At 39.5% G+C, this 144179-nt stretch overlaps 1 protein-coding gene and 1 non-coding gene across 2 annotated transcripts; one reads left to right on the top strand and one right to left on the bottom strand.

Moving 5' to 3' along the window:
- Positions 1-24152: 24152 nt before the first annotated feature.
- On the bottom strand, positions 24153-24363 carry LOC132521407 (small nucleolar RNA U3). The gene has a single exon (XR_009540857.1). It is a non-coding gene; the product is annotated as a small nucleolar RNA U3 (small nucleolar RNA).
- An 8217-nt stretch (positions 24364-32580) lies between these two features.
- COL6A6 (collagen type VI alpha 6 chain) lies at positions 32581-142419 on the top strand. Its single transcript, XM_060149191.1, has 36 exons — positions 32581-32641; positions 34953-35540; positions 36795-37415; positions 38491-39051; positions 40217-40774; positions 43765-44340; positions 46179-46748; positions 54003-54346; positions 54430-54508; positions 59283-59437; positions 62127-62219; positions 63649-63702; positions 65452-65523; positions 65610-65636; positions 65966-66010; positions 66101-66154; positions 67233-67295; positions 73257-73322; positions 74911-74964; positions 82917-82952; positions 84834-84896; positions 86917-86979; positions 94593-94655; positions 98755-98817; positions 99597-99647; positions 101304-101339; positions 102050-102112; positions 106915-106977; positions 108031-108066; positions 108176-108212; positions 110468-110479; positions 113967-114460; positions 121372-121468; positions 124212-124883; positions 127505-127598; positions 141927-142419. Exons 1-36 carry the CDS (start codon positions 32581-32583, stop codon positions 142141-142143), a joined length of 6801 nt encoding a protein of 2266 aa, XP_060005174.1. The 3' UTR covers positions 142144-142419.
- Positions 142420-144179: the final 1760 nt, after the last annotated feature.

Raw genomic sequence — 144179 nt, 5'->3', positions numbered from 1 at the left:
GAGGCCCCTGAAGATGTATTGTGCAGATGGTGTGATGATGTGCCAAGGAGCTGCAGGCAAAATACTGCGACAGCTTCTGAACTGCCTTCAGTTCCCCAAATGTGAAGCTTCTCCTTCCCCTCTGGGCCCTTGCAGGTACCTGGTAGTCTCCCTGCCCTGGACATGCTTCCTCTCCTCCTTAGAATCCTCTGTCTAATTCCTGCTTCTCCCTCAGGTCCCAGTTTAGCCCTCTGCCTCTTCTGGGGTGTCTTCCCTGGCCCATGCCCAGGGGAAGGGCCCCTGCTGGGAGCATCTACCATCCCTAGTGGTTCCCCATCACAGCATGGTCTCTTTCTTTTTAACAGACTTATTCTCCATGCCCTGGAGAATTCATGAGGACAGGACCATGACTGCCTGGTCATCATTTTATCTCTATCACCTGGTGCGATGCTATGATTTATAATGGATATATATTTTGGTCCATGGTTCCTGGCTCACAGCTACCAAAACTCTGGGAATTTCCTGAGAAATAAGATCAATGGGAGAATCTTTTGTTACAATATTTGGTATCTGGTCCTCAGTTCCTGAAATGGCTTCGGAGCCATCAATGTGAGATGCGTGTCTTGTTATTCATAATAAGCCCCTTTTCATCACAAATGGGTTTACATTAATGAGGTGACTTTTGGAAAACACCTAAAGATGAGGGCTGGTTGCCAGGGGAACCAACTGCAAATAGAGAGCTGGAAATTTCAGTCCCACTCCCTGATTTCCTGGGAGGGGAAAGGGGGTTGGAGGTTGAATCAATCAGCCCTGGCTAATGACTTAATCCATCATGCCTGTATAATGAAGCCTCCATAAAAACCCCCAGGGTTTGGAGAGCTTCCGGGTTGGTGACCAGGTGGAGATGCTGGGAGAGTGGTGTGCACATGCTTGGGGAAGACGTGGAAGCTCCACACCCTTTCTCTACACCTTGCCCTGTGCATCTCTTCCATCTGGCTGTTCCTGAGTTATATACTTTTATAATAGGCCAGTCATCTAATAAGTAAAATGTTTCTCTGAACTCTGCCACTCTAGAAAATTCATCAAGCCTGAGGAGAGGGTAGTGAGAACCTCTGATTGGTAGCTGTTCGGTCACAAGCACAGGTGACAACCTGGAATTGTGATTGGGCTTTGAAGTAGGAGTGGGGGGTTGAGGGACTGAGCCCTTAACCTGTGGGACCTGACACGTCTACAGTTAGATGGTGTTAGAACTGAGTTGGATTGTAGGCCACCCAGTGGTGTTAGATCATTGTTTAGAGATGTAGAACCCCTGACACACCAGAATCGGTGACTAGAACCACTACACCTGATTTATTGAAGGGGCTCAGGAATATCTGCACTTGGCATGTATGCACTTTGGGCCAGTCCTGCTCATGGATACTTGAAGCAGAGAGCAGCACAGTGGTTTAGAGCATGGATTCTCAAAGTGTGGTCCCCAGGCCTGTCACATTAGCATCACCTGGGAGATTGTTAGAAATGCAAATCCTTGGGCCCATCCCCAGCTTACCAGATGGGGCCCAGCAATTGGTTTCAGTTAGCCTTCCTGATGATTCTGTGTGAGGACCACAGGTTAGCGTATGGGCTCTGAGGCAGCCTGCCTGGCTTCAAATTCTGGCTCTGTTGCTTAAAAATTGTTTAGCTCTGGGATATTTACAATACCTTTCTGTGTCTCAGTGCTCTCATCTATAAAATGGAGATAATAAAAATAATGTTAGCTGCCTCAATTGGATTAACAACATAGAGCTGTTAACACAGCATCTGCTCACAGTAAGTGCTCCAAATAAGTTAACTGTTAGTAGTGTTAACTGTGCAACCATGGGAAAATTCATTAACTTCTCTGAATTTTACTTCCCTTATCTTTGAAGTAAGAATAAAATCTTTGCCTCTCATGGTTTTGAAAGTTAAATGTCTGTCATGATGAACTGTATGTGTCAACTTGGCTGATCTATGGTGTCCTTTATTTGGACAACCAACAAATCAAGATGTTGCTGGGAAGGGATTTTTAAATAAGTGACTAGAATTTAAATCAGTAGACGTTGAGTAAAGCAGATCACCCTCCATGATGTGTGGGGCCTCATCCAGCCACTTAAAGACTATAATGTAACAGGGAAGAACAAAATATGACTCTGTGTTCGATCTGTTTCTTTTACTTTAACCTTTGCTTTCCATTGCTTTTGTTCTGTCTGTAGCTATAGGCATACATAATGGCCTGCCTCGGGTAACTCTGCCCCTCTGCCTGAATGTTAATCTAAAGTGCCTTTGCTCAGCTCACAGGGAAACACCCTGCCCCTGCCCACAGGTGAATGGCTACAGAAAAGAAATTAACACATCCCTCCCTGAGGCTGGCCAAAACGAGGAGATATTTTGCAAAACTTATGGGCTTTTTGCTTTACTTCCTCACCTCCTCCCCCTCTCTGTTCTGTAAAAGAAACTGGCATCCAGACCCCGATAAGATGGGACTCTACCATGCTAGTCCACCATCTTCTCGGATGCCCTGCGTCCTGAATAAAATCACTATTCCTTGCCTCAACACCTATCTCCCGATTATTGGCCTGTCATGCGGCGAGCAGACAGAGCTTGGATTTGGTAACTATAAGACAGGACTGAGGTCTCCCAAGTGTCCAGAGAAGACTGCCTTCAGTCTCAAAACTGCAACCAGAATCTCCAGCCTGTCTCACAATCAAAAGAACCTGTTCTTTACATCTCTCAATCTCTCTCCTTCTCCTTCTCTCTCTCTCTCTCTCTCTCTCTCTCTCTCTCTCTCTCTCTCTAGATATACAGATACACACACACACACACACACACCCTATTTGTTGTATTTCTTTTGAAAGTTCTAATACAATGTGTTATATATGTGTAGGTCAGGAATTCTCAACCTATATCGTTTCTCAACTATTGACATTTGAGCCAGATGATTCTTCGTTGTGGAGGACCATCCTGTGTATTGTAGGATGTTTAGCAGTATCCCCAGCCTCTACCCACTAGATGCCAGAAGCACTGCCCCCTCTCCTATCAGTAAAAAGAAAAAATCTCTCTAGACATGGCTAAATGTCCCCTGGGAACAAAATCTCCTTCAGCTGAGAACCACTGCTATAAATAACTGTGAAATGCAGGCACCATTGCTCCAACTAAACCAGTGCTGCACTGTTGCCCATGTAGCCGCCATCAAAACAAGTTAATCACTTTCCACAAAATCAGGCTCAAAACCCACTGCCACCAAAGGTGGCCCTAATGTCCTCCCTCCTCCTGCAGATCCCACTTCTGTGCCTGTCTTTCCCTTGTGCACATTTCACTTGATCACACTTTTTTCCAGTGGTCTTTCCGTAGCCTCATATATGTGTACTTTGCCCACTTCCACCAAACCTCCTCGAAGGAAGGGGCAGCCCTGGTAAGAGGAGTAAATAATTGTATCCAAGTCCAAATCCTGCTGTTTCTCACCTTATGACCTTGGGATAGCTACTCATTCTTCCTGAGTTTCAGTATTAGTATCTATAAAACTGGAAGAGTTGAGTGTCTTCATAGAGTAGTTATAAAGTACAAGCACTTTTGAACTATAAAAATATAGGCTTTTCCATCAAAAAAGCAAAACCATGGCTTTTATATTTTTTTGTAAGAAAACAGCCAGTTCAGGGGGGTTTAGGATGAAATATGACCTTGAAAAATGCTAAATGAACAAATAAATACATGAATTTGCATGTCATATTTTGCTTTTGTTTTACTTTCTTCTTCTGATAGCTTTTAAAGTAATGTAGGCAGGGTCCTTTCTGTGTCCTTCTGAGATTAATACATAAATTACCTAATTGGACAGTTGCCAAGGCAATGCAATTTGCCTAGTTATTGACCTCAAGTCCCTGGAAATGATGACGTTCATCCATAATTCTACCTACCCCCATTGTCTATGTCTTTATTTCCTTAGGGAGCACCCATACTTGAGACCAAATATTTGTCCGTCAGAATGACTGAAGCAGTCCTCTTCCAGAAAAATCATCTCTGCACCCTTCAGCCTTCTCCCCTGCCAAGGCATCCAGATGACACTTTTCTGACTTCCCACAGCCTTCGGGGCTTGCCCACCTGCATCATAGCACAGATCTGCCTCCCTGCTTCCCCTATCAGACTATGAGCTCACAAAGTGGAAGGCTGCGCTTACTGGATTATGCATTCCCAGGGGCTGGTGCACTGTGTGCCAAAGCAGGTGACCACACTCATGTGTATGACGATGACTCATTAGGCTCCAATACCATGTGCCCACTTCCTGCAGGATGTCTCCACGTCCACGATTTGTGGACAACGGCAGCTCAGCTTCTCAAAAAAGCTAAGCCTAGATCTTCCTTCCTAAACCAGTTATTTAATTTTGCAAAACAAACCATTCCAAAACACTGTGGCCTAAAAACAACAATTTATCTTTCATGGTTCTGTGGGTTGACTGGGCTCTCCTGGGCAGTTCTTGCTCAGGGTCTCAGTCAGGTGGTTGTTGGGGCTAGAGCCATCAGAAAGCTTTTTCAATCACACATCTGACACCTGGGCTGGGGTAGCTGGATCATCTGAGGGCTGGCCAGGTGTCTCTTCCCCCCCCCTCCCACTTAACACCTCCATGGGGCAAGCTTTGGCTTCCTCATAACATGGTGGTCCCAGATTAGCAGAACTTTTTTTTTTTTTTTTTGCGGTACACGGGCCTCTTACTGTTGTGGCCTCTCCTGTTGCGGAGCACAGGCTCCGGACGCGCAGGCTCAGCGGCCATGGCTCACGGGCCCAGCCGCTCCGCTGCATGTGGGATCTTCCCGGACCGGGGCGTGAACCCGTGTTCCCTGCATTGGCAGGCGGACTCTCAACCACTGCACCACCAGGGAAGCCCAGCAGAACTTCTTACATGGTGATTGGTGGCTGCTTCTCCAAGAGCTCCATGAGCCTGGATGGAAGCTGCAGCCTTCGTAGACACAATACTGAAAGTCTCAAGACATCACTTCTGCCACATTCTACTGATCAAATAAGTCATAAGGCCAACCCAGGTTCAAGGGGAGGGAAATTAGAACCCTCTGTCAGTGGGAGCAGTAGCAAAGAATTCTACCATGTTTCTAACAAGTGCAGTTTCTTGTCCCTGGCAATGATTTCTTTTGTAGTGGAATGAAAATAGAAATTCATTTATTCGCTATTTTGGGATACTAAATTTTCTTACCAGATTGGTTTTCATAAGACATGAGCAGTCCCTTTTCAAGAGCCTGCTGGTTCCTTCTTAATTCCTGCATTCCATTGTTAAGCATTCTTTTTTCCTTTCTTATTGGTGATTTCTTTGAAATATACAGAAAAGAATAATGTAATAAATATTCCTGACCCAGATTTAATACTAACACCATGCAATGTTTGTTTCAGCTGGATTGGTGTGGGGAGAAGGGGTAAGAAGGAGTTGGGGTCAAAGGATTTATAGGACTCAGACACTGTAGGACCTTGATGGACATGGTAAGGATTTTGAGTAGATGTACGATGTGATCTCATTTTTTAGTTTAAAATAAATCACTCTAGAAGAATCTGTAGTTGGGCAAAAGTGGAAGCAGGGAATCCAATTAGGAGGCTTTTGCTATAATCCAGGTGAGACAATGGGACCTTAGATTAGGGTAGAAGTAAAAACGGTGTTGAAACATGGCTGGATCTGAGATCTACTTTTTAAAATAAAAACACTCTTGCTTATGGGTGTGAAAGAGAGGAATCAATGATAACTCCCATGGTTCTAGCCTGGGCAACTTTGCGGAAGTCGTGCCCTTTACAGAGATGGCAGCTATAGTCAATGTGCATCATTTAACAGTTAATTGTTCTTTAATTATTGTACTTGTTAGAGCTCAGCAATCAGATTGTAGGCCTGTGTCCCTCAACATAGGCAAATACTGTATTCACATTTGATAGATTAGTTGATAGCAGTGTGACTTTTGGCAAGCTTCGTAATCCTCTGACTCAATCTCATCTGTAAAATGAGTGTAGTATTTATTGATGCTCATTGGGTTATTGAGAGAGTTAGGTGTAGCCCTTAGAACAATGCCTGGCACATAGTAAGTGCTCAGTAAATACTAGCTCTTCTTATTCATTTTGGGAATCCTCTCACCAACTACAGTCAGTCAAACCAGGATCTTAGGAGTTACTCTTTACTGTATTTGCTCAATGCAAGATCAGAATATTTTTCAAAGGTACCTAATATTTTGCAGAGCTGATAGAGAAAATCCATGCCAACTTTAGAATGTTACTGTGTCTGAATCTCTTTGGTTACCTCTTGATTTTCAAAACCTCAAACTTAGGAGGCCAAAAATGTATAGATATTTAACTGCTAGGATATATATATATTTTATTCATTTATTTTTGGCTGCGTTGGGTCTTTGTTGCTGCGTGTGGGCTTTTTCTAGTTGTGGCGGGCGGGGACTACTCTTTGTTGCGGTACACAGGCTTCTCATTGCGGTGGCTTCTCTTGTGGAGCACAGGCTCTAGGCGCGCGGGCTTCAGTAGTTGCGGCATGCAAGCTCAGTAGTTGTGGCTCATGGGCTCTAGAGCACAGGCTCAGTAGTTGTGGCACACGGGCTTAGTTGCTCCACGGCATGTGGGATCTTCCCGGACCAGGGCTTAAACCTGTGTCCCCTGCATTGACAGGCGGTTTCTTAACCACTGTGCCACCAGGGAAGTCCAAACTGCTAGGATATTAAGAGGAGCAGTTAGGCCTAATTCCTACTTCCTGCCATCCTAAGCCATGTATGCTTTTGATTTATCTGCAATGAATAAAAATATTTTATCAGTGACCCAATATATTTCATTGCCTCTCTGGTCCTTCTGGATATTGCTGGACAGATCTCCGACTAGCTGATGTCATTGTTGGCTTTTGTGAATTGTGTCAGTGTGGCTGCCCTTTTGCAGCTTTAGCCAAAGAGAAAAACAGCAACTTGGAGATGAAGAGCCCTTATTCAGAGTTAATGGGATCAGCTGTAAACAGCAGAAATTCACAGCAGTTGATATTCATTGAGAAAGAAGATAATTTAAAGAAATTTGTAAAAAAATAATTACAAACAGATGATCTGGTACATTCTAACACACGAGATAAAATTCCTCCATCCTTAGAGAACTGGATAGCATGCAAGGTTTTGCCTCATGGAAATAGTCCTGGACTGAGAACACAGGGACTGGCTGGCACCTGGTGATGTTTCCTTTGTAAAGTGGGAATATAATTCCTATCAACCTCATGGGGTTGCTATCAAGATTCATGGAGATAATGGCTATGACAGGACTTGAAAAGGTGCAGAATATTATTCCTCAGCAATTGTTACACCTATACAAGCCTATACAAGTGTTAAGATTTGAAAATATGTGGGGGAGAAGGGAGAGGAAGTAAATACATTTCCCTTCCAGGGTATTCCTTAGCCAGTGTCTTTTCTAGATTGCTCTACTTACAAGCCATTGTAAAGATGGCAATAACAAGAGTAAAAATAATGACAACAGCTAACATTTATTTAATATCGACAGCAAAGCAGTGCTACGCCAACTCCTTTGCACGTTATCAGTTCATTTAAGGGCAACAACAGTTCCTTGAAGTGGCTACAAACACCGTTTTATGGATGAGAAACGGGTTCACAGGGATTTATTACCTGCCTGTCGTGCAGTTAGTGGGTCAACGAGCAGGATTTTAATCGAGCAGCCTGTGCAGTTAGTGGGTCACACGAGCAGGATTTTAATCGAGCAGCCTGTTGCCAGAACCTGCAAGTGTAACTACTAGGCTACACATTCTATAGCTGAGTCGTGGTGTAACTGGACTGTGACTTCAGTGTTGGGGGTGCTGAGTCATCTTTAGTGACATGAGTCCCTCTGTGCCTCAGGAATTTGTTCTCGTCCTCCTATGCCCTGGTCACAGCCTCTCCTGTCCCTGCTTTTTCCTGCACACAGGAAATAGGTGTTGGGGGCTGCATTGGTTTGGGTGATACTACCTGCTGTAGCAAATACACCCCAAAAATGTATACTGGAAAACACAACGACAAGTTACACTATTACTGATGTAACAAAAGCAAGTGGATACACACAATCATGGGGCAGTCCCTCTGCACACAGTCATTCCGTCCCCGGTCTGAGCATAGCTCCGCCATCTTCAACATTTGGCTTTGAGGTCATCTCCATTCCAGCCGACTGGAAGGGGAAAAGGGACGGAGGGCCACCCTGTGGGAGGCATAAGGCAGCTGGTTGGTGACGTCACTTCTGCTCGCATTCCACCGGCCAGGACTCTGTCGTTCGCTACTGCACATGGGTCTGGGACACGCAGATCCCAGCAGGCAGCCATAGCTCGGTGACATCTCTGCAATGCAGAGTGGGCAGCACAGATTCTTGGTGAACAGCTAGAGGTGTCTGCTACCAGAATCATGATGATGCTAGATGGTTTATCATGGGTGAAAGTTTATTGATTTCAGTTCCTTTAATTGGGTCCTTCAGGATGCCAGGGGGAGTTATGAATTTGGGGAAAGTTTTTTGGTCAAAACATGTTCTTGTTTCCCTGTTTCTCATACCACTAATATAAAACTTATCACAGATGACAGTCTCAGGGGGAGAAGTTTTTTCCTGCAACTGTTCCATATCTGCCCACAACATGTCACTGGGCTCTTGGCTTAATTGCCTGAATTTTTTCTTTCCTCTAACTGTATTTATTTTTAAAAACTGGCTATTCTTTTTCTATACATTTATTGGACCTCAGATACACAGAATTAGATTAATTCTAAACTGTAGTTCATTACACACATTTATCCATGGTTCCTTGTAAGACTTTCTCTTTATTTGCTTGCTTACTGATAATACAACAAACCCATGAAACTCTACGCATATGAAAACTGGAATATTAACAATAACCTATATCTATAATAAGTTCCCTGTCAATCCCATTACTCTTCCTCCCATATCCTATGTAACCACTATCCTGGATCTTACGTTTATTATTCCTTTGCTTTTTCTTTTAATAGACTATTTTTTTAGAGCAGTTTTAGATTCATAGCAAAATTGAGCAGAAGGTACAGAGATTTTTCATATGCTCCCTGCTGCCCCTGCCACACACGCATACAGAGGCTCTCCCATTATCAACATCCCCGACCAGAGTGGTACATTGGTTACAACTGATGAATCTACATTGACACCTTATTACCACCCAAAGTCTATAGTTTACGTTATGGTTCACTCTGATGTTGAACATTCTATGGATTTGGATAAATTTATAATGACAGGTATCCCCCATTATCGTATCATAGAGAGTATTTTCACTGCCCTAAAAATCATCTGTACTCTGCCAATTCATCCCTTCTTCCCCCCTACCCCTTGGCAACCACTGATCTTTTTACTGTCTTCATAGTTTTGCCTTTTCCAGAATGTTATATAGTTGGAATCATAAAGTATGTAGCCATTTCAGATTGGCTTCATTCACTTAATAATATATATGTATCTAAGTTTTCTCCATGGCTTTTCGTGGCTTGATAGCTCATTCTTTTTAGTGCTGAATATTCCATTGTCTGGATGTCCCACAGTTTACTTATTCATTCACCTGCTGATGGACATCTTGGTTGCTTCCAGGTTATAGTAATTATAAATAAAGCTGCTATAAACATCCATTTGCAGGTTTTTGTATGGACATAAGTTTTCAATTCCTTTGGGTAAACACCAAGGAACAGGATTGCTGGATTGTTTGGTAAGGGTATGTTTAGTTTTGTCAGAAACCACCAAACCGTCTTCCGAAGAGACTGTGCCATTTTGCACTCCCACTACAGTTTGTGAGAGTTCCTGCTGCTCCACATCCTTACCAGCATTTGGTGTTGTCACTGTTTTGGATTTTGGCTATTTTAATAAACAGCTAGTAGTATCTAGCTATTTTCATTTGCAATTCCCTAATGATAGGTGATGGGGAACATCTTTTCATATGCTTATTTGTCATCTGTAAATCTTCTTTGAGGTGTCTGTTAAGGTCTTTGTACTACTTTTTAATCAAGTTGTTTGTTTCCTTACTGTTGAGTTTTAAGAGTTCTTTGTATACTTTGGATGACAGTCCTTTATCAAATATTTTCTATCAGTCTTCAGCTTGTCTTATTCTCTTGATATTGTCTTTCACAGATCAGAAGTTTTTATTCTAAGAATGTCCAGCCTCTCCATTATTTCTTTCATGGGTCATACTTTTGGTGTTGTATCTAATAAGTCATTGCCAAATCCAAGGTCATCTCAATTTTATTCTATGTTGTCTTCTAGTGTTTTATAGTTTTGCATTTACATTTAAATTTGTGATTCACAAAACTACAATGCTGTATCACCTCACACCAGTCAGAATGGCCATCATCAAAAAATCTACAAAGAATAAATGCTCTAGAGGGCATGGAGAAAAGGGAACCCTCTTGCACTGCTGGTGGGAATGTAAATTGATACAGCAACTATGGAGAACACTATGGAGGTTCCTTAAAAAACTAAAAATAGAACTACCATATGACCCAGCAATCCCACTACTGGGCATATACCCTGAGAAAACCATAATTCAAAAAGAGTCATGTACCACAATATTCATTGAAGCTCTATTTTCCAGGACATGGAAGCAACCTAAGTGTCCATCAACAGATGAATGGATAAAGATGTGGCACTTATATACAATGGAATATTACTCAGCCATAAAAGGAAACGAAATTGAGTTATTTGTAGTGAGGTGGATGGACCTAGAGTCTGTCACAGAGAGTGAAGTAAATCAGAAAGAGAAAAACAAATACTGTATGCTAACACATACATATGGAATCTAAAAGGGAAAAAAATGGTTCTGATGAACCTAGGGGCAGAACAGGAATAAAGACGCAGACATAGAGAATGGACTTGAGGACACAGGGAAGGGGAAGGGTAAGATGGGATGAAATGAGAGAGTAACATTGACATATATACACTACCAAATGTATAATAGATAGCTAGTGGGAAGCAGCTGCGTAGCATAGGGAGATCAGCTAGGTGCTTTGCAACCACCTAGAGGGGTGGGATAAGGAGAGTGGGAGGGATATGCAAGAGGGTGGGGTTATGGGGATATATGTATGCATATAGCTGATTCACTTTGTTATACAGCAGAAACTAACACAACACTGTAAAGCAATTATACTCCAATAAAGATGTTAATAAATGAATAAGTAAATTTGTGATTCATTTTGAGTTACTTTTTGGTGAAGGGTAAAAAGTCTATGTCTACATTTTTTTTAACTTTTTTTTTGTGTGTGAATGTCCAGTTGTTCCAGCACCATTTGTTAAAAAGATTATCTTTTCTCCATTGTATTGCTTTTGATCCTTTGCTAAAGATCAGTTGACAATATTTATGTGGGTCTATTTCTGAGCTCTGTACTCTGTGCCATAGATCTGTTTATCTTTTCACCAGTATAGGCAAACCTCATTTTGTTGCACTTCACTTTATTTCACGTCACAGATACTAAGTTTTTCACAAATTTTGAAAGTCTGTGGCAACCCTGCATCAAGCAAGCCCATCAGCTATTTTTTTAGGAGCATTTGCTCACATCATGTCTCTGTGTCACATTGTGATAATTCTCACAATATTTCAAGTCCTCCAGCAGCAAAAAGATTATGACTCCCTGAAGGTTCAGATGATGGTTAGCATTTTTCAGCAATAAAATGGTTTTTATTAAGGTACTTACATTGTTTTTTTAGACATATTGCACACTTTACAGACTAGAGTACAGTGTAACTACAACATTTATATGCACTGGGAAACCAGAAAATTTCCGTGACTTTCTTTATTGTGGTATTCGCTTTATTGTGGTGGTCTGGAATTGAACACACGATATCTCTGAGGTATACCTGTACCATGTTTTCTGATTATTGTAGTTTATAGTAAGTCTTGAAGTCAGATGGTGTCAGTCAGGTAAATCTGTTCTTCTCCTTCAGTATTGTATTGGCTGTTCTGGATCTTTTGCCTTTCCATATAAACTTTAGAATCAGTTTGTCAATATCCACAAAATACTTGCTGGGGTTTTGATTGTGGCTGTGTTGAATTTATGAATCAAGTTAGGAAGAACTGATGTCTTGACAATATTGAATCTTCCTATCCCTGAACATGAAACATCTCTCCATTTATTTAGTTCTTCTGATATTTCTTTCATCAGAATTTTGACATTTTCCTCATATAGATCTTGTACATATTTTGTTAGACTTATTACTAAGTATTTAATTTTAGGATGTGCTAATGTAAATGGTATCATGTTTTTAATTTCAAAGTTCACTTATTCGTTGCTGGTTATGTAGGAAAGTGACTTTTGTATATTAACCTTGTATCCTGCAACCTTGCTATAATTGCTTATTAGTTTCAGAAGTGTTTTGTTGATTCTTTTAGATTTCCTACATAGATGATTATGTCATGTATAAACAAAGACCGTTGATTTCTTCCTTCCCAATATTTATATTTTAAATTTTCTTTTCTTATCTTTGATTAGCTTTCAAAATTCTTAAAAGATAATACCCATTTCTCCAAACCCCCACCCCCGAACTCTGGCAACCACAAATCTTTCTCTGTATGAGGTTGGTTATTTTTTGTTTGGGTTTTGTTTGTTTGTTTGGCTGGCTGTTTTTTGTTTGTTTTTTTAGATACCTCATATAGAGAGATCATACAGTATTTGTCTGTCTGTATATGACTTCTTTCACTTAGTATAATGCCCTCAAGTTTCATCCATATTATTGCTGCAAATGGCAAGGTTTCACTCTTTTTTATGACTGAATAATATTCTATTGTGTGTGTGTATGTGTGTGTGTGTGTGTGTGTGTGTACTCCAAAATTTATCATTCATTCATCCATCAGTGGACACTTAGGTTGTTTCCATATCTTGGCTATTGTGAATAGTGCTGCAATGAACACGGGAGTGCGTATATCTTTTCAAGTTAGTGTTTTCATTGTCTTCAGTTAAATACCCAAAAGTGGAATTGCTGGATTGTATGGTAGTTCTATGTTTAATGTTTTGAGGAACCTCCATACTGTTTTCCATAGTGGCTACACCAATTTATATTCCCACCAACAGTGCACAAGAGTTCCCTTTTCCCCACATCAACAATTTGTCATTGCTTGTCTTTTTGATAATAGCCATTCTGACAGGAGTGAGGTGATCTCATTGTGGTTTTGATTTTCATTTCCCTGATAATTAATAATATTGAACACCTTTTCACATGCCTGTTGGCTATCTGTATGTCTTCTTTGGAAAAATGTCCATTCAGATCTTCTGACCATTTTTAATCTGAATTGTTTGGTTTTTTGGTGTTGCATGAGTTCTTTATATATTTTGGATATTAACCCCTTATTAGATACATGATTCACAAATATTTTCTCCCATTGGGTAAGTTGCCTTTTCATTTTGTTGATGGTTTCTAAATACATCACCTCACACATATGTGCAAGAGCTTCCCCAAGAGTAGAATTGCAAGGTTAGAGGGCTTGAGAATGTTCAGTTTTATAAGATAATGCCAAACTGTTTTCCAAAGTGGTAGTACCAATTTGCACTTCCACCAACAGTGTAAACTGAGGACCTGCTCATCCACATCCTCTTTGGTACTAGATTTTGTCAGACTTTTTCATTTTTGCTGATTGTAAAATTATATCTCAATGTGATCCTGATTTGTATTTCCCTGAGCACAAATGAATTTTAATATTTCTTCATATGGTTAGTGCCCATATGTTTTTGAGTTCTATGTTTTTCATTCATGTTTTTTGCCCATTTTCTTTTTGATTATTTATTCCTAGAAATTCTAGGAATATTATATATTTTTGATACCAATTCTCTGTCAGTATTGTGAAAATCTTTTTCCAATATGTAAACTATCTTTCCCTTTTCTTTCAGATATCTTTGATCAGAAGTTCTCATAATAATGTAATAAAATTTATTTATTTTTTTTTTTGGTACTTTCTGTGTCTTGTTTAAGAAATGCTTCCCTAACCCTAACTGAGGTTGGAAATATATCCACCTATGGTTTTTACTTAATATTTTAAAGTTTTGCTTTTAACATTTAAGAACTTTAGCCCTCTGTAGTTGACTTTTGTGTACAGTGTTAAAGAGAGATCCAATTTCACCTATTTCCACGTGAATAACCATTCCCCTCCCACCCACTTGTCTACCATAACAACTATGCATGGGCATTTCTGGGCTGTCTATTCCATTCCCTTGGCGTATTGTGCTTCAGTAAAGTTTTATAAACTTTGGTATCAGTCTTTTACATATTTTAATGTTTATTTTTTGGTATTTGACATGTTGATGCTATGTTAATGTGACTCTTCTAAGAAGATGGTCAAGTTTTCTAGTTGTTTATTGTGTATGTATGGAAATGCAACTGACTTTTTTGCCATACGTGGGCCTCTCACCGCTGTGGCCTCTCCCGCTGCGGAGCACAGGCTCTGGATGCGCAGGCCCAGAGGCCTCGGCCCACGGGCCAGCCGCCCCGTGGCACGCAGGATCCCCCCGGACCGGGGCATGAAACCGCACCGCCCTACACCGGCAGGCGGACCCCCAACCACTGCACCACCAGGGAAGCCCGCAACTGACTTTTTTTAACATCTTTATTGGACTATAATTGCTTTACAATGGTGTGTTAGTTTCTGCTTTATAACAAAGTGAATTAGTTATACATATACATATATCCCCATATCTCTTCCCTCTTGCGTCTCCCTCCCTCCCACCCTCCCTATCTCACCCCTCTAGGTGGTCAAAAAGCACCAAGCGGATCTACCTGTGCTACGTGGCTGCTTCCCACTAGCTATCTATTTTACATTTGGTAGTGTATATATGTCCATGCCACTCTCTCACTTTGTCCCAGCTTACTCTTCCCCCTCCCAGTATCCTCAAGCCCATTCTCTACATCTGCGACTTTATTACTGTCCTGCTGCTAGGTTCTTCATAACCTTTTTTTTTTTTTTTGATTCCGTATATATGTGTTAGCATACGGTATTTGTTTTTCTCTTTCTTACTTCACTCTGTATGACATATTCTAGGCCCATCCACCTCACTACAAATAACTCAATTTCGTTTCTTTTTATGGCTGAGTAATAATATGTGCCACATCTTCTTTATCCATTGATCTGTTGACGGACACTTAGATTTCTTCCATACCCTGGCTATTGTAAATAGAGCTGTAATGAACATTGTGCTACATGACTCTTTTTGGATTATGGTTTTCTCAGAGTATATGCCCAGTAGTGGGATTGCTGGGTCGTCTGGTAGTTCTAATTTTAGTTTTTTAAGACATCTCCATAGTGTTCTCCATAGTGGCTGTATCTATTTACATGCCCACCAACAGTGCAAGAGGATTCCCTTTTCTCCACACCCTCTCCAGCATTTATTGTTTGTAGATTTTTGGATGATGGCCATTTTGACCAGTGTGAAGTGATACCTCATTGTAGTTGTGCTTTGCATTTCTCTAAAGATCAGTGATGTTCAGCATCCTTTCATGTGTTTGTTGGCAGTCTGTATATCTTCTTTGGAGAAAGGTCTATTTAGGTCTTCTGCCCATTTTTGGATTTGGTTGCTTGTGTTTTTGATATTGAGCTACATGGAACTGCTTGTAAATTTTGGAGATTAATCCTTTGTCAGTTGCTTCATTTGCAAATATTTTCTCCCATTTTGAGGATTGTCTTTTTGTCTTGTTTATGGTTTCCTTTGCTGTGCAAAACGTTTTAAGTTTCATTAGGTCCCATTTCTTTATTTTTGTTTTTATTTCCATTTCTCTAGGACGTGGGTCAAAAAAGATCTTGCTGTGGTTTATGTCAAAGTGTGTTTTCCTCTCAGAGTTTCATAGTGTTCGGTCTTATATTTAGGTCTTTAATCCATTTGGAGTTTATTTTTGTGTATGGAGTTAGGTAGTGTTCTAATTTCATTCTTTTACATGTAGCTGTCCAGTTTTCCCAGCACCACTTATTGAAGAGGCTGTCTTTTCTCCATTGTATATTCTTGCCTCCTTTATCAAAGATAAGGTGACCATATGTGCATGGGTTTATCTCTGGGCTTTCTATCCTGTTCCATTGATCTATCTTTCTGTTTTTGTGCCAGTACCATACCGTCTTGATTACTGTAGCTTTGTAGTATAGTCTGAAGTCAGGGAACCTGATTCCTCCAGCTCCGTTTTTCGTTCTCAAGATTGCTTTGGCTATTTGGGGTCTTTTGTGTTTCCATACAAATTGTGAAATTATTTGTTCTAGTTCTGTGAAAAATGCCATTGGTAGTTTGATAGGGATTGCATTGAATCTGTAGATTGCTTTGGGTAGTAGAGTCATTTTCACAATGTTGATTCTTCCAGTTGAAGAACATGGTATATCTCTCCATCTATTTGTATCATCTTTAATTTCTTTCATCAGTGTCTTATAATTTTCTGCATACATTTCTTTTTTTCTCCTTAGGTAGGTTTATTCCTAGATATTTTCTTTTTTTTTTTGCAATGGTAAATGGGAGTGTTTTCTTAATTTCACTTTCAGATTTTTCATCATTAGTGTATAGGAATGCAAGAGACTTCTGTGCATAAATTTTGTAGGCTGCTACCTTACCAAATTCATTGATTAGCTCTAGTAGTTTTCTGGTAGCATCTTTAGGATTCTCTATGTATAGTATCATGTCATCTGCAAACAGTGACAGCTTTACTTCTTCTTTTCTGATTTGGATTCCTTTTATTTCTTTTTCTTCTCTAATTGCTGTGGATAAAACTTCCAAAACTATGTTGAATAATAGTGGTGAGAGTGGGCAACCTTGTCCTGTTCCTGATCTTAGTGGAAATGGTTTCAGTTTTTCACCATTAAGGATGATGTTGGCTGTGGGTTTGTCATATATGGCCTTTACTATGTTGAGGTAGCTTCCCTCTATGCCTGCTTTCTGGAGGGTTTTTATCATAAATAGGTGGTGAATTTTGTCAAAAGCTTTCTCTGCATCTATTGAGATGATCATATGGTTTTTCTCCTTCAATTTGTTAATATGGTGTATCACATTGATTGATTTGCCTATATTGAAGAATCCTTGCATTCCTGGAATAAACTCCACTTGATCATTGTGTATGATCCTTTGAAGGTGCTGTTGGATTCTGTTTGCTAGTATTTTGTTGAGGATTTTTGCATCTATGTTCATCAGTGATATTGGCCTGTAGTTTTCTTTCTTCATGACATCTTTGGTTTTGGTATCAGGGTGATGTGGCCTTGTAGAAAGAGTTTGGGAGTGTTCCTCCCTCTGCTATATTTTGGAAAAGTTTGAGAAGGATAGGTGTTAGCTCTTCTCTAAATGTTTGATAGAATTCACCTGTGAAGTCATCTGGTCCTGGGCTTTGGTTTGTTGGAATATTTTTTTTTTTTTTTTTTTTTTTTTTGCGGTACGTGGGCCTCTCACTGTTGTGGCCTCTCCCGTTGTGGAGCACAGGCTCCGGACATGCAGGCTCAGTGGCCATGGCTCACGGGCCCAGCCGCTCCGCGGCATGTGGGATCTTCCCAAACCAGGGCACGAACCCGTGTCCCCTGCATCGGCAGGCGGATCTCAACCACTGCGCCACCAGGGAAGCCCTGTTGGAATATTTTTAATCACGATTTTAATTTCAGTGCTTGTGATTGGTCTGTTTATATTTTCTATTTCCTCCTGGTTCCATTTCCGAAGGTTGTAGTTTGTACATTTCTAAGAATTTTTCCATTTCTTCCAGATTGTCCATTTTATTGGCATAGAATTGCTTGTAGTAATCTCTCATGATCCTTTGTATTTCTGCAGTGTCAGTTGTTACTTCTCCTTTTTCATTTCTAATTCTATTGATTTGAGTATTCTCCCTTTTTTTCTTGATGTGCCTGACTAATGGTTTATCAATTTTGTTTATCTTCTCAAAGAACCAGCTTTTAGTTTTATTTATCTTTGCTATTGTTTCCTTCATTTCTTTTCCATTTATTTCTGATCTGATCTTTATTATTTCTTTCTTTCTGCTAACTTTTGGGTTTTCTGTTCTTTCTCTAATTGCTTTAGGTGTAAGGTTAGGTTGTTTATTTGACATGTTTCTTTTTTCTTAAGGTAGGATAGTATTGCTATAAACTTCCCTGTTAGAACTGCTTTTGCTCCATCCCATAGGTTTTGGGTCATCGTATTTTCATTGTCATTTGTTTCTAGGTATATTTTGATTTCCTCTTTGATTTATTCACTGATCTCTTGGTTATTAAGTAGTGTATTGTTTAGGCTCCATGTGTTTGTATTTTTTACAGATTTTTTTCCTGTAATTGATATCTAGTCTCATAGCGTTGTAGTTCGAAAAGATACTTGATATGATTTCAATTTTCTTAAATTTACCGAGGCTTGATTTGTGACCCAAGATATGATCTATCCTGGAGAATGTTCCATGAGCACTTGAAAAGAAAGTGTATTCTGTTGTTTTTGGTTGGAATGTCCTATAAATATCCATTAAGACCATCTTCTTTAATGTATCAATTAAAGCTTGTGTTTCCTTATTTATTTTCATTTTGGATGATCTGTCCATTGGTGAAAGTGGGGTGTTAAAGTCCCCTACTATGACTGTGTTACTGTTGGTTTCCCCTTTTATGGCTGTTAGTGTTTGCCTTATGTATTGAGGTGCTCCTATGTTGGGTGCATAGATATTTTCAATTGTTAGATCTTCTTTTTGGATTGATCCCTTGATCATTAGGTAATGTCCTTCTTTGTCTCTTGTAATAGTCTTTGTTTTAAAATCTATTTTGTCTGATATGAGAATTGCTACTCCAGCTTTCTTTTGATTTCCATTTGCATGGAAGGCCTTTTTCCATCCCCTCACTTTGCGTCTGTATGTGTCGCTAGGTCTGAAGTGGTCTCCTACAGACAGCATATATACGGGTTTTGTTTTTGTATCCATTCAGCCAGTCTATGTCTTTGGTTGGATCATTTAATCCATTTACATTTTAAGTAATTATCGATATGTATGTCCCTATTCCCATTTTCTTAATTGTTTTGGGTTTGTTATTGTAGGTCTTTTCCTTCTCTTGTATTTCCTGCCTAGAGAAGTTCCTTTAGCATTTGTTGTAAAGCTGGTTTGGTGGTGCTGAATTCTCTTAGCATTTCCTTGCCTGTAAAACTTTTAATTTCTCCAAGATCCTTGCTGGGTACAGTAATCTTGGTTGTAGGTTTTTCCCCTTCATCACTTTAAATATATCCTGCCACTCCCTTCTGGTTTGAAGAGTTTCTGCTGAAAAATCAGCTGTTACCCTTATGGGGATTCCCTTGTATGTTATTTGTTGTTTTTCCCTCGCTGCTTTTAATATTTTTTCTTTGTATTTAACTTTTGATAGTTCGATTAATATGTATCTTGGCATGTTTCTCCTTGGATTTATCCTGTATGGGACTCTCTGTGCTTCCTGGACTTGATTAACTACTTCCTTTCCCATATTAGGGAACTTTTCAACTATAATCTCTTCAAATACTTTCTCAGTCCCTTTCTTTTTCCCTTCTTCTTCTGAGACCCCTATAATTCGAATGTTGGTGTGTTCAATGTTGTCCCAGAGGTCTCTGAGACTGTCCTCAGTTCTTTTTTCTTTATTCTGCTCTGCAGTAGTTTTTTCCACTGTCTTTTCTTCCAGGTCACTTATCCGTTCTTCTGCCTCAGTTATTCTGCTATTGATCCCTTCTAGAGAATTTTTATTTTCATTTATTGTGTTGTTCATCACTGTTTGTTTGCTCTTATTTCTTCTAGATCTTTTTTAAATGTTTATTGTATTTTCTCCATTCTATTTCCAAGATTTTGGATCATCCTTACTATCATTATTTTGAATTTTTTTTCAGGTAGACTGCCTATATCCTCTTCATTTGTTAGGTCTGGTGCGTTTTTACCTTGCTCCTTCATCTTCTGTGTGTTTTTCTGTCTTCTTATTTTGCTTATCTTACTGTGTTTGGGGTCTCCTTTTTGCAGGCTGCAGGTTCATAGTTCCCGTTGTTTTTGTGTCTGTCCCCAGAGGCTAAGGTTCGTTCAGTGGGTTGTGTAGGCTTCCTGGTGGAGGGGACTAGTGCCTGTGTTCTGGTGGATGAGGCTGGATCTTGTCTTTCTGGTGGGAAGGTCCACATCTTGTGGTGTGTTTTGGGGTGTCTTTGGACTTATTATGATTTTAGGTAGCCTCTCTGCTAATGGGTGGGGTTGTGTTCCTGTCTTGCTAGTTGTTTGGCATAGGATGTCCAGCACTGTAGCTTGCTGTTTGTTGAGTGAAGCTGGGTGCTGGTGTTGAGATGGAGATCTCTGGGAGATTTTCGCTGTTTGATATTATGTGGAGATGGGAGGTCTCTTGTTGACCAGTGTCCTGAAGTTGGCTCTCCCACGTCAGAGGCACAGCACTGACTCCTGGCTGCAGCACCAAGAGCCTTTCATCCACATGGCTCAGAATAAAAGGGAGAAAAAAATAGAAAGAAAGAATTAGTAGAAGTCGTAAGAAAGAAAGAAAGGAGGAAGAGAGGGAAGGAGGGAGGGAGGGAGGAAGCAAGGAAGGAAGGAGGGAAGGAAGGGAAAAAGTAAGAAAGAAGATAAAGTAAAATAAAGTAAGATAAAATATAATAAAATTATTAAAATAAAAAAAATTATTAAGAAAAAAAAACACAAAAAATGGACGGATAGAACGCTAGGAGAAATGGTGGAAGCAAAGCTGTACAGACATAATCTCACACAGAAGCATACACATACACACTCACAAAAAGAGGAAAAGGGGAAAAAAATCATAAATGTTGCTCTCAAAGTCCACCTCCTCAATTTGGGATGATTCGTTGTCTAAAGGAGGGAAGGAAGGAAGGAAGGAAGGGAGGGAGGGAGGGAGGGAGGGAGGGAGGGAGGGAGGAAGGAAAGAAAGAAAGAAAGAAAGAAAGAAAGAAAGAAAGAAAGAAAGAAAGAAAGAAGATAAAGTAAAATAAAGTTATTAAAATAAAAAATAATTATTAAGGAAAAAATATTTAAAAAAAAAAGGAAGGAAGGATAGAACCCTAGGACAAATGGTGGACACAAAGGTATACAGACAAAATCCCACACAGAAGCATACACATACACACTCACAAAAAGAGGATAAGGGGAAAAAATCATAAATCTTGCTCTCAAAGTCCACCCCCTCAATTTGGGATGATTCGTTGTCTATTCATGTATTCCACAGATGCAGGGTACTTCAAGTTGATTGTGGAGCTTTCATCTGCTGCTTCTGAGGCTGCTGGGAGAGATTTCCCTTTCTCTTCTTTGTTCTCACAGCTCCCAGGGGCTCAGCTTTGGATTTGGCTCTGCCTCTGCATGTAGGTCGCCGGAAGGCGTCTGTTCTTCGCTCAACAGGACGGGGTTAAAGGAGCCGCTGATTTGGGGGCTCTGGCTCACTCAGGCCGGGGGAAGGGAGGGGCACGGAGTGCGTGGTGAGCTGCAGCGGGAGAGGTCATCGTGACGTTGCAGCAGCCTGAGGAGCACCGTGCGTTCTCCCGGGGGAGTTGTACCTGGATCCCCGGATCCTGGCCGTGGCAGGCTGCACAGGCTCCCCAGAAAGGGGGTGTGGATAGTAACCTGTCTCGCACACAGGCTTCTCGTGCCCGTCTCTGGGGTCCACTCTGTTAGCCGCTGCTCGCGCCCGTCTCTGGAGCTCCTTTAAGCAGCGCTCTTAATCCCCTCTCCTTGCGCACCAGGAAACAAAGAGGGAAGAAAAAGTCTCTTGCCTCTTCGGCAGCTCCAGACCTTTTCCTGGACTCCCTCCCAGCTAGCCGTGGTGCACTAACCCCCTGCAGGCTGTGTTCATGCCACCAACCCCAGCCCTCTCCCTGCGCTCTGACCCAAGCCCGAGCCTCAGCTCCCACCCCCACTCGCCCCAGCGGGTGAGGAGACAAGCCTCTCGGGCTGGTGAGTGCTGGTCGGCCCTGATCCTCTGTGCGGGAATCTCTCTGCTTTGCCCTCCGCACCCCTGTTGCTGTGCTCTCTGCCGCGGCTCCGAGGCTTTCCCCCTGCGCCAGCCACAGTCTCCGCCCGAGAAGGGGCTTCCTAGTGTGTGGAAACCTTTCCTCCTTCACAGCTTCCTCCCACTGGTGCAGGTCCCGTCCCTATCCTTTTGTCTCTGCTTATTCTTGCCTTTTGGGAGGTCTGAGGTCTTCTGCCAGCGTTCAGTAGGTGTTCTGTAGGAGCTGTTCCATGTGTAGATGTATTTCTGGTGTATCTGTGGGGAGGAAGGTGATCTCGGCATCTTACTCTTCCGCCATCTTGTTATTCTTTTTTTTATCCTCGTGGCTTTAATTTTTCAAGAACCTTGGAGTGAAAGAGGACCACCTTTCTGATTCTTCATTTTAAAGAGCACTTCTAATATTTTCCTATTAGGATGGTATATATTTCAGATTTAAAAAATATATCCTTTATCAAGTTAAGTTTCCTTCTACTCCTAGTTTGCTAATTCTTTTTTTTAATTATGGATTAATGGAATGGTTTTCCTTTCATATTTATAGTATATCTCTTTTAGTGTGTTGATGTGGTAATATTTATGTATTTTCTAATTTTTCTGACCATATTCATTTTTTAAAATCTTTAAATTTATTTTCCCTCAGTACTGTATTTTTTATACAATTTTAAAAGTTACTTTCATTTACAGTCATTACAAAATATTGACTCTATTCCCGTGTTGTATAACACATCCTTGAGCGTGTCTTACACCCAATAGCTTGTGCCTCCCACTCCCCCATCCATATATTGCCCCCCCACCACTGGTAACCACTAGTTTATTCTGTGAGTCTTCATCTTTTTTTGTTATATTCACTAGTTTGTTGTATTTTTTAGATTCCACATACAAGTGATATCATACAGTACTTATCTTTCTCTGTCTGACTTATTTCACTTATCATAATGCCCTCCAAGTCCATCCATGTTGCTACAAATGGCAAAATTTCATTCTTTCTTATGGCTGAGTAGTATTCCATTGTACATATACACCACATCTTCCTTATCCATTCATCTGTTGATGGACACTTAGGTTGCTTCCATGTCTTGGCAATTATAAATAATTCTGCCATGAACATTGGGGTGTATCTTTTTGAATTAGTGTTTTTTGGGGGTTTTTGTTTTTGCTTTTTGGATATATATCCAGGACTGGAATTGCTGAGTCATATTGTAGCTCTATTTATAGTGTTTTGAGAATCCTCCATATTGTTTTCCATAGTGGCTGAACCAATTTACCTTCCTACTAACAGTGTACAAGGATTCCCTTTTCTCCACACCAATTTTTTCCTCACCAATATTTGTTATTTGTGTTCTCTTTGATGGTAGCTGTTCTAAACAAGTGTGAGTTGATATATCATTGTAGTTTTGATTTGCATTTCCTTGATGATTAGCAATGTTGAGCATCCTTTCATATGCCTGGTGGCCATCTGCATTTCTTCTTTGGAAAAATATATTTTCTAATTTTAAAACATCCTTGCATACCTGAGATAAACCCAACTTGATAATGGTGTATTATCTTTTTTATACACTAGAGGAGTTGAGTTGCTAATGTTTTATTTAGAATTTTTTTGTATTTATATTCATGAGTAAAATGGGCCTTTAATTTCCTTTTCTCATACAGTCCTTAACTGGTTTGCCTATCAAGATTTTACTGGCTCCATATAAATGAAAAGGCTAATATTCATCTTTTTCTAGTGTCTGAAATAATTTGTAAAAGATTCAGATGATCTGTTCCTTAAAAGTTTGGTGGAACTTGCCAATAAATCCATTTTGTCCTGGGGTTTTCTTCCTGTGAATATTTTAAACTAATGCTTCAATTTTTTAAAAAGTCTTTGCCTTATGTATAGTTATGTCTTCTTTTATACAGTTACCAACTTATGTCTTCTCTCTCTTTTTTTTTGATAAGTCTATTGTGAGGTTGATGTTTTCAATACTTAATTTTCTTTATCTTTCTTTTTTTAATTGAAGTATAGTTGATTTACAATGTTGTATTTTTTTCAGGTGTACAGCAAAGTGATTCAGATATGTATATATTTCTTTTTCAGATTCTTTCCCATTATACGTTATTTCAAGATATTGAGTAGAGTTCCCTGTGCTATACAGTTGGTGCTTGTTGTTTATTTTATATATAGTAGTGTGTTTATGTTAATCCCCAACTCCTAATTTATCCCTCCCTCTTTATCTTTGTTTTTTGTTTGTTTGTTTTCTCATTCAAAACAACTCAGACAGCATTCTCTCCCTCTTACTCTCCCAAAGGAAGAGAAGAAGGATTATCACTGACTAATGGCAGTTGCAGAAGCAACACCTAGAGCTGGCTTCACGCTCAGGAGAGAATGCTGTACCTCTTCCTTGTGGTTTTGGGTGCTCTACACATTCAGAGAAACTTGTCTAATAACGAAATATACAAATGATCCCAAAAATATTTTACCTTTGTTTTTTAATTTACTGATTTCTGCTCAAAGTTTTAGTACTTCAGTATCCCTAAAGTACTTTTAGATTTATTCTGTATTTTTTTCTAATTTCTAAGTTGGGCACTTCGTTCCTAGTGGATTTGCCTTGTTGGAATTTTAGTTCTCTTAAGTTTATGTCATGGGGTCTGGGAGGATTCCAGCAGTTTCAGACATGGAAAGGATCAATAGTCAAGACAGGCCCCTGCTGTGGCTGGTGTGGGCCCCTCCCACAAAGGACCGGCAGGGACTCTATCTGGGGGTTGTTTCAAAATGTGAGTTCAGTATTTCAGTGTGCTCTTGGCTTAATTATTCTTTTTTTTTTTCTTCTAGTACTATTTGTTAGATCACAGAACTGTTAACTGTGTGGAGCTGCTAGAATTTAGAGAGAATGTAGTCTTTGTGCTTCAGATGAGAATCATACAGAAGTGAAGTGGTGTTACCTAAAGTCACACAACAGTTTAGGAACCACGTGAAGGCCAGGTCATGAGACTGTATAGCCTGTGCTCTTCCTGCTGAGCCAAGCACCCCTCAACACAGAAGAGTGTGCATTTTACAGTGTCAAGGTCACCTGCATGACCTTGTTCAAATATGATCCCCATACGGCCTCTTTTTGTGGTTCCAGAAAATGCATTTGGGGGAAAGTGTGACATGAACAGTAAAATTATGAAACTGGCTTGGCTGGCGAGTGCTTGCTCATTTGTTTTGTTTTGCTCACCATCATTGATCCAATCTTTATTTGTTACCATTGTGTGCCAAGGATTTATCCTGCAGCATTTCAATATGAAATGAAGTCTCACTTTGAACATTTTTCTTTTTACGTTTTGACTTCCGAGAAGGGAGGAAGGGAAACAGTAAAGAGATGAGGGGTTTACTAAGCAAACAACCATTTATCTTGAACTTTGTGGCACAGATCCCGTGTTGCTTCTTACAATACAAAAGCTGACAATATTCATGTTTCTGAAGCAAGGTAAAATCGGTGCTTAGAAATGATGTTTCCTGCATGCTCATTTTAAAGGAAAGAAATAGTGTTTATCTTAATTCTGCTGAGGTCTTTTTTGTATCCCTTCTGGGCTTTTAATATTTTTTCAAAGACATGTCCTAGATTATGAATTGGCTCATAGGGGCAGAGGTCTCCCCGAAGCCCCTGGTTGTTAATAGCCTTAAGAGAGGTGTTGCACAAGTTCTAAACATTCTGGGTTTGAAGCCAAGTATTGGGTGGCTGTATTGCTTTTGCAGCTCTAGCTTAAATTAGAAACATTCTTCCTTCTTGACGGAAAGTTTACAGAGATCCAGATATTTTTCGCTTTCTTTTTTTAATTGAATTATTATTAACATACAATATTATGTTAGCTTCAGGTGTACAACATAGTGATTTGATATTTTTATACATTATGAAATGATCATCACTGTACCAAAGTTGTTACACTATTATTGACTATATACCCTATGTGTGTGTACATTACACCCCTGGAAGTTTGTACCACTTAATCTACTTCACCTGTGTCATCCATTCCCCATCCCCCAGGTCCCCTCTGGCGATAACCAGTTTGCTCTCTGTACCTATGAGTCTGTTTCAATTTTGTTCTGTTTGTTCATTTGTTTTGTTCTTTAGATTCCACATATAAGTGAAATCAGACAGTATTTGTTTTTCTCTGTCTTATTGCATCCATAGAAGAATGGATAAAAAAGATGTATATACACAATGAAATATTACTAAGCCATAAAAGTATAATGAAATCTTGACATTTGCAACAACATGGATGGACCTTGAGGGTATTATGCTAAGAGATGCAAATATTTTTAAAGGCTTTTTATAGCGTATAACTTCTGGGAAAAGTGTATTAGCCTCAGATTGCTTGAATCAGAATGAATGGAGTACTAAAAATTCTGATTAAAGAGATCTGTACCATTGAGAGTGAGAGTGTTTCTATAAAAAGAAGCAATCAATCTGACTGTTGCTATATTAAGTTGGGGTGTGCCATGAATTTAAGTTTTATGTTGTTACTTTATATATCTCCTTCATTCTCCCCTAATGTCTCTGAGTATTTACAATTTTTATTTCAAATATTTAGATATTTTAAAAATTTTGGTATGTAAATCCGTAGGCAATCCATCCATGTTTTGATGTGGTAAAAATGAACCAAAGCCTCCCCAGCATTAACTAAGAGATTTAGTGCCCCCTCTCTCCATACTAGTCCTTTGTGTGATTTGGCACACACACAAAACAAGGCACATAAGCACTTCAAGGGCCCCTTCCACTGGGCTTCCACATTGTATAGCCATACAGCACACCAGATTTTGCATTCCATTTAAAGGCTTCAAGAAAATTGTTTTACAAAGTTAGCAGAAGGAAAGAAATTATAAAGATCAGATCAGAAATAAGTAAATGAAAAAGAAATGAAGGAAATAATAGCTAGGACCAATAAAACTAAAATCTTGTTCTTTGAGAAGATAAACAAAATTGATAAACCATTAGCCAGACTCATCCAGAATAAAAGGGAGAACACTCAAATCAATAGAATTAGAAATGAAAAAGAAGTAACAGCTGAAACTGCATATAACTATATGCCAATAAAATGGCCAACCTGGAAAAAATGGACAAATTCTTAAAAAAGCACAGCCTTCTAAGACTGAACCAGGAAGAAACAGAAAATATAAACAGACCAATCGCAAGCACTGAAATTGAAACTGTGATTAAAAATCTTCCAACAAACAAAAGCCCAGGACCAGATGGCTTCACAGGTGAAGACTATCAAACATTTAGAGAAAAGCTAACACCTATCCTTCTCAAACTCTTGCAAAATATAGCAGAGGGAGGAACACTCCCAAACTCATTCTATGAGGCCACCATCACCCTAATACCAAAACCAGACAAAGATGCCACAAAAAAAGAAAACTACAGGCCGATATCACTGCTGAACATAGATGCAAAAATCCTCAACAAAATACTAGCAAACAGAATCCAACAGCACATTAAAAGATTCATACAAAATGATCAGGTGGGATTTATCCCAGGAATGCAAGGATTCTTCAATATATGCAAATAAATCAATGTGATATACCATATTAACAAACTGAAGGAGAAAAACCATATGGTCATCTCAATAGATGCAGAAAAAGCTTTTAACAAAATTCAATGCCCATTTATGATAAAAACCCTCCAGAAAGTAGGCATAGCAGGAACTTACCTCAACATAATAAAGACCATATATGACAAATCCACAGCCAACATCGTTCTCAGTGGTGAGAAACTGAAACCATTTCCATTAAGATCAGGAACAAGACAAGGTTGCCCACTCTTACCACTGTTACTCAACATATTTTTGGACGTTTTAGCCACAGAAATCAGAGAATAAATAAAAGAAATCCAAATTTGAATAGAAGAAGTAAACCTGTCACTGTTTGCAGATGACATGATACTATACATAGAGAATCCTAAAGATGCTACCAGAAAACTACTAGAGCTAATCAATGAATTTGGTAAAGTAGCAGGATACAAAATTAATGCACAGAAATCTCTTGCATGCCTATACACTAATGATGAAAAACCTGAAAGAGAAACTAAGGAAACACTTCCATTTACCATTACAACAAAAATAATAAAATGCTTAGGAATAAAACTACCTAAGGAGTCAAAAGACCTTTATGCAGAAAACTATAAGACACTGATGAAAGAAATTAAAGATGATAGAAACAGATGGAGAGATATACCATGTTTTTGGATTATCAACATTGTGAAAATGAATATACTACCCAAAGCAATCTACAGATTCAATGCAATCCCTATCAAACTACCACTAGCATTTTTCACAGAACTAGAGTAAAAAATTTCACAATTTGTATGGAAACACAAAAGACCCCAAATAGCCAAAGCAATCTTGAGAGCAAAAAATGGAGCTGGAGGAATCAGGCTCCCTGACTTCAGACTATACTACAAAGCTACAGTAATCAAGACAGTATGTTACTGGCACAAAAACAGAAAAGTAGATCAATGGAACAGGATAGAAAGCCCAGAGATAAACTCACACACATATGGTCACCTTATCTTTGATAAAGGAGGCAGGAATGTACAGTGGAGAAAAGACAACCTCTTCAATAAGTGGTGCTGGGAAAACTGGACAGCTACATGTAAAAGAATGAAATTAGAACACTCTCTAACACCATACAGAAAAATAAACTCAAAATGGATTAAAGACCTAAATGTAAGGCCAGACACTATCAAACTCTTAGAGGAAAACATAGGCAGAACACTCCATCACATAAATCACAGAAAGATCCTTTTTGACCCACGTCCTAGAGAAATGGAAATATAAACAAATGGGACATAATAAAACTTAAAACGTTTTGTACAGCAACGGAAACTATAAAGAAGATGAAAAGGCAATCCTCAGAATGGGAAAAAAATATTAACAAATGAAGCAACTAACAAAGGATTAATCTCCAAAATTTACAAGCAGCTCAATATCAAAAACACAAGCAACCAAATCCAAAAATGGGCAGAAGACCTAAATAGACATTTCTTCAAAGAAGATATACAGATTGCCAACAAACACATGAAAGGATGCTGAACATCACTAATCTTTAGAGAAATGCACATCACAACTACAATGAGGTATCACCTCACACTGGTCAAAATGGCCATTATCCAAAAATCTACAAACAATAAATGCTAGAGAGGGTGTGGAGAAAAGGAACCCTCTTGCACTGTTGGTGAAAATGTAAATTGATACAGGCACTATGGAGAACACTATGGAGGTGTCTCAAAAAACTAAAAATATAACTACCATATGACCCAGCAATCCCACTACTGGGCATATACCCTAAGAAAACCATAATTCAAAAAAAGTCATGTACTACATTTTTCATTTTAGCTCTATTTACAATAGCCAGGACATGGAAACAACCTAAGTGTCCATCAACAGATGAATGGATAAGGAAGATGTGGCACATATATACAATGGAATACTACTCAGCCATAATAAAAAACAAAATTGAGTTATTTGTAGTGAGGTGGATGGACCTAGAATCTGTCATACAGAGTGAAGTAAGTCAGAAAGAGAAAAACAAATACCGTATGCTAACACAAATATGTGGAATCTAAAAAAAAAAAAGGTTCTGAAGAACATAGGGGCAAGACAGGAATAAAGATGCAGACGTAGAGAATGGACTTGAGGACATGGGGAGGGGGAAGGGTAAGCTGGGACGAATTGAGAGAGTGGCATGGACATATATACACTACCAAATATAAAATAGCTAGTGGGAAGCAGCCGCATAGCACAGGGAGATCAGCTCAGTGCTTTGTGACCACCTAGAGGGGTGGGTTAGGGAAGGTGGGAGGGAGATGCAAGAGGGAGGAGATATGGGTATATATGTATATGTATAGCTGATTCACTTTGTTATAAGGCAGAAACTAACACACTATTTTAAAGCAATTATACTCCAATAAAGATGTTTAAAAAGAGAACTACATAGGATTTGATAAGTAATTAAATACAGAAAGTATTATTAAAAAGAAAAAGAAGATGTGGCACATATATACAATGGAATATTACTCAGCCATAAAAAGAAACGAAATTGAGTTTTTTGTAGTGAGGTGGGTGGACCTAGAGACTGTCATACAGAGTGAAGTAAGTCAGAAAGCGCAAAACAAATGCCGTACGCTAACACGTATATACGGAATCTAAAAAAAAAAAAGTTCTGAAGAACCTAGAGGTAGGACAGGAATTAAGACGCAGACATAGAGGATGGACTTGAGGCACGGGGAGGGGGAAGAGGGAGCGGGGACGAAGTGAGAGAGCAGCATGGACATATATACACTACCGTATTTAAAATAGATAGCTAGTGGGAAGCAGCCGCATAGCACAGGGAGATCAGCTCAGTGCGTTTTGACCAACTAGAGGGGTGGGATAGGAAGGGTGGGAGGGAGACGCAAGAGGGAGGGGATATGAGGATGTATGTATATGTATAGCTGATTCACTTTGTTATAGAGCAGAAACTAATGCCCCATTGTATAGCAATTATACTCCAGTAAAGATGTTAAAAAAAGAAAATTGTTTTACAAAATGCTATCCCAAGGAACTCAACTCTTAATGTATCAGTAGTATTGACCACCTGCATGGCGAAATTTCCGGATGCTGCATACTGTTTGAGACTATTGTGGCCTTAGGTAACCCTCACTTTTCTCTCCAGGTTTTAACTTCCATTCAGTACTATTTTCTTCCAGTCTTTGGCATTTATCCTATGGAGTAACCTAAAGTCTCTTATCTCTCATAACTCCTAAAGATAGCACTCATTGAGAAAGTTCATAATATAGACAGAAAAGTGAAGAGGGTAAAGCACTGGTTTGAAAAGCAAAAATAAAAAGGCATGAAAACAAGTACCAGTAACCCCTAATACTTTGAAAAAGAGACATAGAACCAAAAAACTTGGAGACACTTTTTGTGTTCATAATGTTGAGTTTGGTATTATGTATAGAATGGATAAACAACAAGGTCCTACTGTATAGCACAGGGAAATATATTCAATATCCTGTAATAAACCGTAATGGAAAAGAATAAGAAAAAGAATATATATGTATAACTGAATCACTTTGCTTTATAGCAGAAATTAACACAACATTGTAAATCAGCTCTACTTCAATAAAATAAAATTTAAAAATAATACTGAGTTTGGGATGCAGAGGAACTAAGTTTGAGAGTCCAGATTTTAAAATTGGATAGATGTGGGCTGTAGTCTGAACTGTGGCCCATTTTATCTGTGTGGCCTTGAATCACATTCCCCTTTATGAATCTGTTTCCTTATCTGCAAAATAGGAACAATAATATGACCTGCTTCTAGGTTTCCTATCGATATGCAACAGGAGAACAAGTATAAAGCTGCTAGCACAGGACACGGAACATGGTCAAGACTGACCAAATGGTAGACTTTGTTATTATTGTTATACACATTAGTAGAAAATTTGTACACATTGTCCAAGTTTTCACTTTGGACAATCCACTTTGGGACCAAAGTTCCTCTAAAATGAAAGGTTGGACTAAAAACAACCTCTTAAAGTCCCCTTCCAGCTTACTGATTTCCTCTGAAATAGCATGGATAAATTGACTCACAGCCTGAAAAGTTTAAATCATCTAGTCTTCCTATGAAGGAACAGAACAGGGTCCCAAATTCCAGAATGTCAGAGGGACGATGGAGTAGATGAGGAAGTGGGGATGGAATTTTTCATGGCAAAGGTCCCTTTTCTGAAAGGGTGAAATATTAAACAATAGGAGCCTGCCTGACAAGGAATGAGACAGTCATTTGTATCAAATACACATTTGGGTATGAATTAAGCAAGAAACAGAAATACTAGTTTATTAACACGGATCAATTCATTTTTTATTCAGTGGATGAATGAGTGAATGAATGAGCCCAATCTGTTTAATTGAAATATTTATTGTCAATATCTTCAATATCCTATTTTATCCCATGAAACGAATAATTTAAGGTGGCTGAAAATGCTTTAGGCCAAACCAGAATTGGAAAACTTTGCTTCATGTGGTTCTAGGTTGTTGGAAAAAAATGATACCAATTGCATCATTCTGAGGACCAAGACATCGTATGCAATATGGAGGGTCACTACTTATTTCTTTATGTCTTCTCTCAAATTTAAGAATAAAGGGACATAGTTACCTTTCTAATCATGTAGGAAAAGGAGAAAAGAGAATTTTGACCACATCTAGAAATACTTCTCAAGTATGAAACACACCTACATGTTCATGTTGGAAAAATTGCAAATCAGCTTTTAGACTGTGTCCCAACTGTGAACTCTGAATTGTCTTGGCAATGAGTGGACAGAGGGTGACATGAGGCTATAGGAAAATTGATTAGTAGGGACACATAATATTGGTGGAACTAGAATGCATCTGGCTGCTTCCATTGACAATCAAAAACTCATGTTTCTACAGGGTCTGGGGACCAGGAGAAGCTTTTGTGATTCTGTAAATGTTGACGGTTCATTTTTCTCCAAGGCACTTCACAGAGCCAAAGGTCAGGGAACCTCAGAAATTCCTTGTCTTCACCCAATTTATTATATAATTTTGTGTGCTCATATGTGTTTGAGTCTTGATTTCCAAATAATATCCACAACAATTTTAGATGTTTATATTTTTGCCTTTTCAGATTTCAAGTTGGTGATTTTTCAGGTTATAATACGAAAATGCTGCTCACTTTGCTCCTTATGATAATTTGTTCCCATGTTTCTGTCAACCAACATTCTGGTAAGGAAAAAAATGAAAATAATTCTTTTCCTTAATTTTCATTATGGAAAATAATATATGAGTTTGACTTGCTTAAAAGTTAAGTGTTTTGTTTTGCTTTGTTTTGATTTTGATGATAGTAAGGGTGGGAGTGGCAGCTCAGTTACTTTTGATGTCACCCTGTGTTCCTTTGAAGATCATTTGTTTCTGGATCTTATTCCTTGTTCACAATAGGAAGATATGAGAACTATTTTCTTGTCCTCAGTTTCAACTACTTCTAGGTCTTCTGGGAGGTTGCATGAAAATTCTCTTTTAACATTAGGTTCAGGCCTGGAAAATTTGAAATGTCTCTTCCTAATTCGTTTGTGCCAAAACATTTGTCTTGGTTAAGCATCCAGATTTTGCTCCAATTTAAACTGAGTGTCTGATTATTGTAAAGAAAGTGCTTTTACCCTGAAGAGAGAGCTCCAGAGCCATCCACTGTCAGCAATCTATGTCCAGTGGACTTGAAGTCAAAATACTGGCCAAGCCTTCACAGCCTCTACCACCTCCTAAATAATCAGTTCTTATACTGGTCGCTTCATGTCCAGGGCCACCTAGATTGACTTTTACAGTTTTCTCAAGGACTCTGACCTTGGAAGCAAGTTTTCTGGAGAGACAGATTAGACTTTGCCCTGCAAACATCTTCCTTTGATGTCTCACTAGGCCTATTATTAAGCTTTTTAAAGAAAGACAGTGCTTTTTCCCCAGTTGTTCTGTGGTTCACATACAGTGATGGGCCTGGTTAGAACCTAAATATGCCTCCTGTGCCAGTGGCTACATTTCTTTTCTCCATACAAAATATGGGGATTTGTCCATGAATAGAAAGGTCACTTTTGGTCACAAGTCAAGCCATCCTACGCAGTACTCACCTGACAGTCCTCAGAGGGGTTCCAGACTTCTCTTGGAGGAAGATGTTGATCCCCTCAATTAGTTTTTCCCCTGAGATTCTGCTGGCTATATGATCATCAAAGCAATCTCAAACTGGTTGAAATCATGTTGTTTAGAAGAAAAGAAAGAATGATTTTATCCACTATGCCTTGATCAGACTGCTCTAAAGAGAATGAAGTAACATGCTGGGGTGCCAAAGCTGATTTCCTCACAGTTGTAGACAAGAAAAGATTGAAGTTCTTTTAATTTGATTAGAATTTATCTTGTGACTCTTTCAGATAATCAGAAACTCAGAGTGAGGAGAGACCTTAGATATTTTCTAGTTGAATCTACTCATTTAAAATATGAGGAAACTGAGGCCCAAGTATATTGAATGGCTTGACAGAGCTGGAAGAATTAGCTGATAACAAAGTCAGGACTCACATTGCTTGTTCAATTACACTGTATTTTCTTAAACATACACCATCCAGACACACACAAATATTTCCCTCCCTTCCCTGGACCAGAAATGGAGCTTATAGAACAGTTGTAAGAGCTCTGAATTCAAACCAGCAGACAGACCATGAGCAAATGATATTTTGTGCTTGAACCAAATAACTCTCTATCACATAAAAATATAATTTTACATACCTAGCATTGAATCTGGCATCAAATGAAGCCTTAAAAGCTCAGCAAAGTATTGTATTCCTCTATAAAAATTATATTCTTAATAGAAATTAAAAGTATAATCCTATTCCTAGCTTAAGGTAGGAATGCTAATGTTTCTATCACATTTTACATTTGTGAGAATAAATTTACCAATTATAATGCCCACTCATCAAAACATATTGTAAATAACTTTAAGATAGATTAATGCAATCTCATATTTATGGTTTTTAGGATTCTTTTTAAACTTCACCAATTTGACACTTTGAATACAAAACTAATATGTTTATAAGTTAATCAGATCACTTGTTGCTTTGCTTAAGTGGAAATCGCAATGAAAGGCTATTTTTTAGATTTCTCCATTCAAATTTGATTTGATTAGATTCTCAATGAAAATGTTTATCGTGTTGATATAAATTGAAGTCAAATTCTGAAAGAAAAAAAAGACATGGGGAAATTATCCACTAAACATATAAAAACCCATGATTTTTAACTTGTTTATATTTACCTATTTCTACTTAATTCCTTGCAAAAGTGATGCTTAATTTCATGATCAGTTCAAATGAGAGGGTGTATAAAGAATCAGCCCAAGAAACAATATTTTTCTTGAGAGAATGTGTATTATTTTCAGTGCATTGGAAAGATATTACAAATACAAACAAAAGAGGGAAGTAATGTTTTTCCCATATGGTTGGCATTAAACTTGGTAGTAAATTTTTGAAGTTTGTTTTGTTTGTGTTTGTCTATGGGTTTGTAGGCCCTGAGTATGCCGATGTGGTGTTTCTGGTGGACAGCTCTGACCACATGGGAATTAAATCCTTCCCGTTTGTAAAGACATTCATCAACAAAATGATCACCAGCCTCCCCATAGAGGCCCACAAGTACCGTGTGGGCCTGGCCCAGTACAGCGATGGGCTCCACAGAGAATTCCAGCTCAGCACCTTCAAGAGCAGAGGGCCCATGTTGAACCACCTCAAGAAGAACTTCAGGTTCCTGGGTGGCTCCCTGAGGATTGGTAACGCTCTCCAGGAGGTACACACAACCTACTTCTCAAACGGGAGGGACAGGAGACAGTTTCCGCCGATCCTGGTGGTCCTGGCTTCAGCTGAGTCTGAGGATGCCGTGGAAGAGGCCTCCAAGGTGCTGCGCAACGACGGGGTGAGGATCATCTCCGTGGGTATGCAGGGGGTGTCCGAGGAGACCCTGAAGGCCATGGCCACAGGCCAGTTCCACTACAGCCTCCGGACGGTCCGAGACCTCAGCACGTTCTCCCAAAACATGACGCAGATTCTCAAGGATGCGGCTCAGTACAAGGAAGGAGCAGTCAATGACATTCTTGTGAAAGGTGGGTTCAGGGCGCGTGTGTAGGGATGATGATAAAATGCTTTTGGAAGATCAACAAGAGGAGAGGATGGAGACTCTATGAACATCCCCTTCCCCAAAAGCTGGGCTGCATTTTCAGATGTTAAATTCTGCATAAATCATTCTGGAATGATTGTGGCCTTTTTAAATCCAGTGAACTTGGTGAGCCTTGGTTTTCCATGCTTCACTTATTGCTCATCATTCACAGGCTGCCTCCACCCTGCTCCCAGCTGCCTGAGCTTTCTTCCTGGGCTTCAGTTGCTATGTAGTTTTATTCCTGGTTCATTTAAAAGGTTGATTTGCTCCTAAAAAAATCCTTGACTCCAGAAGCCGTATAATGTCATCACAGGATGTTAGAGCTTGAAACAACTTCAGGAAGTCCAAAACCTCTGTTCCACAGAGAGGTACTTGCGGGCCCTCTTAGAGATGATGTGACCTGGCCCTGCAGTCTGGAGTCAGAGCCACGCCTGTGTGGTTTCAGTCCCGTGCTGCCCCTTCCTGCAGCTCTGTTCTAAATTAGCTTCCCCGTGTTCTGCTCCAACTCCAACCTGCTGTCCTGGTCTGTCCCCTTGTGCTCTCCTATTAGCAAGAATGGCCAAGAGTTTATGAACATCATCCAAGAGAGGGGCAGGAGAGAGCCAGTAAAAAAACAATTTGCTCAAAGTGTACAAGTCCAAACAAGTGATGTAAGAAACTCACATTATGTCTGGTTAAATCAGTTTGAGTGAGATGACATATAAAACTGTCTATTGATACTGGAGAATGCTGCTTTTCTTGTAGCGATCTATGAAAATATGGGAATCCTATTACTAGCATCTTTCCCGAATAAAATATTGGAATGTCAATTGCTATTCCATTACCATCCTTTAAGAATGTTTGGACTATAAATACTGATTTTATTAGTGATTTTAATACAATAGCAGTAGCTTCTGTTCACTGAGTGACTTTTATGTGCCAGGTCCCATACTAAACACATGATCTCATTTAATCCCCATAACAACTCTATGAGATCATTATTATGGTTACTTATATTTTACAGATGTGGAAATTGGAGCTGGGAGGTTAGCTAAGCTCCCACCTTTGAACCCAGGACTCTCTGATCTCGGCTTCATAATCATTTTGTACACCTCCTTCCATCTTTAAGGGCATAACTAAGTTCTGGTTGAGTTCTCCGTGTCTTTTAATGCTGAGCAGAGATGCTGAATTGAAACTCTGCCTGTTCATTCCTTGCCCACAGTTTGCCAAGGCCCTTCTGTGGCAGATGTTGTGTTCCTGTTGGATATGTCCATCAATGGCAGCTGGGAGGACTTTGACTATCTTAAAGAATTCCTGGAAGAAAGTGTATCTGCTCTGGACATCAAGGAAAACTGCATGAGGGTTGGCCTTGTGGCCTATAGCAATGAGACGAAGGTGATTAACCCACTGAGCAGTGGCATAAACAAGTCAGAGGTTCTCCAGGATATACAGAGCCTCTCTCCCCAGGCCGGGAAGGCCTACACTGGAGCTGCCTTGAGAAAGATCAGGAAGGAGGTTTTCAGCGTGCAGCACGGCAGTCGGAAGAATCAGGGGGTGCCACAGATAGCTGTGCTGGTGACCCATAGCCCGTCTGAGGACAACGTGACCAAGGCTGCTCTGAACCTCCGGCGCCAGGGGGTGACCATCTTCACCATGGGCATAGAGGGGGCCAGCGACGCCCAGCTGGAGAAGATCGCATCTCACCCTGCCAAGCAGTACGTCTCCAAACTGAAAACCTTCTCCGACCTGGCCGCCCACAACCAGACGTTTCTAAAGAAACTGCGGAACCAGATCACACACACAGTCTCTGTCGTTTCCGAAAGGACTGAAACCCTCAAATCTGGTAAAGCCTTTTGCTGAGAGAAGGATTATTCCCATCGTTTTGCTTTTTTCTTGTCTTGCAGGTATTCTGTGTACAAAAGGGCTTGGCAGGCATGATGTAGGGAGGGAGAGTGAGTTCCTGACTTTTTAATTTAACTTGATAATAGGAAACGTAAATTGGGGGAGAATAAAAGCTCTTGAGGTGTTGGAATGGGAAGACGGGATTTCTTTTTTTATTTGCTCTTTTGCACAGCTTTACTTGGATTCTTTGTTACTTCTCAACACTCCAGAATACCTTCCTTTGTTATTTCCCGCTCTGCACTTTTTCCTTTCTCACCTTTGCCTCTCATGTTTCCTTGCCTTTCCTTTCTTTTTTTTTGTGTGTGAGTACTTTTCTCTCCCTCCTCTTCTTCCCTCAGCCTCAAATTCCAATTTAGAGAATAAAGAGGAAGCATGATTTGGATTGAGGACAGAGTAATGAATTTATTGGGAGGTACTATTCTAGTATCAGTGAGTTTAGAGAGAGACAGAGAGCAATGTATTTCATATATTTCATACATACACATGTATTTTTCATAAATTATGTGTGTGCATGCAATACATATGTATATCTGCATCCTTCAACAAATATTTACAGCATGTCGACTGCAGAAGTGTCACTGCCTGGCATAAATAAGGCCACTGACAATACCCCTGGTTGTGTTAACTGACCAGGAGTGGATGAAGGGTAAATACTTTGTTCAAGATTTCAAGAAAGACGGCACTTTGTCCACCATGTCCAGTTAAATGCTACCTTCTCTAGCTCGCAAATCACCACTTAACATTTTGCTAAACAGTTACTCCCTGCTAAGAGAAGTGACTTGTAAAAAGCATCTTCATGTTTTCTTTCTAATCTTTTACTACATCCAGATTGACTCTGATCCTTGATACAAATCATCTCAAACTGTCACAGATAATTCATTTGGGTCTTTAACATGGAGAAACTGTTTCCCATTTTTCTGTCTGACAAGGCTGGTGTTTGCCCTTCCTCCCACCTGCCCCTGTGTCTCTGTCCCACTTGCCCCAATGCCACACTCAGTTTTCGTGTTGCATTTTAGGTTGTGTGGACACTGAGGAAGCAGACATCTATCTGCTCATCGATGGCTCTGGGAGCACCCAGGCCACGGACTTCCAGGAAATGAAGACCTTCCTGTCGGAGGTTGTAGGGATGTTCAACATCGCTCCCCAGAAGGTGCGAGTTGGGGCTGTCCAGTATGCTGACCGCTGGGACTTGGAATTTGAGATCAATAAATACACCAACAAGCATGATGTGGGAAAGGCCATCGAGAACATCAGGCAGCTGGGCGGGAACACAAACACAGGTGCAGCCTTGAACTTCACCCTGGGGCTGCTGCAGAAAGCGAAGAGGCAGCGGGAAAACAGAGTGCCAAGCCACCTTGTTGTCCTGACCAACAGTGTGTCCCAGGACAGCATCTTGGGGCCCGCAAACAGACTGAGAGAGGAGCTCATCCACGTCTATGCCATTGGGGTCAAGGAGGCCAACGAGACACAGCTGCGAGAAATCGCAGGCGAGGAGAAGCGGGTGTACTATGTGCATGACTTTGATGCCTTGAAAGACATAAGAAACCAGGTTGTTCAAGAAATCTGTGCCAAAGAAGGTAGGACTCCTTGCCTTTGGACTTCAGCTCCCAAATTGCTTTCCTGCAGTATTTATTTTTTGTTTTTTTAATTGAAATATAGTTGATTTACAATGCTGTGTTAACTTCTGCTGTACGGTTATACATATATACACATTCTTTTTCATATTCTTTTCCATTATGGTTTATCACAGGATATTGAATATAGTTTCCTGTGCTGTACAATAGGACCTTTTTGTTTACCCATCCTATACATAACAATTTACATCTACTTTCTGCAGTGTTTGATGCTGCAGGTGTGCAGAAACAGCATAAATGACCAAGCTGAGATTCATTGACTCGTGGAGCTGTTTATTATCCAGAACAAAATGAAGGGCCCATTATAGTGTTGCTCTAATTATTATTATCTGAAGCATAAAAAGAATATTTCAGGTTTATTTCGGTTGCTTTTTAATAAAATGTGTATGAAATCTTCTAGAGCTAGATAAGTAATTTTCAACTAGGGGTGATTTTTCCCCCTCAGGGGATGGTTGGCAATGTCTAGAGACAATTTTGGTGGTGATAACTAGGGGAGTGCTAATTAATTAGCTTCTAATAAGTATTAATTAGCTTCTCCCCACAAATCCCTGTGAGGATAGATCTATGATTAGACACTGCCTGTGTAATATGATCAAATGATTTCTGATTTTAAGGAGTACTACAGGTTTATTTAAATTGCTTTTTGATAAAACATGTATGAAATCTTATAGAGTTAGACCAATAGTTTTCAACCAGGGGTGATTTTGCCCCCTTAGGGAACAGTTGGCAATATCTAGAGACATTTTTGCTGGTCATAATTGGGGCAGCACTACTGGCATCTAACAGGTAGAGGGCAGGGATACTGCTAAACATCCTACAGTATCCTACAGTGCATGGATTGCCCTCCACAATACAAATTTTCCAGCCCACAATGTCAGTAGTGCTGAGGCTGAGAAACCCTGAGTTACATATTAAAGCAAATTACTAAATAACAAAGAGAATAGGCTCCCTCTCATTGCCTTCAATGCATTATTTACCTGATAACAGCCCTTACCAAGTACATGCTTAACTTACATATAGAATTATTTGTGTTTTGGGTTTTTCTGTTCACTCTTAATCTTTTTACACAAAGCCAACTTGAATAACCCATCTCCTTTGTCTTGTGTAGCCTGCAAAGAGATGAAGGCCGACATCATGTTTCTGGTGGACAGTTCTGGCAGTATAGGACCTGAAAACTTCATCAAAATGAAAACATTTATGAAAAACCTGGTGAGCAAATCTCAGATTGGGGGAGATAGGGTGCAAATCGGTGTAGTCCAGTTCAGTGACATCAATAAGGAGGAGTTTCAGCTCAACAGATATATGTCCCAGGGGGAAATTTCAGATGCAATAGACCGAATGGCTCACATTGGAAAAACTACCTTGACCGGTAGCGCCCTGACCTTCGTGTCTCAGTACTTCAGCCCTGCCAAGGGGGCCCGACCCAATGTCAGGAAGTTCCTCATTCTCATCACGGACGGTGAGGCTCAGGACACAGTCAAGGACCCAGCAGTGGCACTTCGGCAAGAAGGCATAATTATCTACTCCGTGGGGGTGTTTGGCTCCAATGTCACCCAGCTTGAGGAGATCAGTGGGAGGCCGGAGATGGTTTTTTATGTTGAGAATTTTGACATTCTGCAACACATTGAAGACGACCTTGTTTTTGGAATATGCAGCCCCCATGAAGGTAGGTGTGGGCATATTCACTATAGGGGGGATTATCCAAATGCCACAAATACATGTTAGTCGTTGTTTCTTGAACTAAGCAGACTACTATTTGAACATTGTATCCTAGTGGCTTTTGACTTGCTTATAGAAATGAAAGTTTCCTCAACAGAACTGTTAAATTAGACAGTAAGGAACAATTCTGATCCACCTAGATACTTTCCCTTTCGTAGACAAAGCACTAGGGTGATGAATCCTCCATTTAAGGAAAATAGTATCGTACCGGATTTTAGGTCTGGTTCCCTAGAAGCAGAAGCTGAGTCGGGGGTTCTTGTGGAAGTGATTTATTTATTTATTTATCTATTGCTTTTCCTTTTTTAAAAATTTTATTGGAGTATAGTTGATTTACAATGTCGTGTTAGTTTCAGGTGTACAGCAAAGTGATTCAGTTATACATACATACATATATATGTTCTTTTTCAGTTTCTTTTCCCATATAGGTTACTATAAAATATTGAGTAGAGTTCCCTGTCCTATACCGTAGGTCCTTGTTGGTTATCTATTTTATATATAGTAGTGTATATATGTTAATCCCAACCTCCTAATTTATCCCTTCCCCCCCTCCTCCCCTTTGGTGACCATAAGTTTGTTTTCTGTCTCTGAGTTTGTTTTGTAAATAAGTTCATTTGTATCTTTTTCTTTTTAGATTCCACAGTATAAGTGATATCATATGATATTTGTCTTTCTCTATCTGGCTTACTTCACTTAGTATGATAATCTCTAGGCCCATGCATGTTGCTGCAAATGGTATTATTTCATTCTTTTTATGGCTGAGTAATATTCCATTATATATATGGACATTTAGGTTGTTCCTTGCCTCAGCTATTGTAAACAGTGCTGCTATGAACATTGGGGTGCATGTATGTTTTCGAATTATGGTTACCTCTGGATTTAGGCCCAGGAGTGGGATTGCAGCATCATACAGTAGCTCTATTTTTAGTTTTTTAAGGAATCTCTATACTGTTCTCCATAGTGGCTTCACCAATTTACATTCCCACCAACAATGTAGGAGGGTTCCCTTTTCTCCACACCTCTCCAGCATTCATTATTTGTAGACTTTTGATTTATTGAGGAGGTGTTTTCAGAAGAGAAGTAAGGAGGGCAGGACAGGGCATGGGTAAGAGTTAAGCAAGGAGGTGGTCTCAGCTAGAGTCTGGCTTCAGCCTCATCCCACGGGGAGCACTGGAGCATGAATTACGTCACAGAGTCGGCTTCACCTTGAGGCAGGGGCCTAGCCTTGTATAATCTGAGTTTGGGGGCTATGTGTGGTCCACTGAGACAGGCGATAGAGGGGTATAACCTCCTGGGCAAGGTGTCTCCCCTTTGACCTAACATCCACTATACATGTTTGTTCATTTTACAATTTTTAAAAATCAATACTTACATAAAATGAGATAATCTTTGTAAAAACATGTTGATATTTATTAAATCCTATAAAGGAGGAATATAATATAGGAACTTGAGCAATGGATGCTTCCAAGGAAATAAATAGTATAGTCACCCACATGTTCCTAGGAGACTGCAGAGTAAGGGAAGTGATAAAACTTAGGTTCAGCAGAAATAAGGGGCTGATTTATACTGCGACCCATGGGACTTGATGAAAGAGGCATTCTGAAAAACCTCTATGGAGGAGATGGATCTTAATGGAATTTTGAAGGAAAAGAGGGACATTGTTCTGTTGTTCAAATAACAGTTCTTGTCAACCCCCACTAGAAGTCTTGGTGACTGCGGTCTATGTTTTGTGGCAAGAGGAATACACCTGGATTACATGTCCTGGTAACTCCACCAGAACAAATCTGACCTTTTTGAAGGGTGCCAGCACTGAGCAGTCTACCCCCCAGCCCCCTGGGTAATCCAAGCAGGTCCCCTGGGCAGCCGAAGGCCAGAGGGACATAGTTTCTCCTTGTGAGGACCCAGACTTTCTGGAGAATTTGGTTACGGCTCTGTACACATGGCCTCTAGTTAGGGGGGGAAGTGCATTGGCTTTAGGATTTGCAACAGCCCTACCACGGAGCAATAAAGTGGCTGTCAAGGAAGGGAATGTGGTGAGCCTCGGAGGGGGCAGGGGGAATCTTCTCACAGTTCCATTTCTCCAGAATGGATGAGTTAACATTTGGAACACACCTTCCTAAGGCCTGTAGAGGGATGGTGCTACATAGAGACTAAATCATTCACCATCTTACAATTCCACTTCTCCAGAATGAGTGAGTTGGAGTTTGGAACTCTGTACCTTGAGTTAGAATGTGATACACACATAGACTAATTGGGTCTTTCCTGCTTTACTTTTCCATGACATTGACCCTACATTTAAAAGGTTAATGAGAAGTCATGCTAGGACCACTTGGTTGGGCCAGGTGTGAAATGGGTTTATTTTTATGACGAGGCCCAATCATGAAAACAGATAATGTCTTAAGAAAGTCAAAAAGGGAGAAAACGTAACCTTGAAAAGTTAAACATGAAAAAATATACAGTGTTGCCAAATTCATTTTCATCTGGTCATTTCCCCAGGGTTCATTTTAAGAATAAAATCTCATGGTCCCTGTGGCTTAAAAAAAATAAACAAATTAGTGTAAATGAAAGCACATGTTGAAAGTACCACTTAAACACAGGAAAATTTCCTCAGAATTTTGAATTTTTTCTTTTTTTGGTCCAAAAGCACTTGACATGTTTATCCCTGATGATCCTGTGACCCATCTTCCCACCCCCTTCCCAACCCCTGCAGTAGGCTTCACGTCACATCTGCCTTGTCCTAAAAGCCACCTAAATGAGCATTACTATGTACTGGCAGCACAAATGCATGTGTGTTGTGTCTGTTGTCCAGGGAGCGGACATTCCAATGTACAGCTTGATCCTATGGAGAGGAGACACTGGCATTTAAAAAACAGGTGGGGGAGGGGAGTCCTGCATGATGTGCAAGCTAATCTCATCCAGTTTTCCTTTCTCCTCCTTCAGAATGCAAGCGCATTGAAGTTTTAGATGTCGTGTTTGTAATTGACAGCTCTGGCAGCATTGACCATGATGAGTATAATATCATGAAGGACTTCATGATTGGCTTGGTGAAAAAAGCTGATGTGGGCAAGAATCACGTCCGGTTTGGGGCTCTGAAGTATGCAGATGACCCAGAGGTGCTGTTTTATCTGGATAACCTTGGCACAAAACGGGAGGTGATCTCGGTGCTCCAAAATGACCAGCCCATGGGGGGCAACACTTACACCGCCAAGGCCCTGGACTTCTCAGACCACATGTTCACTGAAGCCCGGGGCAGCCGCCTGCACAAGGGGGTCCCCCAGGTCCTCATCGTAATCACCGATGGGGAATCCCATGATGCCGATAAGCTCAATGCCACAGCCAAGGCCTTACGGGACAAGGACATCCTTGTCCTGGCCGTGGGGATCGCTGGTGCCAACCCCGTGGAGCTGCTGGCCATGGCAGGATCAAGTGACAAGTACTTCTTTGTGGAAACTTTTGGAGGCCTGAAGGGGATATTTTCAGATGTGTCCGCCAGTGTGTGTAACTCTTCAAAAGTAGGTAAGATTCATCCATTAAGTTTTTAATTATCAGCAGAGGTCCAAATAAGGGAGAAACCAAAGAGAAGGGGCACTGAGAGTTCTGCAGAAGTTCCCACATTGTGGAATCTCAAATTGGAAAGACCTCAAGGATGTTTCATTTGGCCTTCCACAACATTCCCACTCACTTCTGCCTAAACTCTTCCAATGATGGGAAATTCGCCATTTCAAACAGGCTTTATTTATTGGAACACAACTGTGTTTACATGCCACTTTCACCCTCTAGTTCTCCTTCCTGTTCTTTACACAAGAAATCAAATCCCTCTCTTCCTAAGAACCAGCGACCACTGCTTGAAGCCCTCTCTCCTCCATTCTGGAAGTCCCCTGTGCCTTCACCCGTTTCTGTTATGGCACAAGTTCATTTGCAATATGGAGCCCAATGTTAAGCCCTCAGTTTTAGCCTCAGATGTTTCCAGAGAAGATTGTGAGCAGGACGTCTTTTGCCCTGGATGCTGTGTTTCTATTCTGGCAGCTAGAAATTGCATAGCTGTATGTATGTATGTATGTATGTATTCATTCATTCATTCATTCAGCTGCCACTTTACACTTTTGTTTCAAAGGGAGATTGTGGTTTATTAAAATTCCTTAGTATTTCTATTAGGATGTGTTTTACCAAAAATACCAAGTATTTTTAATTAGATGAATTAATATTAATCAAGGATTTCAAAATCTTGGTGCAGTTCCTTTTAAAACTTATTTAACTTTCCTGTTTTTCATATGCCTTGCCTCCTGAGAATGCAGCTACTGTCTTTTTCTTTCACAAAACTAAAAAAATCCATCTGGATCTCACTGAAAACCAGAAAGAATCTCTTACTTTCTGTTGGCCAATGTCTAAAAATCAATCTGCCCCTTTCAAGTCCATTGTAGAAGTTGAAATTGAACGTTTATACTGGAAGTTTTCCCTTGGGCACTGAAACAAAGGAATTTAATGAACTAAACAATTCCCGAAGGATCTGTTTACCCTATATTTTATCTCTTCCTTGCTTATCTCGGCTACAGGAATCTCAGACACCTTTAACATTTTCTGAGGTTAAAATGAGAATTAATAAAGTTAGTTCAATGGTGAGCTCTCTGGGGAATTCAAGGAAATGATAATGCTTTCCAGAAGGCTAAGGAACACACATGAGCTCGTGCCAAGCATAACTCATTCACTGGCAACGGCCTTTCACATTCTTTTTGTTAATTTGCTGTGTTAAGACAAGGGAAGCATCTCTAAGCCATAGTGCGTTGTTCAAAAACATTTTTCTCAAGTAGACATTTTTGCCTGTATACACCAGAAAATGGGCTGATTAAGAAACAAACTGACTAGATATAGGCTGGAAGTCATGATTCTCAAAGCTCAATTTGCCCTAAGAAACTAGAAAAGCACTTATTGGCTCAACTGGCCAGCAAGGCCAAGCCAATAATACAGACCATCTGTCTCTTGTTTGCATCCCTAAATGGAGGTGTGTTTTTTCTTGCTATGCTGCTACTGTCACTGAGCTTTCTGGAAGAGTTAAAGCTAGATTGCAGGTGAGAACAATATTTCTGTGGCACCACACCCATTTCTTTGACATCTCGGTGTGAGACCAAACAGAAAAGCCAAGAGAAGCCTAAAAGGACGTGGGAATTGTATATGCCTCATGCTGCCTTTATGCCCAATTGTTTGTTTTTGTTTCCTCTCCAGTTAATGGGACCACAGGGTGGCTTAAGCTAAGAAACCAGCTTCAGAAATAGCATTTCTCTGTAGCTGGAAACATTTGACTTCTGCTGGGTTAGAGAAAGAATAAAAATCTGATTTTGTTGCTGTGTACTTTGTAGATTGTGAAATTGAAAAAGTAGACCTCGTGTTCCTCATGGATGGTTCGAATAGCATTCATCCAGATGACTTCAAGAAGATGAAGAAATTCTTGGCATCTGTCGTTCAAGACTTCGATGTCAGTGTCAACAGAGTGCGTATAGGAGCTGCCCAGTTCAGCCACACCTACCGGCCGGAGTTTCCACTGGGAACTTTCATCGGCAAAAAGGAGATCTCCTTTCAGATTGAAAACATCCAGCAGATCTTTGGATACACGCACATTGGCTCTGCTCTCCGGCAGGTAGGGCACTACTTCCAGCCGGACATGGGCAGCCGGATCAACACAGGTACCCCGCAGGTGCTGCTGGTCCTCACAGATGGCCAGTCCCAAGACGAAGTGGCTCAGGCCGCGGAAGAACTGAGACACAGAGGGATCAACATTTACTCCGTGGGCATCGGGGATGTGGATGACCAGCAGCTCGTTCAGATCACCGGGACTGCCGATAAAAAACTGACAGTTCACAACTTTGACGAACTGAAAAAGGTCAAGAAGAGGATCGTTCGCAACATCTGTACCTCGGGGGCTGAGAGCAGTGAGTATTGAAAGTGTCCTTCGTGTTTGTTCCTTCCCTGGGGCTGGTGGGAAAACGTAGCTTTGTGCCTCCGGATTTCAAATTAAGCTTTTCACAGTTATCAAGTATTTTTTGTGACTTGTGGATTAAGAAACAGGATATTGGAGAGACTCTGTCCTTTTCTCTCCCCTTCTCCTGGGAGTACATGCCCCCTCTGTGAATGGGAATGCCTCAGCTTCAGAAGGTGTGAGGAGAAGGCCGTTGTTTACACTCTGGTTGGTTTCAGAGGCTGAGGAATGTGTCCCAAAGAAATGAACTATTTGACAGACTTGGGTTGCCTGGCAACGGGGCTGCCAAGTGCTGCCACAGGTAGGGAGGCAACATCTGTAGAGGTTTAGAGCTTTGTTATGAAACTTCACTGCAGAAGTTGGTAAATATCTTCTTAAAAATTAGCACATTTTGACATTTTTCCAATAGATTGAAAGAAAGGTCTTCAAGGATAAATAGCTTTTTCTATTTTTCTAAAAGTTCTGACTGGGTTAGCTGTGATTCTGTATAACTACCTGTGGATTATAACTAACCCTGGATTTCCACTTGGGAGAGGAAGGCTACAGGGTTGCTAAGAGGCAGCTCTGGAAATGGACAGTTAACTGGGCTGCAAATCCCCACTCCATGGCTATTTTTTCTTGGACAAGTGGCTTAACTTTTCTAAGTTTAAAATTTTCTCCTCTGTAAAATGTGAATGACAGAACACCTAGTTCAGAAGGTCACTGTAAAGATGAAATGAGAAAATGCATATGTAACGTTACTTTGAATAAACATGACACCTGGGATGCCATTATAAAGTCACTTCACTTTTGTCTACCATTGACCCATTCAGTTTATTCATGGGGGTCAGCTCTTCCCTTGCCCTCAGTCACTTTCAGGAAATAAGTGAACCTCTTCTTGGTGATGAATATGTCCATCCCCGTGGAACTATTCAAACTTCACGTGAAGGTTACTGCGAGAAGGTTACTGTGCTTTCCCTGCCACAGGCCACTCACCATGACAGAAGCGACTGCACACGGTTGGCATTCTATCCATTGTTCCCAACCTCCCACTTCTGCCTCCTTCTCCCAGGCCCTGCCCTCTTCTTACTGACCATGGTTTCTGGCCTCTCCAGAATGGGCTGGAGAAGGGAGAGGAGCCAAAGAGATTCAGGAAAGTTCCTACTTGATGGCATTTTTCAGGACTTCGTTTTCTCAGTAGCCCATGTCTAAAGCTGGGCCCATTCATGAATGTTTCAAAGACTTCCCCTCCTGCCCCCACCCCCTCCACCCCTACCAAAGCACATTTGTCAGAGCATCACTGTCTCTCCACCATAGCTCCCCTGAGGATGGTGAGCATCTCTCAATTCCAGATGTTCCCTTATGCCTTTCTCAGCCACCGGGCATCTAGTGATGCCTCCAGCTTTATCTGCTGCCAGCTCTTTGCCCCTCCAGGTGGCCTTCTTGGATGGGAGATCAGAGGAGCCCAACAGAGCTCTTTCTTACATGCAGCTGTATCACCTCCATGGGAAACAATTACATGTCAATTTCCCCAGTAAATACTGGAAGTTCCAGCCCCCTGGTGTGGGTGCCTCTCCTTTGCAGAGAGCAGCGTGCCATCCTGTCTCATTCTTTAGAATTTCTAGGCTGTGTCATCTCCAAGTCACCTCTCAAATCTCCTCTCTCTTGACTTAAAGAGGACGTTACCTCCTCTCCTTGTGTGTGTGTGTGCTTGCGGGGAGAGACCTCATGGCACACCAACCATCGTCTCCAAAAGTGCTCCTCTAAACTCCAAGCTCAAACCTTTTATAAGACCCAGTGTGTGAGCCAAAGGTTAAGAGTCCTGTCATTGGTCAGGAATTATCACCTTTGTAAATCCCACTCTACTTTCCCCCCATACTTTGGAATGTGCCTGGTGACCTCAGCCAAACCTTCCACATGACTTTCCTTTTTCACATGAAATACCCATTTCCAATTATTAGGCAGAAAATGATCCCAGAACCATCTAGTCTGTCCTAGAGAGGATGAAAGAAGACCATGTGGAAAGTCAAAACAGCAGTCATGAATGTATAAATAAATAAATAAATAAATAAACAAATAAGGAAAGTACCCTATAAAGGTAAACTTGAAGTGATTACTGTAGCAAACAAGAATGTATGAGGCCTTTGTAGCCAAGCCTGGGCTGAGGAATAATGAGGCTAGAATGATAAAGCTGATAAAGCTTCAAAAGCCTGTGCAAACATAGCGGAGGATACTAGCTCCTCTTAAATGACAAACCCCCAAATCAAGGAAATCAGACAGTAGCTTGGTGTGTCTCAGAGCAAACCAGATTCAGAGCCTGAACATCCAGCTTTGCTTCTTATTAAAATATGCACCACTTTGGAGAGGTCACTCGCCTTTCTTTTCACATTTGTGCAGTTACATCATCTCTGTTTCTCTGATTGTACTTAGGCTTCAATTTATGGGAAAGGATGGTCAGCTGCATGGAGATATGAGGGAAGAATCAGTATTTCTTGTGCATCTGTGTAGGGTCAAGCATTTTAAAGTGTTTTAAATGCATTATCTCATTAAACTCCCAAACCCTCTGTGGTTTGGTTTCATTCCCATTTATAAATGAGAAACTGGGGCTCTAAGGAATATTGGTAACCTGACCCAGATCATACAGGAGGCAACAAAGTAAGCAAATTTTGAAACCTAGGTCTGTCTGATTCCAACCCATTTGTGGGTTGTTAAATAAGCTGCCAGTTCTCTTGATATAATCGCTGTCTAGGTTATCTGATGCTTACATTATAAGTGATGTGCTTCAACAATTAATAGCTGAAACTTATCAAGACATCATGGGTTTATAGCTCAAAAGCTGCTGCTCCCTAAGGAAGCCACTCACTGCTAAGCTGTCACTTCTGACAGCACAATCTAACACTTGTAACCTGCATGATCTGGCATCACTGGACACCCTGGAGGTGGTGAAATAAGGTCGTTCAGCGTAGGAGCTCCAGACAGGCCTGGATCTGATTCCCACGTGCAAGATCCACCATAATAACTATGAGACCTCAGGCCAGCTTCTCTAAGTCACAGCTTCCCCTTCTGCAAAATGAGAATTAGAAGCATTTCTACTTATTCTGTGTTTCATAAGGACACGTGAGGAATGCATGGGAAGTGTGTATAAATGTTCAGCATGTCTTGGTAACTCTCACAGCGTATTACAGAGGGTATCTTGAAGTGATCTCATTAACACAGGTACATGGAGTGATGCAGTAGTTTAGTTCACAGAAGGACAATGTACCAAGAGTTCCTTGGTTCAGGAACTTTAGTAGTTTAGCAACATTTCAGAGCCATATTCCAATTTAATGCCTCAACATGCATCACATTCCCCTAAACAACTCCAAAGTCTGTTTTCTTATCTTCATTCATGCTTATTCTCCTGATTTTTTTGGAGTCTACCTATTCTGACCACCCAAAGGAGACCCCAGGCAGTTTTCAGGGTATGGACTTGCTGCCTTTTCTGGTGTGGAGCCGTGACTGGGTAGCAAAAGAATCGAGAGTACCTCTCATCTTTTTCATCATCATGGAAGATGAGTCAAAAAGGAGATTCAGCAAAAGGCCAGTCTGATGAAGATGAAGTAGACACACCCTCAGGAATTGGCTCAAGGAATGTGGGAAATATAAGGAAAAAATAAACGGTCATTTCCAACTTTTCTTGACAAGAATCTCTTTATGTTCCTGTCTTAATAGCATTCTCTAGAAAGCAGAGCTTAAAGCACAGTTTATGTGCTAATACTCCAGTGGGAATACAGTCCCAGGGAAGCAAGAGTGAGTGGAGGGAAGTGATACAGAAAAGAGAAAAGTACATACAAGATGTACATCACCAAGCTAGCTACAGCTTTTGAGAAAGCATCCCTGGTACGTTGGTCCTGCAGAACATCACCCAGGGAAGCCTCAGAACCACTGCACAGACCAGCCTATCAGGGGGAATAAAGGCTGGTTATCTGCCGGTTCCTTCCTATCTACTGCCTCTCACTGGTCAGAGTTCACCCCATGGAGACTTACTCTCCCATCCTACTGCATCGTGCTATCAGCCCTTTGGAAAACCAGATACGGGGCCAGCAGTGCATTGTATCTGTGGCTGAAGTAGTGGAAGGGGCCAGAGATCCCGTGAGTTCAGCTGGGTTGGACGTGGGCACCAGAGTCATTCAGGAACTACCGCAGTGAGAATGATGGAGGCCGTGTCAAAGCCTGCCCATCCCCCATAGTGTGGGAGACCCAGCGATGGCGGCTGCCAAGGCTCTCCAGTGGACAAATGTCCAACTCCTGTGTGTGTGTGCGGCCGGGACTGAGGGAGGGGGAGGGCAGAAGCAATCTGGGAGGTATATAAACTAGGTCTTCACCTAACTATATTTGCTAGATCGTTCTTTCTCTTTTTTTCATCTAAGATATCCCCTTCTTTCAAATCTCCAAAGAAATTTTTCTCTTAACCCAGTTAATAACAGTCAACAGCCCGACTTTGCCCTTTGCTCAAAAACTTTTGAGAAAAGGGAAAATAATCTCAAAAATCTGTCTTCTAATCTTAAAAATATACCCTACCATCTTGACAGTATTTCTTTCTTTTCTTAAAAATTTTATTGAAGTATAGTTGCTTTACAATGTTGTGTTAATTTCTGCTATACAGCAAAGTGATTCAGTCATACATACATATATATATATTCTTTTTCATATTCTTTTCCATTATGGTTTATTACAGGACATTAAATATAGTTCCGTGTGCTGTACAGTAGGTCCTTGTTGTTTATCTACTTTATATATAGTAGTTTGTATCTGCTAATCCAATTTATCCCTCCCCCATCCCGTTCCCCCTTTGGTAACCATAAGTTTGTTCTCTGTGTCTGTGAGTCTGTTTCATAAATATGTTCATTTGTTTGACAGTATTTCTTAATACTAAAAGTCTGCCATCATTAACTCCAATTAAGGACTTTCTTTATAAGTCAGATAATTAAAATCAGCTTTGGGGTTTAGCAGGAGACCATTACTGTCTAGTTCAATCCTTTTTTTTTTCTGTTCTTTTGTATTTTTATTTTGAAATATATAATCTTCTTATTTTTATAGACAAGAAAATTAATGCCCGGAGAGGTTAAGAGATTTGGCAGAAATTATTTGGTAGTAACACGGAAGTGACCTGTACAGGACTAAAACTAAACTCTGCCTCCCCAATCCAGGGTTCCACACTGCTATTTGGCAAATTCTCAGAGTACTAGTTTACTTGTGTTTATCACCCTCTGTAGCCAGTCCCATGGATTACCTTCTTAATTTCCCTTGCATTTATTACCCCCTTTTGATTCCCACTCCTGTTATCCTATTGATAACTACAATCCTTCATTATTTCTCTTTGGAAATCCACTTTTAGCCTTTTTCCTAGCCCACTTCCAAAATCATCCCTGCCTCTTCAAAGGCCTCTTGAGTTGAGGGCAGATGTCCTGCAGAGTCTGCAAGGCCATTCCATGATTTGTATGGACCACTCTCTCTAATTGTATGTAATTGTAGACATATGACTGCCACCTCTGGACTTGTTCCCCAAATTCCGTTCCTTTGATCACATTATCATGGACTCATTTGTCAATTTGAATTAGTTAAACAAACACCAGGAACTTGTTTACTAGAGTTTATAATCTCAGTAATCTAGACAAAAAATTAAAACGCTTTATTTTTAAAGGGGACAGTTCCCAGGAACACTCAATGACATTTTGGCATATTTGCCAATGTTTGTTTTTTCACAAGAGACTGTTTTCCTTGAAGGCAGTAAAGTGTTTGGTGAATGAATGGTTTTCTGTTCAGGGATTAAAACAATGTTCATCCAAGAGTGAAACTTTCAATCTCAAAATAGAAATGAAAGGATATAGATTTAAGAGGAAGTTTGGAAGGGACATATTCGAGTGCTTCCTTCTGACTAGTTCCTTTCTTTTTATCTCACTTTCTGAGTATCGGAGAAGACATTTTCCAATTAAGTACAGTAAAATAAGAAAACTCACCTTTCAGATGTTTTGATGACTTTGATTTACCTTGAATGTCATGGTGAAAATTGATTATCAAATAAGGTTTCTTCTCCCTCACCCAACTCTTTTATCATTAAAAGTGAATCAAGTTCCTGTCCCTTGTTTTAAGAACTGAAACTGTTGTTTTGGTTTCAAAGACTTGCAAATGCCCAACTGACCAGTGTGTCTGGAAGGCGGGCGTTTGTCTACACAACAAATATCTGAAAAACTGCTTCTCTAAATAATGCAAATTAAAATTAAACATCCCTATGCCTTATTTTACCAAGCAAGCTGTGTGTGTGTGTAATTTGCTGGAAAAGGTTGAAGTTTCTAGTCAACCTAAAAGTTCTTGAAAAAGAGTGTATATGTCATAGGATTTTACCCTTCTCATTATCTTCCTGTTAGGAGGGTCAGCTTAAAATTTCAAGCCCTTGTAGTTTCTCCAGTGCTTAAATGTCTCTAGAGTTAATAAGGATGAGAGCAAAGCACTTTAAACGCAATGCTTCTCTAAGTATTTCTTAAACTCCAAAATAGCAGTGGCTTTGGCTTCCTGAGTGGCTGAGCTCTGAGCACAAAGCCATCTTTGACACGGTTGAATATGGGTAATTCGGTACCCAGTTTCTTCACTTGAAGAACTCCAACCAAGCAAGATCTCAAAGGGTCTCACAGAGTCTCTATTTTTCTTTCTACTTTTTCTTTTCTGAGTGGATGTTAGGAGACAAAAAGAGGAATCAAAGATTCTTTTCAGAAAGATAAATCATCAAAATCATTCCTTTAGGAGTCTTTTGTGATTTATTTTTTCTAAATTACTTTCTGTATTCAAATGTTTTTTATATTTCCCTTATAATTATAATTTAATATTTGTTGAATGACCTCAGTTATAAATAGCATGATATGAATCTCCTATTTTAGACTGTTAACATTTCCACAACATATTTCAGCTATTTAAGGGACTACATAGCTTTCTCAATGGACACAATGAAATCTTTCAGAACTTCATTATAGAATCATCTAGATTTTATAGATGCTAAAAAAGTAACACTTTAACAGCTTGTGAAAGAGTGATTCTGAGCCTCTTCCATTATTCACTCATGCTCTTTCATTTTTTCCAACTTTATAACTGGGACAGAAACAAGAATTCCAAGTCCCGTGATTCAGATATGACATCCAAGTCAAATAAAGCTATTTGTTAGTCTAATAAGATATGATTTTCCCTTGAATCCTAGATTGCTTTGTGGACATTGTGGTGGGATTTGACATCTCAACTCAGCAGAATGGGCAGAATTTGCTTGAAGGTCAGTCTTGGATGGAAACTTACCTTCAAGACATCTTACGTGCCATCAGTTCCCTCAGTGGGGTAAGCTGTGAGGTGGGCACGGAGACTCAGGTTAGTGTGGCTTTTCAAGTGACCAATGCCATGGAAAAATATTCCCCCAAGTTTGAGATCTACAGTGAAAGCATACTGAACAGCTTGAAGGATGTAACAGTTAAAAGACCATCTCTTCTCAACGCAAACCTCTTGAGTTCTCTGTGGGGTGCATTTCAGAATAAATCAGCTGCTCGGGGAAAGGTAACTTGGTTTTATTTTATTTATTGGTCTTTGGTGCAATGACTTCCTTTTTACTCATTTTTCTTTTTTGAATACTTTCTTAGGTGGTTCTCTTATTTTCAGATGGATTGGATGATGATGTTGAAAAACTTGAACAAAAATCTGATGAACTTAGAAAAGAAGGTACCAAGCATGGGGAGGACTGGGAAAGGAGTGTTGATGAACTTTATAATCTCAAAACTCATTTCTAACTCTTACATTTCCAGACACTCAAATAGCACTGAATTTGCCAGCCTCTCCCCTCTGGATGCACTTGGCAGAGCAAATGAGCTCTCACAGCATTTTGGCACCTACTTTTTCCTCTCCCCATATGAAACAGCGCTGAATACGGTGTCCTATCCTTTCTCTCATATTACCTTATTTCTTCTTCCTAAACTTTCCTGGAGGATGTTCTTGTCTCCCTTGCCCCGCATTATCTAATATTGCTATATCTTTAGTGTCAGCAGAAGTGAACCATGTATATTTCTCCTTGACTAAGGAATGGGAGAGTTGGATTATTTTCTTCTAACACTCTTAAAGTTTCCAGAGTTACAAGCAGTGTTGGACAAGTTTACTCATGTTTCGGGATTTCATAATCAGTTCCTTCCTTCAGATAACAGATGGACCAACTATGGTGTTTATGAGTTTGTAAAGTTCTGGCACCAGGCTTTCGACTTTAGAAACCAATGCCTATTCTGACTCATTGTCAGTTCATACTAAAATATGGATCAGTGGAAGAAAAATGCATTCACATGTTCCGGTTTGACTGAAAATAGAAATACTTATAAGTGGATGTAATTGGTACTCCACCCAGACCCCTTTACATACAGGTTCCCCCATCCTCCAGCTGCTAACACATTACCCACAGGTTCCCCTTTCTCTGAGGAACTGCCCTTTGCCAGTGGGAGCCACCTTACCTGGAATGTTACTCCCCATCCCACACCTGGGCAGCAGGTAGAGTTCAGACACTTGGACCTTTGCCTCAAAGTGGCGCCAGTTTTGTAGTGTAGCTCATGCTCCAGAGTTCCCAAGGGGTCAGGTTGACGCTAGATGTTAGCTGAAACACTGTCTTGCTCAGATCCTTCCCCAGTCCTACCCTGCTTACCTTTGTCCCCTTCTTTCAGAAAGTGCTTCCTCAATAAATTGTGTGTGTCCAAATTGCTATCTCAGGCTCTGCTTCTAGGGAATTTAGCCTAAGACATCTGTCTCCCAGGTTAACTATTAGAGGCTGATTAGATTTTGTCTTTTCTGTCTGGTTCTCTTTCCTCCATCTTAAAAAAATTGCTGAATTCACTGAATTCACAACTGAAGAGTAAGAATTTTTATTTTATTTACTAAATCTGCTTCCCTTTATTCTGTCAAGTCTTGGCTTTTTTCCTGATCTGAGGTGGAGATGTTAATGAAGACTGAGAACAGGACCCTAGAGTGGGTGGGTAGGGTTTTCTCAACTTCAGCTTTTCTTTTGTGGGGGAAAGATGTTTCTCTTACAGACAACATCGGAGTTTTCTCCAGGAAGTTTCTCTCGGAACACCCAGATTTCTAAGACCAATCTTCTTTCTTCCAACTCCCAAGGAAAAACTAGTAAATGAGTTTCAACTTCAGAAGCTAGATTTTGAATATCCTCAGAAATTTAGAATCTTTTTTCAATATTCAAAAATCAATTATATTTCCAAATGCTAACGAAAAACTGGAAAACAAAATTTAAAAAGCCATTTACAATGTACACACAACGTGAAATACTGAGGTATACATTTAACAAAATATAGTTGTTTGTTTGCTGAAATTACTAAACAATGATATAAAGACTCAATATGGTTAAATTTCAATTTTCTCCAAACAAATCTATAGATTCAGTTAAATCGCAGTCAAAATCATAGCAGGATATTTGTTGATCTAGAAAAGCTGGTTCAAAATGTATGTGGAAATGCAAAGGAGCCAAAATAGCCAAAACAACTTTGAAAAAGAGGCAAAAGTTGGAGGACTCACACTAGCTACAATCTTTGAATGGGAAAGATAAAGGGGTGTGGGCCATAATGTTCTTTGAAAAGTGTCGAATGTCTCTCAATAGGAACAAAGAGCACCTCTGGCTCTGGCTTCCCTTATCTAAATATAGACAATTTCAGTTGATGCTGGGCCCTATGATCTGTTAACCCAGGAGATCCTCTCTAACTTGAGGCCCAGAATCTATACATGTAAACTGTGCCATCACCGTGAAACAAGAGGAGACCGGGAGAAAAGTATTCTCAATGATGGATATCACTTTAATCCATGTGGATTGGGGTATGAATCAGTTTCTTCATTTTAAAAAATCCAGTACTCTAGAATCTTCTCAGTGATTCTTTATTCTTCCAATTTTTGAAATCTTTTCTTTCTTAATTCATTTTTTAGGAATTGAAGATACTATTTAAGATCATATGACTCATGTACTGGATGAGTCTGAAAGGATCAAGTCCTCCATCCTGAGAAAAGCAGTTACAAATTATAGTTATATGCATATTTTCTGCAAATAAACAATCCCATGGTTCTCATAACTCTTATTAAACTTTTACATTTCCTGGAACTTATAAGAAAAATCAGATGTGAGATCTTTTTCCCTTATAGATAGACCCACTGGCGTGCCTTCTTTTCATCATTAAATGCCAGTTGATGAACTCAGCATTCTTCATTGCCTCTCCCAGCCCTCATCGCCCTTCTCCCCATCCTTCTCACTCTTGGAAGAGTGACAAGCTGTCTTTGTTTGCTTGAGACAAGTCAGAGACTGTCAGCACTAAAACCAGGAAAGTTCGGGCCAACCAGGACAAGTTGGTCATCTTACTCTTTGGTATTTCTTCCTTTATTCCACTTCAGCAACCACACTGTTTGCATCTCTTAGAACTTGAGCCTCCCACTCTGTCCCTGAAACTGTATTCTCTTCATTCTCCTCTTCCTCTCAGAGTCATAATTCTATCATATAAGAACGCACTCAACTCTGCCAAGTCCTTGAACATTCTTTATCTATTCTGAGCCATTGGTTTTTAGGTCCCATTCAAAGAATTCTTCACCTATCCCTAATAAAATGAGAAAAGTTATGCCAATATAGTCATGTTTTCATAAAACTAAATTTATTCAACTTTAGGACTGCTCTTTATGATTATGTCCTTCGTACATTTTTGTTATTAAAATGCACTCTGAGTGTAGGCTTTGGAGTCAGGCTGTCTGGGGTAAACCTTTGCTTGTTTGTAAAATAGAGCTGTAATCGCACTTACCTATAATGTTGTGCTTGTATCTTACAAATAAGATAATGCATGTAAAGCACTTAGGCAACTTCCAGGCACATAGTAATTATTAATAAATGAGAGCACAGTTGTTGCCATGGTTACCTCCACCCTAATGATTGCCAGATTTATTACTATCATCATTTAATGTCCTTACTTTGCAAAATAAGTCAAACTTTTGTTAGTCTCTAAAAGTTTTATTTGAAGTATTCTATAAACTTCCAAGCCTATGAGCCACAGCTCTGGTTGCTTATATGACATTTGTTCCTGATTGCCTGACAAGGGGTCCTTTACTGTCTCTTGTACCTATAATTCCAACTGGATTGTCATTTAGAGCTGTGCTTCTCAAACTTTAATGTGCATATGAATCACCTGGGGATTTTATTAAAATACAGATTCTGATTCTGTGGGTCTAGAGTGGGGCCTGAGATTCTGCACTTCTGATGAGCTTCCGGGTGAAGGCAGTGCTGCTGCTCCAAGGATCTCCCCTTCAAGTGGCAAAAATTTAGAACACTCCCTTTCTTGACATATGAATTCCTCTGTGTTTTAGCATGCTCTATGGACTCTTCATTATTATTTTATTGTTATTGAAATATAGTTGATTTACAATGTGTTAGTCTCTGGTGTACAGCAAAGTGATTTAGATATATATAGATATATTCTTTTTCAGATTCTTTTCCATCATGGTTTATTACAGGATATTGGATATAATTCCCTGTGCTATACAGTAGGACCTTGATGTTTATCTATTTTATATATAGAAGTTTTTAATCTGTTAATCCCAAACTCCTAATTTATCCCTCCCCCACCCCCTTTCCCTTTTGGTAACCATAAATTTGTTTTCTATGTCTGCGAGTCTGTTTCTGTTTTGTAAATAAGTTCATTTATATCATATTTTAGATTCCACATATAAGTGATAGCATATGGTATTTGTCTTTCTCTTTCTGACTTCACTTAGTATGATAATCTCTAGATCCATCCATGTTGCTGCAAATGGCATTACTTCATTCTTTTTATGGCTGAATAATATTCCATTGTGTGTGTGTGTGTATATATATATATATATATATATATATATATATATATATATATATGTACCACATCTTCTTTATATCCATTCATCTGTTGATGGACATTTACTTCCATGCTTCCATGTCTTGGCTATTGTGAATAGTGCTGCTATGAATATTGGGGTGCATGTATATTTTTGAATTAGAGTTTTCTCCAGATATATACCCAGGAGTGGGATTGTTGGATCATATGTTATCTCTATTTTTAGTTTTTTGAGGAACCTCCATACTGTTTTCCATAGTGGCTGCATCAATGTACATTCCAACCAACAGTGTAGGAGGGTTCCCTTTTCTCTGTGGACTCTTTTAAACTCACTATCTTACTTCATATCATAGAGAACTCAAGGATCTGTTATAATTTATTATATAAATTATTCTCCAATTTAGTTTATTTTGAAAAATGGAATTCCTTTTGTTCTCTGATGATGGTCTTGTCACTTGACAGTTTTACAGTGTGTGGTTGGGGGAAGTGGACAGTAAAATGAGTGTTCCTCTTGCAACTGGTTTCCTGGAATAACAACTCAGATACATATGCAAAAAGATTAAAGTAACCAAAGTCCCCTCACCTGGAGAATTGTCAACTGTGTTGGCTAGGCCTGAATGCCCTCATCACAGTTGCTCTGGATGGAGCCACCAATTCCAATGACCTGGCTGACCTTCTCTACATTGAATTTGGGAAAGGATTTGAGTACAGGACACAGCTCACTCTTGAGATGAGGGATCTTGGGAGCCGACTGTCAAAGCACCTGGTAAGTTATTCAGAAAAAGCTGGTGAGTTTAAACTTTCTATTTGTTTTGTATATAGGTTTCATATTTAGGCTTACGAATTTGAACTAATTTTGTTCATTTGGGAGTGAAGTCAGGCTTTTCTGATTTCGTGCAAAGCCCAAATAAGAGGGTGTTTTGAAAGAAATGTAATATAGTAGACAGATGTCAAAGCGTGTTTCTTTTTGTTGTTGTTATTTATTTATTTATTGAAATATAGTTTATTTACAATGTCGTATTAATTTCAGGTTACAGCAAAGTGATTCAGTTTTATATATATATATATATTCTTTTCAGATTCTTTTCCCTTATAGGTTATTACAAAGTATTGAGTATAGTTCCCTGTGCTATACAGTAGGTCCTTGTTGGTTATCTATTTTATATATAGTATGTATATGTTAATCTCAAACTCATAATTTATCCTTCCCCCCCCACTTTCCCCTTTGGTAACCATAAGTTGGTTTCCTATGTCTGAAAGCATGTTTAATTTATATGCTTGGCAAAAAAAAAAAAAAAAAAAAAAGAAGAAGAAACTAAATAGCACCTACAATCCTGCCCAAATTACAGTCAATAAACATAAGTGCCCAAGAGTGTCTGACCAGTAGGGGTGACTCGGCTGCTCCCTCAGCCAGCCAGTTTTCACGTCCCTTGCAGATCCTAAGTGCCATGACTCACCACACTGAATATCATTCTTCTGTTTAAGATGTGTGTTTTCTATATAAAATAGATACCTAATAAGAGCCTGCTGTATAGCGCAAGGAACGCTACTCTGAAGATTCTTTTCTATGGGAAAAGAATCTTAAAAGGAATGGATATATGTGTATGTATAACTGATTCACTTTGCTGTACACCCGAAACTAACACAACATTGTAAATCAACTATAGTCCAATAAAAATTAAAAAAAAAAAAAAGATGTGTGTTTTCTCTGCAGCATGACCTGTGAACGAGAGCCAAATCCATTGAGAGTTCAACTAAGAAAAGAGCATCTCATCCAATCTGGAAGAAAAACTAGTGATATGATGATAGACCTCCTATGATGTACTTTAGAATGAAAAGTTTTTTAAAGGTTGTCTTGACTGACAGAGATTTTTGCTTTATGATCTATTTTTAGAACCTAACACCTAGATAAAATGCATCGCAATCCTATTTCTTTCAGAAACATACAAGAATTCAACTATTGGTGAAATATTACCAAGATATCTAGCACTACTTTCACCTTTAATGAATGGCTGATAATTTGTAATTTGCTTATAATTTATAAAATCTGTAATCAGCATATCAAGATACTTTCCAATAAGGTTCTAGCTCCTGCTACTTTCTGCCTATAGAGTTTGTATATAGATATGTGACAGTGTGTTCAGTGTAGTAATTATATAAAAATAATTACTTAGAGAATATGGAATTTTTGTTGTAATTCCTTTCTACATGGGAAGACGGTGTCTACTTTACAAAAAAATTTTGTGTCTACTGCTCTTTGAAATGTGTAATTTCAAATTGGTAATCCATAGAGGGAGGAAGTTATTCTTCAAACAAGCCTATCACTTTTTAGATATCACATAAATGCAACACTGTATAAGAAAATTTTAATTTTAGAAATAGCCAGTTTTAATGTTAACAGTAAAAGAGTTGATGCTGTAGGATTTTAGTGATGCAAAGAAAATTGATATCATCTAACATGAAATCACAGAATCCATTTTGTTGTTGTTATTTGGTTTCACACATTTCAAGTTTTATTGGGTTTTCAGGGGAAAAAAACAGAGAGTTTTCTAATGTCAGAAAAGAAACATTATATAATAAGAAACAATTAAAGAGGGGAAGTTGCTAAGTGATTATAACAAAACATTTTCATTTTTTAATCACACTAGAATTTTGATAGGAAACTTCTCAACACAAAGATTGATTCTACCCCACTAAGGCAAAGCATAGTATTTATTGCAAGCAGAATTTTCGTAAAAATAAATCTTGTGGGTTAATTGTAAAAATTCAGTGGAATATGTACATTTTTTAGAGGATGACTAACTAGGTGCAGGATGAAATTCACTCAAATTTTTTTGCCAAAAAAACATTTTATTTTGGCCAGACTATAAAATGTGACCAGAGTATAAAATCTCTTCACGTGCCCACCCTCTACAGCAAGTGCTTCTGAAATGTTGGACATGTAATTGGTGTCTTTGAAATCCTGTCCCACACAAACTGTTCTGGAAGTGTCGATCATTGAACTCCACGCCAAGCAGTGTGACATTGAACACTGTCTATATCCTCCGGCATACAAAGATTTCATAAAACAGGAAAAGGAGAAAACAGCATGTATTCATTTTATTGAACAAAATATTAGGGGCAGAATTATATAGGGTAATTAACAATACAATGGTCAGTGCTGGGATGGTGTGGGCACAGGAGATCTCATTAATAAATCAGTGTGCAATGAATTGGCCGTGGCTAAACTGATGCCTTTTTGAGAACACAAAACGTCTTTGAGTTGATTCTGAATTCCTTGTATGGTGCAGATCACAGAAGGAAAGATGGAAGGTAAAAAATGTCTCCTGCATCCTCTCCAGAGCAGTGTCACTTGAGTGGTGAACAGGCTTCTCAAATCACATCCCTGAGCTTGTGTGGTGTGTGATTTTGGGAAGCGATGCCACCAAATGTAATGTATTCCTACCCTCCCCAAGGTCAATGTTGCAGAAAGGACATGCTGCTGTTTATTCTGCAAGTGCATTGGAGGAGATGGCACAGTGGGAGACCCTGGACCAGCAGGGAAAAAGGTGATTTTAGTTACAATCATGGCTTACTTTATTTGAATACAATATGTTTTTCAGACCCAAGTTTAGGTAGAAATAAGGGATGTTTTTAGCTTCTAGGTAGAAGCTCCTCTTCTTATATGTCATACTCCTCTTCTTATATGTCAAATTAGATAGCTTTTTCTTGGCTTTCTAAATTGGATACTTTAAAAAACTTTTCTATGCAAGTATCAAGAGAAAAACTGCAGAGATCATTGCTTATCCCATGTTCTGGCAGTGATGACCATGATGCAGAAAAATAAACTGTGATCTCTCATGTTGAATAATGAAAACCTCCTGAATACTGACGAGTTATTTCAATTTCCACTTGTAATGGAAGCAGAGGAATTTAAATAAAGTAGGGAATAGGTTGTACAGTCTGCTGAAAAGCTAGATCAGATCACCCTGTCATAGCAAGAGACACTAAGATGTTTCATTCAGCTCTAGCCAGACCAAAATGTTGCCAAGTAAAACAGGCCAAGCATAGAAACAATAACTAACAACAGATTCGTGTATGTAAAAATATGATTTTGGGCTTGAGGAAATGTTCAAATATGTATAAAAATACTATGGGTATGTTTAACAATTTCAATACTGCTTATTTACATGTGTGTTTGATTATTGAATAATTTATAGATAGCACTATAAGTTTCAAATCACCATGGATGTCTCTCTGAAGAAAGTTTTTGGGCTAATTATTTCCTGAATGCTTTGATTTCATGTAAAGAGAATGACAGAATTTTAAAATTATTTATTTATTTAATATTTATTTATTTATTTGGTTGCACCGAGTCTTATTTGCAGCAGGTGGGCCCCTTAGCTGTGGCATGTGGACTCTTAGTTGCGACATGCATGTGGGATCTAGTTCCCTGACCAGGGATCAAACCCGGGTCCCCCTGCATTGGGAGCATGCCATCTTACCCATTGCACCAACAAGGAAGTCCCAAGAATGGTAGAATTTTTTTAAAACAGGTCTCAGAAAAAAACAATGGAAAGAAATGTGTGTGGTCTATTTTATGTGTAGCATAAATCCTCAAAAAGAACTTTTTAATGAAAAGAGGATAATTCTAGTTTGTCAGAAGCAACTATAGCTGTATTCATTTGAATGCTTGTCTAGAAAAAAAAAACTCCAACTCTATATATAACACCTGAGAGAGTTATGGAAAATATTATGATTCACACACACACACACACACACACACACACACACCCGTGAGTTATCTGGATACTTGTCTCAAAATTCCATTTATTTTTATGTGTATAAATGCAGCTTAGGTTATGGAGGGGGAACCGTTTTTTTCAAAATCATACTATTCTACATAAAGTAAAACTGTAAAGTTGAAGAATTTTGCTTGATTACCTCTGGGTTTTGGTCTATGGAGTGCTAATGTATCCTTCCTTTCCTTATTTCCAGGGACCCCCAGGTTTTAAAGGCAGTAAAGGCTACCCGGGAGAGGAAGGCATTGCTGTAAGTCAAGGTTTTTTCCAGCTCCATTTATTCCTAAGAACATATCTATAATATGAAATCTTTGTGTCAATTCAGAAGGAAGCAAGAAAAGTCAAGTTCTAAGGATTCGTAGGCAAAGTCTGAGGTCTTTCCTAATCTTCATCAGGCTTCTGGTGGTCACAAGTGTTTTATTAACCTACTGTCTCCTCTTTGACTATCCACCAACATTGTATAATAAACTCAATGCAAAAGTTATCTTTTTCACTGAGGGAGTCAAATCACTGCCATTTCCCCCTTTCTGATCCATTTTGCTTGAGTAAACCAACTCACCACACTGCTTGTCAAAGACTTCACCCTTTCTTGCATCTGTTCATCCATCTATCTTTCCTTCTTTCCTTCCTTCCTTCCTTCCTTCCATCCATCCATGCATTTAACAAGTGTATATTAAGTATCTTACAATTTACCACATTATTTATCAAAGACCTCACTCATAAATGCACTCATCATTCATTTAACAAATATATATTAAGATGCCTTACCATGTGCCAGGCACAGTGCCAGGCCCTAGAAATAAAAGTAAAGAAAGAGAAGAAAAACTATGGCTCCTATCTCAGGTAATTTCCAGAGTAGTGGAAAGGCAAATGAGACAACAGTAGTTCCAGTCCTTATACACAAGGACTCTGCTAGAGGTATAAAGCGGTGCAATGTGATAGAGTGTGGCCGTGCAAATACCTAACAGAGTCAGGTAACAGCCCTGGTGACAGCTAGGGCTTGGGAGAGGAAGACTGTAGACAGGGGTTGATGGTTAGGCAGGCATCTGAATCACAGATAGAACTTTCTCTAGGCAAAGTTTGTGGGAAGAACATTCTACTACAGGGAGAATAGTGTGATCAAGTGTGTGTAACTGAGAACTGTGTATTTGCAGAATAACATATGGTCAACATGGCCAGAACCCAGGACCATGAGAGGAGGTTGTATGGCAAGCAAGACCCAGAGTACTGGGTGTCTTGAATACCCTGTGGAAGACTTAGAAGGTGTCTTCCAATTGATGGGCATAATTCAATGATGTTAAGCACAGGACTAAAAATGGTTAGGGTATGGGTTTAGAAAGCATGATCAGGCAACATCATGGAGGATGATAAGGTAAGGATTTCAGGTAGAAGTCTTGCAGTAGTAGGTGCAAGACAAAGAGGTCCCAATCTTAGTTTAGGGCAGTATGAATAGATATGTTAAGGAGGTTGAGTGGACGTAACTTGGTGACGACTTGGAGAGAGAGATGCTGAGGATGACATCTTTGTTTCCAGCTCACAAGACTGCACAGACTGGTGGGGTTACCAAGACAAGGATTGCAGGAGCAGTTCTTGGTTTAAGAGAGAAAGAGAGAAGGGAGATGGAATTTGGTCTAAAAATTTGCCTCTTGCTTAGACCATACCTAGAGCATCCTGCTCTGATGTCTCACCAATTATTCATTATCTGTTCCTGGAATATCTCCTGAAACCTTGAGAATGCATTTTAGCAGCCAGTTGTTTGCATGTCTGTTTTATTTAGATACTACCCCACCCTGGGAAGTATCCAGGTGGGATCCAACACAAACAGCTGTCATCAGAGTGGCTCTGATTCACTTTCATTCTCAGTTTTTATAAGCATGAATTCTGGGTTGTAAACCATGAGTAGTTGCAAATTTTTTTCCAACACAAAAACTGTCAAATCTCCAAGACAGATTCCAGATGACAATAGAAAAAGCTTACCTGAATACGTGCTCTTTCTCAGGGGGAAAGAGGAGCCACCGGGCCAATGGGAGAGCAAGGTACTAAAGGATGCTATGGTGCCAAAGGTCCTAAGGTAAGGGTCACGTAAGACACTGTGAAGTCTTCCCAACATTAATTTCTTCTTCCTACGCTAACCCCTACTGTCATTTCTATTTTCAGGGAAACAGGGGACTAAATGGACAGGAGGTATCGTACCAAATATCATTTATCTTCCCATCTGTTATCTAGAAATGTTTTTATTTTTGAGATGATTGACCAGTAGATTGCACAAATGAAGTTTCTGTTGACCTTCCTTTTTTATTGTTAACCATTTCATTTTGTTTACTCTTGCCTTTTATTGCAGGCAATGTATATTATTTGTTGAGTTTCTGTGACTCAGTAATCTTTGATAGAACCCAGGGCCAGCCTAGCAAAGAGCCTGTATATGGAACACAAAGTTAGACTTTTTGTTTGGTGTCTTGCTTCTTTCCACATAAATGCAATGCACTCTATTCTGATCGCATCTGTCTTTTCAGGGAGAAGTTGGGGAAAGTGGAATTGATGGGTTAAATGGAGAACAGGTAGAGCCTTCTCTTTGTACCATGAAAACCGTTCTGAGCTATTTCTCACTAAGAAAATGGGAATTTGAGTTTATTCTTCTCCGTCTTTAGGGTGAAAATGGTCTTCCAGGAGCAAAAGGAGAAAAAGGAGATGAAGGAGCCCAGGTAGGTATTCAATAAAGGGACAACGTGAAAACTGTGCTGGGAATTAAAGGTGTGATTAACAGTAAAACAGCTACCCCAGGTATATCAGTCAGCTAGGGCCACAAAATTGCTTTGTAATGATCACAAGACCTCAATCACATGCAACAATAAACATTTATTTATTTTGTGTCTGAGAAGTTCAGCTGATCAAGGCTGAGCATGGCTGACCTTCGCTCATGTGTCTCTAGGTTGGCTGGGGGCTTTGTTTCACTTGTCTCTTATCCTCCTTCTGGGACTGGAGAGCTGCCTGGCCATGTTGACCATGACCTTTTCATGGCTGTGGCAGAAGAACAAGGGAGCAAGTAGAAACACACAAGCTCTCTCAAGGCTTCTTGGGGCCTAGGCTTGGAGCTCTCATGGCGACATTTGCATCTCTTTCTGTTGGCCAGATCAAGTCACAGCCAAACTCAGGGGTAGGGAATCTTACCCCACCACAGTTGGCAGGCACTGTAGAGTTTCATGGCAAAGGGAATAGATACAGAGAAAAGTGAAGAACTGGGGGTAATCTTGAAAAGAAGCTACCATACTAAGAACAGTCACAGGGTATTGGTGAGAGCCTTGGGGTCGGCAGCACTCTGAAGGTGTCTGTCATCCCTTCCCATCTGGAACAAATTCCAGCAGCAGCCATACTTCCACCATCCACTTTATCTGTCTTGAGAGCGTGAACAGCTGAGTCAAGAACCCACTTTCTAGCTGATGCAACCCCTTTGGGGAAAATGGATAATCTCTCTGAATCTCAGCTGCCTCATCAAAAGAAAAATAAAAAACAATACCTGCCACATAAAGTAGTTGTAAAAACTGAACAAGACAACAAATGTGTCTGGAACAGAGTGTTCACCACTGTGGCAAATACTTGAGGTCACTTTTAAAGTATTTGTACGATGCCTGAAACTATTAGTTGTTCCTCTTTCTAGTTTCAAAGTAACTTTAGCAGGAAAATATTTAATAATTCAAATCAGGGAGAAGATAAGTTCTTTGTTTTTATTAATGTTATTTAAAATTCTTATCTTGTCCTTCTTCTGATTTGTGTTAACTTTAGGGAATCCCAGGAGAGAGAGGGATTCCTGGTGACCATGGAGCAAAGGGCCTGTGTGGAGACCCTGTAAGTGCTGGGACTGGGGGGCTGCAAACTAACGTCACGTCAGGGCTTGTTTCCCATCAGCACTTCTGATAGGGAAAGACAGCCCACTTGAAGGTACTACAATAGCAGTCCTGAAATGAAATCATCATGGGCACAACTGTTTAGAATTTTAAAAGTAGGTCTCTTGTGCCTGATCCTATTTATATACAGTATGAGTATGGATAGTGAGAAGACCTTGCACATTGTTTGCACATGTATTTTTTGAGACTACATATTCAGAACTGTCCTTGTGCTTCAGAGCTATGAAGGAATTCTCCATTCCATTATCTTTCTCTGGGTATCTTGAAATATGGACAGAATGAAAGAAACAAAGCCATCTCTTTTTTCTATTCCCCAAGAGTCTTTCTCAATTAAAAATATTAGCTTCATTTCCTTGAATCTAAGCCAACTAAAAGTACATTAAGCAAAACTTATGACCCACAAACACCTGCTGTCATGGGGATGCAACCCAGTTGAGTAGGCATGACCTACACCAAAAGAAGCAGGACCCACGCCAACCTAGGGGATATGCCGAGTCCAATTAGACCTCAGTACTACAGGACTTTGATCACTATGCCCACACATCAGTCTCCAAAACCTCAATGAATTAGGATTTAGCATTTTTTAAAACATTTATTAAAGTTTTAGAAATTGAGATATATTTGCATGTACAATGTTATATACATATAACATTGTGTAAGTTTAAGTATATGACGGGTTGGTTTGATACATTTATATATTATGATTATCACCATAGTGTTAGCTAAGTCCTCTAGCTTGTCATATAATTATCATTTCTTTTTTCTGGTGAGAACATGCCAGATCTAGTCTTTTTTTTTTTTTAACATCTTTATTGGAGTATAATTGCTTTACAATGGTGTTATTTTCTGCTTTATAACAAAGTGAATCAGTTATACATATACATATGTTCCCATATCTCTTCCCTCTTGCGTCTCCCTCCCTCCCACCCTCCCTATCCCACCCCTCTAGGTGGTCACAAAGCACCGAGCTGATCTCCCTGTGCTATGTGGCTGCTAGCTATCTATTTTATGTTTGGTAGTGTATATATGTCCATGCCACTCTCTCACTTTGTCACATCTTACCCTGCCATAAAGACACAGACCTACTAGAGAATGGACTTGAGGATATGGGCAGATCTAGTCTTTTAGCAGCTTTGAAGTATATGATACAGTATTGCTGTCTATAATCACCATGCTATTTGTTAAATCTCTCAAACTTATTGTTAAGCTGTAACATGCATCAGAAAAGTACACAAATTATAAATGCATAGCTTGATGAATATAAATACACCTGTGCACTCACCACTCAGGTAAAGAAATGGAACATTAGACAACAGTAGAGCATCCCAGAAACCCTCTCAGGTCTACTCCAATCACTACCAGCCCTCCCTAAGGTAATCACTATCCCAGGACCATAAATTAGTTTTGCCTGCTATTGAACTTTTCAGTGGAATCATATAGAATACACTCTTCAATTTCTGGCTTCTTTTGCTCAAGTATATGCTTGTGAGATGAATCCATGTTGTGAATATCAGTAGTTTATTCAATCTCATTGCTGTATAATATTCCATTGTGTGAATATATTGTGATCTATTTCTCCATTATGCTATTGATAGATATTTGAGTTGTTCCCAGATATAGCTTTTATAAATAGTGCTGCTATGAACAGTCTTGTACATGTCTTTTGTACACATTTCTGTTGGGTCTATACTTTAAGAGTAGAACGTCTGGATGATAACTTGTACGCCTATGTTCAGCTTCTTTACAGCCAAACAGTTTTCCAAAATTTTTGTACTAATTTACACTCTCGCCATCAATGTACCAGAGCAGTGTACCACACTCATTAGAAAGCCTAAAATTTATAAAACTGACAATACCAAGTGCTGATAAGTATGAAAGGCAACTGGGAATGTCACAGGACTTTGTCTTTAATGACTCCTCCTCCAGTATACAGTGGGTTGATCAGAGAAAGAATTTGGTACAAAATATATTGACAAATATAAATGTTATGTATACATTGAAGATAACTTTATTTAAAAAGCAGAAGACTTTTCACTTGAAGACAACATTGTTTACTAAGTGACATCTGATAATAATCTGGTGACCTGAGAGTTTCAAACAACCTCAAAGTGTCTAATCAGAAACAAAAATCTATCCACAAATAAGTATAATTAAGAAATAGTAGTTCAAACATAAAGACATTTCAGTCATTGGTATATGATGGCTAAAAATTCACTTGGGGTATTGCCATAAAATTGTACTTCACTTCAATCAGAATTCCCCCTAGTTGTCTGGATGATTGTGTAACACCTTTAAAAGAATCTGAATAATGTAAAAGCATTTTTATCTAAAGAGAAGTGTTCTATGACTTTGAGATGGCTGAAAATTCAACCCACTGTATCTTCCCTGTGATGTGTTGTCACTATATACTTACTTCAGGTGGTTTTTCAATGCATAATAACTCTTCCCAGACACTTGGGAATATATATCTCAAATCAAAGACAAATCTGCTTTTTTCTGTGTGTTTTTTAGTGGGTTACCATTGTGGAAAAAAATTGGGGACAACAAGGCTGATAGAATCAATAGAACACGCACAAATGGCACAAATTCCTGAAAATCTGTGCTTATTCAGAGAGAATTTTTGATCACGTAAAAGCTAGTTTGTTTGTTTGAAATTTCCCATTTTGACCTAAATTTTTAAATGTATTTTAAATGTATGTTATTGAATTATAGTTGATTTATAATGTGTTACTTTCTGCTGTACAGAAAAGTGATTTTTATATATATATTATTACATTATTATATATATATTTACACACACACACACATTCTTTTTCATATTGTTTTCCATTATGGTTTGTCACAGGATATTGAATATAGTTCCCTGTGCTAGACAGTAGAATCCTGTTGTTTATCCATTCTGTATATAATAGTTTGCATCTGCTAATCCCAAACTCCCACTCCATCCCCCCCACCAGCACCACCACCCCACCCCCCGCCACTTGGCAAGCACAAGTCTGTTCTCTTATGTCTGTGAGTCTGTTTCTGTTTCATAGATAAGTTCATTTGTATCATATTTTAGATTCCACATATAGGTGGTATCACATGATATTTCTCTTTTTCTTTCTGACTTACTTTACTTAGTATGATAACCTCTAGGTCTATCCATGTTGGTGCAAATGGCATTATTTCATTCTCTTTTATGACTGAGTGGTTATTCCATTGTGTGTATATATACTACATCTTCTTTATCCATTCATCTGTGGATAGACATTTAGGTTACTTCCACGTCTTTGCTATTAAAAAGTGTGCCACAATGAACATTAGGGTGCATGTATCTTTTTGAATTATGCCTGATTTATGCCCAGGAGTGGGATTTCAGGATCATATGGCAACTGTATTTTTAGTTTCTGTGGAGCCTCCACACTGTTCTCCATAGTGGCTGCACCAGTTTACATGTCCACCAACAGTGTAGGAGGGTTCCCTTTTCTCCACACCCTCTCCAGCATTTGTTATTTGTAGACATTTTAATGATGGTCATTCTGACCAGTGTCAGGTGATACCTTATTGTAGTTTTGATTTGCATTTCTCTAATAATTAGCAATGTTGAACATCTTTTCATGTGCCTGTTGGCCATCTGTATGTCTTCTTTGGAGAAATGTCTATTTAGGTCTTCTGCCCATTTCCTGATTGGGTTGTTTGTTTCTTTGTTATTGAGTTGTATGAGCTGTTGATATATTTTGGAAATTAAGCCCTTGTCAGTCACATCATTTGCAAATATTTTCTCCCAGTCCGTAGGTTTTCTTCTCATTTTGTCAATAGTTTCCTTTGCTGTGCAAAAGCTTATAAGTTTGATTAGGTCCCATTTGTTTACTTTTGCTTTTATTTCTATCGCCTTGGGAGCTGACCTAAGAAAGCATTGGTATGGTTAAATCTCATGTAATCTTGGGGGGAAACTGAGCTAGCTCATTTGTCTGAGCTACAGAGCTTAGTAATGTTCATAATTCTAAAGCATATTATTATTAGAAGCCCGTGTTTAATCAAAAATTTGTATTAGATGATGCTCTTTTGTCCAATTTCATAAAATTGGCCAGATCATATTCAGACTGACCACACAGCTGGTCCATATAGAAAGTGAAACATTCTGTTCTGTACAATGTGCTGCTATATGATTTTTTTATGTCATCTCTTCAATTAAATAGTGCAGAGTTGGACTATAGTAAGAAGTGTATACACCCAGTGAAAGAAAATTTTAGACTTTACCTTCCTTTTCCTTCCTCACTTTTCTCATGAAAATACAATTCTTTAATATTGTAATTTAGGTATACCTGCCTGGAAAACTTAACAAATATTTAAATCTAAGGGTAAAACAGAAGACATAAGAAAATAATCTTTGGCTTTGGTATGTGGGGGAGAGAAATATTTATTCATGTAAGTTTTAGTGCTATCAGTTATAAAGTAAATTCTAAGCCCATCTTTTTCACTCTGTTAGCCTATAAGCTCTGTGAGTGTAGGAACTGCTTGTTTAAAAAGCTTCTGATGTGTCTGGAATGATGCTGTGTCCCTGTTGGTGATCTCAAATTACTTATTGATTGATGAAGGTCATCTAATCTGCTATCAGCCAAACAGCCAGGCAGCTGGCTCTCATCAGGACTGGATAATTGCCATTCTCTCTCCATTTACTAGAGCTTTGACGAGTTGACTGGCTCAATTGATCGTCCAGGCATCATGGCTGCTCTGTTTGTGGTCCTAACTACCCAAGATAGAAAGCTTTCAGTTTGGCCTGCCAAGGATAACATCCCATAATGTGTGCCTGTTTTCAATGAGTTCCTGCTGGAACATTTGTATAAATATTGAGAAAAACTCAAGATTACAGGATTTTCTGAAAACCAGAAAAGTAGGAATGAGCAAATGAGGTTAGAAGGCGGCCAAGGACCCAGGAGGAGAAAGAGAGGGTGGGCGGCAGGTACAGTCCTCAGCGCTGTTCAGGGTCCTCTTGTTCTTGTGGTGGAACCCGTTACAGACCTTTGCCTTCAGTATTACTCAGCCACAAAAAAGAATAAAATAATGCCATTTGCAGCAACATGGATGGACCTAGAGATTTTCATACTAAGTGAAGTACGTCAGAAAGAGAAGACAAATATCATATGATATCACTTATATGTGGAATCTTAAAAAAAATGATATAAATGAATTTAGTTACATTTGACCCACAGATATAGAAAAAAAAACTTATGGCTACCAAAGGAGAAAGGTGGGGGACGGACAAATTAAGAGTTTGGGATTAACATATACACACTATTATATATAGAATAGATAACCAACAAAGACCTACTGTATAGCACAAAGAACTCTACTCAATATTTTGTAATAATCTATAAGGGAAAAGAATCTGAAAAACAATAGATATATATGTATATATAACTGAATCACTTTGCTGTACACCTGAAACTAACACATCATTGTAAATCAACTATACTTCAATAAAAACAAACAAAACAAAAAAATCTTTGCCTTCTCCCAAGGGCTGGGGAGAGTAAAATCTACCAACCCTCGAGTACAAACTTGCCGAGGCCTCAAGAAAGAAGACCAGAAGTTAAGAGAAAGATGGTAGTAGCAAGAAAGAAATACCTAAACACAAGTCATGTCACCCTTGCTTCCCTGGGCTCTACCTTCCATCATGAGCTCTCACTTCAACCCCACACACTCATCTTAGGTCTTCTCTCTCCTCTGATAATGCAAAGCATGGGAGGAAAAGAAAACATTTGTAAACCATTTATAATTTAGCCTATTTCTGCTTTCAAATGAGTTGACCTTCTCGTCACCTTTTTGGGGGGTGACCTGGTGTATTACACACAAATTACATTTTTAAGGAAAAAATTTCAAAGCCTATCAATTTTTCTCTTTATTCTCTATTTTTTAGGGAGTTCCTGGATTTGACAGTAGCATAGAAGGACCCAATGGCTTGAAAGGGGAACACGGAAGACAGGTAACTGTGTGGGCTTTTGGAAGTAAACATGTGATGATGTGACAACTGTGGGGCTCAGAGTTTTAGTGGTAGAATACAAAAGGCATATAAAGAATTTGGAATCAGAGTGAATATACTTAATACAGAAAAACTATTTTTAGGAGCAGAATGATCTTTTATTCCTCTTTTTCTACTACCCTGGGATTTAAGACACATTCTCTTCTTCTGAATTTGGGGTGACTTTCTTCACCAAGCCATACCACTGAGGTCTCAATTTATGAATGCAAACATCTAAACTCAAACTGTAAGGTAGCTGATAGAAAGCACTAACAAAAAAGTTTTTGGCCTTCCCAGGATCCAGAGGACACATAGCCTAAAAAGATGTCATGTTATACATAGCACATGATAAAAAAAGAACAAGATCAGGACTTCCCTGGTGGCACAATAGATAAGAATCCACCCGCCAATGCAGGGGACACAGGTTCGATCCCTGGCCTGGGAAGATCCCACATGCCGCGAAGCAACCAAGTTGTGTGCCACAACTACTGAGCCTGCACTCTAGACCCCACGAGCCACAAGTACTGAAGCCTGAAAGCCACAAGTACTGAAGCCCGTGTGCCTAGAGCCCATGCTCCACAACAAGAGAAGCCACCACAAGGAGAAGCCTGTGCACCGCAACAAAGAGTAGCCCCCCTTGCCACAACTAGAGAAAGCGCACGTGAAGCAACAAAGACCCAACACAGCCAAAAATAAATAAAATTAAATCTTTAAAAAAAAAAGAACAAGAACAAGGTCTGGTAGATCTATTAATCTCATGAAATATGAGATTTTTCAGAATTAAAAAAAATAATTATCTGGAAAATGTGTGTCTCTGGATCTTCTTGGTAAGGAAGTTCTTTGATGACTCCACCTGTGGGAGAGGTCTGATATGGTAGAAAGATCTTTGCTTTGGGAAAAGGCCTAGGTCATATTTCATGCTCTGTTCCTTACCAGCTCTGTGACCTCAAGGTACTCTCTGTAAACCTCAATTTTCTCATCTTCAAAATAGGACAAATAGCTTACTTTTGAAGGGGATGGTGGGAATTCGATGACAGACCCTGCTACATCATAAACCTTCAGTAAATGTTACCTGCCATTTTTATTAAGGGATAAATGTAAGTCTTGTTATAGACTCATAGTCATTCCCCCCTTTTCTACCTTGGGAAGACTTGTGTGTATTGTGAGATTTTATTCACGTTAGGGTGTTAATCTACAAAGTTTAGCCAGACAGAGCAAGGAGTCCAAAGGTAGAAATCCAAACGAGTTGTAGCCATCCCTGACACACGGATGCTTCAATTATCCACTCTGTGGCAACACAGTAGGGACAGTTTGATTTGAATACTCTAACTTATAGCCCAAACACAAGTTAGACAGTGGTGATGAACAGATGAAGTCATACCCACAGAGAGATATGATTTGTGACCAGTGGATTAAGGCCACATCCCATAGGGAGGATAACTCTAATTGGTGTGTCCCCATCTACCCTCCCAGGAGCACAACAAGTCAATGTTGGAGCACACATGTCAATGTTGTGTCATTATTGTCATACATCTGTCTGTTCCTTTGACAGGGAAGAAGAGGCTGGCCAGGCCCCCCTGGAACCCCAGGCTCCAGAAGAAAGACAGTAAGAACCCCCATAGACAAGTCAGCCCACTGCAGAGGAGCCTGTATTGGGATGAAATGGCTGATGGTGGGAGTGGGCAGGATGGTTCCGCTGGGACTCACTACCTTAGGGAAATTGACTTGGGACAGAGCTGGCAAAGGACTCCGGAAGGGCCCTGAAGCTCAGGCAGGAAGGTGCTGGCTGCAGGGGAAGTTACCAATCAGAGGAAAGAGCTGGGCAAAGAGAACACAAGAGCAGTCGACTAGGGGAAGAGTGGTCAAAGTTTAGCCTATTCACTAGGCCAGCTGAGGCTTAAAGTCCAAGACTCCATTCCTCTGCCCAGTTTTATGACTGCTTAGAACAATCAGTCCTGGTGTGAGTCCTCTGTTCTTACTTCCATTTTCTCTGACTCGCAAAGAAGAGTGTGTTCCAAGATATAAAAATAGTTTCTTGGGTGGACTACAATATATGGTTATGTGAGCTCCTGCTCAGAAAATAGAATGCATAATAAATGCAATATATTAAACTGGTTTTTATTTGTGCTAAATTTTAAAATATATATATTTTACTGAGATATAATTGGTAGATAATATTGTATTAGTTTCAGATGTACAACATAATGATTCCATATATGTATATATTAAAGATGACCACCATTCAGCTAGTAAGTCTAATTAACATCCATCACCACATGTTGTTATGAATGTTTTTTCTTGTGATGAAAACCTTTTAAGATCTACTCTCTTAGCAACTTTTAAATATACAATATAGTATTATTAACTATAGTTGCCATGCTGTATATTCCATCCCATGACCATTTATTTTATAACTGGAAGTTTATACCTTTTGACCCCTTCCACCCATTTCACCCCCACCCCCATCCCTCACCTCTGACAACCACTAATCTAGTCTCTGTATCTATGAGTTTGATTTTTGGGGGGTTTTGGGTTTTTTAAGATTCCACATATAAGTGAGCTCATAGGGTATTTGTCTTTCTCTGGATTATTTCACTTAGCATAATGCCTTCAAGGTCCATCTATGTTGTCACAAATGGCAAGATTTCCATCTTTTTAATGGCTGAATAATATTCCATTGTGTTTGTGTGTATCACATTTTCTTTATTCATTCATACATCAGTGGAGGCCTAGGTTGCTCCCATGTCTTGGCTATTGTAAATAATGCTGCAATGAACATGGGGATATATCTTTTTGAGTTAGTGTTTTTGTTTCTTTGGATAAATACCCAGAAATGGAATTTCTGGATGATATGGTAGTTCTGTGTTTAAATTTTTTGAGGAACCTCCATACTGCTAAAAAGATTATATGTAATGTATGCCTATAAAAATATATCTGAGAGCAAAATTAAGTCACTTGCTTATGAAACCTTTTGGGGTCTTTTTCATTTGTTGTTATTTTTTTCACTAAGTACTTTTTTTTTTAAGATGTTGGGGGTAGGAGTTTATTAATTAATTTATTTATTTTTGCTGTGTTGGGTCTTCGTTTCTGTGTGAGGGCTTTCTCTAGTTGTGGCAAGTGGGGGCCACTCTTCATCGCAGTGCGCGGGCCTCTCACTATCACGGCCTCTCTTGTTGTGGAGCACAGGCTCCAGATGCACAGGCTCAGCAGTTGTGGCTCATGGGCCTAGTTGCTCCACGGCATGTGGGATCCTCCCAGACCAGGGCTCGAACCCGTGTCCCCTGCATTAGCAGGCAGATTCTCAACCACTGCGCCACCAGGGAAGCCCCCACTAAGTACTTTTTTAAAAAGATTCTGTGCTTGACTTCTTGGGAAAGTACTGACATTATAAAACAAAATCTTTATCCATTAAGAAGAGATAACTTTAATAAAATATACTTAAATGCCTGCATTGGGTTCTAAATTAGACCTGTCTCTTCTCATTGTGCAACATTTTCTTTCCATTCTTTATTTAGTTATCCAGCCTTTTCCAACTTCCTCCACCACTCCCAAAATATATATATATATATATATATATAATGTTTTAAAATTGAGCACAAATAAAGAGTAGTTTAATACATTTCATTTATTATGCATTGTATTTTCAAAGCAGAAGTTCATACAACCAGCTATATTATACTCCATCGGGAAAATATTTTTATGTCTTGGAACACATTCTTCTTTGCAAGGCACAGAAAATGGAAATAAGAACAGGGATTATGTTTAAAATGTGTAGAATTTAATTGTTGGGAAAGCCCTTTTTAATGCATCTAAAGATTTTTAAAATACATTTGCTATTTATTTTACTTTCTGAAAGGGTGTAGCCAGTTTACATACCCCAGGAAAATATTTTGAACTTAAGGAATATCATCCAAAAAATCCTGGCATAGGAGATGTACTTTTCTTGTTTCATAGAGGCTATAATCTCTCTACAGGCTAAGGCAGTGACACCATGTATTATTTAAATCACACAACTCCTGAGAAATATGGCCCCTTCTTGGGTTATAGATTCAGCAGTGTCATTGAGTAAAAGTAAATTCCAGCTAAAGATGGCACAGTCAAGGGTTTTTTTTAATACTGTTCCCCTTCTGTGCAACTCACCAAAAACAACAAAAGAAATTTAAAATAAATTAACAAAGAATGACTACAGCTTCAAGCCACACATGGTGACGGTATTGGCCAACTATTTTATTTTATTTTATTTTTTAGAGGTTTTATTTTACTTTATTTTACTGAAATATAGTTGACTTACAATGTTATGTTAATTTCTGCTGTACAGCAAAGTGATTCAGTTATACACATATGCACATTCTTTTTCATATTCTTTTCCATTATGGTTTATTACAGGATATTGGATATAGTCCCCTGTGCTATACATTATCACCTTGTTGTTTACCCATTCTATATATAATAGTTTGCATCTGCTAACCCCAAACTCCCAATCCATTCCTTCCCCACCCACCCTCCCACTTAGCAATCACAAGTCTATTCTCTATGTCTGAGTCTGTTTCTGTTTCATAGATAAGTTCATTTATGTCCTATTTTAGATTCCACATATAAGTGATACCCTATGGTATTTTTCTCTTTCTGATTTACTTTACTTAATATGATAATCTCTAGGTCCGTCCATGTAGCTGCAAATGGCATTACTTCATTCTTTTTTATGGCTGAGTAATATTCCATTGTACATATATACAACATCTTCTTTATCCATTCATCTGTCGATGGATGTTTAGGTTGCTTCCATGTCTTGGCTATTATGAATGGTGCTGCTATGAACATAGAGGTGCATGTGTCTTTTCTTTTGTCTGGATATATATGCCCAGGAGTGAGATTGCTGGATCATATATGGCAACTGTATTTCTAATTTTCTGAAGAACCTCCATACTGTTCTCCATAGTGGCTGCACCAACTTACATTCCCACCAACAGTGTAGGAGGGTTCCCTTTTCTCCACACCCTCTTTAGCATTAGCTATTTGTAGACTTTTTAATGATGGCCATTCTGACCTGTGTGAGGTGATACATCATTGTAGTTTTGATTTGACTTTCTCTAATGATTAGTGTTGTTGAACATCTTTTCATGTTTGGCCAACTGTTTTAAAATCTGGATCCTAATAAGGCAGGCTTTGGAAGCTGACGCATACCAACTCAAACCTGAATCAGGGATCAGATGTATCTAAAAATAGCTGCTCTAGTCCTGAAAAAGCTGATGAACAAAATCCAGGGGTACTGTAGATTTTGAGAAGATATGGGAATATACTGATACAAATACAGTTTAGCAGAGGAGGCAGAAATAATGAGAAACTGAAGACTGTTCCATTTTTAAAATTACAACTAGTAGCCTAGGCCAGGGAGGCTGCAAAGATAGAAGAAACAGTAACGGTTACAACTCAAAGAAACTATGACTTAAGGGGCTTTGTGTGAGTTCATGTCTCTTAAAGGCCAAAATTTGAAGGAAGAGGTAGCCATAAGTAAAAGAAATAATTCACAGTGACAAAGTGTTTGAAACAACATATCTGTATCAAGTTTACTGTCACAAGTCCGGCTACACCCCATACAGTTATTCAGTAAATGGGTAGCCCTATTCAAAAGTGATTAATAATCAGAAATATTAATAGGTTTTATTATGAATTAATTGGATGATTATTAATCAGGACCTATGCATAGAAATTGCAAGAGAAGAGGAGGAAAACTACATGAGCAAAGGACAGAAAAACCCTCATTAGAAGAGGAAGTATTCAATGATAAAGAAGAATAACTCTGGCAAATAGTTCTCCAAAAAAATTAAGACAAATGATTGCTCTAAGAGTCTAAAGATCTGACAAGACAATAGAAAGTGAAGAAAGCAAACTGGTAGTGCTTGGGGAGCAATGGAAAAGGAAATACGTGTAGAACTATGATATATTAGAAGCAACAAAAAATTAGAACAAGGATGACTGAAAATATATCCAGGCATATGGTAATCAGGAAGCCACAAAAGCAGTGCTAGAGATGGAATACTGACAATGGAGAGCCAATAAATGTACAATTTGTGTTATTAAACACACCAAATGTAATGTAAAAAATTTCAAAAATGTAATAAAAGATAACTTCTTGAAACAAAGACTCAAATATGCAGAAAGAAAAGGCATACTCTGACTCAGCGAAAAACACTGATACAAAAATATCAACACTGAGCCACATTGCAGTGAAATTCCCAAACTTATTACGGAAAAGAAGAATCAAGAATTTCCAAGCAATAAACGTAGAAAATTCAGTCTGTCTTCAGCCTTCTCAACATTCAGGGCCAATAGGGAGCAGTACAATGGCTACAGAGTTCTGATGGAAATAAAGTGGTCCAAGATCTTTATACCTACCTAAGATGTCCTTTAAGCATATAAGTAATCAATATGATCAAGCCTTCAAAAACTCAAGCAATATAACCCCCATGATCCTTTGTGTAGAAATAAGACTAAACCATAGAAATAATGATTACAGGAAAAAATGTAAATGTTATACATTTGACCATCTAAAAACCATCTGCAAATAGAAAAGTGGGAAAAGGTATGGGGAAAGTTCCAAAATACTATGTCCTCATCTTTCATTGCAGGGAGTCAGTGTCTAAACATTATCATAAGCTAAAATATGTATCACAAACATACCCTAACCTCCTAATTTTTAATTTTTTTTAATAATCATTCTTTCCTCTTTGAGAATTATATATCTCTTACTGTCAAGAAATATTACCACCTCACATTTCCAATTCTTTGTTTTGTTTTTTCTTTTATTAAATACAAGTGAAAGACACAGAGAACAAACGTTTATTGATAGTGTTTCAATAAACTGTGACAGTGAACCAGAGAAAGATTTTGGATGTAAAAACAAGTTCCACATCCCTTACTTTGCCTGAATATAGGGTTGCATTCGGTTTCTCCTACCACAACTGGATGTATCCACCTAAAGCCCAAGTCTAAGCACATATACTTCCTGCTCCAAGAAGCTCTGTGGTTTCTGTTAAATGGAAGATGAACCCTTCAGCTTACTATTTTCAGCCTAGTAACCCTGTTACTCCCCTTTTCTCTCACCTTTGACCCAGACTATCAAACACTCTTCCTAGTTTCCAGACTCTGCTTCATTACTTAGGCTGTAGTCTCTGTTAGAAAGATTTCTTTCATTCTCTACCTGTAAAACTCCTACACATCCTGTGAAACCCATCTCAAAAATCTCTTTCTCTAGGAAGATTTTCCTGAAATGACCAAGTGGATATGATTGCTTTTTTTGAAACCCATATTTCTTTGTTTTTTAATTTATTTTATTGAAGTATAGTTGATTTACAATGTTATGTTAATTTCTGCTGTGCAGAAAAGTGATTCAGATATATATACATATATGTGTGTGTATATATATATATATATATATATATATATATATATATATATACACACACACATATATATATGGTCTTTTTCCTTATGGTTTATAACAGGATATTGAATATAGTTCCCCATGCTATACAGTAGGACCTTGTTGTCTATCAATTTGATATATAATAGTTTGCATCTGCTAATCCCAAACTTCCAATCCATCCTTCCCCCACCTGCCCTCCCTCTTGGCAACCACAAGTCTGTTCTCTATGTCTGTGAGTCTGCTTGTTTCATAAATATGTTCATTTGTCTCCAATTTTAGATTCCACATGTGATATCATATGGTATTTGTCTTTCTCTTTCTGACTTACTTTACTTAATATGATAATATCTAGGTCCATCCATGTTGCTGAAAATGGCATTATTTCATTCTTTTTTATGGCTGAGTAATATTCCATCGTATATATGTGCCACAGCTTCTTTATCCATTCATCTGTTGATAGACATTTAGGTTGCTTCCATGTCTTGGCTATTATGAACATTACTGCTATGAACTTAGGGGTGCATGTATCTTTTTGAATTATAGTTTTGTCTGGATATACGCCCAGGAGTGTGATTGCTGGATCATATGACAACTCTATTTTTAGTTTTTTGAGAAACCTCTCCATAGGGGCTGCACCAACTTACATTCCCACCAACAGTGTAGGATGATACCCTTTTCTCCACACCCTCTCCAGCATTTGTTATTTGTAGATTTTTTAATGATGGCCTTTCTGACCAGTGTTAGGTGGTACCTCATTTTAATTTCGATTTGCTAATTATTTGAATTCTCTAATAATTAGCAATGTTGAGCATCTTTTCATGTGCCTGTTGGCCATCTGGATGTCTTCTTTAGAGAAATGTCTATTTCGATCTTCTGCCCATTTTTCGATTGGGAGAAACCCATAATTCTGTCTTCCCCTTTCTTATGCTGTTTGACATATTCTGCCTCATAAATATTTGTAATATTTATCTCCTACCCACTAACCCAGAGAGTGAGGGTCCTCTGAGGTCAAGAACTGTGTGTCATATTTATGCTCCTATGGTTCCCATCCTGTATGCTTTGTAGATAGTAGATCTTAGGTATATATTTCTCTGAATGAAACTGCAGTGAATTGAACTAGAAAAGATAAACCCTTGTGTAAAAAGAGTAGAGAGAGCTGCTCTTCATCCCTCTGATAGGGAGGTTTAGACTTTCATCTCAAGATAACTCTTCAGGTTTTAAAGAAATAGGCCTCCAACCATTTCCCCAGACACATAGTCTATTTCCGAAATAACAATAGATTTTGACTGAAATATGATTAGAATAATTTAAAGTCTGCAATACTGACCTCACATAGAAATTTGACCTGAATATCTCAAATTTCCGTCAAGAAATTATTGTCTGATATTTATTGAATTTTGTAAATCCTGGATGTTATAACCTTATTGAGAGATCCTAAGTTAGACAATAAAATATCTTTGTCTCTTGATTCCCAGATTTATGAAATAGTGATCTAGAATATACTCAGACCTTAACCTTATATATGAGAGTAGTAGGAAAAATCCATTTTTTTGATTGAATATTTTATTAACATATTGAATTAAGTAACTCTTGATTGCTTAAGATGATTCTTTCATTTTTGACAGGTAAGCATATTTGGCTTCTTGAAGGGGAGGGGGATAAAATTAGTTTGGCTATCATTAGCTTCTGAAATTAATCTATAATAAAGTTCATAAAGTTAATTCTCGCAGTGTTTCCTCTGGCTTCCTGCCTTTTGACCACTTCTACTCCTGATTTCTGGCTTACTTGGTAGTACTTTGGAAAAATGAAAAGTACAATTCAAATCAGCCAATTTTGGTGCTTGTGACAAGTTCTAGTAGTAGTTTAGTGGAGGGTAAATTATTGACCACAGTCTATTCTCACAAATATTTATAGATTTACATTATCTATAGTTTTAATTACCTATTGCCTGAGGATAGAAATTCAGAGTTGGCAACATTTTGCTTTCATGGTGAAGTGGATAATATAAAGCAGTATGTGGGAATTTTTCTTTTAATGTCAGTGACTTAAGGTGTCCATTACTAATTTAAATTAAACATAAAAAAGCATTTTTTCAGAGTTAAAGATATCTACCTTTTTTTTCCCTATTGTAGGCAGTTCATGGCCAGAGGGGACATACAGGCCCACAGGTACAGTGATTTTTTTTTTTCTTAACTGTAAATGATAAATATTCTGTGTCTAGTCAAGGAGCCTGAATAGACTCTGGAAAGTCTCTTCCAAGCCTAAATTTCTTTTGCTTTTTGATAATAATGGTTGTAGAATCAAATTTTGGAAAACTTTTAGGCTACAATTTAAAGAATTCAAACCTTAAAAGAAAATTAAAATTTGAGCACTTTAATTAAAAACTCTAAAAATTAAAGTTAAGAGACAACACTTGGCCCAATTATCATTAAATTAACTTTGTCTGGATTTCAAGTATTGATACAAACTCTAGTAATTCAGTGAGTGATCTTTCTTTTAGATTTTTGTTCAGTTAACTCTGAACCTTACTTATAATTTGCACAAACCCCTTTTTAACTGAGAGTACAGTAAAACCTTAATACAAATTAGATAATCTGAAGGTTTTGTTCAAAATTTGACCATACCAACTGTCATATCATATCCCCTTTGTACATATTAGTGATAAATGTATCATGAATAAATAATTAATAAATAAATACATGAAACTGCAATATTTTTGAAAGAGCAGTGACTAAGATTTTACAAAATTGAGGAACCACACATCTTCATCTTGAAAATACAATGAGGATAAATAACAAATTCACTCACAATCACATCATGGTAAAACTCCAGAATGTTAAGAAAACATCTTAAACACTACCAGAGAGAAAAGACACTTTTACCCGTGAGAGGAATAACCAATTAGATTGCAGCAGGCTTCTGTTCAACAATAAAACATACCAAAAACAACAAAGTAATGTTTTGCAGGTGCAGAAGAAAAATAACTGTTAACCTAGAATTTTATACCTAGTTAAACTATGAATGAATGTAAAACAGACATTTTCAGATAGACAAAGACTAAGAATTTACCATCCACAGATGTTACACACACACACACACACACACACACACACACATACACATACACACACACTTGCACACACTTTTTTCAAGGTTAGACTGCAACAAAATGGAGAGTGGATCCAGAAAAATGGCGTGAAATGAATGAAATGAGATTGGGAAGAGAAAGTGTTGAGAAATTTCCTCTTTATGATTTCTAGGAAAAGCATCAGTGAGGGACATTTAATCTCATCTAACTGTATAACAACTGAGATGTAAACTTAAGCTATCCAATAGTCTAAATTAAACTTTTTAATCTTATTTGGAATTCTTATCTGTGGCAGAGTTCAAGGGCAATATGAAGGGAATGCTCAACTTTTGGTCCCTAGATATTCAATCTATTTGGATATAAATACAGTGTAAGATGTCTGGAGATTTTTTAAGAAAATATGGAGTAAATTGTGAGTTTTTTCAGGCCAACACCCAAGTTTGATACAGTATATAACAAGTATTATAGGAAAAGAAGGGATGTGTGTGTGTGTGTGTGTGCACGTGCACACATGCGTGTGTATAAAGAATGAAAGCAAATACACCAATATATTAGCTGTGGTTATCTCAGCTTGATGAGATTATAGAAGTTTTTTTTTTTTTTGCGGTACACGGGCCTCTCACTGTTGTGGCCTCTCCCGTTGCGGAGCACAGGCTCCGGACATTCAGGCTCAGCAGCCATGGCTCACAGGCCCAGCCACTCCGCGGCATGTGGGATCTTCCCGGACCAGGGCACGAACCCATGTCCCCTGCATCGGCAGGCGGACACTCAACCACTGCACCACCAGGGAAGCCCCTAGAAGATTTTTATTTCCCTTGTTGTATTTACCTTTATTTTTCATATTTTTTGCAAAGATTCTGCACTTCCATTGTGATTGGAAAAATATTTAGAATCTTGCACATAAAGAAGACAAAATTTCTCAGGAAACAATGTTAACAGTTTGATTTCTCTCTCCCCACAGGGGAAAACAGGCAACCCAGGCCCAGACGGACTTGCAGGGTCACTGGGACTTAAGGGTCCTCAGGTACGTATCAAGACTAATCAGGCTTTGAAAAAATGGTTCTGAAGAACCTAGAGGCAAGACAGGAATAAAGACACAGACGTAGAGAATGGACTTGAGGACACGGGGAGGGGGAAGGGTAAGCTGCGTCAAAGTGAGAGAGTGGCATGGACATATATATACTACCAAATGTAAAATGGATAGCTAGTGGGAAGCAGCCGCATAGCACAGGGAGATCAACTCGGTGCTTTGTGACCATCTAGAGGCGTGGGATAGGGAGTGTGGGAGGGAGACACAAGAGGGAGGAGATATGGGGATATATATGTAGGTACAGCTGATTCACTTTGTTATACAGCAGAAACTAACACACCATTGTAAAGCAATTATACTCCAATAACGATGTTCAAAAAAAAAAAAAAGACTAGTCAGGCTTTGAGAATGGAAAGAAGAATCTGAAGCCTTGATAGAATACCTCCAACCGCCTTGCAGAAGTACAGATGTTTCAAGTGTTTTCGGGGTAGTAAAGTAAGGAAGCAACACAGTCTTGACTTGTACAGCATTTGGTCTCCTTTATCTGAGTTTTGTCCCAGTCAAGAGGTGGAAAGGGAATGAACACGCTGGGTAGTGGTCTCTGTGCTGGCTAGTCCAGGACAGGGTCCAGGCTGGCTAGTGTATCCTAGGGAGACAAACCAAGGAAAATACTGAGCCTCAAAACTGGAAATTTTGGTCAATTTAGCAAGTAAGAGCTCAGTGTTATATATCTGGATGCCTGTGATGTAGAAAAAGTGACTCTAGGCTAGGAAAGAATTGTTCCAAATAGAGCTGAGGTCTTCAGCGGGGTTATCTATAGTCATCTTTCTAGCTCACTTCTCCAGGGAGCTGCCTCAAGCACTTTTTCCTTTGCAAGGAACAAGCCATGGTTGGCTCTTACCCTGATTATATGAGGGGAAAAGAAGCATGTGCCAGAAAGAGCAAAATGTAGCCTAAAATAATCATGAGAAGGGAAGGGAAGTCCTCAAAAATGCTGAGGTGAAAGAAAGGTCAGATATAAGAAAGTTAGAACATTTTTTTTTCTCTCCAAACTTTTACTTTTGAAATCTGAGAAGTAAATTTGCTCTTTGGCAAATGCAGGATAAGCAATGGTCCTGCAATTTTTCAAAGTTTTAGTTCACGTAGATTAAAAAAATTGAAGTAACTATTATATGTTAACAGCCTGCTGCACTGAAGTTGGGCAAAATATCCTTAGACATCAGAGGAGAAACTTAATCCACATTTTACCAAGATTTCAGAGCAGTAAACAGTCTGCCCCTGGGACCTCTGTCTCTTTCTGACTCAATGGCTTTTCTTTGTCTTACTTGGCAGCTGAGGAATGTTCACTTTTCTTACCTTCAAGTGAGAAATATTTGCCACTGAGATCGTAGGGAAGCATTTCAATAGATTGGCTGGCTTTACTTCATACTAAACAAATAATACTACATCTCTTCTTCCATTTTATAGACTCTTACTTTTTTATGACATAATTTAAAAGGAGATGCAAAAACCAAGCACAGCATGAAGGTTCCTCCGCATAACATATGAAGCCAAAGTTAATAGTCAACATAATATTACAGAAGTAGAATTATCTAAATTTCATCTTACCATGTGCCATGTCTTAGTATTCAGTGTGGTCATTAAATAGAAAATCCACTTAACTATCCCAGTTTCAGATTTACATAAGTAAGAGTTATTTTTTTAACTTAAGAAATACATTTATTTTGAGTACAAACATGCTTAGGATAATTAGAAAGCAATACCGGAAAATTCGGCTCTTCAGTATTTCTTCAATTTGACTACAAATGCCCAACCATTTAAGAGCTAGGTTGGACCCTGTATCCTTGCAGAGAGGGAGAGCTCGACCGACCAAGACAGAACCAAAACCATGAGTGAAGTTCTCTTTCTAATTTCTGTCCACGTTACTGACTTAGCTTTTCCATTTTTAATATTCAAGTTAATAATCTAGTATTCTCTTTTAGGGAGAGAATAATGCTTTAATTCTCTGTTGTAGGGCCCAAGAGGAGAGGCTGGTATGAAAGGAGAAAAAGGAGGTCTGGGAAGTAAAGGTCCCCAGGTATGTAATGAGAGACAGTGACTGCATCTGGCTTTGATCTTGGCTTGAATGTGGATGTCCTTATGGTTTCCTCCCTGCAGATGGAGTTATCTACTGCCTGTGAACCAGCAAAGTGTATGAAGTTTGACTTTGGGGGTCGATGTGGTGGCCACATCACATTCTGTTCCCTACCTTACGGAGTGGGTGTCGTTATGTCAGAATCAGACACAGAGGTAGAAGATGGCAGCTCAGCCATTACTATGAGGTTAAGAATTCCTCCTCTATGTAAATCAGGTCACATGACTTCCTTATCCCCGTCCTCAGGGGCTTCCTTTTGCACCCAGAATACAACCTACTTCAGTGGTCCTCAACTAACCACACATGAGAATCTCCCAGGATGACTGTAAAATACTCTACCACCTGGAACTCTCCCCAGACCACTTAAATCTTAATTCTCTCCAGGTGGTTCTAATATACACACCCAGCATTGGGAATGAACTGTCCAATATCAGCACGTCTCTACCTTCAAAGTGCATAATAATCACATAGAGAACTTGTTAAAATGCAGATTCTGGGGACTTCCCTGGTGGCGCAGTGGTTAAGAATCCGCCTGCCAATGCAGGGGGCATGGGTTCGAGCCCTGGTCTGGGAAGATCCCATATGCTGCGTAGCAACTAAGCCCGTGTGCCACAACTACTGAGCCTACGCTCTAGAGCCCATGAGCCACAACTACTGAAGCCCATGCACCTAGGGGGCCGTGCTCCCCAATAAGGGAAGACACCACAATGAAAAGCCCACACACCACAATGAAGACCCAACATGGTCATAAATAAATAAATAAAATTATTTTTTTTTAAATGCAGATTCTGATTGAGTAGTTGTGGGATGGGGCTTGAGATGCTACACTTCCATCAAGCTCCTAGGTGATGCTGATGCTGCTGGTCCCGAGACCACACTCTGAGTAGCAAGTCCCTGTACATGATCTGGTCCTTGACTACCTGCTATCATAGAATATACTTATTTGCTTAGCTGTGTGTCTTCCCTTCTAGACTGTAAGCTCTGTGATGGCTAGGACTTTGTCCCAGAGCCCAGAATAAGAGTGCTTCCACACACATTTGTATAATGAATTAATCAGTAAATGAATGAATAAGTCTCAGTTGGGACTTGTGCTCTGGGCTAATATGAAGGTAAAGGGAATCCATTACTCTGTGTCCATTAGTTAAACTGAGCAGTGGTCCAATGCTTAAGTGGATATGTTCATCATCAAAATTTTTTAGAAGCTATTTGCATGAACTTGTATCTCATGACCCAATATTTTAAAGCATATTAATTCCTGCTCATAATGATATTTGTTCCTAATTTTGATGAATGTGCCCCTTCAAAAAGCATGAAAACTTTAAAATTTCATGTAGGACTAAACTGATGAAATGTAGCTATTTTGGATTCACATCCTTGAATCATTGCTGGCACCACAAATCGGGATTTAAAAAAAAAACAGTAAATGCCAAAGGAAACATACATGTGGTGATTATCTCATCTGTTTATATGAAATATTGAGATGTAAAAGGTTTGAAATCCAAAGAGCTTGGTAATTCCCTCACTCTAGAATCCAGAATTGTACCCAAGTGGCTATTACTCCAATAAGGTATTCCATTTGCCCTGTAGCATACTTCTATGAGAGGGTCCCCTTTAATCTCACCTTGGCAGGAATGGTCATAGTCATAAATCATCCAGCCTCTTGGCATCACCAGAGTTAGTCAAAAGGCACCACTTCCCTGTAGCCTAGCTCTTCCGTTTAACTGGCTGGAAAATGTGTTTCTTTCTTTGATTGCTTTTCTGGAAATACCCTTGTCAAAACAGTGAAAGTGCCATTTCAAAGATGTATAGAATTTTCTGTGCTCAGGAGGTGATGAATTAGATCTCAACATTGTTGCTTTCAAAGGAAAACCATGGGAGACAAACACAATCAGATAGACAAGAGAGTATTATTTTTTATTGGCTCTATAAATTCACTGACATAGGCTTCATAATGTTTTACAGCACAAGGACCAGCCTCTTGAGTGGAATTACATGAGTGTTTTCTAACTGCAGGCTCTAAAGTGTTTCTTAGGATGTACATTTAGAAAAAGGGATGTGACTTCTGTTGACAGTGTTCTGAAGACTTATTAATTTATGCACTGTTGGGGAATTCAGCTTAGATCACACGTGCTAATCCAGCCAAGTATATAGCTATGAGATAAAAGAAGTACAGTCCATGGTACAATGAGAAAGAAGAAAACTTTGAAAGGAATGGCATATTCTTTTGTACCTTCCTTTGTTCCTTTCTTGTTTGGTTTACCTTCAAGTCCTACACTAATATAACCAATGCTTAGAAAAGAAATGGAAAATAAGATGTAAAATACTAATTCCAGTTAGAGCTGGAATTATTCTTTAAATACTTAGAAATATTATATGAAATATCAAGTATCACATGAAATATCAAGAAAGGTTGAAATTATTCAGTGCAAATTTGGGATACAAAGTATAGTTTCTGTTGTTATTTTTCTAAAGCATAGCATAGTAGTCAAGGGCACAGAGTCTGGAGCCAGCCTGCCTGGGTTAGATTGCCAGGTTTGTATCTTCCTAGCCGTGTGGCCTTGGGCAAATTATTTAGCCTCTCTGTGCCTCAGTTTTCCCTGCTGTAAACTGAGAATAGTAATAATAGATACCACATTGAATTGTTGTGAAAATTAAATGGTTTAATATATATAAGAGCTTAGAACAGTGCCTGCAATATAATACGCATCATATAAATGTTTTTACTACTATATTGCATCAACATTACCTAAGTTAACAGGCTCATTTTATGCCCAAAGCATGCTAATGCCAATCCAAAGAAGGCCATAATAATAGTAACACTATAACAATATATCATCTATATTGCAGTCATTGAATTTCATCATTCTGCATAATCCAGATTGGATGATCCATCAACCATTTATTTTACTCACTTGACAAACATGTACTGAGCACTTCCTGTGTGTCAGGCCCTGTAGTAAAATAAAAGGGTGAATGAAACATAGACCCTAGCCTCAAGTGCTCCCAGTCTCATAAAGGAAACTCATGCAAACAAATAATTGAGATGTGACGTACTGAATGTTAAAATAGAATTATACCCAAGGTAGAGTGGTGGGAGAATGGATGAAGTTAAAGGAGGAAGAGAGTGGCTTAGCTTTTGCAGGATAAGGAGGTGTTTTCCAGGTGACCAAGGGAGAGGCAGGCACAGGAAAGGAACCAGGTTGTCTGAAAAAAGATCAAGGTGAGTTTGGGAAACCATAAATGGTTCAATGTGGATGGAGTGTAGGGTGCATGCAAAAGGATCAGAAGTTGAGGTTGGGGGCCATCTCCTACACTAGCACCATCCAGGGCAGCATCTTCTCAGGTGTCTTGGGGTTTGCTCTTGCATTAGCTCACCCCTTGCTGGTCTCTTGATTTTTATTTCTCAGACTTAGCTCATATCTGACTCTTACAGAAGCTGAGCATTTAATCTCCTTGAGTTGTTCCATCCCAGCATGATATTTGCTGGTTGTGAGTGTAGAAAAGATTTTACCCCCATAAAACTGATCCAGATTCCTTTTAAGTATGGGAAGAACCCACACCTCTTGCCCCTGCCCTGCCATATCCCACCCAAAGTCAAAGTGTTCCTGGCAGTGCCCCGGCCATTTATCCCAAACTCCTAGTACAATCCCTTGTGATAAGATGCTACCTGAGGACATTTTTAAAACATTTACACCTCCTCTAAACACCTCCTTTCTATCCTCACTTAAGCAGTTGTGCTTGCCAAGGACTCTGTGTCAGAGTCTCAAAGGGAACGTGATCCCCAGCCCAAGTCCCCATGTTGGAGGTTAGATCTGGCCCCAGCCTCCTGCATCAAGCTTGGAGATTCACATTTTTAAAACTCCAGTCTCAGCTGGTGCACAGATGGTAAGAGTTTTGGAATCCTGTCCCAGACATGGGCCTCAGAACAGCAGACAGAGTGGCTGGGAGTTCAGTCTTTAGAGTCAGAATCAGGTTGCGTTCCCATCTCATCCTCTTATTAACTGATTGATTTGTGGTTAAATGCTTTGAGAATCTGTTTTTGAGTGGTAAAATGGTGTTAAGAATATGTATCTGAACTACCAAATGTAAAATAGATAGCTAGTGGGAAGCAGCCTCGTGGCTCAGTGCTTTGTGTCCACCTAGAAGGGTGGGATAGAGAGGGTGGGAGGGAGATGCAAGAGGGAGGAGAAATAGGTATAAATGTATATGTATAGCTGATTCACTTTGTTATACAGCAGAAACTAACACACCATTGTGAAGCAGTTATACTCCAATAAAGATGTTAAAAAAAACATGTATCTCATTGTGTTGTTGTAAGGATTGAAGAAGCCTATATATAAATATATACCTCTTAGTACAGTGCCTTCCACAAAATAAATGCTCAATAAAAGGCTGTCATTACAAAAAAGCCAATGGAGATTTGGCTAATGCTCTTTCCCTTTAGATGCCCTGAGCTCCTTTTTATACTCCACAGCTTCTCTTGATCTCAGATCCAGGCAAATTTTTGACTCTTGATATCTTAGGGGTGGCAGGGAATTTTCCTTCTTTCCTTTACAAACATAGTCCCTTTTACAACCAGCTGTATTTGAGGAGGTAATATATCTGGGTAACAATTCACTGAAGTTTAAGCCCCATTCAAGCAGTCACAAACCCTGGTTTGGTACTTTGTGTGATTCTGCACAGGAAACAGGATCAGGTTTTCTGATATTCTAATTACAAGACTGTCCATTTCCATCCCTCCATCTAAGAAATCTTTTATTTTGAAGGACTTTCAAACAAGATTATCTCTCATTGTGCTTGTGTGTGCTTGTGGGGACTATACAGGAAGTAATCTCTGAGAAATCTCCTTCATCTCATAGAACTCATTATGTCTGAAGGAAGCACAAAAAGTGAGTTCTTAAGCAAGATTTCCAATATACCTCTTATTGTCAAGGACAATTAAAATCTCTCTACTTCAGAAGTACGTTTCATGTACATGTGAAGTACATGAAAATATCATATGGAAGACCAACAAGCTAAACACACTATTTCATCCCTCTTGGGGACCATTCCTGGATAGGTGGATGGATAGATAGAGAAATGGATGGGTGGATTGATTGGTTCTACATACAATACTAAGTTCCAGAGATATGAAGTCAATAAGATGTGCCCCTTGTTTCAAGGAGTGTACAGGCTGGCATCTAGTGGATGAGAGAAATAAATGAACAACTACCTACAGAGTAGAGGAATCTGTGGGACAATTATGTGGCCCAATTCAGCCAGGGAGTTCAGGTCTTCTTCTTGAAACAGTGATGCTAAAAGTAAGATTTTCAAGAAAGGGAGATTGTACCTCTCCCTAGATGGGAAAATGGAACAGCTAAGGGAACATCTTGTGTAAGTGTGGAGACATAAGACAATGGGAAGAATTTGGGGACTTCAGATGGTTTGATGAGCATGACCATAGAGTGACTGATGACTGCAGAGGCATGCAATACCCACATTTTGAGGGATTTTACATATCAATAAAGACCTTCAATTTTATTCTGAAATCTACTCAGAATTCAGAATTTCAGACAAAGCGATAGCATCGTCAGCCTGACATTTTAAATCAAAAGAGAAAAAGAAAGGAGAATGGATTAGAATGAGGCCAGGCTACATTCAGGGAAGCCTGGAATTTAGGCAAGAATGCAAGAAGGGCCTGAACGTAGGTGATGGCATGGGAATGGAAGAGAGATGGATACAGAAAGGGGATAGAACCTGTAGGACTTGTAGCTGATTGATTTTGAGAGATGAACTAGAGGGAGGGGTCTAGGATGATTCTTAGGTTTCTGGATTGGGTTTCAAGAGAAGTAAAGTGTGGCACCATTCCTTATGAAAAGAATAGGACTGAGTGTGGCTGGTGGCAAATATGATTTTCTTTGGTAACCAGTTCCTATGAAATACCCAATAGGCATTTTAATAGATGATTCTGCTGTTCAGTTGAGTGGTTTGGACCAGAGTCATATATTTAGGAATCATTTTGTGGAAGTGGTATGTGAAAATATATGCGGTGTGACTCAGGAAAAGGGGATGAAGTGAGAAAATAAGGTTAGAGGAGCCCTGGGGTACATGGAGATTTAAGAGGCAAATAGAAGACAGAGAATCTTCAAAGTTTACTGAGAAGAGACCAGAAAGGAGCCAGGAAGACCATGGTAACTTGGTGTTACAGAAGTTAATGGAAAAGTTTCAAAGAACACATGATCAAATTCAAGTAAGGTAAGAGCAGAAAAAAGTCAACTGGATTGAACATGCAGGTCATGGGAGCTCCATGCAGTGATGGAAGTAAAAGAAGGGAAAGGGTTAAGAGCTTTGGAGGATGAAGAAATTGAGACTTCTTTTTTAAGATGAAGAAGAGGGGAAAATGGAAGATTGTGGGAAGATCATTATTATCTTTCCTAGTAGCTAACTCATTGTTCAACAATCTTTCCTATTAGGAAATTTTTTATGTTCAACTTATTACATCTTTAATTCTTTAAAAAATGAAAAGGTTAATGTTAAATTTTTTCTCATAAAATTAATTTACTAAGTATCATGCTTATTATACAGATTTGGTTTATTTATTTTTAAATTATAGTAACCATGGCAAAAAAAATGTGAAAATGATTTCAGTTCACTGGTGTTTGGACTATTTACAAGTACCTGTAAACAGTTTAACCAAAAGAGATATCTGTTGCCATATGTTTGGATATCCCAAAGAAAAAATCCAATCCCAAGTGTCAATAGCATAGGAAGGCAGTTGGGCTGCCTCTGAATTGGAATTTTTTAATGTTCAACTCTAAAGCTGTTCCAAGAAAGTATGCTTTCTAGAATATTAGAGACTTCTATTATATCAAATAGACTTTCTATATTGATACATGGTATATTTATCCATTTGTTTGAATTTTGTTATTATGTTCTTCAGTAAAATCTTAAAACTTTCTTTATGTAGGTCTTTTATCTTTCTTGTTAAATTTATTCTGAGTATTTTACAGTTTTCTTCTCATATTGATAAATGGAAATTTATTTACATTTACTTTTCTAACTTTTCTAGGAAAGAGAAAATGATGTCAGAATATTTATCTTGTACCACCTGAACATATCTTATGAGTGCTAATTATCTTTAGTAAAGTTCCTTGAGTTTTCTATTGTATTAATCATATTATTTTCAAATAAAGATAAGCTGACCTTAACAACAACATGCTTTTTCAAAACGAGGAAACAGGAATAATACAGTCCAAGGCAAACGTCATCTGAAATGCCTTCTTCAAATTTTAGACATTTTAGCAACATCTGCTATAAGAGCAAAACAGTGAGAAACTAAAATCTCTTTCGAAGAGAAGACTCACAGGGAAATACAATCATTTAGGCAACATCTGGCCTGAATTACTTTATTAATTTTCTTTTATTTACTAGTCTTCATTTGACAGCTGTGATACTTTTTTCCAAAGCCGTAACTCTTTTCCCATCTGTGGTTTATTTTCCTCTTAGAAGAGACACAGAATGTTTCAAGGAAAGCTGCTTTATATTCAGCTATATTTGCACCCCTTGTTTTGTTCCAGGGGCTTCCAGGACCAGCAGGAGAGGCAGGGAGTCAAGGCCGTGTGGGAAGCCAAGGAAATAAAGTAAGTCACATTCTTTTATACACACCAAAGCTGAGGTTTTCTCCTCAAGGGAAGTGTGTCTGGTTATATTAGCCAGGGCCCTTTCAACACAAAAGAGAACATATCTCATTGCTCCTATACCCTGGCTTGGTTCTTAGAGAGCCAGCAGCATTTAAGGACGTGGGTGTGGACCCAGATGAGAATCCAGCTCAACATCATCTCACAAGGGGCTACACCCAATCTCAGCTGAGGATCTCAGGGAAGGGGGACTGTTCTAGGGCAGGCCTTCCTTTCTTTCCCCCACCTTCCACCCTTCCTTCTCTTCATTTATTCTTCCTTTATTTCTTTCCTCCATTAATACAAACTCTCGCTGAATACCTTTAAAGACCAAGACACTACACTGCCATTCAGCTGGACTAAAGTCAGTTCCAGGAGAGCAGAGATCTTTGTCTGTTTTGCTCACTGATGTATCCCTAGAGCTTTGAACAGTACCTGGCATGTCATAAGTGCTTAGAAAATATTTGTTTCATGAAAGAATTTCTGGGTTGTGTAATGATAAATATGACATAGAATCAACCCCACAGAATTGAGAATATTTTCAAGACAAGAGTCTATGACATAAAACACTAGTCAGGGATAGTGGACTGAAACAGAGGTTTAAGCATAGTGTTAATAGAAGTATTTCTGGGCTGGGAAAAGAGGCATCATGAGGATGCAGATTTTGAGTAGACTTTGGAAGGTAAGAAGTATTTGGCAAGCAGAGGGGGCATGAAGAATTTAAGTTGAAGAAATAATGTGAAGGAAAACACAGGATTGGAAAAAAAAACCATGAGCCGGTATTTGGGGGATGAAAAATGATCCTGTTTGGGGGACCATAAAGAACAAGAAAGTCTGTGGTGACTGACTTGACTAGGTAGCCAGCACAGTGTTATTTACAATTTGTGATTGGTGTGTACAAGCACAGCCAGACTTTGGAAGGTCTTAAATAGGCAACTCAATGTGGGAATATTTTGAAGGATGAGAGATTAGAAGCTAGGAGGCAGGTTGGTGTCCTCTCACAGTCTCCAAGACAAGCAGTGATTGGATGACTTAACAGGGTGAGGACAGGAGGGACCCATGATGACTCTGTAGGGCTCTCCCAAGAGGGAACTGAGGCAGAGAGAAGAGGGCTGGATGACTCTGGGCTTCCAGCATGAGCAGGAACCCCATCACAGAAGTGGGAAAGTCAGAGTGAGGAATAAGAGTGAGGAAAAATGCTTTGTTTGGGGAATAGAGGAGAGGGTCTAGGACTGGTTGGAGATGGAGGTTTCAGAATCATTTGGAGTTTAAAAGGACTCTTGGTGATGACCATTTGTAAGAAGGGTAAGTGGAGGATGGGAAAGAAGCAGAAAAGTACACTGGATGCTGAGAAGGAGAGTCCTAGAAAGGGAGGTCAGGAGTCTCAGCTGGCATCGAGCAGGTAAGAAAGAGAGGACTGGAGAAGCCACCACATCTGATGGCTAAATGAGCCAAAGAATAGATTCCAAAATGTAGCAATTGACTGGCTGCAGAGGACTGAACAATGTGTTCACGAGGAGGAAATGGATGCTGGGCAGTAAACTACTCTTTGGAGAAACTAGGCTTTGGGGGTGAGATGGGACATTAACTGCTAGTACTGGCAAGGTCTAGAACAGATTGGAGCAGGCTATTTATTTGTTTTCAATGATAGAAGAGGCTGTAGTTTACTTTTATAAACAGAGAAAAGAAAAACAGAGAGAAAGGAGGAAGTTGAAGATGTGAGAAAGTGTAGATAATTAATGGAGAAATTTCTTGAGGGCATAAGAAGAGGGGCGAGCATTGGAATGGAGAACTGCTAAGAAGGGCGGACATGATGGAGCCAGCAGCCGAGTGTTACAAAGACAGCTGACTGCAGGATGAAATGCGATCCATGGATGACAAGGATAATCAGCTCGAAAAGGAAGGGATTACTAGAGCATGTGGTGTAGAAATAATGATCTGGAAAGGAAAGTTCGGAAGAGATACATTGCTGCCTTCTTGCCCTGGAGAGGGCTCGAGGGGAAGTGGTGTCACTGGTAAGAACACAGTTTATCTTACAGTGAGGATGTGTGTGTGCAGACATCATGGGTGTATAGTGAAGGTTTGCATGTGAAATGAAGGCACTCCATAGGGTGTGTTGGAAGGGACCAAGACAGGGATGGAGGGACCCTAGAGGGGGATGTAGCTGAGCATGTAGAAAGAAGTGTGGAAGGAGATAGACAGGAGCAGGGTAGTTGTGCCAAAGAATATCATTATTAATAAGAGGGACTTTTGAATGGGACAGGCAAGAATTTGGGGGGTAAGTGCCCTCAAAGCAAACCCAAACCCTTTGGGCAGCCCCAAGGTGGACCAAGTCTTCTAGACTCATAATTAACTGAGATGAGTCCCAGACACTTACTCCTGCCTTACTCCATTAAGCTCAAGTTCCCAGGGAGGCAAGCAACCCAGCAATTAATACTGAGCTCAACATCTGGCTGTAACCAATAATAAAGTGGTTGACCCTGGACAAGCCTCATGGCTTCCCTTGTCTTCCTGCCTTAAAACAGATGTTCTCAAATTTCAGTGTGTGTAAGAATCCACGGAGAAGCTTATTTATAAAGGCATATCCTTGGGCTCCACCACCAGAGACTGATACTGATGGGGTCCTGGAATTTCCTTTTTCCCGTGGACCCCAGGTAATTTGGAGGCAGGTGGCCCCCAGAGCACACTGTGGGGGACACCGCCCTGAAAGAAAGGCTTCAGGGCAGGTGATCTTCTGCCTCTCTTCCATGGAACCTTATCTCTTCCCACTGCCCTCCCCCCGGGGTCAGTCAGTGCTGGTGGACATTTGTTCATTTGGACTCCTCACATGTACTGTGTTGTCATTCTGTCCTTAACAATGAGTAAACCACTCCCACTCCTTCAGCATGGGCTGGGCTTCTTCCAACACTCTTTCTCCCAGAGAGAGCTTTGTGGAAAGGGCAGGGGGAATAACTAGACAGTGGAGAAACTTAGCCAAGCCTCCCTCAGTCAGATGGTCAAGGTTACCATCAATAGTGCCAGCCATGTTGATAGGATATAATCTTGATACAATGTGATAAAAAGGGCAATTCACCTCTGTGGTCTTTTCTCCCCAAACTCATAAAACACAGCATAATCATGAGCACAACATCAATCAAACTCCAACTGAGGGACATTCTACAAAATATCTGATCAATGCTTCTCAAAACTGTCAAGGTCATCAGAAACCAGAAAACCAGATAAACTGTCCCCATCTAGAGGCCTACAGAGACATGGGGTCCTGGAACAGGAAAAGGAGATTAAGTGGTAAAAGCTAAGGAAATCTGAATAAAGTATGGGGTTTAGTTAATGAGTTAATATCCATGTATTTGCTGTGACAAATGTTCCTACTAATATAACTAATGTGATATTAACAATATAGGCGGCTAAATGTGGAATGTATAGGAACTCTCTGTACTGTCTTCACAACATTTTGTACATTTAAAATCTAAACTTTAAAAGCTTTTTTTTTTTAAGAAGAGGAATTAACCTTCTTTTGTAAACCTATGTTAACTTTCCCATGTAGCTGGATTTCCTCACCGTAATACTGAGATTGATTTATAATCTACAGTAGGTGTTCTGTTAGTCAGAAGTCAGAAACTATTGCCAGGGATGTCGTGCTACCTTGGCTATCTTGATTAAAAGTAGATTAATAGGCCTCTTGTTTCTGCAGCAGCCAGAAGATTTGCATGGGTCATCATGGAAAACTGTTTTGTTAATTTTTTAAGACAGTACAGAGCCTCCTCTTTGACTCATGGTAAGACATTTCCAAGGGTGCGGCTCATAGCACTGAGCTGCTAAGATGGCAACTTGCGCTAAACAATACATCAGACTTGCTGGGGCTTCATTTATCAATGGAGGAGACTTCACTCACCAACAACAGCAGTTCCTCTTGTATTGCTTACAGACACAGTCCTGGCCACAAACTCATTGTCACTGTGATACACATGGATGCAGTTGAAAATTCTTGTCTTAGTACCATCATTTCTAATTTCCTTTACAAAAACAACCTAATAAGGACACATTTCATTGTTCTGTTTGACAGGGAGAACCTGGCGATGTGGGAGAAAAGGGAGCCGTTGGCCTTTGGGGTCCTCGAGGCTTGCCGGTTTGCATTTTATTCCTACTTTTGATCTGGCTCTTGGGATCCTTTTAGTTCAATAGATATCAGGTGTGGCTCTCTGAAGAGCATGTTGAAGATAACATCCTAATCTAGCTGTAGAGCTTTCTAGTGATTGAGATTTCATCCTCATCTTGACCAGCTTTTCCAAGGTAGCAACTTCCCAGGTACCAAGCATCCTGGCTGGATGCTCTTGAAGCCAAATGATAAAATGGACAAAACTTGTGTTTAACAACCCCATAACCTTTCTTGCATTCTTTCCTCTCATCCAAACCCGTTCATGGGAAACTAAGCCCACATTTCCCCCAGTGCTCAGGGCTTCTCACTAAAACCTCTACAAGGATCCAACAGTAGCCAGTGCCCAGACATTTAGGAGATCTTACTTTTATCCAGAAAACTGAAAATGGTTTAGAGCTAAGGTATTAAAATACAAATGTTATCCAGGAGAGATAACACTTCTACCTTCTTTTATTAAGATTATTATACACCTGAAATTTTCTCATTTAATCCTCATAACATGATGAACAGGTACAATTATTATTCGTCTTTACAGATGAGACAAGTGAGATTAAGTGACAGTGCCTTGTCTGTGCCTGTTATTGAGAGTTTCCTTTAGTGCCACTATGTCAGTGGCCTGCCCCAGAGGGAGAATCCTGCTGCCTAATTTTTTCTAATCAAACCAAAAAACTGGCTGTCTAGTTCTCTTGTGAATAAGCCTGCCTCTGTCTGCAGTAGGGGATGTTTGTAAATAATTGCTTTGTTTACAGGGTGATGATGGTAACCCAGGTTATGGTAGTGTTGGAAGTAAAGGAGCAAAGGTAAGACACATCGACTGAAAGCTGGTCATTTTCCATTTATTTTTTGTTGCTCTTTATGGCCACATTTAAGAGAAAAAAGAAAGTAGTGAATAAGGTAGACTTGGACCTTCATAGATAGATTTTGATCATTTATTTGCTGATATCTTGTGGGGAATATGGTAGAAAAAAAGAAAACAACTTAAACCTAAGGGCCAGGCAACAAGTGAAACCTGAAATTAATTTTCTGTTCTTTGCAGAGATGCGCAGCCAGGGCCTGACTGGTTCCAGCCTGAACATTACATCTAATCTAAAGCCTTAGGGAGGCATTCCAAAATTTGTCCTCTGACTATGTTTACTCTAATCATTAGTGAGAAGTTTTACAGGGCCTTTCCAAATGCATTGGGCCAAGCAGTATCTTCAAAATTAAATCTTGTAACTTTATATCAGAATTATAACTTTATATTGTCACTGAATATTTAAGTGTCTGGAAGTAAGATAAATTTATCAAAAGCAGTGATTGCTATATACCAACAATAACCACTTAGAAATCATAATAACATCCACAAAAACATAATATAGTTAAGAACATCCTTTCTACAAAAATGTTCAAGACCTATGACCAAAATTACTGAGATATAAAATTTCAATAAATGGAGACATACCAAGTTCTGTTGGAAAGTCTAAAGCATTATAAAGGATCAATGTAATTCTAAATGAAATCCCAATGGGAATGATGCAAGAGGCTGTCTGGAAGAATAAACAAACCCCAAACAGCTAAAATTTCTTTAAAATAAACCTAATGAATGAAGGATTTCCAGTGAAATTTTCATTAGAATAGAGAATAATTGAAAACAACCTTAATATTTGTTAAAAATGGAACTATTAAGTAGCTTATAACATTGAAATATTAGCCACTCTTTAAAATGAATGTAAATGTTTATACATAATTGTATAGAACTTCTGTGACAATGTCAAGTAAAAATCAGAATGTAATAAGAAAAAACATTTGTCCCAATTGTGCTAAAATGCATTTTAGAAATGCATTTAGAAAGATTAAAGAAAATATGACAAAATATTTATAGTAACTGTTCTGGGAAGTTAGATTTGGGTGATTTTTCTTCTTTCTATCCTTTTATATTTTAAATATATTTGAGGAGATCTTACTTTTAATGATCAGAAAATAAACTTTATCTTAAATAAAGTATGTTTTTCATCAAATGAGGATTATCATACCTCTTCAACTATAGTCTGTGGCCAAAGAAGGTAAACAGAGGACCAGAAAACCAATGATCAAATTTAGACGGCAGGCTTCCCCAATTTCTTCCCCAAAATTGAAATCCATTTAAGAAGACTGTTTCAGAAACACTTGGCCAGATGGCCAGCTATCCTGTCAAATGTCTACATTTGAAGGAGAGCTGATGTGTAATTCCTCAGATGTGTGCATTTACCCATTTGTCTTAGGTTGTCATGATATTTTGGTGAGACCAGTAAATAGTTTAATTTAGAAATTGGAGTTAGTTTCTCAAATCGTGCCATACAGTTTCATTTTCAATTGTTCTGGCCCTTCCTTGGTTCAGAGGCACTTAAACTAAATAAGGCAGCAGGCAAAATTAAAGTCAATATAAGCCTACCCTGGTGATATGTGCATATATTAATTTTCTCCACTGTCGATTATAGGGGCAAGAAGGATTCCCTGGAGAAATTGGACCTAAGGTACCGTGTACTTCATACTAACTAGGGATCAATCAGAGATACTCCTGGGCTTATGAAATATATTATAGGATAATAGAAGGATAGTTAATTATAAATGAATAAAAAGAAAACTTAATGGGGAAAGGGGAGAAGGAGGAAGCAGACTTTTAAAAATAATATTTCATTTCTAGTTTTTAATTCATAAGTAAAGGAAGAAATCATCCTTATTTTTCTCCTCACGTGTACTCCTTCCCCTCTACGATATGTATTTTCCTCTTTGCTCAAAGGGAAGTAAAATGTAAGGAAAACCAAAATTACCTGATCTCACCTGCCTCAATTCTCCCAACGTGTTTATAAGGCACCTTCAGATAATAAGTTAGCGATGCTGTCCTCTACCTTAAGGCTTTCACTTCTGCTGGAAAGATTCTGAGCTCAGTAAATGCTAGGTCCTGTGATTGGATCAGGGGACAAAATGAAAAGCACAGTTCATATCTCCAAGGAGGCAGTGTTCTGGCTGGAGAGACAGAGGAATAAAATAGTGAGGCTCCAGTGTACTGTGTTGAGAATTTAAAAATGAGGGGTTATTGGGGGGAAGACACTTCAAAGAAGACTATTAAAAATAAAAATATATGTGAAAAATGTCTTCATGTTGGAATCAGTATAAAAATACAATGAGATATATCCCTTTGATTTTACTAACCATTTTATTTTATTTCTCTGAACTTATTTAGGGTGAGGTTGGGGACCCTGGTGGTCCAGGAGAAACTGGACCCAAGGGCACTAGAGGCAAGATGGTAAGTTTCTCAGGCTGCAAAGCCTTACAACCTCAGCTACTTTGGGAAGTCCTTTTTTGTTTATTTATTTATTTATTTTATTATTTTTGGCTGCGTTGGGTCTTCATTGCTGTGCACGGGCTTTCTCTAGTTGCGGTGAGCAGGGGTTACTCTTCGTTGCAGTGCTCAGGCTTCTCCTTGTGGTGGCTTCTCTTGTTGCAGAGCACGGGCTCTAGGCATGCAGGCTTCAGTAGATGTGGCATGTGGGCTCAGTAGTTGTGGCACACGGGCTCTAGAGCGCAGGCTCAGTAGTTTTAGTGCATGGACTTAGTTGCTCCGTGGCATGTGGGATCTTCCCGGACCAGGGCTTGAACCCGTGTGCCCTGCATTGGCAGGCAGACTCTTAACCACTGCGCCACCAGGGAAGTCCTTTTTCATGCTTTTACAGTCATTTGAGTTGTCATTTGGTCCCAAAGACTTGTAAAACGTGTGGTTTTTGTTAAGGCAAACTTGGGGAAGGGAAATGATATTTTACTCATCCTTCATTGCCAGCAATAAGGCTCGTAGTGACCAAGTTCACCTGATCTGGTTGACAAAGTACCATTCTTAACACTGGAAATAAGTTGTGTGTTGTTTCTTAAGGAATCCTTGTGGTCAAAACTGTTTTTGCACCACAAAATATGGCCAGTTTAATCCCATCCCCCCCCGCAGATCTCGTGTAATATAATGCCCACTGGCATCTTGTCTCCCCTGTTAAGGTCTCGTTAAACTACTTTAATGAGGTGGTCCTCTCCCAATTTAGCTCAAGAAAGTATCTCTTGAGCTCTAGGAGAAAGTTTCCATTTATTATGTAAAATAATATACTGTAATGAATGCGTCCTTTTTATTCCCTGGAGGACCTAGACATTGCCTAATGCTTTGGACCACTCAGAATAAACACCCATCTCCGGCACCCTCAGAAGCATCAGCATCCCGAGGTTACCTTGGGTTCTCGTGTGCTAAGAATGGATTTTGCCTTTGCTGACTCTTTATATATCATAAGCTGCAAAACTGAGATGGTGGCTTTATAAAAAACAAAATCTTATGACAATTATCTCCTGAGACCATCTTTATCTCTTTTCTTCAGAACAGCACTGATCAGGTAAACTGATCTTGATACCATGTCAATTGCTGGACAAGAAAAACACAAAGTCTGATAAAACTATTATTTGAGGTGGTTTTTCAGTTTTGTCACCATAGTTAGTTTTACTCTGATCTGTTTTTTTCCTGGAAAGTATAACAAAAACTTTATGTGAAGAGATTATTTATGTGGGTTTTAGGGGTACAAAATAAAGAAACTTCTTTCCCTCCATCCTGCTTTTCCCAAGAGGACTGTTTCCTGGATATAATTCTTTTCTTCATACATGTTTTTGGATAACTATCCTTTAACATTTTTGTTCTCAAAAAAAGAAGAAGAAGACCGATAAAAGAAAGATAATTTGAAAAGACTTTCAAATTAATCCAGATCTCTGGATCTTTTCCCTCTACTTGTTAATGAGGTAGTTTACCCTTGAACATTGGAGGCATGCAAACATGGTCAGCAGCTTCTTGGGTTCCCTTGCTGCCCAATGGCACGTTAATCATTTTTAAAAAGCAATAAACTAATGGGGAATAAATATATCATCTTTTCCTCTTGGCCTTTGGTTACTTGAATTTTTTTCCCACATTGGACAATTCATCACTGTTTTTTTTTTAATATAAATTTACTTTTTATTTTTGGCTGCATTGGGTCTTTGTTGCTGCGTGCGGGCTTTCTCTAGTTGCAGCGAGTGGGAGCTACTCTTCATTGCGGTGTGCATGCTTCTCATTGCAGTGGCTTCTCTTGTTGCAGGGCACGGTCTCTAGGAATGCAGGCTCAGTAGTTTTGGCTCGTGGGCTCTAGAGCGCAGGCTCAGGAGTTGTGGCACACAGGCTCAGTAGTTGTGGCTCGCGAGCTCTAGATTGCAGGCTCAGTAGTTGTGGCACACAGGCTTTGTTGCTCCACAGCATGTGGGATCATCCTGGACCAGGGCTTGAACCCGTGTCCCCTGCATTGGCAGGTGGATTCTTAACCACTACGCCACCAGGGAAGCCCTTCATCACTGTTTCTTAACTTGCTTATTTCACCTGCCATGCTGCTTTCTCTACATCTCTGTATTTTTGAATTTGAAGTTTAGACACTGAAAACTTCCAGGTTTTCCCTTTGAAAGATCAGCAGTTCCCACTGGAAGGTTTTAGTGATAAAACTTTGAGTGTCTCTTTAGTTCTCTTGGAATGATTACATTCCTAGTTTCAGTTTTCTAAATCTTCACCTTTTTCCCCCAACTGAAGGATTTTTTAAAAATTTTGCCATGATTTTGAACCTATCTTATTTTGGGTATAGAGGTATGTTTGTATTTATTTATTCTTTTTATCAATTTGACACACATGCACATACTTCAAGGCAGGGTTCCTCAGCCACAGCACTGCTGAGATTTTGTGCTGGATAATTGCTGTGGGGCTGCTCCGTGCATTGCAGGATGTTTAGCAGCATCCCTGGCCTCTACCCACTAGAGTCAGCATCGTCCACATTTACCCCACCATTATGACAGCCATCAATGTCTCCAGACATTACCAGATGTCCCCACAGGAGTCAGGGTTGAGGGACACAAAATCCCCCCCCCACCCCAGTTAAGGACCACTGGTTTAGAGAGTCAACTAATTTCACAAGGTTTGTTAGGAAAACCTGGCAATCTCTCTGCCACTTAGCTCTGATTTCTCTGAACGTTGTCTTTTTGCTCTACTTTCTGGGAGATTTCTTTGACTTTATCTTACAATGCTTCTCTCATAGTTTAATTTTCAAGCACTCACTTTTTTTGCTTTTTTATACTATCCTGCTCTTGTTTTATGGTTGAAACATCTCATCTCCCTGAGGATATAAATTAGTATTTTTGGAGTCTTCTTTGCCCAACATAGTCTGTTCCCTGCAGTGTGTTTTTTTCTGTCCTGCTCTCTATTTCTCATGTTTCCAGGGAATGGGCTAACTCTCTGTATTGAAGAGTTGAGGACAAAAATTCTGATTGGAAACCCCGAGGAGATGGGGGGGGCTCGTCAACTACAAGTGTCACAGAGTGATCTGAGCTGTTACTTAGCAAACGTCTAACATCAGCATCTTTGGGTCTTTCTTCTCAAATCTAGTCAGATTCCCCTGAGAAGATTCTTTCAACCTCCTGCCTGAGGGTGAAGTTCTGGCTGCCAGCTTTCTGGGAACCCCAGCTTTCTAGGGGTCTCACATCTATTCCACACCTTCATTTGATCACCCTATTTTCTGGATGGTACCACTGGCCCTCAGCTCTGCCTAGGGTTTCCTAGTGCAGACACCTGGGTTTTACCTCTGTCACTGAGGAGGAAGAAGAGACATTCACCCAATGGTAGAGAATGGGGAGGAGGCTTGGGGATTCCTAAAATGATCTTCAACCAATCTGCCTTATTAAGCCTCTCTCCTTTACCTCCACTTCTGGAGGTACCTTCTGAGAGTGTGTTATAAAACACACAGATTCTTGGCTTTCCCTGCTCCTGGCCTAGGCTTCAGCTTTTTCAGCTCTAAGTCATTTAACACTGGTACTTCTGCTTTCCAGCTTCCGAAGTTTGATGGCTGTTGTCTCCTTTCTCATTCTCCCCATGCTTGTCATATTTTTGCCTTTTAAAAAAATCTGCTTACTATTATTTTAGTAAGACACTGGAGGGAGCAAAAGTAAATGCCAATGTTCAGTCTGCTTTTTTTTTTGCCCTGGAGGTTAATCTATATCTTCTAAATAAAATATGATCAGTAAGGTTGTTGTTTTGTTTTTTTACTCAACCCAGCATGCTGTAAATATCATTGGAAGACCTAAAGGACATCAATAATTATTTTCTGTTCCATAGGCAATGCTTTTACAAATTAAGTTGATTTTAGACAACTTTGTTTTTTATTCTTATAAAAACCATGACATTGTGAATGAGCAAAGGAATTTTTCCTAATTCTTAAACTAAATTCTAGCTTTCTTTATGATAAATTATACTGTTGAATGCACATGAATAAAGTAAATAGTCAACAAATGTTCTTTTTATTTACTGCTGTTATTCCCCATTTTACTACAAATATTTCCAGCCAACAACTAAATATTTTTTTGTTGTAGTTACTTCAAAGGTTTTTATACTTAAATTTTTATTTTTCTGGGGTTTTGTTCATGTGTTTGTTTTTCAGTTTAATCACCTACTAAATTTAGATAAGTTGAGATAAAAATTTATTTAGATAAAAATTTCTCCCTTGACCCAGCAATTCTAGTTCTAACAATGTTCCCTAAGGAAATAATCAGAATTGCACATATGACTTTATAGTGGCATGCTTATTACAACAACAGCAAACTTAAATACCAACCATAATGGACTGATTAAATAAATTATGGTATATCCATGTAATCGAATACTATGGCAGCCATGAAAGGTGATTTTTGTGAAAGAATATTTAGTAACCTGAAAATGCCCCAAGGTATATATTTAGTTTAAAAGGCAACAGGAAAAAGTATAAAAATATATTAAAATATGTATAGATTAATAACAAAAGGATAAACAAATAAAAGACCAGAGGAAAAGACACCAAAATGTCAACAAGGATTATTTGGGGGAGAAGAGGTTGCTGAGGATTTTTTTCCTTCTGTGTGCCTTTTGGAAATCTCTCAATTTTCTAAAATGAAAGTGTATTGCTTTTGAAATGTAAAACACCCACACCCACAAACACACAAACATGTATGTATAATTCTAAAGTAAATAAATTCTGCTTTGAGGTGTCTGCTGGGCTTCCAGGAGAGCCGGGATCCCCTGGGGAGCTGGGACCTCCTGGACGCAAGGTAAATTGAAAACCCATAAATCACATCAGCTCCTTTTCCAAATAAAAAGTCGGTGCCTGAAGTCTTCATTATCCAAATATGTGTGCTTTCAGTCTTTGCAGTTTGGCAATGATTTTCACTATTTTTCCACCTTTAATGTGCTCAGAGAGAGGAGGGAATAAAATGCCGATTAAATATCAGTTGCCATTTCTTGGGTGGTGGGGGGAATTGAAGGAGGAAATGAAAAGAGATTTCTCGTTTCATCTAGAATGAGATTTCTCAATGATCAGTGAATTTTATTTATCTGGCCAATCCTTGCCCTTTTCTCACAGTCAGTAAGTTATCAGTGAATGAAAGAAAGTGAGAGGAAATTAATAAATAAGTTACTAACGCTGCATTCACATGGAACTTATTTTCTTTGGGAGTTTGGGAGGGGCGCCATCGCATTTTTCCCTGTCTCTGTGTGAGAGCAGCCAGACTCTTCCTGTTCCAAAGATGAGACTGAACACATGAAATTCAAATCAATTCCACTTTGTTCTTTCTATCCCCAACCCAGAGATATACCTATTCATTTTGGGAAGACAATGGGGATTACCTTTCCAGAAGTTCAGTTTGAGTCTGGTCCTTTTGTCATCCAACCAGTGGCAGGAATAGATTTAGGTTCTGCTTAGCGGCTGCCCAGTGGCCAAGGCCAAGCATTGGGGAACTCTATACCTCTGCCTTAAGGAGGGGCAGGCACAGGGGATGGTTCAGGCTTATTTAGTTCTAGGCTGAGGACCTGCTCCAGAGTCTCCCTGCCAGTGTCTCATTGTCAGCTCCATCCTTAGCTTCTGGATATCATCCAGAGATGCAGCTAGAGGAAAGTGGCCATTGGACGCTCGCTGCTTACAGTTCTTCCCCTTAGAATGTTATTGTTAATTAGGTGATGAGTATCCTACATGAATTCTTTTCTCCCTTGAACTTAGAATAAAAACGTTAAGAAGTTATTTTTTTCTTAGAGTAATGTTGATGCACATTCTGGTTCCTGATGTGTGTGTCCAAAGCCCTGAAACCACACTCTTTTTGTTTCCCTAGGGTGTGAAAGGGGCCAAAGGATTGCCGTCCCTCTCCGTACGTACCTGCTAACTCCAAAGGAGCCTGAGCGCCCTGTGACATTTATTTCTCAACTCTAGGACCTGGAAGTCTGTTGGTTAATTCCTTCTGTTTTATTTTTGAGCAGACATGTGAGCTCATCCAGCATGTGCAGGACCACAGTCGTAAGTACCCCACTTAGAATGATCACCCGGGGTGTCAGCATTCATAGAGGAAAAGCAGCAAATTCTGCACGCAAAATTGAGACAATTTACCAGCCAATTTCTTAAAATTAGAGATGTCACTGTGTATATTTTGAGGCAGCATACACTGGTGACTATTGACTCCCTCTCTGGCGGCCAGCATGTCTATTGAAATGCTTCCAAGCACTAAGTCAGGCTATATCTGGTGCTTTTAACCAGGGGGAAATGGAGACACAAGGTCAGAACTCCCCTGATGGTGAAATCAATCAGTGGGGAGTCACATTAAACTTTTTAAAATGATTAACCCCTGACAAAACCTAAGTGTTGAATTCAGCTGGTGTAAAATAGCCAGCCATGCCAAGGGGGTGTCCTAGTGGGTGGGAGCCCTGACTTCTGTTTATCATTTGTTACTCCTTCCCTGAGAAGGTGTGCTTGACTACCTTGAGTTAGACTAATTTGCTTTTAAAATTACTCATTCTGCCTGTATTTTCTTTACTCTCAAAATTTTAAAAGCAAAAAGGCGTTTTGATTTAGCAAATGCTCTTTTGAATTTGCTTTGAGACCCTTATAGCAGCATCTTCTATCAAAATACGTGTTAGCAGCATCAAAAGAACGCCACGGACAAGATGAGGAGAGAGTCGGCTATTTAATGTTCACCTACAAATGCGTAACAACTTCCCAGATAAACACTAGGACTCAAAAGAATGTCACAGTTCCCTCCAGGCTTTTGGGAAATATCTCAATTTTCTAAAATGAAAGTGTATTTGAAGGGAGAAGATAGACAAATTAGAGCCCATTTCTGTAGAGAGCATCAGTCTCAAAGACACAGACTTTTCAAAGCTTTGAATGCAGTGCTGATCTTAACTCTGCCTTTTTGTAGCAGAACGGAGCCATCCGTATGTGGGAATCAAAATCTATGCATTAGGTCATGAAGACTGGTTGCTCTGGGGCTGGATTAGCAGAGTGGGCTTCTGACATGGGAGCCGTGTGAACTATGATGACTCAAGGATAAATCCAAGTATGATGAAGCTTGATCTTTTAAAATTTGAGGTGTTCAATACAAAATCATAAATCCAAAAGTAAGTACAAAACTACTTCAAAAGTGTCCTTTAGGACAAGAAAGGAAATCACAACTACTGACTTCTATTATAAAATCACATGATCATGTGAACACGTGGCTAAGGCCCTTCTCAAGGCCTTGCAAGGGGCCCGTGGGTGAGAGGTCGAGAGCAGTGCTGTCCAGAACTCTCTGCAATGATGGAAGTATCCACTGCACTATTAAATATGTAGCCACTAACCACATGGGACTTTGAGCCTTGATAGATGGTTAGTGTAACTGAGAAGCTGAATTTATTTCCTTTTTTTTAATTTTTTTTTTTTTGGATGCATCATGTCTTAGTTGCAGGATGCAGGATCTCTTGTTGCTGTGCACGGGCTTCTCTCTCGTTGTAGCTCACAGGCTCCAGAGCATGTGGGCTCTGTAGTTGCAGCACGCAGGCTCTCTAGTTGTGGCTCACAGGCTCAGTAGTTGCGGTGCGCAAGCTTAGTTGCCCCGCAGCATGTGGGATCTTAGTTCCCCAAACAGTGATCGAACTGGTGTCCCCTGCATTGCAGGACAGATTCTTAACCACTGGACCACCAGGGAAGTCCCTCATTTAATTTTAATTGATTCAAATGTAAATAGTCACATGAGGCTAGTGGCTTTCATATTGGACAGTACAGTCCTAAAGTTTAAGCTTCATTTACTTATGACTAAATCCATCTCTGATGTTTATATATATGTATATATATACACACACATTACATATATGTACACATATATGTATACATATATGTAATTGATAGCTATAGATATCTACATGGGGAAAATCTAGAGTAAAGAGTGGTTAGGACCTTTTTTTTTTTTTGGGGACCTTTTAACTTTCCAAATTCAGTGCACCTCTCTGCAACATAATGTTCCCTCCCAGGCAGAAATCCTTTCCCTCTGACAGCTGGCTATACGCCGCTGATTTATGGCCCTCCTATTTCTCCCATCCCGTTCCCTACGGAAGGACCTGTGCTTTTACCAACATGTTGGATCTGTCTGCATTTCTCCAAACGCTATTTGTTGCCTTGGTTTTTGAGTCATCTACAAAAAGCTCACAAGGCGGAACCTTGGCTGCTTGATTTCTTACACAATACAGAACACTGTTACCCTACCAAATAATAACCCAACCTCCTTTGTTCTTCTTCCCTAGCTGGCAGACATGGTGAGTAATCTTTATTTATAGCATATTATAATCGAGCTCCAAAATGTGGTACATCTGGAAAGATGAGTTAGAACAATGTGTTGCCTGCCAAATGATAAAAACTTTATCTGGACTTCTTTGCTGCCTCATACTGGTAGCACATCTCTGCCTCCAATAAATCACTTGAGTTTAAGCTGGGTCTCATAGCTCTTTGCCAACGAAGTGGTTTGATTTTTTTAATTATTTATATTTTAATGACTAACATTGCCATTTACCTTACCAAGAGATTTTTTTGTAATTTCAAAAACATTTCTCCCTCCCTCCATTTTCTCTCTCCATTTGTTATCCTGTCTCCGTAGTCTTGTGGTTAGGGATTAAGATGCAAAGGGCAGAAGTGTGTGGAACAAAGGTAGGGATGATCAGATAGCAAATTATCTGCATGTGCAGCTCAGATAGTGCTAAAATCTGTGGAGCACTTGGCTGATGTTAATTACCAAGTTGGCTTAGTATCTTTCTGGGCCATCGTTCAGGAATATTACAAAAGCTTATTACATGATGTTTCTGTATAAACCCATCATCACCCTCTTATACTTTTATACCTTTTGTATAAATCCATCGATCCATGCCTTCTGATTGCTTGTTCACTCATTCAACAAATGTGTTTTGGAAGCCTGTTATGTTCCAGTCTCTGTCCCAGACACTGGGGACAGAGGGCTGAATAAGATGGACATAATTCCTGTCTTCAGAAGCTTCCATCTTAATGGAGGGATCCAGGTAGTAAGTAAACAAAGGAAAGAATTACAGAATATTTTAGTTGCTGTGAAAGAGATAAATAATGGAAGGTCCTGTCACAAAATGACACTAGGGGAGGGGAGAAATGCCTTTGAATGGAGGGCTCCTCTTTGAGACAATGACATTGAAGTTTGGATGAAGAATAAAAAGAAGCCAGCTTTGCAAGATCCAGGCAGGGAATCCTACAATCTTTACAAGTGCAAAGGCCATGATACAAAACAGACCCAGGTGTTTTCTAGCTGCTGACGGAAGCCCAGTGTGACTGAGACATGGTGAGGAGGGGTCATGGCATGTGCAAAAATGGAGAAGGAAGTGGGACCAGATTGCACTGAGTTTTGTAGGTTATAATCAGGAGGCCAGATTTTATTCAGATTGGAATGGAAGGGTATTAAAGAGCTTATTAAAAGTATTGAAGGTATAAACGTGAACTGATGAACAATTTTTTAAAGCTTATTTGGGCCATTGTGGGAGAGTGGATTGTAGGGAGGAGAAGCATAAAAGCCAGAGGGCTAGTGTTGGGGGGAGGGGGCCACGTGGAGCTATTCCAGGCAAATATGGCGGTGGCCTGGATGGGCCGCCACTGCTGGGTGGTAGTCACGTGGCGGGTGTTGTGTTTGCCTTCCTCAGTACTCATTGTCACCTGCTCTGGTCAGTAAGTTGGGTCTCCATGTGGGGGTCCACGTCTGAGGGGGGCCTCCTCGGTGCCTCCACAGTCCAGCCCAGCCTTCCTCAAGATCCTCGGGGTCCTGGCAACAAGCTGAGTTAGCCCGTAGGTGTTTTTTTCCTGAAAACTTGATAACAGCCAGTGTTTATATCTTTTTTTCCCTTTACCTCTAAATTACAGCTGAAGCTGCATTGTTGTTATCACTGCTGTTGTTCCCATATGAAATAGCAGCCCAGACAAAGAGCTAGCAGACCACTGTCATGTTTGGTCATAATTTTACCCATTTTTTCTTGTAAAATTGACGTGACCTTGATTTTTTTAATATCTGCTCAGCCCACTAAATTAGACTCAGAGGCTAATAAATCCTGTCCTGTCTCCACTGAGATACACAGTTTGATTGGGTTTGAACATTTATTCTTACTGGTCCTTTTGCCTGTGAAGGTCACAGAGTCTAGGACCAGAGGAGATGATAATCTAGCACTAAGGTGATGAAGCCCAGCTGAGAGGGGGACCCCTCCTGGGCCAGCCTGGCCAACCTAGCCAGTCCCGGTGGGTCTGAGTCCTGAGCTCGCCTGGAAAGAGCTGAGTTGCTGGCCTCTGAATGAGAGGAGACAGCCCCCTCCAAGGGGAGCACATCAGCCAGATTTCCTCTTACCAGCATGTATCTCAACACCAGGCATCTCACCTATCCAGAAAGTTCTGTTTTTCCTGTACCTGTTGCAAAGAACTGTCCTTTGTTTGGTTCTTTTTCACTCAACATTTATGAGATCCCAGCTTTATGGCAGGGACTAAGAATCTGGCATTCAAGAGAGAGATCATCCCTGTCTCCACACTTCATAAAGTAGTGGGAGAGGCAAATGTTAATCAGATAATTAGACATAAATAAATCTCCGACTGTGATAAGTGCAGAATACTGGGATTAGAATGAGTGAATTGGGATCAATGAATAAATCTTAACACTTACATTCGTGTTTAACCATCCTAATTCAGAGTTTCTCTAAGTAATAAGGCATATTTATTGGTTAAACTTGCATTTCTAACTGTTAAATAAAAATTTATCAGTTGAGGTTTCCTCATTCTTTTAAGTAATATAGCTGTTCTTTTTCACAATGAGTAAGTCTGTAATAATAACAGTAATGGTGAACATTAGTTGAGCACCTGCTGTGTACCAGGTACTGTGGTCCTAAGTGCTTTCTTTACCTGTGTTGATTCACTTAATCCCCAGCACAGGCCTAGGCAGTGGGTGCGGTTAGGACTGTCATTTTACAGATGAGCAAACTGAGGCACAGAGAGGGTAAATCCCAATCTGTCTGAAATTATCAACAGAGCTTTCATCCCTTTTTAACCCCTGTTAAATTTCCTTATTAAGTAAAGAATGTATGTTTTAGTTTGTTTAACAAAATTTCAGGAACAAACATGATACCATCGATCCAATCTCTGTAGGTAAAAGGGCATGTCCATGAGCTCTTTATTATTTAGGAGTTTTAGTAATGAACTTACAAATTTCATTAAAACTCAAATTGAATTATAGACTTTTCTTGTATTTTTTAAATTGAAGTAGAGTTGATTTACAATGTTGTGTTAGTTTCTGGTGTACAGCAGAAATTAACACACACCCCCACATACTCTTTTTCAGATTCTTTTCCGTTATGGTTTATTACAGGATATTGAATATAGTTCCCTGTGCTATACAGTAGGACCTTGTTTATCTATTCTATATATAATATCATATATCTGCTAATCCCAAACTCCTAATATATCTCCACCCCTATCCCCTTTGGTAACCGTAAGTTTGTTTTCTATGTCTATGAGTCTGTTTCTGTTTCATAAATGAGTTCATCTTTTGCTTTATTTAAAAGATCAAAGTCAGTTTTTAGAATACCATTTTAATTATTAAAGATTTAAGTGTTTGTTTTACTATTTAAGTTATTTATATTTAATGATTGTGTTTCCATATTTTAACATCTAAATTACTTCGCCTTCTATGTGCATATCTTTTTTTCATTTTTAAGCAAGTGTTCTTGTGGTAAGACACATGTTCTGGCCTTTTAGGAGCCCCGCGGTGCCCTGTGCATCCCACGGAGCTGGTGTTCGCGCTAGACCAGTCCCGGGGCGTCACGGAGCCAGAGTTCGCACGGATGAAGGAGATGATGACCTCCCTGTTGGGCGGTCTCCGGGTCCGGGAGAACCGCTGCCCTGCGGGCGCGCGCGTGGCCGTGCTCACCTACGACTCCCACGCCAGGCTCCTCATCCGCTTCTCCGACGCCTACAGGAAGGACAGACTCCTCAGAGAGATCGAGGCCCTTCCTTACGAGCAGTCCACGTCCAGCAGGGACATTGGCAAGGCCATGAGGTTTGTCTCCAGGAATGTCTTCAAGCGGATGCTCCCAGGGGCTCACACCAGAAGAATAGCCACGTTCTTCAGTGGCGGCCCATCTGCGGATGCCCAGACCATCACGACGGCCGGCCTGGAGTTCAGCGCCCTGGACATCATCCCGGTGGTGATCGCCTTCAGCCAGGTGCCCGCCATCGAGCGCTCGCTTGTGGTAAGAAGGGCAAGCTGCCTCATAACTCTTCTCTCTCTTTTTTGCCTGTACTCAGGGGCATTTACAAGAAAGCATGGAGCTGTACTAAGTGTTTATTACTATGTACCAGGAACATGCCAAGCCCTTGATGGGCATCATCCTGTTTAGTTCCCACAAGCAGTGTGTATGAGATGGGAATCATTGTTATTCCCGTTGTACGGGTAAGAACACTGAGTCTGGAGGGGTGGACCCTATGCCCAGGTTCACACAGCTGACAAGTGGCAATGTCAGGGCTTGAATCCAGGCCTCTATTCTAGTGCTTCTCCAAGGGACTCTCTGAGTTGGCTCCGGATCTAAAGATACTAAATCTGGGTAGCCAGTAAATATTCGTGGATGTCACTGATGTGGTCATGGAATGGAAACCAAAGGACTGATTTTATAACTTCACCAATCATGTAACTATCCATACTTTATAAAGGAAAAGCCATTCCAGTTACAGCTTCTTAGGTTGAAGATTAAAATCTTACTGTGGGGACATCCTGGGTGGCACAGTGGTTAAGAATCCAACTGCCAACACAGGGGACATGGGTTCGAGCCCTGCTTCCGGAAGATACCACATGCCACGGAGCAACTAAGCACATGCGCCACAACTACTGAAGCCTGCGCTCTAGAGCCCGTGCTCCACAACAAAGACAAGCCACAGCAACGAGAAGCCCATGCACCGCAGCAGAGTAGCCCCTGCTCGCTGCAACTAGAGAAAGACCACACACAGCAACAAAGACCCAACGCAATCAATAATTAATTAATTAATTTAAAAAAAAATCTTACTGTGTAGCATTTCTAAATAAACCACCTAGGATCACGGCGACCTTTAAAACACTCTATCAATAGAGCCTCAGTGGCAGGGGTTCCTTACAAAATACCTGCTGGACCTGGCAGAGTGTCCTTCTTGTCATCTGTGACCACCCAACATGCTGCTTTGTTCTCCATTCATGGGGAAGCCATGAGGAGAGACCCCATGCATCTGCAAAGGGTATTGGAAAATGCAACCTGAACCAGAAGGACAAGCGTTTAAAAATTAATTCACGTAGAGAAAGGAAAGTGAGAAGTGACCGAGTCACTGCCTTCAGGTGTGTGCAGGATTATTACTGGAGAAAACTAGCCAGCCAACTCCAAGTTAACAAAATCTCTTATTAGAGAAACTGAGAATCATAGCAGTGGAAACTCCAGTTTAGATTTGAGTAAGAGCTTTCTGAAGGCAAGATTGACTTAACGTTGCCATGGGCCAGATGGCTAAATGTAGGTGGTCAAGACACCACCTTTCTCTGAAGGCCTTTTTTAGGGGCGGTCACTCACCTGGCAAAGGTGACTTCTGTCTTTCCTGGAGAACTAGGATTAAGTGGCTTTTTTGAGACCCTCTCCAGCTCCCTAATTTTCTGTGAAAGTGCTAAACTAAGCAGACCAGAATTGAAATATAGTACTCCTCTGTAGAATGCAGAAAGTGGTGCTTGTTTCCTAGCATTGGTGTGAAGAAGAAATGATGTAACTCTATGCACCAGTGCCTAGGACATAGCAAACACTCAAGAATGGTAGCTCTTGCTTTAATTATTATTGTTATCAGTTTCTTGATGGTGAACTAAAATCTGTTCAACTGTATTAAAGTCTGGGTTGTAAAGAAGCTGAAACTGCTATTAGCATCATTGAAACTAACTCAGAATTATGCAAACGAGCAGCCTGATCTATGAGGCTCAGAAAAGAAAATGCACATAAATTAGAAGACTGGGGCCCGCCTATGCTAATGAAGCTGCTTTGAGAGGCAGCGGCTCAAAGATTCTGTAAGTGGATTTGGTTACACACAGAGTCCTCCTAATTCCCTCTGTTTATTGGGAACAACCATTGTTCTTTGGCTTTATTTAGTCACAAAATAGGAGACAGCTTAATATCCTGACACAAATGATTGATGGTACTTGCAATACAAATTTAAACAGATGCAATTCCACCTACCCTCTCAAAGGTATGTGCATAGCGTATAACTTTAGAAAATATATTTTGTAGAGTTTTTCTTTTAAACTTTGGAGTGCTAACAGTCCCACTTAGAGATTCTACCCACATCACCTAGAGACTCCTTGTTCCTTTCTTGAAGAAATTGATCTCAAAAGAGCACCAATGAAGGTTCAGATTCTTGACAATGACCCTCACAGATTGGAGCAGTATTGGCCCCAATATCCCTTGGGTAGAAAAAGAGTTAGAGTTGCAGACAGAAGTCAGACTTGGTCCCAAGGTTCATTCATCCAACAGATGTTGAGTGAGCAGCTCATATATACCAGGTGCCATCCTAGGCTCTGAGGACACAAGAGTAAGTAGAAAACCAAAAGACCTCACCTATTAGAGGATGGAGCTATGCAGGGTTGTCTAGAAGGGCTCAAAACAAATTGATGAGAACCCAATATCTGACATTGCAGAAGAGAGATGATGTTACTACTTCTCCATTTCCCTTCTGTTTCTTTCTTCTATCCATCTCTTCGCTTGCTCTTAAACTGTCATTTATTAGTACTTTAAGAACAGAGCTCAAAGTTTTAATGACACAATAAATTTTTATTTGGAGGCCATATCACAAAACCCCTTGTTCATTTCATAACCATTGTGACTTTTCTATATCTTGATTCATCTGAGAGTTCAGTAGAATCCAACTGAAATTTGGAACCTGTGTAGACACATGTGGCAGGTCTCAGAAGCAGCTGCTCTGAAAACATGGGCTCATTTCCCTATGTTTCTGAGCAAACGTGTTGTGTGATCACCATCTTGGAAATTTTTCATGATGGTCTGAAGCCAAGTGATGAGCTGTTCATCCTTCTGGAATGGAAGACTATTTTTGATTGGAAAAAACTCAATCTCAGCTTTGTTTTGTCCGTAGGGTTTTTCCTTTAAATTTGTTGGGCAATTACCTCTTAATTCTGGTGAAATTTTATTTGCTGCCCGTGAAGAATTCTAATGTGGGCTGGGTCTCCCTTTCTAATATATGTAAAAGAAATGTGTCCTTTATAGCTAGACTTATTTTTTTTCCTTTACTCTGCTGTTTAGCTTTGCAGGTGAGAGAAACATTAGGTGTAATAGTTGACATTACAGATTATTCTAGTGATGAAACAGAGCTGAAATTGGGGGGAGAGAGGGTTAATGGGAAACTTTAGCACTCTGAGCACCCTGCCCTTTTATTTTTATATGGATTTCCTTTGTTAATAGAGAATTGTCTAAAGAATGTTAATGGTATCTTTTTCAAATGCACCAATTCATGGAGCCCCATGATGTTGAGAAAGCAAAGAGCAGGGTATCATCCAGAATGATGTACTGAAGGCTCATTTTACCCATCTGTGGATCATCCAAGCTGGTGCATCTTTGAATCCACAGGAAAGTGAGCAATAAGAAAAGTGACCCATAGGACCCTTTATTTTAAATCCCCAACTCACATTCATCTTGGGGAATTTTTCTGTGATATGCTAATTACAGTTGCTCCGATGACGTGTGGTAGGATGAGTGATCTCTAAGATCACATCTGCCGAACTTTATTGATTAGGAAATTACTTGGGGGAAGGGAAGTGGAGAGCACAGACCCCCTGAGGTCTCTCCCTGTAAAAAAAAAAAAAAAAAAAAAAAAAAGACGCACTAGAATCAATGAGTGGAAAGTATGGCTTTAGGTTGACACCAACATGTTGATACATGGTTAAATGTGAAGCCTAAGTTATCAACTAGTGCCACTGCCAGAAGGATGGAAGTTGCCACATGGTAGACACACAGAACACAAGCTAGTGAACAAAGGGCAGCAATCTCTGGATGACATGGTGAGAACACTGTTCCAAATCAAGTTAGAACCCCCTGATACAAAACTATAGTCGAAGTAGCTCAGGCAGAGGGTGGAAGGTAGGTCTTATGTGGGGAGAGCAAAGTTTTTGTTTTGTTTTGTTTTGTTTTTAATAAACCTTTATTGGAGTATAATTGCTTCACAGTACTGTGTTAGTTTCTCTTTACAACAAAGTGAATCAGCTATATGTGTGCATATATCCCCATATCTCCTCCCTCTTGCGTCTCCCTCCCACCCTCCCTTTCCCACCCCTCTAGGTCATCGCAAAGCATGGAGCTGATCTCCCTGTGCTATGTTGCTGCTTCCCACCATCTATCTATTTTACATTTGGTAGTGTATATATGTCGATGCTACTCTCACTTCACCCAAGCTTCCCCTTCCAACCCTTGTGTCCTCAAGTCCATTCTCTACATCTGTGCCTTTATTCCTGCCCTGCCACTCGGTTCATTAGCAGCATTTTTTTTTTGATTCCATATATATGTGTTAGCATACGGTATTTGTTTTTCTCTTTCTGACTTACTTCACTCTGTATGGCAGACTCTAGATCCATCCACCTCACTACAAATAACTCAATTTCATTTCTTTTTATGGCTGAGTAATATTCCATTCTATATATGTGCCACATCTTCTTTATCCATTCATCTGTTGATGGACACTTAGGTTGTTTCCATGTCCTAGCTATTGTAAATAGAGCTGCAATGAACATTGTGGTACATGACTCTTTTTGAATTATGGTTTTCTCAGGGTATATGCCCAGTAGTGGGATTGCGGGGTCATATGGTAGTTCTGTTTTTAGTTTTTTAAGGAACCTCCATACTGTTCTCCATAGTGGCTGTATCAATTTACCTTCCCACCAACAGTGCAGAAGGCAAAGTTTAAACTGGAGGCATCTGTATTCCTCCCCACTCTGGGCTAACTTTCCTCATCTATGAAATGGTGGGATTGGCTTCTAAAATTTCTTCTAGCTCAAGCCTTCTGTGACTTTTTTTTCCCAGACCCTGATAGTTGGCAATAAGAAATTACTTTGCCCCTATCAGATGGACTGATCCATGCTCTCTGGATTTGGTTTCCTGGTCCCTCATCACAGTCCAGATGAAGCAATGGCATGATTCACTGGAAATATTGCCCAGACACCTATTAAAAGCCATTAATAATTCAGGCTAATTGTGTCTTCTGGTGGACAAGAATCAAGAATCAAGACTGTGTTTACAGGTCCCCATTCACAAAATGTCCCCATTTATGTCCCCACCACCTGTCCCTTTTCTGCCACCCGACTATCACAGGGTCTTTTCTTTTTTTAATTAATTTTTATTGGAGTATCGTTGCTTTACAATGTTGTTAGTTTCAGGTGTACAGCAAAGTGAATCAGTTATACATATACATATATCCACTCTTTTTTAGATTCTTTTCCCATATAGGTCATTACAGAGTATTGAGTAGAGTTCCCTGTGCTATACAGTAGGTTCTTATTAGTTATCTATTTTATATACAGTGATGTGTATATGTACATCCCAATCTCCCAGTTTATCCCTCCTACCCCTTGGTAATTATGTTTGTTTTCCACATCTGTAACTCTACTTCTGTTTTGTAAATAAGTTCATTTGTACCATTTTTTAAAACTTGCTTATATGTGGAATTTCATCACAGGGTATTTTCTTTTTCTCTCTTCTCTTAAATCACACGATGCTCACTCTCACTCTGTTTCTTCCCTCTCAGTCTTTGTCAGACACCATACCTTCCTTTCTCTATGCATTTGTGCCTAGAAATTTAGCTAAAAGCTTCAGTTACCGCTTATTCCCTCCGAGCCTCCCCCTCTCACCCAGATGGCTTAGGAAGGCAAACACAGTGGTCTCCCAGGGAGGAATTCAGGGGAGTGCTGATTTCTCCATCTCTTATACACGGGAGAATAAAAGATGGGAAGAAACAGAGATAACTCTCAGGAAAGCCCCCACCCCCCTTCCCATGTCCCTTGCTCCTCAGTGAACAACATAGAAGATGACCAGCCTGCAGCCCTGTCCGTGCTCAGCACTAAGACGGGGAGACGCACTGCCCTCAGGACCCCAGTTCTGTGTTTCTGATCGGCTCAGGTGTCCATCCCTGATGCAATCCGCTCTGCTGAGAGATGGGGTCACCCCACACCAACACAGCTGCCTGAGTCGCACCTCTGTGGATCAAGTATGGGAAGGAAGCTTCCCTGAGAAGGAGGGGAGGGGGTTAGCCAGATGGGTTCACAAGAGAGACTAAATGTTGTGTGACACATCTCTGAGGCATTGGGTAGGATCACACCCACAATACGTTTTCGACTGTCAGTGATCTCTGAGTCAATTAACTGACAAGCTAGTTATTCTTCATTATTAGGAGCCTCCATATTGTCTGCCTCTCTCCAGCCTCAAATTCCTCGGGGAGGTTACTAATAATAGGGCCAAATTGGAAAGGGTGGGAGGTTGTTCAGAGGAGAGCTGCCTGGACGTGAATCTGGGTCTGCACTTCAAAGACAGGGTCAATGCCTTGTTCATGGTGGGAACTCAAAGCCAGTTCTAAAGCACATCTGTGATTTCACACACTTGTCTGGACTTGGGAAGAGGGGTGTCTCTGGTCCTTTTCCTTAAATGGTTTCCATGGCCAGTGTCTTTTGATCAGTCCTTTAACCTTTCTCTGAGCTTCAGTTTCCTCGTCTGTAAAATGGGAATGATGAACTTAAGAACGAACTCACTGGGCTGTGAGTGGAAGTGCTTTGCTGTCTCTGATGACCCACGTGGCACCTACCTGGTGCCAGTAAGTGCTTTTCAATTATGAATTCATTTAGTGCCCACGGTAGCCCTCTTAGGGAGTAGTATGACTATTCTGTTCACAGATGTGGAAACAGAGGCAAAGCCACTTGTCATCCAGCTAAAGAGAAAGTCGTGGGTTAAACCCAGACAGTACTCAGCCCCTCTGCCCTTCAGCCTCCCTTGGACCCTCTTAGAGGGAGGGCCCCCCACTTCCCTCTGCAGATCTCAGCTCTCTGGACCATCCTGGGAGGTTCCTGCTGCCCCACCCATGAAGCTATTCTTCCTCTTGCTTCTGCTTCTTGCAGATTGACGACACTGGCAGATTCCAAGTCACCATGGTTCCACACAGGACTGACTCTTCACCAGCACTAGAGGGACTCCAGCGGTGCACTTTCTGCTACGGTGAGACCCACAGGGAGAACATAACTTGATCAGGCCCGTTAAGCAGTGCAGTGAGTCACCATTGGCAGGAGCGGCTGGAACTTGGCAGCAGAGACGCTAGTGGCCTTGAGAGGATCTCTCTGGGGTTCCGGCCTCATCTCGCCACACAGCCTCATCCACAGATGGAGCCTCTCAGCTCATGCAGCTTCTAGGAAACAGGAATCATTTTTAGAAAAACTTAGCCTGTCCCATTGCCAACTTCTTCATGCTGTATATTTATGAGTTTTCTAAATCTCAAATGTTCACAACCCCAAAGAAATGCTTTACAGTGGGAGTGGAAATTAGCAGAAATTCATGCATTTCTCATTGGAAAGAGGTTTTCTCAGACTCCCAAATGTTAAGCATCAGAAAGATGTGCAATGCTGGTTTGTCTGTGGTTGTGTTTTATACACAATCTATAGGTCTAGCTGGAGAACCGGACAGACCTGTATTTGAGTATTCTAATAATTTGAATGTTCTAATAATTACAAAGATAGTGGGACCCACTGAGGTTACTGGTGGGTGTGATAACTTCCAGTTATCAGACATTCATTATTAGACACACACTGTTCTAATTGCTTTATATAACACTGATGGTGATGATGATGATACTTAATGCTTAGGCTATTGGGTTTATTGTGTTCTAAGCACTCTTCTCATTGTTTCATTTGATCCTTATAATCACCCTAAAATGTTTGAAAGGTTATTAGCTCCATTTTACAGATGAGATGAAATAGTTTGCTCACAGCCAGATCAAACCCGAGAAAGCTGGCGTTAAGACACCTGCAATTTATAAGAAACACAGATCTTATTATGCTGTTCCCTGAAACTCTGTATTTGGCCTTGAAGAAAATGCTTAATTCCTCTCCTTCTGCATGTGTGTCAATGAGATGCTCATTCTGGTCATGTGAGTGACTTCATAGGGAGGTGGCGACTCCAAGGGAGAAGTGGGATTTCTCCTAATAACCCTCTCTTCCTTCTGTCTTCCCCTCTGCTGCCCTCTGATCATTTCCTCCCCCCGCCTCCCGAAGAGCTCACCACACCATGGGCAAATACATCCCCCTAGAGTTCTCAGCTGTGCGTAGACACATCAGTGATGCATTGTGCTGGTCTGATGCATGGTCAGAAGTTGCCAGTGTGTGTCTGGGGATATATTTTGGCTCCATTTCTTGGCTTAAATCCTTGTTTTGTCTCTGAGGCATATAATGGAAGATATTTTGGCTGTTGTTTCCTGCAATTAAGAAACCCCACAAAATTGAATAAATGGGCAGGCTACTGTCCCTGATTTTAGAAACTGCCTTGCACACAGGTGACTGTGCTGTCATCTGCCTGTTAAACAGCGTCATCAAACTTTATTGAATTTTAAGAAGGGAATCATAACTTGTTCAGAGCTTATATCTCTATTGAGTCCATGAGTAAGTCTGAAGTTCTGAAGTCTGCTCCATCCCCTAAGGATCTGCACTCTGGTTATTAACCTTTCATCTGACAGCTTTTGTTCATGGCCAGGCCCATATCTAAGTACTGGCTGTCCACATGTGTGTTTTTCCATTTCTCTTTAGTTTTTAAAGAGAAAATTCTCTTTAATTCTCATCCTTAACCATCAACTGTTATTGGAAATCTAGGATTGCAGAATATCAACCCTGAAAGGGCTCTCTGGGTGAATCTAATCCAAGCACCTAGTTGTGCAGAATTAAGGCCCAGTCTTGGCTTAGATGGGGGCACACAGCATGTTTGTTACTGGGGACAGCTAGACCAGAACCCAGGCATCCTGGCTCTCAGGCCAAGGGGCCTCCCCTCTGCTGTACTATGTGGCCTTGCCTCAAACAGTACCACACTGACTTCATACGCAGACCCTTCTAGAAATGCTGGTGTCTCCTCTGGCAAAATAACTCTATTCTCCCGCCCTCAGACTCTTCAGTAAAATTAGAAGATTAGGTGACCTCTAAGATCCTTTCATTTCCAAGTTAATTTTATTCCTCTGAATATTCATTGTGGTCAGGTTCAATAAATTAATGCACTGTTTTTATTACTATACCTTTTTTAAATGAGATATGCATAATTATTAAAGTGACCTCATATTTTATGTAAGTCCGTTAACATGTAGTATTTATATTCGTTTATTTAACAAACACATACTGAGCTTTCAACTAATAGGTACTTTGAACATAAGACATGAGCGGTAGTTTTGTCCTTAATGTCTCTACATAGATAGAGTTATAAACTTTTATTTAAATTGAAATAAAAGATGCATTGCTTTTTTCACTCTTACTTTTTAAGCAGATTACTTTTCATAGTAAAGCAGTGTGCGTGGGATGATAGGGGCCATTGGTTTAACCTGTATATTGTCAGTTAGAGAGATCATTAGTTTCTATGTCATGATATAGTATATCATGTACAATCATGAGATGAATTGTCCACTTCAATCTTTATAAACTTAAAGCAGAGCCAAGATGAAACCTCTGTTGAAAGCAACCTAATTTTAAAAAGTCAGATAATATTAGTGAATGGAACTCAAGACACGGGCTGTGTATAAAAATCTGTATTTTGGGGATCAAAATGCAAACCACGTACTAGGAAATCTTCCTGTTGCTGACCTCAAAATCATTTAGTTACTACTTTAACATCAAAGATTATGCAGCTTCCAAATGTCGAAATGTTTGAGATGCTATCTCTTCCTTTTCTGTCCGTTTCTGTTTAGTAACCCTAAGTGACTTTTGGTCTGCAGATGTCTGCAAGCCGGATGCTTCTTGCGACAAAGCCAGACCACCAGCTGTGCAATCTTACATGGACGCTGCTTTCCTTCTGGATGGCTCCCGGCACGTGGGAAGTGCAGAATTTGAAGACATAAGAGGCTTCCTGGGAGCACTGTTAGATCACTTTGACATCACCCCAGAGCCTGAGACCTCTGTCACTGGAGACCGGGTGGCCCTATTAAGCCATGCTCCCCCCCACTTCCTACCCAACACTCAGAGGAGTCCCGTTAGAAGTGAATTCAACCTTACCACCTACAAGAGTAAACGCCTTATGAAGAGGCACGTGGAAGAATCAGTTCAGCAGCTCAATGGAGATGCTTTTATTGGTCATGCCTTACAGTGGACTCTGAACAATGTCTTCTTGAGTACACCCAATCTGAGAAGAAATAAAGTCATTTTTGTGATATCTGCTGGGGAAACCAGTCACTTGGATAGGGAAACCTTAAAGAAAGAATCCTTGAGAGCCAAGTGTCAAGGTTATGCCTTATTTGTGTTTTCCCTTGGCCCTTCTTGGAACGACCAGGAACTGGAAGATCTAGCCAGCTACCCTTTGGATCACCACTTGGTCCAGCTTGGCCGCATTCATAAGCCTGACCACAGATATGGTGTGAAGTTTGTGAAGGCCTTTATAAGCTCAGTCAGGCGTAAGTCATAAAATCTGTTCTTTCTTGCACATTAAGAGTATTCTTGGTACTCCCCAAAGAAGGGTTGATGAGTTGACATGGATTCTTGGAAACCTCTGTCTTCAAGGGCACTGCAGGCTTAGCAAGGAAAATATGTAATTATGGATGTGGAGGGAGGAAGCCTCTGATTTCTAAGCATTGAATTTTCTGGCTAATCTTTTTTATGCTTCTGGTTCCTATGGAGAAACAATCATAACAAGCAGTTGCTCGCAGTCTATATGGAGCAGCACAGTCTGGGGGTGTGAAGTCACAGCCTGGACTGTTAGCTACAAAGTAGAAACCCTTGGCATGTAACATTATCACGCTGCCCTTCGATGGAAAGTTTGACTGGTTAACACCCCAAAAGAGAGAGCCAGAGAAAAATTCAACAATCCTTGGCTTTGCTTTTACAAGTTCCAAAGGCAGAGTTTGAAGTATTAGGAGATACCATTTTACCTGTCAGAATAAAAAATACAGCCCTGCAAAACTTTCTTAGCTTTGTTAATGAGTTTTTATGATGCCAGTATTAGTGTAACTGGTGCCCATGAAAAAGAAACGTGGGCTGTATTTCTTGGAGTGAGCTTGTCCTGAAAGTATGCAATTCATTTTGAATGCAACAGGATGGATTAAGAGTGATATGACTCTGGAGGTTGAAGAAAAGCACTGTCAGACTTCTGATCATTTTTGTGGTGAATTTACTTTTGGAGTACAGATAAAGGAAAGTGAACACACAGGCTAAAGGGCACCTAGTGTAGGAAAATTCTGACTGTGTCTCAAACTTGTCACTGACATTCATGGTGAGACCAGTGAAGGCTGCAAAGACACTGACTAGTCAGGGTCAGTGAGGTCTGAGGAGCCTTGGGAAATGGTCGGCAGGGCTAATGTCATGTCCTCTCGTCCTCTGCTACTCTAGGTGTGAGTCTAGGACCAACATCCCAGCATCACCTGGGAGCTTGTGAAAAATGCAGAATCACAGGCCCTGCCCCAGACATTTTGTTCCAGAATCTGCATTTTATCAAGATCCCCATGTGATTCATATGTACATTATAGTTTGAGAGACACTGGTATAGGAGCAGTTGCTCCCAGAATGAAATTTGTGTGGATGGGTTCTGGAATAGGATCCAGAAAGAGGAGCTGGAAAAAAATAAGGGAAAAAATAAATGAAGGCCAGGGGTCATTCTGAAAAAAGAAATCACGAGGCATTTGTAAGGGTGAAACAAAAGAACACCTTGAAAGACTCTCAGCAACTTGTAAAGAAACACTCCTTATGAGGCAGAAAGTTGAAAGGAAGTTAAGATGGAATTTCCTTCCCCAGCTCAGCAAAATTCTTAATGGTGTTTCATAGTAACTAGTCAAACTGTATGATTAGATAAATGACACCAACCCCCATCACCCAGGGAAAGGGGAAGAGATGTTTTAAGAAGAATTACTTGGGGTTTAAAGTTTTCTAAAACTTTAAGTATCTAGAAATCTCCAATCTTTAAACGATAGCTGTGAAAGTACAAAAAGTTGAAAAGATTTTAACATAATCATATTCAATCCTACATGCTCCATTCAATAGCAGGCCCCCAGACCCACACTCACCCCTCAACATTAACATGTATGTATTAGGTACCTACTCTGAGCCACTCACTGTTGATTTATGGGGTATCAAGGAGGGACCAAAACAGATGTGGTCCTCACCCTCCTAGGCATCCCAGTCCAGCTCCCTCTCTAAGTGACTCTTTTATCACACTGCTGTGACAGAATTGGCTATCAGACACAGTTCACATCAGAATCGACAAATTTTCTATGCAAAACTACTGACTGACAACCTTAGAGTTAAGATAGATAATTAAAAATCAGATATACATAAAGGAAACATCACAGTCTTGGCCATTCAGTCTAGAAACACACAGCCCAGTCTACAATAGCAGCTCAGAAGGTAGTGCTGGATCACAGCCCAGGACCAACTTGCTACTTAGACGACCTGAGACCATCAGGAAGAGATTTAATTGTGTTTAACACACAATTAAATTAAGTGTTTCATGGAAATAATAATGCATTTTTTAAAGTTTCTCATCAAAAAATGTTTTTTTTTAATGTTTAAATGGTGTGGGAAGAGGCATGCTTTCATATCATAAAAAATTAATATACTTCAGATGAAATGAATTATAATGAATTAAACCCAAGATGGCACTGTGGTTACTGTTGTTGTTATTGATATGGAGACCATAAAGGAAATATCCTTTTCCCTTTGCATTTTAATATTCCAAAGGAGCAAGTAAAAAATAACTATTCTGATTAGTTCATGTCAGAGACCAGACTGTTAGGATGGGCTTGTGATTTCTCCTCTAATGTTTGATGGACTTTAGCAGCTAAGGGCACCTTATTGAAAAGTAAGTTGACTTTTCCACTTATAAATTTGACAGTCATGCATTTTCTAAACCCAATTTTAGAGACCACCCTGAGAAATCTGCTTTCATCTCATATGGCCACCTTAGTTGGTGTCTTCCTTTGATGGATGTTGAAAACAGTGAAGGGACACTTTGCATGCAGAGCAGATTGCTGTAATGTTAATTGCTGTGAATGAGAGTCCCCTCACAGATTTCTTTTCTTCCTAGGTGCAATCAACAAATATCCACCAATAAACATCAAAGCAAAGTGCTACAGACTCAGCTCTGCAGATCTGCAGCAGCCCACGCGCCAGTTGCGAAGGTATTACCTGCTTGGTATTACTTGATAAATGAATGTGTCCCCTTCCTCCTCCTCCTTTTCTCCTTCTTTATCCTATTTGGACAAAATCTACCACTACATGATAATAAAATATAATTTGAGGGAACGAGAGATAATAAAAAAATGACCAGGTTGATCTGAAGACAATCAAATAAGAGTTTTTTAAAATAGAAAAATCTAATTGTTGAACTAAAACAACCAATGGGACACCCCAGTGGCAATGAGCAGACCTGATAACCAGATCTTGGTTTCTAAGTATCATTCCCCACTAAAAGGAACCAGGTTTCTTGGAGAAATAACTAATCCTAACCTGTAACAGGGAAAGTACAATGTGAGCCTGGAACATTTGTTATGCCAGAAAGAAAGAACGTAGCAAAAACTGTCATGTCAAAAGGACAAAGGAGTTGTCTTGAAAAGGTTCCCACTGGCCCAATTTTGAACAATTTGAACATCAGAAAGACTAATGATGGTAATGGATTACAACACTGAATTTTAAAAATCCACAAGTCTGGGCTTCCCTGGTGGTGCAGTGGTTGAGAGTCCGCCTGCCAATGCAGGGGACACGGGTTCGTGCCCCAGTCCAGGAAGATCCCACATGCCGCAGAGCGGCTGGGCCCATGAGCCATGGCCACTGAGCCTGAGCGTCTGGAGCCTGTGCTCTGCAACGGGAGAGGCCACAACAGTGAGAGGACCGCGTACCACACACACACACAAAAAATCCACAAGTCTATCTAGAGACCCAAAAAGAGAGAAGGGGAGGAAAATTTCTTTTTTATAGAAGTATGCTAGCTAATAAATATAGAAAAAGTGGTAGAATTGGAAAATTATCAACTTGTAATCCCTATTGTAATAACTGAGTCAGGCAAGGATCAAGGAATGCTAAAACCAGTGGGTGACAAGTTGGGGGGCAGGCTATTTACAGTCCCACAGAACCCCTCACATATTTATTAATGACAGAGGGGAAATGTGCCTTTACATGGTGAGGTCTGGCCCTACCCATTGTAACCAGGATCTGACACTATGTGTCTCATGAGGGAGGCAGGGGGAGATACAGTATCACCCATGTGGGACTCTGGCTGGAGATGTTTGACCCAAGTCTAATAATGAGGAAACCATTGGACAATTCCAGAATATGGGATGTTCTTCAGAACAGCCGGCCTATATTCTCCCTAGGTTTCAATGTCTTGAACAGCAGAGGGATGTGAGGTAGTGTCCTAGAATTGGAGAAACTATAGAGACATAACAGCCAAATGTAGTGGTGTGAACCTTGACCGGATCCTAGATTAGAAAAAAAAGCTTATATTAATGACATTTGGGGGATAATTGGGGAAATTTGAGTATGAACAATATGTTGGGTAATATTATTGATTCGTGTGAATTTCCTTATGTGTGGTAATAGTATCATGTTTGTGTAATAGAATGTCTTTTTTCTTGAGAGAGGTATGCTGAAGTATTTAAGAGTAACATGCATGGTGGCTGCAACCTACTTTCAGATGGTTTCCTAAAAGGAAGTAAAGTGTGTGTATATGCATATATAAGTATATATGTGTATATGCATATATATGTATATATGTGTGTATATAGATATATAGATATATATATGTATATATGTGTACACTCACACAGAGTAGCAAGATGGTAACAGGTGAAGAACCATCTAGATCAGGGGTCCCTAACCCCTGGGCCAAGGACCAGCACCTGTTAGGAACAGGGCTGCACAGCAGGAGGTGAGCAGCGGGAGAGCCAGCAAAGCTTCATCTGCTGCTCCCCATTGCTTGCATTACCACCTGAACCATTCTCCCACACACCCCGTCCATGGAAAAATTGTCTTCCACAAAACCAGTCCCTGGTGAAAGGCTGGGGACCACTGATCTAGATGAAAGATATACCAGTATTTATTCATGGTTTTCTGATCTTTATAATATTCTGTGAATTTGACAATTTTCAAAGTAAAAAGATAACTTGTAAAACTCAGTGGATGGATTAAACAGAGCAATAGACACATCTGAAGAGAAGCATAATGAACTGGAAAAATAAAGCTGAAGAAATTACTCAGAATACAAAGAAGATAAATAAATATAAGAAGTTTAGAGACAGAACAGATTGGAAAGATCTAACCTATAGCTAAGTGGAATTCTAGAAAGATGAAATAGAAATAACAAATCAGAGACAGTATTCAAAGACATAAAGGGAAGATCATTTTCAAGAACTTATTAGAGACATGAATTAAAAGATGAAGAAAAGACAAGGTATAACAGTCAGGATAAATAGAAAGAAACAGCAGTTGGAATGGTGTAGGGGAATGCAGAACACCAGGATGAAGAAAACTTAAAAGCAGCCAGAAATAAAGAGTAGGACATCTGCAGAGAAACTATAATTAGGCTGGCAGCTGAATAATCAGTAGCAGTAGTAGAAGCCACAAAACTATTGAGAACATTTTAAATAGTGGGGAAAAAAATTTGCCAACTTAGAAAAACTGTCTTTCAAAAATGATGAGGGTTTCCCTGGTGGTGCAGTGGTTAAGAATCTGCCTACCAATGCAGGGGACACAGGTTCGAGCCCTGGTCCAGGAAGATCCCACATGCCGTGGAGAAACTAAGCCCACACACCACTACTGAGCCCATGCACCACAACTACTGAAGCCCTCGCACCTAGAGCCCGTGCGCTGCAATAAGAGAAGCCACCGCAATGAGAAGCCTGTACACCACAACGAAGAGTAGCCCCAGCTCACTGCAACTAAAGAAAGCCTGCATGCAGCAACAAAGACCCAATGCAGCCAAAAATAAATAAATAAATTTATAAAAAATAAAAATGGTGAAACAAAGACAATTTAGAAAGACAAAAACAATAGTTCATCACAAAAAGACCTTTGCTAAAGGAACTTCTAAAGTATGTACTTCAGGGACTTCCCTGGTGGTCTAGTGGTTAAGAATTGCCTTCCAATGCAGAGGACATGGGTTAGATCCCTGGTAGGGGAACTAAGATCCCACAGGCCACGGGGCAACTAAGCCCACACACTGCAACTACTGAGCCCACGCACTCTGGAGCCCGTGCACCACAACTAGAGAGAAGCCCAGGCGTCACAGCGAAGGTCCCACATGCCGCAACTAAGACCCAACGCAGCCTAATTAATTAATTGATTTTTAAAAAGACTCTGCACTCCTAATGCAGGGGGCCCAGGTTAAAAAAAAAAAAAGTACTTTAAGGAAAATAAAGACCACAGAAGGAAGGACTGTGATGCAAGAATAGTAGATGATAAAAAAATTGTCAATATTTAGGTAAATCTAAATAAGTGTTGTACTTTTAAATTATAGTCATATCAAATTTGTAGGGTTACCAAAAAGCTGTACTTGTTTAAAAAGCTATGAATATAAAACGTTTGGCCCTTGGTGGCTTTAACAGAAAAAACAAGTTGTACTAAGACTATAAATATAAGTATTAATAAATATTAATTATTTAAACATGAGAAAAGACAGTGAACAATAAAATTATCTTTTGTTATTAAAAAATGAAGCCTTGAGTTTTAAAGGGAAAAAAGACAGCATTGAAAAAAGGGGCAATAATATGTCATGGGAAATGAATGGACTTAAAGTGTTCTAGGAATTTGTGTTGTTTGGGCTGGTGGTTAGGCTGTTGAAGACTCTTTTAAAAATACATTAAGAACATACATATCGATAACTACCTTAAATGTAAATGGATTAAATGATCTAACCAAAAGACACAGATTGGCTGAATGGATACAAAAACAAGACCTGTATACATGCTGTCTACAAGAGATGCACTTCAGACCTAGGGACACATACAGACTGAAAGTGAGGGGATGGAAAAGATATTCATGAAAATGGAAATCAAAAGAAAGCTGGAGTGGCAATTTTCATGAGACAAAATAGACTTTAAAATAAAGACTATTAAAAGAGACAAAGAAGGACTCTACATAATAATCAAGGGATCGATCCAAGAAGAATATATAACAATTGTAAATATTTACGCACCCAACATAAGAGCACCTCAACACATAAGGCAAATGCAAACAGCCATAAAAGGGGAAATCGACAGTAACACAATCATACTAGGGGACATTAACACCCCATTTTCACCAATGGACAGATCCTCCAAAATGAAATATATAAGGAAACACAAGCTTTAAATGACACATTAAACAAGTGGACTTAATTGACATTTACAGGACATTCCATCCAAAAACAATAGAATACACTTTCTTCTCAAGCGCTCATGGAACATTGACCAGGATAGATCATATCTTGGGTCACAAGTCAAGCCTTGGTAAATTTAAGAAAATTGAAATCGTATCAAGTATCTTTTTCGACCACAATTCTATGAGACTAGATATCAGTTACAGGAAAAATTCTGTAAAAAATACAAACACATGGAGGCTAAACAGTACACTACTAAATAACCAAGAGATCACTGAAGAAATGAAAGAGGAAATCAAAAAATACCAGAAACAAATGACAATGAAAACACAGCAACAGAAAACCTACGGGATGCAGCAAAAGCAGTTCTAAGAGGGAAGTACAGCAATACAAGCCTACTCAAGAAACAAGAAACATATCAAATAAACAACCTAACCTTACACCTAAAACAATTAGAGAAAGAAGGACAAAAAACCCCCAAACTTAGCAGAAGGAAAGAAATCATAAAGATCAGATCAGAAATAACTGAAAAAGAAATGAAGGAAACAATAGCAAAGATTAATAAAACTAAAAGCTGGTTCTTTGAGAAGATAAATAAAATTGATAAACCATTAGCCAGACTGATCCAAAAAAAAAAGAGAGAAGACTCAAACCAATAGAATTAGAAATAACAAAGGAGAAGTAACAACTGATACTGCAGAAATACAAAAGGGGCATGAGAGATTACTATAAGCAACTATATGCCAATAAAATGGACAATTTGGAAGAAATGGAAAAATTCTTAGAAAAGCACAACCTTCCGGGACTGAACCAGGAAGAAATAGAAAATATAAACAGACCAATCACAAGCAGTGAAATTAAAACTGTGATTAAAAATCTTCCAACAAACAAAAGCCCAGGACCAAATGACTTCACAGGCGAATTCTATCAAACATTTAGAGAAGAGCTAACACCTATCCTTCTCAAACTCTTCCAAAATATAGCAGAGGGAGGAATTCTCCCAAACTCATTCTAGGAGGCCACCATCACCCTGATACCAAAACCAGACCAAGATGCCACAAAGAAAGAAAACTACAGGCCGATATCACTGATGAACATAGATGCAAAAATCCTCAACAAAATACTGGCAAACAGAATCCAACAGCACATTAAAAGGATCATACACCATGATCAAGTGGGGTTTATCTCAGGAATGAAAGAATTCTTCAATATATGCAAATCAATCAATGTGATACACCATATTAACAAACTGAAGGTGAAAAAACATATGATCATCTCAATAGATGCAGAAAAAGCTTTTGACAAAATTCAACATCCATTTATGATAAAAAAAAACTCTCCAGAAAGCAGGCATAGAGGGAAGCTACCTCAACATAATAAAGGCCATATATGACAAACCCACAGCCAACGCCATTCTCAATGGTGGAAACTGAAACCAATTCCTCTAATATCAGGAACAAGACAAGGTTGCTCACTCTCACCACTCTTATTCAACATAGTTTTGGAAGTTTTAGCCACAGCAATCAGAGAAGAAAAAGAAACAAAAGGAATCCAAATCCGAAAAGAAGAAGTAAAGCTGTCACTGTTTGCAGATGACATGATACTATACATAGAGAATCCTAAAGATGCCACCAGAAAACTACTAGAGCTAATCAATGAATTTGGTAAAATAGCAGGATACAAAATTAATGCACAGAAATCTCTTGCATTCCTATACACTAATGATGAACAATCTGAAAGAGAAATTAAGGAAACACTCCCATTTACCACTGCAACAAAAAGAATAAAATACCTAGGAATAAACCTACCTAAGGACACAAAAGACCTGTATGGAGAAAACTATAAGACACTGATGAAAGAAATTAAAGATGATACAAACAGATGGAGAGATATACCATGTTCTTGGATTGGAAGAATCAATATTGTGAAAATGACTATACTACCCCGAGCAACCTACAGATTCAATGCAATCCCTATCAAAGTACCAATGGCATTTTCCACAGAACTAAAACAAAAAATTTCACAAGTTGTATGGAAACACAAAAGACCCCGAATAGAAAAAGCAATCTTGAGAAAGAAAAACGGAGCTGGAGGAATCAGGTTCCCAGACTTCAGACTATTATACAGAGCTAGAGTAATCAAGACAGCATGGTACAGGCACAAAAACAGAAATATAGATCAATGGAACAGGATAAAAGCACAGAGATAAACCCATGCACATATGGTCACCTTATCTTTGATAAAGGAGGCAAGGATATACAATGGAGAAAAGACAGCCTCTTCAATAAGTTGTGCTGGGAAAACTGGACAGCTACATGTAAAAGAATGAAGTTTGAACACTCCCTAACACCATAACAAAAATAAACTCAAAATGGATTAAAGACCTAAATGTAAGGCCAGACACTATAAAACTCTTAAAGGAAAACATAGGCAGAACACTCTATGACATAAATCACAGCAAGATCCTTTTTGACCCATCTCCTAGAGTAACTGAAATAAAAACAAAAATAAACAAATGGGACCTAATGAAACTTAAAAGCTTTTGCACAGCAAAGAAAAACATAAACAAGGTGAAAAGACAACCCTCAGAATGGGAGAAAACATTTGCAAATGAAGCAACTGACAAAGGACTAATCTCCAAAATTTACAAGCAGCTCATGCAGCTCAATATCAGAAAAACAAAAAACCCAAACCCAAAATGGGCAGAAGACCTAAATAGACATTTCTCCAAAGAAGATATACAGATTGACAACAAACACATGAAAGGATGCTCAACATCACTAATCTTTAGAGAAATGCAAATCAAAACTACAATGAGGTGTCACCTCACACCAGACAGAATGGCCATCATCAAAAAGTCTACAAACAATAAATGGTGGAGAGGGTGTGGAGAAAAGGGAACCCTCTTGCACTGTTGGTGGGAATGTAAATTGATACAGCCACTATGGAGAACATTATGGAGGTTCCTCAAAAAACTAAAAATAGAACTACCATATGACCTAGCAATACCACTACTGGGCATATACCCTGAGAAAACCATAATTCAAAAAGAGTCATGCACCACAATGTTCATTGCAGCTCTACTTACAATAGCCAGACATGGAAGCAACCTAAGTGTCCATCAACAGATGAATGGATAAAGAAGATGAGGCACAGATATACAATGGAATATTACTCTGCCATAAAAAGAAACAAAATTAAGTTATTTGTAGTGAGGTGGATGGACCTAGAGTCTGTCATACAGAGTGAAGTAAGTCAGAAAGGGAAAAACAAATACCGTATGCTAACACATATATATGGAATCTAAGGAAAAAAAAAAAAGGTCATGAAGAACCTAGGGGTAAGACGGGAATAAAGACACAGAGCTACTAGAGAATGGACTTGAGGATATGGGGAGGGGGAAGAGTAAGCTGGGACAAAGTGAGAGAGTGGCATAGACATATATACACTACCAAACATAAAATAGATAGCTAGTGGGAAGCAGCCGCGTAGCACAGGGAGATCAGCTCGGTGCTTTGTGACCACCCAGAGGGGTGGGTTAGGGAGGGTTGAAGGGAGACGCAAGAGGGAAGAGATGTGGCGATATATGTATATGTATGACTGATTCTCTTTGTTATAAAGCAGAAACGAACACACCATTGTAAAGCAATTATACTCCAATATAGATGTTAAAAAAATACATTAAAATTTGGGGGGCACACATGAAAAAAATAAAAAGTAGCTAACTACCCGAAATGTAGTAAGGGAAAATGGAATAAAAGCAAACAACAACGTAATATTTTTTAAATAAAAAAGCAAGAAAGAAAAAAAAGGACAAGTGATAGGCACAAAGTAAGACAGCAGAATCCAATCCACTTCTATATATCAGTAATTATAACAAAAATGTACAGACTAAGCGTGCCAGTTCCAGTTAGAGAGTGACGGATTTAAGAAAACAAAATAAAATCCAGGTATAACTGTTTTCAAGAGACACAGCTACAAAATGAGGACATGGAAAAGTTGAAAGTAAAATCATGGGAAAAAAGTATAACAGGCAAATATTTTAAAAAGAAAACTGGAAAGCTATATTAATATCAGATAAAATATACCTAATTTTTTTTTATTTTATTGAAGTATAGTTGATTTACAATGTTGTATTAGTTTCTAAGTGAAGTGAGTCCTATAAAATATGCTCTTAAACAAAACCATTTTGTAGAGATAAAGCGGTCAGCACATGATGATAAGTGTCTAATTCATGAAGAAGATACAACAATTCTAAATTTATAAGAGGGTCATAAAATAATTTTGAAATATACAATGTGGAAATTGAAAAGGGAGAAATTGGCATTAAAATATCATCAGAGGGCTTCCCTGGTGGCGCAGTGGTTGAGAGTCTGCCTGCCGATGTGGGGGACACAGGTTCGTGCCCCTGTCTGGGAAGATCCCCTATGCCGCGGAGCGGCTGGGCCCGTGAGCCATGGCCGCTGAGCCTGCGCGTCCGGACCCTGTGCTCCGCAACGGGAGAGGCCACAACAGTGAGAGGCCCGCATACTGCCAAAAAAAAAAAAAAAATCATCAGAGTTGGAGATTTCGCTACATCAGTTTGAATACTGTTAGGTCAAGCAGACAAAAATTAAAGATATAAAGATTTAATCATAAGTAACAAGCTTGATTTAATAGACTCGTATAGAATCCTGCACAGAAGAATGAGACATTCTTCTGAACACACGGAACATTAACAACTGTTGCATCAGCGTGGAGGGTGTACAGGGGTTCATTGTGCAGTTTTTAGCTTATAAATCAAGTGTCAACAAATTTCTAAGAACTGGCTTCATACAGTCCAATTGATCACAGTGCAATTAAGTTAGAAATTAATACAAACAATATTTTTAAGCCCATATGTTTTTTAATCAAAATCACATTTCTAAATAACTAATGAGACAAAAATCATAGTGAAAACTTAAAAATACTTAGAACTGTATAATAATCAAAATATTACATGCCAAAACTTGTGGGATGCTTCAGAATTCATAGTTTAGGAAAGTTTATAGTTTTCTTATGTTAGGGAATTTTTTTAAATTGGCATACAATGTTATATTAGTTTCAAGTGTACAACATAGTGAGTCAACATTTATATACATTACTAGATGATCACCATAAGTCTAGTTACCATCTGTCCCCATTTAAAATTGTTACACTGTTACTGACTATATTCCCTATTCTATATATTTCATCCCCGTGACTTATTCATTTTATAACTGGAAGTGTGCGCCTCTTAATCCCCTTCACCTGTTTCGCCCATCCTCCCTTCCCTTCCTCTCTAGCAACCACCAGTTTGTTCTCTGTATCAAGGAATCTGTTTCTGCAGGTTTTGTTTGTTATTTTAGATTCCACGTATAAGTGAAATCATACAGTGTTTGTCTGACATATTTCACTTAGCATAATACCCTCTAGGTCCATCCATATTATAAATAGCATTATTTCATTCTTTTTTGTGGCTGAGTAGTATTCCATTGTGTCTATATACACCACATCTTCTTTATCCATTCATCTGTCGATGGATACATAGTTTGCTTCTATATCTTGGTTATTGTGAATTTTGCTGCAATGAACATAGGGGTGCTTATATCTTTTCAAATTAGTGTTTTCATTTTCTTCAGGCAAATACCCAGAAGTGGAATTGCTGGATCATATAGCAGTTCTATTTTTAATTTTTTGAGGAACCTCCATAGTGTTTTCCATAGTACGTTAGGGAAATTTTTTAAAATCTAAAAGCTAATGAGCTAAACATTGCTCTTAAGGTGTAATAGAAAAAATATATATACTAAATTTTTTTAAATACTTCAATAAAAAAATACAATTAAAAAAACAGAAATTAACACAATATTGTAAATTAACTATACTTCAATTTTTTTAAAGATGTAAAAACTGCTTTTTAATTTAAATAAAAATAAATATTTTAAAGCAATGTTATAGAAAAAAATAGCATATACCCAAAGAATGGAATAAGAGTAGAATTTACTTTTTAAAATATCTTAATTAAAAAAAATTTATCAGCAACAAAGGCAGAAGTTATTTTAAAATAATTATATACATATATATCATAGCCTTTGCATGTATGAATATTACTTATTTTTTAATTAAAAACAATTGAAATCAGTTAGGAGAGTGGGGTTTTTTGGTGGTTGTTTGTTTCAGCGTAAATCATGCTAACACGTGCATACGTGCCCCACATCTGACTGAAATCAGAGTGCCCCAGCCCCTGAGAATCACACTTAGACAGATGCTTCTGACAGTGTGGCTCCTCCTACTGTGCAGTGTGTGCATTCCTGTGTGGTGATGGGGCCCAAGGCCCTCCCCCCCGGCCCGGAAGCCCCAGCTTCAGAAGCTCCGAGAAGCCTCTCACCTTGCTGGGAAGCAGGGGAACTGTCCAGCAGCAAATGCTTCTGAAGTCAGGTCTAAACCGGCCTGTGCGGTCAGTCCAGGAGGAGCAGGGCTCCCCCTGCTGCAGGTGTCTGGTAGCGTGGAAAGAGGCTTCGAATTTGCACGTGGATCAGGCTCCACATATTATAGATAATTGCAAGGGCAGGTGCGGGAGCCAGCCTATACAAATTAAAGACTTTTTTGGAAACCATTCCCACCCTGTGTTTCTTGCCGCTTCTGCACATTGCCCTAAGATACACTGGAGGCTCAGATTCTCCCACATACCTGGAATGGTGAAATGTCAGGAAATGCTGGGGCATAAGGAATTGAGTCATGAAATCCACACTGCCATCAATGACTCCCTGACCATGTGTTAGGCTGGGACTCCCCAGGCCTTCTCTAAGTAACCAAAGACTATAATAAAAGGTAACAAGCACACAGCTTCTTCTGAAACTGCCTGCCTGAGCTCTTCAACAGAAGGGATGCAGAGGCAAGAGGCCTGGACATAGGATGACTTGCCACGTAAGAATTAGATCATTCCGCTGTCAGATTCTGAGATATACAGGTAAAAGCTTGTTCTTCTCTGGTAAAAGACACTGAACCAAACCACAAGCAAGAGACATGCTCACGAAGGAGAGATTGCAGGGCAGCCTCTATGTAAGCACTTAGATCCACTCAGAGACAGTGAAAGACTGAAAGCCTGCCTATTCATCCAGGCAGATAAGCACTCGTGCCAGACTTGAAAGCGATGACAGGCCAGAACCGGAACAATTGAATTGTAAAAATGGACACAGTCGCCAGTGCCATGTGAATATACATCTGTTGTAATTCTGCTTTCCAAAGTGTGTTTTCTAGACACACAAAAATGTATATTAAGGTAAAAAGAATTCTCGAAATAAAAGTAATCTTGTCCACATTTTCCACTCCAGTGCATCCAGTCAACTAATAAATGCAGCTGGGCTGACTCCTGGTTGTCTGCATGGTTGAAGGAATCTGTGATCACAGAGGATTGAAATCTACAATTAGTTCCACCCACCACATTTTACCGAGTTGCCACATCTTTCTTTCTAGAAGCTTTACTGGTGCTGGGCACACGTTGCAAAATGAATGGAGGGTATTTCACTCCTGTTTCTTTATCTTGATTACGTATTGTCGAAGTTACCCATCAGCAAAGAAGTATCTGAACAATATAGAATGGGAGAAAGAAAAGCAGAAAGTCTGTATGATTCCCAGAGTAATCAAATGATTCTTATCAAATGCTTCTCCAATACCAACTCCACGTATGACACAGTGGAAAAGGTGAAAATTCAGAGATGTGGTGTTTATCATGTTCAACCCTTTTAAGAATAAAAATATTTGAGGGGAAAAAATAGCAATGCAATGCTATAGAAGCAATTACCAATTTAACAACTTCTTCTTAACAAAGAGGGAGGAAGACAACAAAGTTAACTAAATTTACTATAAAAAGCAGCCAATGCAAAGGGAAAGAGAATGAGGGTGGAGGGGAGAGACCAGTATAGACAAGATAAACTCAAGCCATGGAAACAGTATGTTCCAGACCTGAAAGAATGTCCCCTCACGATCTGTGGGGCCGTAGCTTGTGCATACAGTTACAACTTTGGAGGATTTGAGTTCATAATATTTAGTCTGGAAATTAACAAGAAAATATAGAGAAGAGCAAAATGGGGGAAGGTGTAAGGAAATTGTATTTCCACTGGAATTTAGCCGTGGCCGCTGTTCTTGGTGATTGGGAGGAGTTTGTTGATCAATGTAGTGCAACTCTGGTAGCACTGACAGAAGCCCAGACATACAGTATATAAGGTGTGGAGTCCTCAGGGTCTGTGTGACGTGAATGCTAGGCTTCTCGGTTGGTTTGATGTCTCCCTTACCCTCAGCTCTCATTATACACGAAAGAAGAATATGCAGTGAGTGTTTGTGAGACAGAGACAAAGACAGAGAGAGAAAGGGGAAAGCAGAGTAACTTTAAATTCTTTTTACATCCTCTACTTACTCGTTTTCTAAATAGTGATGTTTTTGTGAGACAGATCAGATTTATAGCTGGATAAAGCAGAAAAATCCAAATGCAAAGGCATGGATCATGGTGAATATGGTGAATATGGTGAACGTTGCCACTGTCCTCCTGGTCTCAACATTTTGGAGTTCTCATGACTCTTCCCGTGACCACAATTCAGTTAGTTTCTCTTATGCCACCAGGCTCTCACTTATTCTAAAAATTTTATGAAGAGCTTATGTGCCAGGCTCCACATAGCTTCTTAACCTCTGCCCCAGGCCACCTGCCTTCCTGTGGTTCTGCACCCATACCCAGGTGCTTCTGACAGCATGACATTTATCATTTCACTTTCTTATTCCAAATATCTTGATAGGTCTCTATAGTGTCCTGGATAAAAACCTAGTTGAGTGGAAGTCACACTTCCACTCTATCAGAAGTGGAAGTGGGACTCTATCAGAAGAGTTGATTGTAGCCTCAGCTCTGCCTCTCCTGCAGCCTCACACTCAGTCTCCTCATCTGTAACCAGCAGACACCATGGGACTTCGATTGTCGCTCACAGCAACATTGGTGGTTTTCATCCTCATTTTACACCTGAAGAAACAAGGTTCCCTCTAGTTAAGTGATCCGCTCAGAGCTGCTCAGCTAGTAATAGAGGACCTAGAATGTAAGAATGTTCCAGGACCCAAGGCTCTTTCCACTGCCTCCCTGTGAGATGAGGTCTGAAATGGCTCCCTTTCCATGCTGTCCACTACAGTAGCCACTAGCTTTCAGCTAAATGAAACTAAAAATTTAGCTTCTTGGTCACACTAACCACGTTTCAAGTGCTCGACAGCCGCGTGTGACCAGTGGCTGCCATACTGGCCAGTGCAGATCATAGGACATTTCCATCAGTACAGAAAGTTTGATTGGACAGGCTAGGACTTCTGGTCAGCACTTAGCTTCTGATTCCCTGTCATCAGCCTGGCATTCAAGGCCTCCCAGAGTCTGACCCCAGCTTCCCTTTATTGTTGGGTTACTCTCGACTCCCATCCAAACGCCTTGTGTGCCTGCCAAACTGGGCGCTATTTCTGCATCCCCCACTGTACCTAACACAGTGCCTTCCATAAAGCATGACAATTTGGATGGACGGATGGATGGATGGATGGATGGGCGGAAGGGAGGGAAGAAGGGGCATTCATTGATGCTTTCACTAAACAAATACTTGTATCTACCATGTGCTAAGCACTCCTCTAGGTTCCTGGGGTTACTATGGTGACAAAACATGGTCTCATGACACTTTCTGTCTGGGATGGTGGAAGAGGGGGAACAAATCACAAAGTTTACAAGTAAATAAAAATCAGATAGTGATAAGTGTTAGGAAAAATGTAAGAGCATGTTGTGCTGCGTGACTGGGACTGGGAAAACTATACATCTGGTGGTCTCTAAGGAGGTACCATTTGAACCAACATCTGAATAAACAGGAGCCAACCATATGAAGTTCTGAGTGAAATATACTCCATGAAGAAGAAACTTCCCTATTAAAATTATACTTTTGCATATTTTGACAAGGTATCTTATTCATCAGCTTCTAATATACCTGTTCAGTGTAAATCCCCAATTGAATCATCTCAATAAACTTACCCTGAAGGAAGGATGCAACAAGGAATGGGTGCACAATTATTTAGGAAGACGGGTTAACATAGAATCTGTTACAGTTGAAATGGTATTTATCTTCTATGGGGTTTCTTTTCTTTCATTGTATAGCTTCCTTCCTGGACCACATAAAGCTACCCTCAAAGAAGATGTATTACAGAAGGCAAAATTCTTTCAACGTAAAAAGTATCTGTCAAGAACAGCAAGAGGCAGCAGAGATGATACTGTTCAAAATTTTACGAGAAACACATCCCATACCTTTAAAAGTGGGAAAGGAGTGATAAAAACGGCTCCCAAACAACATGATAAAGGTGCTCGAAGAGTTTAGCCTCAGGAAGCATGGTAAGACTCTGGGCTTAAATAACTAAATTCATGAACACAACGTTGGACGACTTTTACTTGGATTTCTGTCTGCATCCGAGGTCCGCTTTGGAGGACCCTGTGGCCACAGGTGGTGGGTCATCAGAGAACTTGACCCCTTGTACTCTCTGGTATTAAGATATATCTTGTCCATTTATTTGACTATTCCTGATAATTCCGAGACTGGTATGTTCAAGAACTGTTATCATTAAAAGATGGAAGAATAAAAGGAGTCTTTTGAAAAGTCTAATGGCGATGTAATTTGATTATAAATGTTATAAATGTTATAACGTGTATACGTGTATATACATGCGCCAACAGTCATGAGTTTTAAATTGTAGGTCTCCGTCCAGTCCACTTTCTATAAATCAAGCCTTCTTTCTCAGCTTAGGACTGATTAATGCTCATCTATTTAACCAAAGGTTAATGTTTTGGGAGATCCTAACATTAACCCTAGAAATTGATGCTGTTTGTATGTCGTAACTGAAAATCTGACCTTCCTCGACGACTCCATTTCAACACACCCCGGTCTCTGTCTGGACTGACTGGATCGCCAATGGGCTTGTGCGGGAAGCTTTCCTCCACCTTGTGCAGTTGTTTGTTTGCTTGGACAGGTGAGAAACAGAGGGTAATTTTTCCCAGCTCCAAATCCTCCTTAACTCACTGAGAAACTCATATTTCCCCAGAACATAAATTGTGTAGAGCCTCCTGCCTGGCCATTTTGATAGACTTTTATTCTTTCTTTCCCATTATTATTAATATTATTATTTTTACTAATCCATGTATTCTTTAGACAAGAATAGTAAAGACACAACATGTCATGGGTGAAGCTATGAGTTACCCATCAGGTAGCTCTTTAGTAAATAGTGAGCAGCAGCAAAGAGGACGGGCAGAGCTCTAAAAAGAGCTTAAATGCACAGCGAGTTTGGAAAAGATAAAGGTGTCCATGTCTTAATCTACAAATCCTTATTGGTGGGGGGGCGGGGGCGCCAGAGATGCGAAAAGAGATCAGAGTGAACCTGGAAAGGTCTTCAAAGTGCATCTCTGGTGGCTCTTTCTCCTCACTCCCATCCAGATCACATAACTGATTTTTAATCTTATGATAGGGCTAATGTTTTCAACAACTAGACGCCAAAGAAGCAATACTTAATTTAGACATAATGGCAAATTTTAAGAGCTGGCTCCACAGTTGGTGGTAGTGGCCTGGCTGCACAGATGGCCATACTCTCCAGAAAGGGAGGGAGGCCCTGCATGGATGCATGGGGCACAGGGTTACAGACACCAAATACCAGCAGGTATCATCTGACTTTCTTTTCTACACCTCTCTTCATAAAACCTGGGAAAGAAGAGCCATCTGCAGTGTTTTTACAAATCACTTCTGCCATCCTTACCCAGGCAACTCCATAGAAGTAGCTCCCAATGTCTCCAAAGAGCAAGGAGTTAAAAGGTTGTATCCATACTCAGGTAACACAGAAGAATAAAGCACATCAGCTTTCTTCATGTATCCTAAATGGTGCTTAGGAGTTCAGGAAAAATTTGTTTCAAGTACAGGAAATTGATGAGCAATATTTAAGAGGTATTTTAATAAAAGGGATTTTTCTGGTTAACTCTGGATTAAGCAAAAATTCCTTTCTTCTGTTTATTGTTGGAAATACTTTTAAAATGTTATTTGTCTATCTTTTCAGCATTGGTAAGTAAAGTACACCAAACAAATATTTCCTTGGTGATTGAGATTATTTTAGCATTTTGGGTCATCATTTTAGTCATTAGTAGGTGAGGGGTCTGAAGCATAGTGTAAATAGTAAGTTCCTTTTAAAAATATTAATCCCTAATATTAGCATTTTCCATGATTTACCTCTTCCTCTTAAAGGGGAAAGTACCATAAATTGAGTGTAAATTAAACATAACCCTATTTAAACCAAGAATCACACAAATAAGCAGTGATGTTCTTGATATAGAATTATAAATTAATTGACTATAAAGGACAATTTATTCTATTATCTC

This window comes from Lagenorhynchus albirostris, chromosome 5, assembly GCF_949774975.1.
Source record: "Lagenorhynchus albirostris chromosome 5, mLagAlb1.1, whole genome shotgun sequence".
Classification (NCBI taxonomy): domain Eukaryota; kingdom Metazoa; phylum Chordata; class Mammalia; order Artiodactyla; family Delphinidae; genus Lagenorhynchus; species Lagenorhynchus albirostris.
Note: the sequence above shows the minus strand (reverse complement) of the source record. Positions and strands in the feature narration are given on the sequence as shown.

Excerpts from the sequence above, each read along its gene's own strand:
- COL6A6 (XM_060149191.1), top strand. The coding sequence starts at position 32,581 with ATGCTGCTCACTTTGCTCCTTATGATAATTTGTTCCCATGTTTCTGTC. Across the intron at positions 39,052-40,216 it reads AGAAATCTGTGCCAAAGAAG|CCTGCAAAGAGATGAAGGCC; the intron begins GTAGGACTCCTT and ends TGTCTTGTGTAG. Across the intron at positions 44,341-46,178 it reads GTGTAACTCTTCAAAAGTAG|ATTGTGAAATTGAAAAAGTA; the intron begins GTAAGATTCATC and ends TGTACTTTGTAG.